Source organism: Falco peregrinus, chromosome 5 (assembly GCF_023634155.1).
Source record: "Falco peregrinus isolate bFalPer1 chromosome 5, bFalPer1.pri, whole genome shotgun sequence".
Classification (NCBI taxonomy): Eukaryota; Metazoa; Chordata; class Aves; order Falconiformes; family Falconidae; genus Falco; species Falco peregrinus.
This window is the reverse complement of record NC_073725.1, coordinates 55,370,178-55,514,356: the sequence shown is the minus strand read 5'-3', so window position 1 is coordinate 55,514,356 and position 144,179 is coordinate 55,370,178. Positions and strand designations below refer to the sequence as shown.

Sequence of the window (144,179 nt, the reverse complement as noted above, 5' to 3'; positions counted from 1 at the left end):
TTGGACCTCCAGTGCAATGCCTGACTGTCTCTAGGTAGAACATATATTGTCTTCTTTTCATTCTCCCCTTTTCTTTCTCTGTCTTAATAATGTGCGCAGCTCTGATTTATTTTTTTATCAAGATTAACAATGGAACAATACTGCTTCAAATATTAAAAAGGCAAAGAAATGTAGGTACTGAAAAGGAAGGAAAATACCTCAATTTCAAGCCTAAAGATTACTTTGGGTCCCAGAGGAAGCAGAAGCAATTTAGTGGCTGATACCCTTAGCAAGAAAAAAGGTTGTAAGATTAAGACCAACTGCTGTTTGGATAAGTGGTTGGTAATTGCACATATCAGCAATTATGTGCTGTCATATCATTTTTCTGTTACCTTACTCCTCTCTCGTGTCCCGTCAGGGTTTACTTGGAATGACCCTACATCTATGGTCCTCTTTGGATTCACCTTCTTAATGTCATACAAGAGTGCCTTGCAAGTTCAAAGAAAAAAGAAGTCATTATTACAGGAGATGCCTGGTGGAGGTGCTCCTCTTCACAGACGTAGCTAGAGGCTACTGCTATAATAACCAGGCTTCCAGGAGGAGAAATAAAGAAAGGCCTCCTGAACCTGCAAAACCCCTTTCTGTCCTCCAGCCTTGCAGGGGGAGAAGTGGGTGTGCGGGGAGGGTTTTAGCAGGGAGAGGTTTGAGTGAGCAGGAGAGGCTGCCTCTGTGCATGGCTCAGGTGCCATCCCACCCGTGATGCTGCAGCACCTGGCTCTGGGTCACGCTGGGGGTCTCAGCAGGACCGGGGGCCCCTGAGGCTTGCTTGGGTGGGGCAGTACAGGTTACTGCATGTAATCCTCTTCAAATGAAAAGGGGGACCTTCAGTTCACTGTATGCAGGCTGCTTATAACTCCTGCCCCAGCTGGTGACATCTCGGGGGGGTAATGGTGGCCCACCCTTGAGCTGAGCAGCGGGGCTCACTTCTGTAGCTTGCCTGAGGATTTGCATCACTCAGAAAGGCAAACACAATCAGAAACACCTTTTCTTTCACAGAAGGAACTGATTCCCCAATAAAATGTCAAAAGATAACAAAGTCTGTTCCAGCTAAACTCATCTGTTCGTTGCCTGAGGGAAGCCTCCAGCTTATATGGCATTGGGTGCTCCCACGGAGCAGAAAATATTTAGCTGGCTAATCAGATTCAGGCAGGAGTTGTAACTGCTGCTGCCTGCAGTGTGCCTACAGTCCATCTAGAGAGAGCGGGTGATAGCCGGCTTCCAGGTATCCCAGTACTGACCTGCAGTGATGCCTCTGAAGTCAATGACTTCACAGGGGCGTAAAGGAGAGCAGGGTTTTACACGGGGATCCCACCACACAAGCAGAGCGAGTCCTGTCTCTGCAAGGGCCGTCCTGGTGAGAAGCTCTGGGAAGGACCAGCGAACCTCTGTGTCACACTGTGGGAGATGCCAAACTGCAGCTGAATGCGGGAGTCTTCGCCGTGATAGTGAGGTGCCACCGAACAGCCCATGGAAGAGCCAATACCCTCTGAAAAACCGATAAAAGATTCATCAGCACAGATGAAGATATGAGGGCTTGGGCTTAGACAGCCTGTAGCTCCTGCCAAGAAATTGCGTGGAAGGTAGAAATGAATTTAAAAGGTTGAGTGGGGGCCAGCAAGTCAATAACTGAATAATCCCACCCAGATAGGAAACCAAAGCATAAACAAGAGTCTCCACATACTGACGAGTTAGCACTGGTTGCACTCTGGAAAGGATCCTAAAATAACAGAGATTCCTGGAGACAGAATAAACACATCTCTCAGTTGTCATCCTGAGCAGAGGGTAATTGCCTAGATGTCTGATTGACTCACTGCTAGGGCTAAATATGTAGTTCTCTGACATGCTGTCACCTCCTTCGCTGTGCGTTTGAGATTTTTCAGTAAAGGCACATCAGGAATCAAAGCAAATGTCCACAAGGAAAGATGCATCTCGACCTTGAACTTTAATCACCAGCAAAGGGCTGAAAATGTATTTCAAAGAAGTGAAGTTACTGCATTCCTGAGAGCAACATTTAATCTCAAAATTCCCTGGGGGCTTGTGCACATACAACCCACCCCCCGCAACAGAGGAACATGGAGCTGCAGCCCTGCCTGCGGGTGAAGCTGGTGCGTGGCTTTCTGAGCGCCCCAGTCAGACCAAGACACGGTCCTCAGCTTCACATCGGATCCCCATTTCCTTTCCCAGGGCTTCCACTGGGGTTTCCTTCAGCACGTCTCTTCCCAGTTTGCACTGCTGGAAGAGACAGAGGAGCAAAGTTCCCAAGTTAGTCTTCCTTCTAGTTTTAGCAGCTTTTTTACCCCAAATCTGAATGCTTGATGCCTTCTGAAAGCCACCACAAGGCTCTTGCTTAGTGATTCCTACCAAGTGCTGAGCAACCCTGTATACCCTGCTCACGATTTGCTTCCTTCCCACCTCAGAGCTAGTCTCAGTTTCAGCTATGTTAAACCTTTATTTATGTAAATGTAAGAGAACCTACCCCGAAACCTTAACACTGAAACATGAATATGAATTTTCAGTAAGTATTGGAACTCGCAGGGGGGTGGACAACTGTCAACTTAATACTGATTTTCAAAAGTAAAAAGACCTGGCCAAACCCTAGGGTGGCCCAGCTCCTGGGAAGGATGATGTGCTGGTTCAGCCTTCAATTCATAATAGAGATAAAAAATAATACACTAAATGCAATGAAGTGTGAATTCATGAAGGTAACTGTTTGTTAACTTGGTATTATACTCTAACGTGTAACAGACTATTTTTATAAAGTAGTTTACTCCATATTCTGTGTCAGCTTAGGTACTGGACAAAATTAACCTGGCACATCACAGGTGAATGGAAAATGTCTAAACAAGGCCTGTAAAGGTAACTATAATATAAAGAAAATGCGATGAAGATAATTCTGAAAGAGTCCCAGCTCTAAGTCCTTGGTCTTTTGTATTATGCGTTTGAGGAAAAAAACCAAAGATCACCATCATCAGAAGGCGCAGACATTGGACATGTGATTAACAGTGAAAGGATAAATCATGGATGTGGGGGTGATCTGCTTCACCTGGTGAGCTGCACGCAGGCAGTCGGTGCAGTCAGACATGAAATAATTCCTCAGCAAATGATAAATGCTGGAGAGCTTCCACATGGGCTGCCCTGGAACCAGCCAGAAGCCAGCGTGCAAAACGACTAATGCAAAACTGGGGGAAAACCTGCAAGACTGGAGGAAGCAGGTCACATCACCTCCCACCATGATCTGTGATGGTCCCTGTCACCTCCCACCATGATCTGTGATGGTCCCTGCTGTGAAACTGCCTCCAGGACATCTGACCAGTGCTACCATCATGCGATAAGCTCCACAGAGACCAGGAATCCTGGCATGGGCCAGAGGGAAGGACAGATTCTTCTTTCTCCCCCCAAAAAAGGGACACTGAAGGCACAGGAGGGCTCAGGCACGTGGCAAGGCAGTGGAAAGCACGCACCTCAAATCTGGGTTGGTGGCCCAAGGACAAGACTATCTTCTCTATCTCTCTGCGTTTGAGAATTCACCCTGGAATGAACTGAATTCCGGGTCAGAGCGAGCTTGTGAGGCTGATTTACAACCTCTCCTCTCCCCTCCCCTCCAGACTGTGCAGGAAAAAAAAGCATTTTCTAGCAGAAACTTCAATGGAGCTATCACTTTGTAAGCACTGCAAATATATATATATATATATATGTATGTATATGAAGCAACTTGTCTAATATATGTTCAAGATAAAAGTTTGAGGTGTCAGAGAATTTTATCTAGAAAAAACAGGCATTCATGCACAAGAGGATAACTCCAAACCTATCTATCTATTCAGCTCTGAGCTTTAGGTAGATAGAGAAATCAATCATTAGCTAAAGCAGGCAGACACATGTAAAATGATTTCTGCAGGCAGAGGAAAACAGGACGTCCCTACAAGTACTGCTAAACTGAGTTTTGGAGAGAAAAATGTCAATTCCGCAGCCTGTGCCTCCTGCCCTCACAGGTGCGACCTTGGGAGCGAAGTGATGCACTCAGCTGAGGCAGTCACATGTGCCCCCGAGGATGGAGATGGCACACGTCTCCACTGCAGCCAGCAATTTCCCTACCCACGATGACCTACTCCTCTTTCTCCTTTCCTTCAGTGAAGGAAGAATGCTACAACCACCCAGGGAAAAATGGGGTAGGAAGGCGTGCAGCACGGACAGGAGGAACCCAGCCCAAGCAGAAGACCAGGTGCTGTGTCAGAGCTCCCCTGGTCTGACCATACCAGCGATGACTGGAAATAAGCCCAGTGATTTAAAACCAGCATAAATGAGTCCTAGCTTGGACTCACTGGGCAGTGAGTTCCCTTCTCCAACAGTGTATTTGTCATCAAGAACCATCACTCCTCGAGACTGCAAAGCCAGAAGGCTCTCTCCATTCATTTACATATTAAAACTCAACAGATGATGAAGAAGCAATTACTGGAAACAGGAATTGTAGTTTTCTTAGTTATGTTTATTAATTTTCTTTTTGCTTAGTAAACTCTATGGTTAACAGACAGCTGACTGTTCAGACACCTTTGGAAGCGGTGTTTTACACCACCGTACACCTATCTACAGCACATTAACTTAAAGTGATTTAAAGCAGTCAAAATGAATGAGATAAAGTAACGCGAAGGAAATGTATGGCAACATCTTTTTCTCTTTTCGTGAGCAATGCCTGCCTACACACCTGCAGGGAGCCCTCCCATTTCAGCTGGGCTGTGTCTGCCTCTCTGTTAGAGGTTTGTCTGCAGAGCCAAGAGCTGAACAGCACCTTGAGGCAGTGCTTAAGCGAAGGGTGCTGCTCCCCTGCCCCAGGCAAACAGAAGTTCACCTTCGTCCCAGCAGCAAACTTGGCCATTGCAACCTAATCTTCATGGTTGCTAACAGGTTGGGTGCTCGCTCTCACCCAAAAACCTCTGCACAGAAGATGGATCCTGGAGGTGATATTTTAAACTTCCATTTTCCCTTTAAGTGCCATTTGGATTTATTTTTTCTCTCTCCCACGTTGTTTCACATTAACTGTATTCAACTACAGGGAGTATCAGAAAATATTACCTTAGCTTGAGAACAGATTTGCTCTCAAGTGACATCTTCCAATACTAGTGATTTATACCCTTTTCCTGCATTGATCTGTTGGGAGCTTTCATCAGCTATATCTGACATAAACACTGTATTATTCTGTATTGCATTATACCCTAGAAATCCACTCAAATCCCTTTGCTCCTCAAATTAAAGCAATATGCATTACAGTGTCCTGATTTCCTTCTATTCTTGCATTTGCATTTTTGTATCATGCTCTAGATTACTCATGTATATTTTGGCATAAGCATCTCCCTGTTCATTTAAGAATATTGCCTTTAATCTTCATTATACCTTGAAGCATACAAAATCCTGGCCCCAAAGGACACGTGGAGACATTTAGCTCCCACAGTGGCTGAATTTCTGTGGAAGTTATTTAAAGCAAATGTCATGTTGTGCAGAAGCCCAAGCCTTGTGCCAGGGCGATCCTGTGGACACCCATGATGTGTCTCTGGTCTCGCTGCTCCGCACAGCGTGTGAGGTTTGTCTGCCGCACTGCAGATCACCATGCTTTTGGGAAGGGATTTCTCCTGCCACAGCGGCACAGACTGCAGCTCTGCAGCCAAAAGGTTTTTAGCCATGTGTCTGTGCTGGGATGCCTGAGCTCCTCAGTAGTTTAACCATGGAGTTTGTTTGCCTGCAAGCAGCTTTTCAATAGCAGAAATAGAGTAGCAGCTGTAGGTTGTACTTTTGCTGCAAGAGATTGGGTCGATGTAGTGCATTGTTCATATTCACTTTGAACATCTTCTGACCACCAGAATGACCCACTACTGTATTTCTTACAAAACATAATGCTACAAGAGTACACCTAATATTATATCTCATAGTTTGGTGGTTTGGGAGGTGTTAGAGATTTTTTGTGGGTCTACATGACTTCCCAGATTTGTTCTGTGGTAGGACTCCATGTAGGTCGATGTTTGCCTTAATCAGGTATTAATGGTTATACTGGAAATATATTCCGTCAGCCAGAGCCCTGAGTTCAGTAAAGCTACATGACATATAAAAGGGCAGGATTTTCCTTGAAACAGGGGCTTCAGACTTTTCTGAGGTAGTATATAGGCGTGTTGGTTCAGAGTTGCTCCGTTTGATAGCCAGTCTAGATAACCTCGCATACTCTTTATTCTAGACTTTTCTGGATTATTACAACCCTCAGAATGAGGTCTGAAGTAATGCTGGTAGGAAACGACATCCAATTTAGGGACAAGTAAGTCTTTCCATAGGTGGGAGGGAAGCAAGAAGACCCAGGCTTTATTCTAGTTAAGGCTGAGACGGGCATGTTTGAAGTGACCCTATTATTGTCTACTCTTATTTTCAAACATCAACTGTTAAGATATCTGAGATCTGGGTTAAAGATTTGAGCACCACAGACTCTGCTGGCAATCAGAGCACAAGGTGCACAGAGACACTAAAAATGCCCATTCGACCAGGCTCAGGACAGGCTCTGAAGAAACACCTTGAATGCTGCAGTCCCTTAAAGAGCAGCAAGCAACCCACGATGCTAAGGAAGATCCAGCGGCACGTGCAAGCCGTGACCCGTTGCAATGAGCACATACAGTGTAGCCTTTGGGTCCAGTGTCAGCAAACCCCCGAAATATCAACCATGGCACCTGGAAGGGAGGAGCCTTTGTATAATGCAGAGCAAGAGTCATAGGGGAAATGTGTCTTGCAACTTCCATGTCTGAACGGGAAATCTTCTCCACCCATATTTATGCCCTCTGCAATGCCCTCATGCAGAGCCACTGGTCCAGCATGGCTTCAGTCACAGCCAGTAACATGGAGCTCTCCTTGGAGGACAGTTCAACACCATTGATGTACCCATAAGGACAGAGTCTCCTGAAATCTCCCACAAAATGCTCCTCCCTGGCCTGTTCACATACAAGAGCAAAAGATAACTATCACTGCTAAAGTTAACAAAATTTTATATCCAACTCAAGCAGAAGAGACCCACCTCTGTTAATATCCACTGGGCAAGGAGTAAAAAGGACAGTTGAAAAGACAGAGGGCTAACAAAAACAGTTATATTGTGCCTATCAGACCAAGCAAAATACCATTGCATATTCATTAAGACTTGTTCAAAAGTTCAGAAAATTCCCTCCAGTAATATAATGGGTGATAATTCAATTTATTTATGTTTTTAAGGCATGAAGACTAGCTTTAATTTCCCTCAACTGTGCCTCTATTATTATTAATCTACTTATCTTTTAAAAAGATCATCTAAACTACACTTCTATAGGGAATGTGATCTTTGGCCATGTAGGGCTTTGCAATTACCCAGTTCTGAATGAACTTGTTGTTAAAACATTTTTTAAGTCTAATGAAAACATTAGATCAATTCCTTGCAGTGATAGTTGTCATTAAATCAATAGCGTGTGTAAGTCCATTATACTGATATTTGACACAAACTGCCGAAGGTCTGCTAACAATGAAACCATACTGAAGCGTGTCCTCTGCTGCGCATATTTCATACGAGATAAAAATCTGTTAAGTCTACAGTAACTGGAACTTTTCTTCTTTAACTAAAATAAACAGATATCTGAAATGTTGCTGCAACTCACACTAGGACCACCATGATCACATAAGGTTTTGGAGCTGGTCCTTTTATCACACCTTTATCACAGCTGTGCTCTCAAATCAGTTAGAAAACTTTTTTTTTTTTTTTTGATTGTTTATCTTCATGGCTGACAAAGCACAGGCAGAGATTTCACGATGAAGTTCCACTAAGCATAGGGGGCCTGATCCTACCCCCTTCAAAAGCAGCAGCACTTTCACTGACTTCCGTGGGAGTCGGGCTGCTCCTCAACTCCCTGGGGAAGGAAAGGTCTTCCCAAGGAGGAACAGCACCTCTGCATAACGGTGGAGCAGCTTGCAGGAGCAAGAAACGCAACCAGAACCCTTTCTCAATGGAGTAGAGCGGTGTCTTTGTATAGGCCATTATACCGCAAATGGGAAAGATTATTGGAAGACCTCCAGCTCTGTGTTCTTTAAACATTTTTCCAGTGGCCTGCAAACTCAGCTTCTACTCCTGCCATGGGTGCTTCAGTAACAACATCGCTATCAGTGCATTCCTGTGAGAGTGTGATGTCTGATGCATGTAATATATTACAGGGTTTTTACCATGAAAGAAATATAAAACTTGAGAAAATGGCTAGCTGATGGAAAGACTGAAGTCCAGAGAAGAGCATTTAGCATGCCATTTCTTATGATCTATAAACCTAGTAATTTTTCAGCAGTAGTATGTAACATTTGCTCACAGGCAAAGAACCTGTGAGCACACAAATGTAAAGGGAAATAATGTTCAGTGGCAGACACACAATTTTCTGGCTGAAAAGACCACTTTAAACTGAAAATTCAAATGAATTTATTTGAAAGATGTTAAAAATTTATTACGGAGTGGGCAGAGGACCAGCGAAACTCTTCATCAAACAATTTTTGGAAATTCTGATCCTCAGAAACAGCATTTTTTCACAAACAAATGAACTAATCCATAAAAAAAATAATCACCTGAGTCATTGGCTGAGACTTTGGCTTCCGTAGTTCTTGCAGCAGAAAAAACCCAACCCGTGCAGCGGTGGAGGGAGAACCCAAGGAGAGCAGGGTCCTGCCCTGCCCTGTGCTATGGCTCCCACTAACGGCAGCCGGGGAAAGCTCGGTCACTCCCAACGGCAGAGCCAGCAGAAAAGGCTCTGCAAAATGTTCTTCAGCCCATTTTTGGTGTTTGGTTTTTAAATGTCTAAAAACGCAGCTTCCACCTACATTTTCCTGAATCGTTTCTGCAGTCGGAATATGAAATTAAGAGAAAATAATCTGAGTATTAGTCTCCTTGGATGGATTTTACCTTCAGATATCTGGAATGCAGACTTCTAGTGCTACATCCTCATTGCACTCAGGGAAGCGAGATCCAGGGTGTGATTCCCACTGACAGTCTGACCTATTTCAGACATGGGATGATTCATGATCTCTGTTTTGCTGCCAACTTCTGCTGTGCCTGTACGTGGAGCTGGTGCCACCGGTTCAGACACGTGGTGGAGGTTGCCCTGGCGTGGCTGCAAGGAGATGCCACGCAGAAAACAAAGCCCGTATGCTCACCTGGTGAGGATGATGGGGGTTGAAATGAGGACACTATGGAGGACTCCCCTTTAGGGAGCCTGAATTGGGGGATCAGTGCCATGGGATGGAGCTTCTTGTTTACGGCTGAGGAGAGCTTCAACCCCCTTCATGTGGGGTCTTTAGATGTTGGTCAAGTCTGTGCACCAGTTCTGTTACAAAGATGGGAAAGTCCAAAAATCTCAGGTGAGAACTGGTAACTGTGGAAGGAGATGGAAAAATATGTTTGTTTTACATTTCGGTTCTGAGCATGGTGGAGATTATCAAAACAGCTGAGTAATTTTCTGTTGGTAACGCCGCAGAGATATCTCCCCACAATCAGACACAGAGACCAGGTGCAGGCTGTCCTTGGGTCCCACTTCTAAATCTCAGATACATTTTTATAAGGCCTTTGACTCAAGGAATAAACATGAGAGGATTACAGCTAATCAGATAAGTATGTCTTTATTTAACTGTAACATCAAAAATTAAGCTTGCAGTATGTTCTTAGGAGATAGAGTCTTCAATCTAATTCAAAGATTTTTTTGAGAGATTTTTTTTCCTTTTAATTAAATCGTGTTGATTTTATTTGACATTTGATTTCAAGAGAACCGCCAGTGTTTCTCCTTCACCGTCGGTCTCAAATCTGTGTAATGTCACAGCCAAAAGGCTACTACCCTGCTTCTCCTGAAGGTTACTGTATTATAGCTTCTCTGTGGGTCACACACATATCAGCCTAGGTACAGATCAGCCACTTACACATTTCCCACCAAAGATCTGGATTTCTATACAGCACAGCAGAATGCTGTGCAGGTAGCACAGTATGCATTCGGCACGTACGAATGCAAAGGGAATGAAAACCTGCTGACACAAGGTCGGCTTTCTCACACCGAGGAACAAGTTAACATGGGGATAAGCAACACAGCAATCACCCTGCCAACACCCGGGAAGAGGTTTTGGCCAGCATGTCCCCCTGCACTGGTCCGTGGTGGGGCCAGACCAGCACCCAACAGGTGCAGCCGACAATGGGAGGTTGAAGAAAAATATTCATCAGCCTGTTCGTATTGCAATGCGGTTTGTATTTCAGCTCCACGGTTGAAGCCTCAGCCTCAGGTCTTAGCCTGGGTCAGTGCTCTGGTCTGGCCGCCCTACTCGCGATGGTGACACCGTGGTGGAGGTGGGAAGGGCAGAGCTCCCCCTCTTGATCGCAGTGCTCCTTGTAGGACCACAGTGGTGGCCTTTGGGGACCTGCTCGTGCTCAAAATCACACATATAACTGCAGAGGCCAAGAAGGAACTTACAGAGATACTCTATGTGTTAAAACAGAGTGTAAGTTCTTTGGAGATTGGATCTGATGTACCAAACCATAAAAGACCTAAAAAAAGGATGCTGTGCTATACAGAAGTAATTACACAAATATATTAAGGTTGCAAATCAGGATCTCAGAAGTCAGAAAATGCCTGCCTTTGCATCGGCTGGGAAAGAGCCCTGTGTCCACTGAATTCCCCTCTCATTTGTTGCTGAAACTGGAAGCTGCCCAGTGAACAAGGCAGGAAATTTGAGGAGGAAGGAGACATGGTGAAGGCAGCTGAATGGTGTCCTGGGGAACTGGCTGCTATCTCTGTCCCTGCTGAAGAGTTTCTCTGAGATACTGCCAAGTCATCCAAACCATACATCGAAAGCCTTGTCTCGGTAATTGTGGGGGGTTTTGTTTTTTGAATGCATAAATTAATGCCCCAAGTTCTGATTTACAAAACTGCTGAGCACTCGTTGCTGTGAAAGAAAACAAGGGCACTGTCCTTCCAGAGTATAAAGTGCTAGAGAACATGAAGTGTTCAGAAAAATCAGGTCATTAGGCATGCAAATTGGGTCATCAAAATTAGTGGATCTTTTTGACATTAATCTCTCTAGACTTCTTCCTGGGAAAACAGGGAGATCCCATACCCTACAGGAGAGTTGTGAACTAAATTAATTTAATGTTTGTTTCCCCACCAGCTCCCACTCCATCTGATGCTGATGCTATTTGCATGTCAGGCGGGCTCTTTCCGCTTCTTCCTCGCTTACTGCAATCACTGAGGACACGGTTGAGGTGTGGATCGCTGCTGCACTGGTACAGAGCATCCCCAGCCCTGGGCAGACATGGAACAGGAGTCCTGCCCTGGCCCCTACAGCCACACCAGCCACCACTGGTGCTGATGGGTCCATGGGGCAGCAGATCACTGTGGTTTCCAGCTCCCAGATTCTCAGATTTGGTCGTACTTGAGCATTCCTTCACATGTCCAGAGTTTCACAAAGGCCAGGATGACCTACCCACTGTCCAGCTTCAGGGCAGTGCTCCACTGCATAGAGCTTCCCAACAGCAAAAGCAACTTCTGAACATGTTTGTTTCTCAAGGTGGTTCTGCTCCCCTTCCTTTTAGACAAGCCCGAATCTATTGTCCCTAAAGTAAAATGCTAAAACTCCTACCTCAGATGTTTAAAGTAAGCATTTCTCAGAACAAAGAGCTTATTCAGCTTGAAAAGACTTACTACCTATGGAGAAGTACTAACGACTTAGCTCCCCGCTTCTCCAGTCACCAGCATCTGGGGGCCGTCTCAGTCACTGCTCAGCCTGCCACCCCAAATCCTGCTGCTGGCAGAGGAGCAGGGTGGGACCCCTCAAAACTGCTGTGCCTCCATCACCCACAGCTTTGTCAAGGGATTCAGGGAGAGAGGTATGGCTGCGTCTGAAGCCACGGCGTTCATCAGGGAGGACTTATTTCAATATGTTGTTGAAACTATCTGATGTCAGGTTATATGTCTCAGGGGGATGCACATTTCGTGTAGTTTGTTATGCCATCTGTTAAGAAATGCAGCCACTCGTCTCTCCGCTACATGACCACAGATGGGGAGTTTTTCCCCCTGTGTGCATTACTGTCAATATATGCCAAAGCCTTCTTAGCTGGAGCCAGGTGGAATCACCACCACGACGAGCGTGCCTGGGAAGCAGGGTGCTGCACAGGTCTTCCCAAGCACCCTGGCTCATGGTGTGCAGATGAGCTTAACGAACAAAGCCATTCTATGCTGGTGAGGTCAGGTCCCCAAAATCCCTCCAGCCTGCAGGGCACTGAATGATGACTCCAGCAGCAGAGCTCGAGGAGGAGGTTACGCAGCTTCATGCAACACAGCATGTGGCCCCGTTGCAAAATTAACCCTCCTGTTGGCTGGCCATGGATGGTGCTTGCCCCAAATCACCGTCTGGCAACGGCATCGTGAATCTCAGACGCAGAAAAAAAATATCCAAAGTCTCAACTGCTGCCTCTGTGGAGATGCCGCAGCTCTCAATGAAGGCTTGGTGTGCGCTTAACTAAACACTGTGTCTCCAGTGCTCCAGACTGTGAAGGAAACTGTGCTCTGCTGACTGACCGACCGAGTCCTGCAGGGGAAAAAGCAAACACGAAGCAAGCAGCAAGTCCCCCAATGGCTATAAGCAGCTATTGACTTAAGCATCAATAACGCTTCTTTTTTTCAGGGGTGATTATTGCACCTTTTAATATTGAGCTGACACTTTTCCAGTGTGACTGGGTCCATTTCTGAGCCTGTGGGTTGGAAGTTTCAAGGGAAGGTTTTACAGAAAGGGGACTGTAACTGGAAGTTTTATTGAAAACTGGAAGATTTACAGAAAGGGGATGTTGGTTAGGAAAGGAAGTTTTACAGAAAAGGGATTTCATTAGGAAGGAAAGTTTTATAGAAAGGGAACTGCAAAGCCAGCCTGTTCTGATCACCCTCCACTTGCCAGTCCCTTTGGGACAGGTATTTCACTCAAGCAGAATAGATACCAGTATCATATTTATTTTCACTAGAAAGCAAATGGTCACCCTGCTCTCACAACACTATCTCACAACCCATCACACGGCTGGCAGCACGTGGCAGCGTTCCTCAGTGCAAGCAGCACTGCTGTCCTCCGGGAAGACCCAAGTCAGCAGCAGAAGCAGCAAAGCAGCATAGTGGGGATGAGGAAGCCCTTCTGAGGCTGATGGGCCTGCCAGAAAGTCTGCCTGAGAACTGAAGCAAAAAAATATAATTCTTTCCACCAGAAAGATCTTTCCCCTCCACCCCCAGCCCTGCTCCCAGGTGTGGGTGGTGCTCAGCCCTTCTGCAAACCTGCTTTCGAAGCTCAGACCTGGGATGCTGCCTTGGGAGGCAGCATTTTGGGGTACCAGCAGGCATTTGCATCTATTGCTTCTTATATGAAAGTCTGGCTGGCCTCAGCAAACGCAGCCCCCAGCTGAGCCCCTCACATCCACAAAGCCCCGTGGGCTCCTCCTCCCCATGCCCACTCCAGCCAGGTTCTGTGCACCAGCAGAGGCAGGTGAGGTGGTTTCTGCTCCAGATGTGCCACACTGGGGACCAGGTGGCAGCCCCAGAAACCATCAGAGATGAGGGAAGACCTGGAGGTGCCATGGAGCAGTCCTGAGGCACCAAATGACCAACACTTGCTCATCCTGGATTTTTACAGCCAAATGCAACTTTTGACCGATGACCACTTCATGCAGTGCGAAGGCAGATGCTCTACACAGATTTCACCAGTACTCTGTGTGGACTTCAGGTTTCTTCCTCTAGTCTCACACTGCAGGACTGGAGCTTAATTTACCAAGTGATGTAATCAAGTAAAAAACTTAATTTTACTTTTAACTGTTAAAGTGAATTACACTTTAACAGAATACTGTGACTAAGGGATAGGATATCTTAATTTGCAGATATTTTCTCTACTTCTGCCATTAATTTACTTCTGCCATAACTGAAGTTTGCACACGCCCATGGAAAAAAAAACCCAACAACTTATAAACCCCTTTTCAAATAAACAGATATATTATGCACATATGTCTTTGTGGCATGTAAAGCCCTGTATCTAAAGCAACTTCCAGCAGAGCTATGCCTGCCATGAACTCTCAGCAGGGACTGCCCGCACACATTTATTTTGAGCGCCCACATATTGCACCTGCGGCTCTGATGGCATGGCAAGGAGACAGCTGGCAGCATCCCCCGGCTTGGGGATGCTTCAGTTATAGACCAAGTTCATCAGCACTTATGGGGAGCCCCACGTAGTCAAAATTTTCCTCCATGTCTCTTACAACTGGGAGGCTGCCAGTACTACATCTGCCCCTACAAGTTACGAGTCCTGTAATAAATATTTGGACTCCAAAAAAACAGGGCCCCAGGAGAGAAAGGATTAGGCACAACCCCTAAAAAAAAATGAAGTCTTTGTGCTTTAATATCCGCATTCATATCTCAGCCTCTGTTGAGCTTTTCACACTGTACTTTGGGTGGGGAGCAGCCAAGAGTCACGGTACCTCAGAGGGAACTGCTGGTTGAGGGAACATGTCCTTAGACACCAGAAAGGGCAGTAACAATGCAGACCTTCCAGAGGAGGAACACTTGCTCCTTTCTGCACCTGTACAATTCCCCAGAGGGACATCCACTAGGGCTGCCAGATTTAAAATCTGAATATACAAGATACAGAAGCCGTAGCAGCTGGAGGAAGCTGTGAGGAACTACTTTTCCATCACAGCGCTGAAAAAATAAAAATTGGAAATGGAAGATGGAATAGAAAGAGAAAAAAAAAATAGAAAAGTGAAATCTGCAAGGAGGATAGGGTGGGAAGGAGAGGAACAGAAGTAACAGAAAACAGGAAAATAACCCACTTTCAGTCCTGAAAATGAGTACATTTGGAGAAAAATAACAATTCTGCTCTTACAAAAATTTGCAGAAAAAAACCCAAACAAAAAACCCCGAATGGGCAAAAATGTTGGCCCTAATAAAAACTCATGATCTTCTCAATTTTTTAGGCAAATGACCATCAACATGGCAACTTTTGTGCATCGATCCTTAGGAAACAGCACTCCCCCCGATTCCTGTCAAGAAGGACAAGGGATTAGCTCAGGCACCGAGGAGCTGACATAGTTAAACACTGCTGCTGGCAGATACAATCCAGTTTATGACTGAGGTTGTGAAAACACGCATGAAAGCAAATTTGTAAGAAAGATACTCTAATGAAGATGTATAGAAGGGATGTAATGCCATGTAGCCTCTTGATAGCTAAGGCCCTGATCCTGCAAATTAAGCTAAGCGGTGAAGTTAATCAGATGCATAAGTGTTTGCAACATCAGTGTTTTTTTTTTTTTTTCTTCCCCAAATGAGCTAAATTCAAAAAGCCTTGGTTTAAATTACACGAGGATATTAGCAACATCGGTTCTTTATTAGAAGCAGTTTATTCATTCAGGGTGTACAGTACGGAGCAACACGCCTGGCATGGTTAGTGATGCGTGAACCTGAAGGGGAAGAAATCCCTCTGCATTCCCTTCACAGCCAAGTTGCACAACAATTCAGGCTGCTGCCTCAGCAGCCAAATGGGCAATTTTCCAAGCCTAAAAGTCAGCAACAAACCCAAGTGTTAAGGCAGCTTTGTTCTCCCTTAAAGCTGACCAGATACTCTTGGAAAGCTCCCTCAGATCATTCTTTTCCTCCCCATCTTCTCCCTGACAGCCTCTTTCACTAGGAAAGTACAACCATGATGTCGCAATTCCCAGCTCTCTGCTCCAAAGCAATGGGTGAAAACCTCACGTGGCTTCACAGGGTCAAAGGCAAAACCTTTGGTTCACGGCAAAGCTATAAATGTCCTGGTGAGGATGATAAAACTAGAGCAATGCACCTGAGGGATGAGGAGAAGCAAAAATCCAGGCTCTCCGACCATTCATCCTCTACCTTGGAGGTAAGTTTCAAGCTGTGGCAAATGTGTGTTAGCAGCCGGCATGGCAGGGTGACACCCAGGAGCCAACCTGGGCTTGTCTTCAAGGCAAGGAATGAAATACTAACTCAAGGCAGCAAATCCTGCTTATAATTTGCACACCTCAAAGACGTCACTAAAATAATCTCTTTTGTGTGATGCAGTATGTATTGTTCAATGAGAGAGAAAAAGTGTCAAAAGTTGAACAGGCAAAGGAGAGCAAGAAGCCCTCTCTATGAGCAGAGCAACTCCATGATTATAATATAACATGACCAAAGCTGGAGGCCAGGAGACCTCGTTGTCCTCTCGGCACACCCATCCACACCCTGATAAGATTTTTTGCATTGATCAGTTGAATGGTAATGGTTTCTCATTTCAGTAAATTTTTAGAGATGATAACAAAGCACCTGAGCAGCGACCTGGAAGGACATTGTAGGTAGGTGGGGGTCAGTCTCTTCTCCCGGATAACTGGTGACAGGACAAGAGGAAACGGCCTCAAGTTGTGCCAGGGGAAGTTTAGATTGGATATTAGGAAAAACTCCTTCACTGCAAGGGTGGTCAAGCATTGGAACAGGCTGTCCAGGGTGGTGGTGGAATCACCATCCCTGGAGGTGTTTAAAAAATGCATAGATGCAGTGCTTAGGGACATGGTTTAGTGATGGACTTGGGTTAACAGTTGGACTTGATGATCTCAAAGGTCTTTTCCAAATGAATCTATGATTCTATGATCCATCAGGTGTGCTCATGAGATACTGGTGTGAGGTGATCAGGAACTACCTCCTCTGCAGTGAAACGCAGGCGATGCTGGGATGGGATGTTTTAAGCTACACCGTAACATACGGTAATGCTGTATCAAGTGGAAAATTGTGTAAAGCCTTTTAGAAAGAAATTACTTTATTCAGGAAGAAACACAACACTGAGGAGAAAGAGGAATACCAAAAGAACAAGCGAACAAAAATCTCTTACTTTTCTCCACCATTTTTAAGAGGCTTAAGTGAAAATTTCCAAACATAATTTTCAGTCATTTTCCACTTTTTCTCCATATATATCCTCTCCATTTTCTACTGGCTCTGACAAGATTAATTTCTCACCCAAGCCTTCCAGCAACCTCCTTGACTAGTATTGCCTATTTAACAAATATTTTCACCCCATACCACAGCCGTACTTAGCTCTTCTGTAGCCAATCTGTGCTGAATGGCCACAATGCATTTAGAAACCAAGAATGCCTATAAATATTTCACTGTGCATAACCGGAAATTTTGGGGAAACCCCCCAGATTCAATGGTCACTTGTGGCTGTTCATGACTTAAATTTTGCAGCAAGAGCAAAGGGTCTAACCTTGTGTTTGAAGCTTGGTTCTGTACTAAGAAGCAAGATGGCAATGACAAGAGTGAAACAGTATTACACATAAAGGTATAATTTCTAGCTCTCCAGCCACAAATGTATGGAAAATATTTGGAGTACATGTAACTGTTCTTGCTCCTTTTTTTTGGTCTTGGCTCTATGTACCTCTTACTGGTAATTCCTGGAGATCAACACTGTGCCAGATGGACTTTTTTCCTGTACTTGCTACACAACTTCCTACATGGTTGTAGGATCAAGACCCAGCTTTTCAGAATTTCCCAGGTTTGGAAGTACTGGGAAAATAGAAAAGAAAAAGAAATGCCATCAATCTAGCAAACTTTTAAAGATGTTTTTTCCCCCCATTCTTTCCTGCACCACTTGTAATAGCCAGGAAAGTATTAAATAGTTACAGAGTGACAAGAGGAAAAGCAGAGGGAAAAAAGGAAAGAAAAATCCATAACAGTTCATCTTAATTTCTACAAGGCAAAAAGAGACGAAGCAAGAACTAAAATTGTCTTAAGAAGTGAAAACAAATGCTAAGATTGATTAGCAAAACAAAATGCTGTTTCATTTCAAATCTGCAAAAGAAAATCTTTTTTTTTTTAATTCATTAAAAATGAATTAAATTAATTCAATTCATTCATGAGGGAACCTCTTCATTTCAGGCTAACCCCTCCACATCAGAGCGCCGGATGAAGGGAACATAGAGGGAAGAGAAGAGGGGGCTTCCTGGAGTGCTTTGTGCTGAGGCTATTTTGGGTCGCATAGCAGCTGGTGGGCAACTGTGGGCAGCATCTATAAGCTATAGCAACGCATGGGGTGACGGCTGGCAGCCGTGCCAGCCCTTGGATCAGTCCTGAGGCCCAGAAACGCAAAGACATCATGAAGCCGTTTCCCCCCTTGTCTTGTTTTGAGCCTCCTGGGACGCGCAAGACAAAACCTGGCACTGATGTTCTTCTTGATCTCTATCAGCCAGAGCTTCCACACCCAAAACACACAGAGACATCCACCCCATACGTATTCACAGAATAAGTTTTAAACGAATGTGTTTCAGACATTGCTCTTTTTTTTACAGTCAGAACAATAACAAACTCTACATGTACGCCAGCTCTTTGGAAGAAGTGCTGGAACAAAATCAAATTGGTAGGCAGGAGTTTAATCCAACAAAGCCTGGCTTTCAAACCAGAAATGTTTGGTAACAGTGCTCCCTTAGCTTGCTGCAGAAGATCCCTTTTGCTAAATTCAGGCACAAACAAGAACTGCTGACATGGTCTGATTACGGGATACCTGGCACAGCACAAAAGCACTTTCTGAAATAGTCTAACACAACTGCACAGCTGCTGTGCAAATGTAAGGATGGAACATGATCTGGTACTTGTGCAACCACTAAGATGTGATCTTGAGCTCATTCATGTTGACAATGCAAATATATAGGTGAGCAGGTTCTGGGAGGTACAGTGCAAAGTCAGCGCCAGTGGTACGAGAGCTGACAGTGTTGATTCATGCCTGCCAGCAAACTTTCATTTCGGCATAGCTGCTGGAAGGAGAGGAATGCAACCATCAGTCCCTGGCTTCTGAATAACTAAACACAAAATGCTTGTCAAGAAAAAAACCAATAAAATTAATCTTTTCTTTAAGTGGCTGCCAAACCTGACGTAGAAAAAACATCGAGCAGGTGAAAGATGCTGCAGTTTTCCCTGCAGATCTCTAACTGCAGAGAGCGCTCCGCCACAGCTCTCCCCCGGCTTAGCGAGAAGGTCAACAGCTTCCATCAAAGAGCATCCTTTGCTCTGCCACTGCAGCCTGACACCTGTCAGCTTCATCAGCTGGAACCGAACCCTTCCCCAAACCTGGCGGCTCTGCTGGGAGCGGGCAGCCCAGCCCGAGCTCAGGCTGGACCCATTCAGAGCCCAGTGCCGATCGGTAAGTGCCCTTCCTCCCACTGGCATCTGCAATCTGGCACCTATGCTGGAGAGAAACAGCACTTGCTGGCAGGTCAGCAGTCTGCTCCAAGGGCTCTCTGCTACTGCCACCGTGCCAGGAGGTGACACCAGGGACCTAAATGAATGGAGAACCTGGGAGCCTCAGCAGCAGAGCCTCCTGCCTTGCCTGCATGAAGCTCCAGCCAGGTAGCAGCAATCCAAGGATGGAATTGGAGCTACCATAGCAAACTACCTGGCATGAAATGACCTCGTGGGAGACTTCCTCCTTACAGGATTTCTGGGGGATGCAGTAAAGCTCATTGTAATGCTTATTTTCTTTCAGAACTGCAGGGCTGTGCTTATGTCAGATGCTAAGCACCGCTGGTTGTAGGACTGGTCCCATCCCACTCAGGGACTGGGAATCCTGCTTGAAGTCATCAGCAAAAATAGTTTCGGTAATCCCCAGCTGGTTGCATCATAGGAGTATCACACACACACACACACAGACCAATGTCTGCTTCAGAGAGATCCAGAGCAAGAACTTTGGGGCTAACAAGGTGGTTTGGGCTGCAGCTTGTACTGGCTTCAGCATTGGTGGCTGAAGTCAACCCTCTGTGTGCTTTAAGCCTTACAAATGCTCTCAGACTAAGCACAGTCCCCTCACCCCACAGCAGAGGTGAATGCTGCTTCCGAAATAACCTTAAATGCAACTCAAATGGTTGGACACAGGTGCTGTGCTTGGACAGCAGTTTTGGAAAGTGTTACATATACATGTGTTTATGTGAAGGGATGTATATGAGACACCCTGACATAAACAAATATTGGAAATCTCTGCCTCCAAGATTCACTGACGCACTTTAAGGTGTAGTTAAGGTTGCGATTTTTGCTGTTGCACTAACAGTTGCACCAAGATGTTTGGTGACAGACTGATTTCCCTTCTGTGACTTTACCCTGCACTGGTCTTGTTCATGCTTTGACTTTCTCTGATCTCATTGTGCTTACCTTGAGTCCAAGGCAGGCACACCTCTTGAAACCTGGTTGTACTGATTCCTGGTCTCAGGTGGTCCTGCAAGCTCTCCTAAAGCACAAAGCCTTGCCATTCAGGGGCACCACACTTGCACAGGTGCAAAAGTTCAAGCTCTATGAAAGCATGCAGTCAGAGGGGAGGCAGCTGCTCCCACATCAGTGGGCAGTCCCAGGGCATTTACATATCCAGGGAAATTGTTCTGGTTCCACCCAAATCAAGTGTAAGTTTTTGCTTAAAGGATCTATATGACACTTAGTAGCATTTATCTGCTTTAAATTTTCTTGTCTCTCTTCTCTTACATTGGTTATTTCTCAGCTTCTCTTTCCATAGGTCTCCAAGATCGGAAGGGATGGTGGCAATTATTTTGTCTCATCTCTTGCACTGAACAGGCAACAGTTTCATCAAACCCTCTGCTGAGTCTATTATTTCTGTCTGAGCTAAGAAATATTGCTACATAAACATTCTGCTCCTGATTTAAAGATTTCTGCTTGTGAAGAAGCCACCACATGTGTAGGTATAAGCACATATGTACATTTATGAGTGCACACATTTCTTTTAGAGATTACACCCTTAATAGATTTTCCAACAGGAATGACCCGAGATGGTCCAATTCAGGAAGGATATCTGTAGATAACTGAAAGAAATAGACGGAGTATGTATTGAAAGATGACTTCTGATCTCACTCATTAAGCAATGGGCTTTCGGCAGGGAAGGAGTGTGGTCCCATTTGTTACTGACTTGCAGATTAATCCAAGGTCTATTTGCACACAGCTGTTAGCAGTGCTCCTAGAACCAGAGGTGGATGCAGAATTGCTTCCTAACATGAAAAAAAAACCAAAACCAATTCAAATGAGCTTGCCCAGGGCAATTTGGAGAGGTACAATGGAGCAAGGAAAAGTTTCCTCTGTCTAATTTACCAGACATACTCTAATCTAGACTATCTAGTAATCTCGTTCCTGGTACCAAGAACAAAAAGATCCATTAGATACACAAAGATGTCAGAGCTCTTTTCACTTGAAAAGTAAATCATGAGCATCTATGGGAAGGTTACGTGAGTGCTCACGTGCAGAAGATGAGCTATGCTCTAGTTTGACAGACATGCCCAGGTTTGGAGAGAAGGCCAAGAAACCAACTGAAGAAACTAAAATTATGATGCAAATGTCACCTAAAAGATTTAAACAGCACAGCTTTGTTTGTTCCAGACCACTGAAAGTTCAAATTAACATCTCTGCAACTCTGGCATGGTGTTTATTGCCAGTCTATGGGGACATCACATTCTTCACCTCTTATTGTAAGTGTAAACTTACAAAAAATAAAATAAAATAAAATAAACTTACAATAAAAAAAAGTAAGTGTAAACAACTTCACTTCTTTGAGCCCTTATTCTTTTTGCTATCTTCTTTGTTTTATCTTTTAGATTGTCATTTTGCTGAGACAGGACTACCTTATCCTGAGCTTGTGCAGCACCTTATGCAACAGGATGATGCTCTCACTGAACCGATTGACACTGGAATGTTGAAACACAAAGAGAAAATGGAAATCTAATGTTAAGCATTTAGGGCTTCATTTTTTCCCCCTACTTTTGAAGTAAAACTGAAAACTTCGTTTCACCCACCTTGGCTTCCCATCAAAGCCAAGTCAAAGGTTGTTCCCACAGCTGCGATTCTGAGATCAGATGACAGGAACAGCCACCAAGCAAGTGGCCATGCATCCAGTTCTGCTTTTGTCTCTGGGATTGTCCAGGGGTGGACCATGGATGCTTGCCCCTCTAGACCCCAGCTGCTGCCATTCTCCCTGGACAGCAGGGCATGAAGTCAGCATGCTGGACAGCAGGTGCCACACTGTATAGTCTCCATATGACCTTCCTATGGACATCTCCAGTCCTCCAGTGTCTCTCAACTTCTTCACTTTTCTTATATAAGCAGATGAGAAAATGGTGGGTTTGATGTTTTTTTCTAACAGGTAAAAATCAAGCTTGTTCCATATTATTAAACAAATTTTTACTGTCTTGCAGCTATTGAGAAGAATTTTCAAGGTATTTTGCCATTTGAGGTTCAAAAGTGTTCTTGTCTTGACATATTTTGTCTAAGCTTAGTTTCTTTGTCTAACTAAATCAGTAAACTGATGTGTGACCCAAACATAATGACTATATTTTTAAATCAGTAAAAACTTCAAAGGAGTATGTTCATTGCAGACTACAAAACCATCCTAGAATATTCACTGAGATGCTCTACATCAGGAAACATATACATATTCATTAGGAGTTTTTATTTATCTTCAAAACACTACCGTTCTGAAAAAGCAAATCAAACAGAAGCCTAAAAAGCCTTTGTATTCAGCCAAGACTTCTCAGGAAATGATTAGTATTACTGCAGTTGTACTGAGTAGACAGGATTATTAATTAAGACATATTGGTTTGCTCTGGTGCACTCTATCCTCAGCAGAAGATCTGTCAAGTTATTGTGGTTTGTACAAAAGTTTTATCCACATACCATTTCTCATGCTTTCTAAAATGAAAACTCACTTGAGGTCTTCTAAGGGTTATATTCACCAAAAAACATGGCAAAATTCCTACCAACAACAATCTTAACAGACTCAATCTAGAAATATATTAATTACAGATTTAAAAGCATCTTGCTGTTCCCCCAGTAGATAACCACATAAGTTATTTTATGGGCCTTCAAGTCTGGGAACAACTGCCAGCAGCCTGTGTTCTGTGGAACAACGGTCTTTGGGAAACTCATGTTTGATTTGCCACAGAAATGAAATCTAATCTCCTAAAGAAAGGAACAATGAGCCAACAGTCCTGTATAAGACTGAGATTTAGGGGAAAGGAATTCAATTTTGCCATAAGGTCAAACTTCTTGCGTGATCTTGAACAACACCCTTGTGAAGGTCTACACTGCGCTGTCTGGGAAGCAGTCTGACTGTGATGAACTGGTGTAGCTGGAGCCTCGTGCTGTTGTGGCTTGCCCACTTCTGAGTCCTGAGCCAGGTCCAAATGAGTTCATGACAGTACCTTTACACTGATCTGCATCATAACCCTGAGGGTATATCTGTAGTCATAGACTTGAGACGACTGGAAAATTAGCCTGCGTTGAGTCCTGTGACACTAGACCTCTAGCAATAGCTAAGGTAGTGCAAATATCTCTGTAGACCATTAGTCCTCCTGTATTATTTTATTCTTAACTTCAAAATGGAGATGATAGTGCTGACTGGGGAGGTGGGTCTGGCCATCCCGTTTTGATTGAGAGAGTTCATTGAGCTGGGCCACACATCCCGAGGGCCAGAGAGTAATCTCTGATGTCTTCTTTTTACTGATGCAGGTGTAGCCACTCTCTTCATTCAAGGACTCACTTGCTTTTTAAATAATAAGCCTATGGTAAACAGTGTGAAGTGAGATTGTGCTGTCTGAATAAACGGCCTGCGAATGTATCACAATATCAGCACTTCCTGACAGTATTGATGCCTAACAGAAGGAAATCGCTATCTTCCCTAAACCAAAACTGCAAAGAAATATAAGCAAATTTGATCCAGTCTTCAATGAAAGGCACTAAACAAGATACTTCTTCTGTTTCTTGAGCTACTTTTCCCAGTAGTTGCTTAGAGCAGAACTCCATACTGATTCTTAATCTTCTTCAAGCTTTGACCAAAGTGATGTTTTTTTGAGGTCTTTGTGTTTCATTACACCTGGAGACTTACTGAGCATGGGATCTGTCTTTTCTTAGCTTTTGTGCCTGTCTCTACCTCAAAGACCTCACAAAGTAAATGTACAAAGCAAAAGAACCAGTATATTTATAAAACAGTCCTGAAGGTCATTAAGGAACATTGGCAATTACAAGAAGTAAAACAGCCACTGTCACAGCATGCCAACTCCACATAAGGCAATTTGCATGTTTCACGTCCTAAAGTAAGCATGGCCACTTCAGCATTGTGCAAAGGTGTTCTTCTGAGATAAGCACAGGTCACAGCAACTCTTCTTCTACCCAACACACATTCAACGCACAGTCCTTGTCATGTTCAAGGCTGCAGACTGCATCAGCACAAACTTCTTCCTGCAACTGCCTATTAAAATTGGTCTTTCTTAAAAAATATTCCATCTGGAAATTTCACAGATAATATTTTGTCTGAAAAATGAGCACCAAATGACTGTTTGAGTTGTTTTATTTTTCATTCTTCCCTCAAAGATAAGAAGAACTTCTTTGTCTCAATGCAAATATTAAAGCATTTAATTGATATTCTTATCTTTTCTCTGCCAAGTAGATGTTACTGGATTCAGCCCAAATCCCTGTGTCCAGCAAAGGCTGAATTATCATCAACAACCTGACATGACTATCTACAGTTTGAGTTCTGTTGTGCTCAGCTGGAGCTCTGTCTTCTTTTTGCTGTTTTTGGAGTTCTTTACCTTCTTTTTTTTTTTTTTCCCCAACTCTCCTTCCTCCACAGGTCTTGTAAGCAGCTTTTCCTTTGTTTAGGTTCTCCATAAGATACTCCTTATACCCTGTAGTGGGAGGACATACACAAAACTGTTACACTTCCAGCTCCTCTGAGTCTGCTTCTCAGCCTGGAAGTTCCCTCTGCAGTACAGGTAATTTCTGAAGAAGTGAAAGCTTGAGCCTAGACGGATGTTGTAAAGTACACTCCATGGAAAATGCTCTGACTGTTCCAATTAAGATGGGTAAGTCTTCATACACCATCCAGTAGATGGAGTAAGACTGTATCTTTGGCTTTACTGAAAGGCTTTGCAAACATCAGGGGCTTGGCTGTGCTGAGGTAATGTGAAACGTTTCTACTTCAGTGGATTTAGCATCAAGATTGCAAGCAAAGAGAAACCCACAGCGATGTGGGGTCTAAGGCTCTACAGAGCCCCCCATACTGAACAGCCCATTGGTTTCTTCGGGACTTTTCTGGGTGATAGGGTGTAGGGTTGGTGCTAAAGATTTGCACACAGAAAAAAATCATTGCTTTGATATAATGAAAGAGTTTAAAATTCCTCTTGATATTAATATAATGAGGCGTTCGCAACACACACGTGGAGAAGGATGGGAAGGAAATGGAAGCAGAGAGAGGTGCTGGTCTTGAGGAAGCTCACAGAAAGGGCCAGCAGCAAGACTCAGAACAGAAACCAGGTGTTCTGGCTGGGGCTTTCGTAACAAGAAAACACCGTCCCTCTTCTCATAGGGATCCCTCACCTTAGCACAGTGCTGGAGTAACTGCTGAGGGGACTGTGCAAACCCAAGCATCAGCCAGCCACCTTTTCCAGTCAGGAAACCGAGAAATTTTGGCAAGTGTCAAACATCTCTTCCCTAGAACACAGCACCAACATATGGTTGTGACAAGTGTGACATCGCAGCATTGTTATCAGCAATACCTGGCAATGTCCTCTGGAAAACTCACTTGCATTAGATGGCACATTCAGATGCACACAACTTCAAAAGCAATAATAACAAAATTAACAGCTGTAGGGCCACCACCTACAGACTGGCCATTTCCTGCAGAACTGGTCTACCTGCAGCCAGGGTTTTTTCTTCAATTCTGTTTAAAGACTAAAGGACTTCTCCTTCATTATTTTCTCATATTATACAAGATATTCTAACAACTGCTGGCAGCTGAATACCATGTTAACAATACATAATTTAGTAAATATATGCCCATACTGACACTGAAACAAAACCTGAGATTGCACCACCATACTGTGCATTTTTATTATACTGTAAGTACAGTTTCAACCATAATAGGATTTATTCATAGTGTACTTACTCCGCTGAAGTGAGCATAAATATGTAAATGTCTAAGGCTTAGACTGGGAATTGCCTACTGCTGCTTTCAAGTCATGCAGCACTCTCTGCACTCTAAATGCAGGCTGACAGCAGAAACGCCAGAACTGTACTTCCAAGGAAAGTATTACAGAAGGATCAAGCTTGCATATCATTACCTTAGCCCTGACTTCTAATACAGAATGACAGTGGACACACAGTTGTAGCTTTCACACTACTTTAATGGAACAACTACAGAGAGCAAGCAAGAGAGCACACATTGCTGAGTGGGGCAGCTCCCATCGGAGTGGGATTTGAAGGAAGAAAAATCCCTTTTTGTAACATACCATTCAGATGTATGAAGCAAAATAATTTCATGTTGAAATACACGTAAGCAAAGGGGGTTGATTTTGTTCCCTAATTGTCAGGGAAGAAGAGGACAGCGGAGTGCCTACTAGCCATAGGTAAAATCTTTCTCTGAGTGAAATAAGCATGAAGCACGTGGTGGGAAAGCTATTCTGCTGAAGCCAGTGGAAACAGCTCTGCTGGCTTCTCTGGAGCGTGAGCCATCAGAGCCCTGTTTCAAAGGCTTACAGGTGTGAGAGGCTACACCAAGGTGAAGGAGCTCTATGTGAGGGACCGTGCTTATAGCTTTCTCTGAGGCAGGAAGCTCAATCAGTTTTCAAAGTTGCCAATAAATAAGTAAAAAGAGACAGCAGAAAAATTGCTCGCAAGGCAATTACCGAAGGGTAGTTGGAGCAAGAGAGAATAATCCCACCTTCGCAGCTGGGATTTCAGATCTAAGCAAATATCTGAGTAATCATCTTTAGCTGTGTACACATTTTAATTCACACCTTCCCACTCACTTATTGCTTCCGTGCCAGACACTTTTTAAAAAAAGTGAATCAATTGCCCATAAAAGGTGTCAGGTTGTCAACAATGGAAATGAAACCCCCTGGTTACTGAACAAACAGGCTCGGAGCAGAAGTACAAACTTCCACTTACTGCAGCGGCAATTTGCCTCTCATGTAACCTGGAGGGTATCTCTCATTATAATTGCTACCCAGTCCTGGCTTGAATTGCTCCAAGCACTTATAATACAATCTGATCCCTTCAGACCCTGCTTTACTGCCCCTGTTCAAGCATGAAGAATTCAAGCTGGAACAGGTGCAGGGCAGGATGATTAATACAATCTGGGGAACAGGGAGTCTTTCACAAGCAGAGCTGCCAATGCTATCAATTTATGTGGGGGACAACTGCTTTGGGCAGTAACCTACTGGATTTTCAGTATCTGGCAGCTTAGGTTCTTGGACTGCTGGAAATTCAGGAGAATTTCACAGAGCACACACAAAGCAACTTGAGGTGGAACAAACAGCGGGTCTGAAAACGTCCCTGGTCCCCAAAGCGGTACAGAGTCAATTTGTGGTCATTACTTCTGGACCTGCAGGGGCAGAACGGTCCAAGGGGGGCTCAGTTTACACAGCATAGTAAAGGCTGACTGCTGTCTGGGCTTACACAGGGATGGGGAAGAAAAACACCAGGAAGGAAGAAACGTCACTAATGCTAAAAGATGGTATCAGCATGTAAGAACAAACAGGTATGGACTGGCCAGGAATACAGTCACACTGTAAACTGGAAGATGTCAGGTAATTATATGGATGTTGCACAATAGCCTTCCTCTAAGGGAGGGGGAGGCAACAGCCTGGCTACTTCTAAAAAAAAAGCTTGAACCCTTATGAAAGGATTCTATTAAAAAAGTGTCTGTAACATTAGGGATTAAATCTGCTGAGTCTAAAGATCCTGTTCTGTTTTCAACCACATAGTAGCCCTTATGTGCTTTTCTCACGAAAAACACAGGATCTCTCCTTTCTCTGGAATTTCCTCTGTGTTCTCCACTGAGCATTAGCAGTAAAATTATTTTGTGTTTTGCAGGGTGTTCATATTATTTTAAGTGGCATTTCTTTGCATTAGGCTTAATTTCTTTACACGTTTTCTGCTTGTATGTCTTTTCATCACACAGGTAAAGGAGTAGAGATTTTGGCATCATTTAAATTAGTTGACAACACAGTCATTAAAAGAACTGTCTTTAAATTATCTTTATCCCTCATTTTCTTCTATTGTGTAAACCCATTTTTTCCTAAACTTTAAACACAATCACAATTGTAGCCCTCTGAAATCAGAAAAGAATGTATCTCTTTTATGGCCATGGCATCATGGACAATCATGGAAAATCTCCTGTAGATCAGAGGCTAAACTTCCACTTGAGCTGAGAGCTGGTGCACTGTGAATAAAAACTATATAAATCCTATTAATTTCACCCAGTGAAGGCTGCTGGTAACATCCTTCCTTGTTACAACCTCTCTTATAAAAGTCGATCTGAATCTTTAATGCTAAGCCATGAAGAAAAGACAACCTAGAACTTAAAAAATAAGGTATTTTCAATTAATGATTTAAAAACAGGGGAAGGCACCTTATGTACCTTTTTCTTATCTTGCAGATAAAGACCTCTTGGGTAAGCTTGGTAAATCCTTATCTGCTAGATAAAGGACCACTATGATGGGCCTTATCGCTTAATTAAATCCTAGTACTATGTACAATGAAGTCAATAATTTGTTATACAAGATAGCACTTCAAACCATGGCTGCATCGGCTAATGTATCTCTATCGGTTCCCTGTACCACAGCACGCTGTAATGGGTCATGTTCCATAACCTGCTCCTGGGCTGCGAGGAACTCACTACAGAAAAGGTGCCCAGCTTAATGTGGACGGGCTGTGGTAAATAAAAATATCAACTGGATAAACTAAGGTCCCCAGATGATTTGATATGTAGGGCCTAATTCTCTTGGTCTTCCTTGTAAGGAACTGAGTCAAACATGAAAGATTTGTGGATTGTGGCCCAAGTAAAATACTGATACTGTCGATTACTGTAATTGAAAAATATTATAACCAAAATTAATGTTAGAAGGTGTAGCAAAACCTTTGGAACAAATGCAGCTACTGAAAAAATACCTGACAAGGTCTAAAACCTGACCATCCCTTTACTCATTAAGGTTCACATCACTCATTGCATTTACATCCACACATATCAGGGTGGAAAAAGAAACCGGTCAATAATAGCTACAGCAACTATCACCAGATATCATATTGGCAAGGTATTCCTGAATACTAAACCCAGTTCAAATGATTCTCTTTTCCACACAAACACATTTGCATAAAGAAGCCTAATACTTGCAATGCTTCATTTCACTAATTGGCTTATTGTTAATGTGCTAGAGTGATCTGTTCCCAAGTTTGGCAACAACACTTTTTTACGTATGGATAATCCATAAAATCAGGTGCATTGTATCTCTGAGTCTCTGAAGGATTCCATTAGAGCCTAAACCGATTACCCATTAGGCCCAGCAAGTATAGAAATGGTTTGATCCTGCAACATGCGCTGAAGCTGTAAAAGCCAGGAGTCTCTTCCTGGTAAATGTGAAAAATTTTAAACTTGAGATCTGTTACTGGCTCTAATCTTGCTCAGCACCACCAAAATAGAGACTCTATGGCTAGAATTTATTTCCTTTTGCTTTTATTAAGACAGATCTCCCACAGCTGAGCTGTCATTCAGCTCATCTAATGCAACTAAACTGAGGATGTTCACACAATGAGCTTAGATTAGGCATCTAGCTTTTAGCTAACTAGAGCTAGACAACATTTATCCTTCCCTTAGAAAGAATCCCTGAGGAGTGTCTGAGATCGCAGCTGTAGCAATGCTATGACACAAATTCTGTCCATGAAGGATGTGGCATCAAAGTTCTTGGGTGTTCAGTAAGACAAAGGTCCAGATGCAGACCTCATTCATACTGAAGATGCTAATTGCTTTGAAGTATGTTATTTTACTTCTTTATGCCAATGATATGCTTAGAACTACACTCTCAGTGTTAAGCAGAGACAACTCCTGGCCACTGGGATAAACACGAGTAACCATAAAACAACTCTAAATTATGCCAACCAAAATCATTGCTGTTAGGGCTAGTCCATAAACTTAGCATCTCCACATATTTACAGGGTTTGTTGTGATCATATTCATGCTTTCATAAAGCTGGGGGAACAAAAACTACTTCCAGGAACCAGTGGTATTGAGGCTAGGCTAAATACACTTCATGTTGCTAGAGCTGTGTGGAGGAGTTCTTGGATTTCACAGCTGGGTACTTCTAGCAAATTGTGCTCCTTTCTGTGCATAGTCCCGAAGGATTTCCCCATAAATGCATAGACCTAGTTCTTGCATGTCTGGCAAACTCTTCCTATATGCTTGCCAAGTTTTAAAGGGCAAGGAATCAACAGCTGATAATTTATGCCAGGAACCTACAATGATCCAAATTCACCCCTCATGTAATTCTGGTAAAGCCAGCAGAGTTCCAGGGGAGAAGTTGTTGGCTTAGCAAAGTAAATTTTCACTGACATTTGAGGAATACACAGTATCAATTAAAGCAGAGCTAATTATTGCTACTATTATTTGCATTGCAGTAGTTCCAAGAGGCTTTTAACAGGATTATAGCCTTCTGGTACAAGGAGTTTTTAGGAACGCAGCCTCTGATCTGGAAGTTCATGTATGATAGCTGACATTTGGTATCTGTACAGAATGTCTCTGTGTTCAGTGGGGCTCCACAGAGCACGGGGCTTTGCTCACTGGTATGGGCCACAAGAATCTGGGCCACAGAAGTTGCTTGAGGTGCTCTGAGGTTTGCCTAGAGCCATCATTTGTCCTTCTGCTCTTTATGGAGTGGAAGGGGCCGACATGGCCTGTGTCCAGAAAAAGCAAGCGCTTCCCAAAACTTGGCATTTGGGCAAGGCCAATGATGCTGTACGTTGGCTCCTCGTCAGGAAACCTTGGGAAACACTTCCAACCTTTACTTATTCTGATGTTTATCATGGGCTACCACTCCCTTCGCCTAAGAATGAGACATCTTAGACATTTTCCACTATATTCTGAGTCATTCTTGAAAGGAAGGACTGCCTGACATTTGTCAGCTTCACCCCAAGTCCCCTGCTGCCCCTGACACCAGATGGCCTTCCTGGTGAAATAAAGCAAAGCTTAGTTAGTGAGACTTAGAGAATCCAGACAAATAATTGTAAATTAAATGATGTAATAGGTTTATCACTTGGATTCCTCTGGTGTGTCTTGATTTCTTTTCTCAAGATCCCTAAAATATATTGCAAACACTGGGGTCCAGGGTAATACCCATGCTTCTGCACACTGCTTTCAGTTCAGAACCCAAAGCTATAGCCCAAATGCCCCTGCAGCCAGTTGGAGCTGGTAATGATTTATTTATTTTACACTACACTGCAATGATATACACGTTTTATTGAGATTTTGATCTTTGTGGGTGACCAGCTTTCTAGGGACTTCACACGTGACACATGAATAACCCAGGTGACAGACTGTTTAGACCATTTCTCAGCACACAAGCTCTCCTGTTCTCCACCCTAATGGCTGTTTCAGGGGTCCTTAGATCACACTGCTCTGAAGAAATGACAGCCGAAATAAGATGCATCAAGTGGATTGCAGACAATAAGGCAGATAAGCTGCAACAAGTGGATAAATAAGTAACAATGGGGGAGGAAACGGAAAGAAAAATTACAGCAATGACAAAGTCTGTCACACATGGACACTGCATGCTGCTCTGAAACCATGGTCAGTCCAGAGGCTGTAACACATTCAGAATGTTTTCTATTAAAAATTCATCACACCAGTGTTTTTCACATATTTTAGTTGTTTTAATCCTCATACCATTCTCTTTCCTGAAGTAAGATATTTATTAATTGTTAAAGTCTTTCCCATTTCCTATTCTGCCTTTGCCCTTCTGGGCAACATGCTCAAATGGAAAGAATCTTTCACCTGTGTACATCTTTTAAGAGATACTGTTGCCTCCTAAGATTGTTGCCACTGCCATTTGGTCATAAATCAGGTCCAGCAGCATCTACAAGAGAGTGAATTTGCTTTTGCACCCCTTATTTGTGCACTTTAAATCCAGATTTTCCTGTCAGGTGTGATAGAGCATTTGCTGCATCACAGGATGTTGCTGCAATAACCCAAGACCTGTTCAGTGTCTGATTTTGAGAAACTTGTCTGAAGACAGGCTTAACTTCAAAGGGAAGATGGTGCCTCGGAGTTAGATGTCACTTTGAGATGTTCATCACAAGAAGGTTATGAGCCAAACCCATGACTAGACCACCCACCTGCCATGCTATGAAAACTTCAGTCTGGTTTCCCCAGACTGCAATGAAAGCTCAGAAAGAGGTAACCGCGGTTAATAAATAAACCAGAAGCACATTTTCTCTAGGGAATTAGGAGCTACTTGCTGTTGATAACACATTTCTTAATACCCTCGTATTAATTTAATGTGTTTAATGGAATTAAATTTGCAAGTCTGCTTTACTGGATTTCTGACTGGTGATTTTTAACTATTTCAGTGTGCGTGCAAAAATAAATAAGAATTTAAATAAAAAACATAAAAAATGAATGTGCCTACTCCAAAAATAAGCTATACAGTATTTTGGAGAAAAAAAAATTAATATCCAAAACCAGCGTAAACAAAACTGATAATGACTACTGCAGTGGAAACAGCTGAATGTAGGGAAGTTAGGACACAAAAATCTTTACCAAAAGATTTAAAATAATCAGAAAAAAAAAGTTTAAATTATCCTCCTCAGCTTGGAGAGGGAAACCTGAGGCAGCAGATGCAAGGCAACCTGCCCCAGTAATGCAGTAAGTGAGTGCAGATCCAGGATTACAGGTTTCTTGAGCTCTGCCTCACTTATTTACTTAATCCTCTTGCAAAACAATCTGTTGCATTCCCAACTGCAGCTGTATTTGCTTTGGAAGACACTCAGGAAAATACATTATTTATGCAGAATTTCCCAAACTATTTAATAAACTGATGATGATTAGTTCACACAAAATCATTTAAATTCATGGATTCCAGAGGCAGCAAGTATGTTAACCCTCATTTACAGAAAAGACAGGAGCATACTTGCATTTTATAGCACAAGTTAGGTAGTATTGAGAAGAAGTTGGGAGTTTTTTATACAGAATCCAGAGCAACTATAGTTCCTGGAATTTGAAAACTCGTGGAAAATCCTGAGTGAAGGTGAGTAGAGTCACCATACCTGTCCCTGTCATCATAGTTTAGGTCCCTATTCCACACCTGCTGAGGTTCAGACATCTGGGAATAGCCGGATTTTTGTACCAGATCTCTGCAAAATGGCTGAAGGGTCTGTGTATTAACAGAGTAATAGTGAAATATCCTGTTACTCCTCTTTAATATTGAATTAGTGTGTTAAGCAAATGGTAACTTGATTTGTGTTTTGACTGTCAGTCAGGGAAATCAAATCAGCTACTAAAATGAGCAAAAATACAGAGCATAAAATACCCATAAAATACACTCTTCTACATATCTGAATGCCACAAAGATGGCCATTGTGAATGCTTTTTATGTTCAACATTTAATTTCCCAGCCTCAAACAGAAGGGATGCAGAGAATTACTAAGAGGAGAGCTGTGAATTTTAAGAGGCTGCTGCTGAGGCTTGCTGAGTTTCATCCCACATACTTCTCCATCCAGCCTTTAAAGGGTTCAAAAACCTTCCTCCCTTGCCAGGAGATTCTTTTTGTGTTGCAAACCAGCTACCCAAAAGAAAGATCAATACCAAGGAGCAATCAATGGCTGAAATCCTGGCCCCACTGAAATCATCCACATCAGGCAATCAGAACTGGACTGATGGGCTATGTATTAAACTATCAGCAAGCATTGCCTACTGATGATCTATTTCCTAAATTAAAGTCTGGGTTTGGTTGTGAGTTTGTAGGAATTTGTAAAGAATAAATCTCTAGCTCTGTACAGTTGTGAAGAAAACCTAAAAAATGAGACCAAATGCAATGCAGAGATAAGTCTGCAGGGAGCCTGGAACAAAGTGACATGAGAACTTCCCTATTCTCATAGCGAGGGTTTTAATCAGATAATGCCGATAATTTAAATACTAACATTGTTAATTATTTCCATGAGGACTTGTCCACTTGGGAAGTTTTGCCGTTTACTTGAACTAGTCTCGTTATAGTACGCTCCATTAAACCGTTTTAGATCAGATTTGGCTTCTTCACAAGTAGCGCAACCTGAAAGTTTGTTTTACATCAAGGCACAGTTTTATATCGCGTTTAACCCAGCCTGTGCAGAATGCCACAAGTCCTGATTCCCTCCCATTAAAACTCAGAAAAGGTGGAAACTCGAAAGGAAAACTCTTCTTGGTGAATTACTTTTCTGTGGTATCAGAGATCCAAACCGATCTACTCTGCAGCCACATGATCACTAGGTCCGCTGAGGAGAGGGTGAGCACATTGCTACAGTCAGGAGGTGCTCAGAGAAAGGACTAGTAGAAAAGGTCTTTTAGCATGCAGTGAAACTAGATTCAAGATGTTATGACACTGAGCCTGTGAAGGATGTACACAGATGTAGTTTGAGTGGAAAAGTGTGAACTACACGGCCTGAACTGCTTTAGTTTATGCAAGCGTTAACTGCCCTGCACACTTAAAAAATGGAGCTCCACATATCTATCTGACATAGCCCAAACTGTCCTGCCAGAGACATCTACAGAACCTCAGCAGGGAGGTGTGGGAGTGCTGAAAGGCAGGGCCTCTTTCTCCCCATCCCACTCCTCACTGCTTGTGCCGCCGCTGAGGTAAAGGTACCGCGGCTGCTGAGGTAACGGTGCCTCGGCGCGCAGCCAGGCCGCGGGCAGCAGCCTCCCTCAGGGCCGGCGGGCCTGCTCCCCTCTGAGGGGGAGGCTCGGCCCAGGCACCACCGCCCGCCCACAGGGCCCCGGGCAGGGAACGGGAGCCCTCCTGCACGCTGCCACGGCCCCTTCCCGCAGGCGCTGCGCAACGCGGGACCCCAAGGGCAGACGGACCCGCCGTCCCCCCCCCGCCCCACGCGCACGCGCGCCCCCGCCCCTCCGCGGCGGCACGTGCTGCGCGGTGGCACATGCGCACTCCTGCCCCGCCCGCCCGGCCGGCGCCGCCGGGAGGAAGCCGCTCCGCGCGTGCGCGGGGGGCCTGACGCCATCCGGCGTGCGGGGCGCCTGGGCCCTGGGTAACCAACCAGCGGCGCCCGCTGCCCGCCCTCCCCGCGAGGGTGGGACCGGTCCTCCGCCATCCCATGATGCAGCGCGGGGGCGGCGGCGACGGCGGCGGTGGTGGCGGCGGCCGCCATGTTGTGGTAGTTTGTTGTTCTCCTGTGGCGGGTGCGTGCGGAGGGGCGGCAGGAGGGGGAGCCGCCGGGCGCTGAATCCGAGCCCTTCCCCGTCCCCCCGCTCCCCGCCGCTCCTGGGAGCGGCACGGCGTCGCTGGCGGGAGCCGCCGCCTGGGCAAGGCGAAGAGCCATGGCTGCCGCCCTGGGAGGAGGCGCAGGTGGGTGCCGCGGCCCCGGAGGGCTTCGCCCGGGGGCGGACGAGGTTTCGGGGCTTCAGGGCCTGGCCTAGGGGAGCGCGGCTGGCTGCAGCCGCGGCGTGAGGCCTGGCTGAGGGCCGCTGTGGGCTGCGGGGCCTTCCTGGGGCGGTGGCGCCGCCGCCCCCCGCCGCCTCTCGGTCTCCCGCCTGGGTGGGGGTGGCGAGGTTTGCGTGCTCGGGAGTGCGGGCCGGCGCGGATCGGGGGGGGGGCCCGCGCCCCCGGCGGGGAGCAGGAGCTCCCCTGGCACCGCAAGGCCCCGATGGCTCCCGTCTTGCTCATAGGAGTCGGCGTCGTGCGGTGACGGGAGCTGTTGTGTTCCCTTGATAGGGCCGGGAAGGGGCAACAGCTTCCTCACTCACCACAGATGCGGGACCTCCGCGTGGGATAGCTGTATTTATTTAGAGACATTAATTACCGTAATTTTTACAGCTACAGTGTGTGACCTGTTTGAAAACTTACCTCTCATCTGGGGAGTAGTTATAATTTATTTTATAGGCTGCCCAGAAGCAGAAGGTCTCTCTTGGAAAGTGTGAAATAAAGCAAGTGCTTGATCCCAGGATTCTCAAGGCACGCTACTGCTGCTCTTTTTGACTAAGGACAGTTCTTCTCACAGCATTTTAAATGACAACTCAAAACCCTGCATGGTTCTGATAGGTGTATTAAGCACATTTTAATATGAGAACATTTGGTTAAGTGATTGTAAGAAAGACTTGCAGGGGTCACATTGCTGTATTACAGAAAGATACACTTAAGAGAACATGACTGTTTCTGTTGCTGTGGGCCTTGCTTTCTCTAGGAATAGTTTTGATAAAGCATGGTTAGAGTTGTCAATAGATCTGCTTTGTCCTTGTCTGTACAAAAGTTTGTGATTATTTTAGTGTGATTTTTCTGTAGGTAGGTGTCATGGAGGTGTGGCTTTGTCCTAGTGATCACTCACCTAAGTGGTCACACTGTTTGCTATTGTTAGCTTAATGAGTAACAAAGTGCATAAACACAAATTTCCTACTAAAGGTAAATGTTACAGAAAATTTGCCAGGTTTAAGAGATGAGTTTGGAAAGAGATCTAGGAAGAGCACCACCGATTGGTAAAACAGTAAATATTTTAATATTTTGGGCATTGTTTTAATATATTGCAATGTTTAAGTTATTTTACAAAAATCTTGGTGCTAGTTTCTGTGGTTCAAGTCAGTTAGAAGTGATGTGGAAGTAAACTTAGCATGCATGTTTTGTCTTTGGAAGTTTTTTGTAGTGTTATGAAGACAGAAAGTATCACTTTTGAAGCATTTTGCTTCTTGTGTTTTAAACTATACTGAGAGTTGAATGAGCACGCTTTCACGTACAAAGGTGTGTGTAGCAGACAACCTTGAATCAAGTGGTGAAACTGCAGCTTCAAGACTATTTTTGTTGTTGTGGAGTACTGCTTCTGACTAACCACGAATTAGGATCCCTATGTACCAAGTCATTGCCAGCCGTTTGTTCGGCGATAACACTGTGCTCATCAATAAATGGTGGCCAATTAAATATGATCCTTGCCCTGTATAAACAGTGTTTCTTTAGTCTAGGCAATCACTGTGCAGCACTTGCCTGAGTGAAAAAAAACCCCAGAAGTGTCACACACTTTTGTCCATATGACTAGTCAAGGAAAATGCCTGGCTGAAGCTGCTAAATACACTTCTAAAAGCTAGTAAAAAAGCGTGGTACTTATAGGAAATGGTGTATGCAACTCTTTTTGGAAAGGGACTGCTATCTAAACTTTAGTTAGTCCCATTAGTACTAACAAATGGGAAAGAAGCCCAAGACTAAGATGCTATTTGGCTTAAATGTTTTTGGTCAGTTAAAGTTTTAACTGGAGGAACTAATACTTTGGATTTAGTTTTTGGATTTTTCTGGGGGAGGGAAATTCTTTAACATACAGAGGAAACGGCGCCCTAGTGTTTTCTTAATACAAAAAAGGCTCTAATGACTGGTAAAGTAGTACAAAATAGGTCTTGGAAAATACATGGAATGTTAATTTGATGACGTTGCAGGGTAACAGTTGACAAAGTGAGATAGTTTTCACTTTGAAGATGCAGATTAAAGTTTAAATCTTCTCTAAGGAAATGTTGCAGGGCTGAAAAATGAAATGTGAAATGACTATGTCAGCTGAATGTTTAAATATATTTAATGGAAGGAAGTTGACTTGTCTGTTGGACAGCATGTGTAGACTCATTGCCCATTTATAATTTTTAGGCTCTTGGGGAAATACTGCCTTGATTCATAAAAATAAAGTATTCACATGTACTTTTGTGACCATATATTTGTGTTGGTGCAGCTAAGCTTTCTAAGGAATAAGGTAAAGGCTCTTGATGATAAGTTTCACAAACTGGAAAGTTTGCAAGTGGTGGTCTGTGAGATCTCTGGGAGTGATTCACAGCTTCATATTCACAAATGCGTTTGCTATGCAGCCTGATTCAACTTGCTTCCAATTCTATCGGAATCAATGGCTGTATTGAAACATGGAAGTTCAAGGTGGGTGTGCTAGTGATAGTGAGGGCCTTCAAGGGTTTATAGTTGCTCATTAGTCCATTGATATGGTTAAGACAATAGTGCCCAAACTTTGCTTCAGGCTTTCCTATAAACACATAACCGGAGCAAACACATTGCATGCTAAGTGACGTGATCTTATTTAATGGGTGGTTACAAAGAGGATGGAGGTTCTGTCTTCACAAGGAAACACACGGTGAAGGCAAGGGGCAATGACCACAAGTTGCACAAGGAGAGGCTTCACTTGATTAAAGAAAGACTTTTTTTTTTTCTTTTTTTTTTTTATTACAGTGAGAGCCTCCTCAGGGACATGATGGTGTCTCCATCACTGGAGGTTTTCAAGATGCAGTTGGACAGGGTGCTGATAATATGTCTTATCTATGCTCCCTTTCCTACAGAGGGTTGGACCAGATGGTCTTTCAAGGTCCCTTTGAACCTGGGCTGTTCTATGATTTGGTGATCATCTGTTTATGCTGTAACATAATGACTGTGTTGTATAGGTGCTGAAATTTTTTCTTGCTATTCACTGTGCTCAATTTACAGCTAGATTTTAGTCTCATTTAGGGAGAGATGGTTAGAGAGTGAACAACCCATAGCTAAAACAAAGCAAGGAGCACTTCTTGATTGTCTGCAATACTGAAGTAAAGGAAAACTACTGTAAAGTTTCTTCCTTTTGGATTAATTAACTTCTGATGAACTTCAGAGGTCTAGAAGACTTTGAGTGTAGACATCCTTGGTGTGTGAATTGTGATAGGGGGTGGGGCAGAAGAGGGCCCCATCTATACATGTCTACTCCATATTTCCACTGTCAGTCCTGTACCAAGAGTAGCTGAATAGGTGTTTCTCTACCTCTGAGTCCGTTACGTCATTCTCCAGTTTGAACTTAAGGGGTCATCGGTTTAACTTTGTTTTGACTAATCTGAGGGCTGCTGTTGTGCTCTTAGCAGTGTAGTAGCTTTAAAGACCTCTTGTGAGGCTGTTGATACAAATTGGGAAAAAGCTTATTACTGCTAGCACAGCAAGCACCCTTCCCTGTGTTGTGGGTCACTATCCAATTCAAAAATGTAGTAAAAATTCTCCAGTGTGGTAATTTCAATTGAATTTTGTGTGCTTCAGGCTATTCATCAGCAGCCTACAGGGACTGGAAATAGATTCTGCATTGGTGCCTAGATGAGAGTGGGTGGAGTACTGGCTGTATTTGGTCTCTGGGGGTATTGCGTGCCACTTTATTAAGGGAACTGATGCAACTGGTCACTATAACTTAGAGTTGTATTGGATATGCACACACTAAAACTACTGTAAATGTCAAAGGCCTGTAGAGTTTACAGTTCATGAACTACAAATATATGATCATGGGCTATTGTGCCAGCTAAGGACTAGTGCCAAAAACATTACTACTTGAATGAGCGTGTGGCAGGCAGATTTGCTTTAAAAGCATAGCAATTTTTAATCTCTTTATGCATCTTTGACAGTCTTTCACTGAAAGTTGTGTTCTTCCAAATGTTTTCTCATTTCAGGTCATCTAAATTAAATGTAGCCTTAGTATCAAGGCTTGGTTTTTTACAAAACGATGCTTTATTGCATCAAATGCTAAACGTCAGATTTTAGGTCACACAGAACTTGTGATCTAATTTATGATTATGTGTTGACTTGAGTAGAAAAACTCTTAAGTACTGCGATTGGTCCTGTGTTTGATTCTGCTGTAATGCAGCTTCAGTTTTAACTATAACTTCTGGTGGTTCTGAAAGATGCTGGAGAGTTTCTGGAGAGTTGCAGTTTCTCATCAGTGTCCAAAGCCATTTGGGAACTGAGTTCATGTGGATTTCATTTAAAATCTTGGCCTTCATTTACTGTTCAGTGTTTGTGAGGCAAGGAGTGTGGATGGCACAAATGTTTTTCCAAAGCAAATATATTTTCAAATCCAAGCAGACTTTGGGAATACTGTTTTGTGGCTTGCTGGTTTGGGGTTTAGATGTAGTGTTTTTTAAAAAAAAAAAAAAAAAAAAAAAAAAAAGTACTGGTTCTTTCAAGCAGTGGTTAGAGAACTTCAGTGCCAGGCAGCATGTCGTAATTAGTTCTGTTCTTATTGCTAGTGACTTGCTTTGCATCATGACAAACTCTATTAATAAAGTTAGTATTGAGAAGATAAAAGAATTCATATGTAGAAATTAGTTTTTCTACATTATTTCTTTGAGGAAGCTAAACTCTATACTGTAGGAGTGATTTGGAAAGAGAACATGAAATACACTAGTTGAGCATGTTATGCAATTGCTACAAATACTTAGTCACCTCATACTTGAGGTTTCTATGACTAATTGTTTACTAATACAAAGACTACATGATGTCTGTTCCTGAACAGATAAACTAAACTGTTGGTGTTTGAGTGTGGTTTATTTGTGCATGTGTGTTCTTGTGTGCAATGTGGTGGTAGGAGTGAATGTGATTTTTACAATGGGATAGAGAGCTTGATTACCTGTAATAAATGGGACTGGATTCATAGTGTGCTTCGTAATGTGTTAGGTTTACGTCACGGTCTCAGGTTCAGGAGTTCCTGTTGGCCTTATGTTTTTACTACTAGATGCTGTTGTGATTTGTTACCAGCAGTTTTCATTGAGCTGGTGTTAATAGTACAGTTACTTTGCCAGCTTGTGTTTTAGACATGGCTGTTGCTCACAAAACCTGTTGTTCTTCTGTATCACATAGCAAGAGGTACTGAAATGCAGTTCACTATTGGGCAGAAGCATAGGTCTGTTTGTAAAGGGTATACTCTGTTCCTGAAGATCGAGGCTTTATAATACTTACATATTGTGAACCCTTTTGCAGTGAAATATGAAGAGAAGTATTCTGTAGAAATAAATTATTACATAAAGATAAGATGGTAAGCTGTTTCTAATCTGGAGACTTGTGCTTGAAATGCTGTCAAGTTGTCATGTTGAGTGTTTTAAATATGATACAGGGGAATGGGATAGATCAAGATGGATTTGTTATATTCAGCTTAAAATCTAAGCATACAGAAAGTAGTGTTTTTTCATGTGGTAAATTACTTTTTTCCCTCTAGTTTTCTTTTTTTTTTTTTTTTTTTTTTTTTTTAACTGGAATAGCTCCCTTACCTTTTCTGCCCAAAAGCAGTGTAGCTTAGTTACTTTATCAAAGGACCTGTTGGGTAAACCATGTGTAATAGCTGTTTGTTTTGGTTTTTTTTTTTTTCTTATCCATTGAACTGTTGGATCTTTGTGACATCCCTATCTTCTTTTGGATAAGAAGTCTTTGATGCTTTTTTCAATGCGTAAAACTAATAGTATATTTTATCTTCATGATAGTGTAATATTGAAGCGAACCAAATTAGTGAAGAAAATACAAAATTTTGAACTGCTAAGGTTTTTGAGACAACATGGGATTAGTGTTCCAGAAAGCATGCAGGTGTAGTCATCAAGTGTTTTTCCTAGTTGAGAAGTCTTGGCCATCTCATTGCAGTAAAATACTCTATCTTAGCAACAGTTGCTATGTAGGACGACCTTTTTAGGCTATGTTGGTACCATTTTAAGATGCTAAGAGCTCTGCAGTGTTCTTGCTGATTCATCTCCTACACTTGTGAGACTTGACTATGTAGCTTAGGACTTCCGTTTTGCATAGAAAAATGATTAGTGAAGGTTTTATTGAAAGGGTGTCCACAGACTTAGAAACTACTGTCCGCATAACCAAAGAGGAAATGAGGCTTATGTCCTGATTTTTGCAGGGATAGAGTTAATTTTCTTCTTAGTAGCTGGTACAGTGCTGTTTTGGATTAATATGAGAATAATGTTGCTAATACACTGAGGTTTTAGTTGTGGCTAAGTAGTGCTTATTCTAAATCAAGGACTTTGCAAATTTCCCGTGCTTTGCCAGTGAGCTGGTGCACAAGAAGCCAGGAGGGAGCAGAGCTGGGACAGCTGGCCCAAACTAGCCAAAGGGATATTCCACACCACAGGGTGTCATGCTTAGTGTATAAACTGGGGGGGAGTTGACTGGGGGCTGCTGATCACTGCTCAGGGACAGGCTGGGCATCAGTGGGTACTGAGCAGCTGTATTGTGCGTAGTTTGTTCTGGGTTTTTTTTCCCTCCCTTGGGCTTTATTCCTTTTTATCTCTCCTTTTCATTAGAATTGTTGTGGTTGATATTATTATTCTATTTTATTTTATTTCAATTATTAAATTGTTCTTATCTAAACCCCATGACTTCTACCTTTTTCTGATTCTTCTCCCCATCCTGCTGTGGGGGCAGGGCAGTGAGTGAGGTACTGCCTGGTACTTAGTTGTTGGGCTGGAGTTAAACCACAATGGCGTGTATTTTGTGGATTTCTAGTGTGTGTGATCTGTTCTTATTAAGCAGGAAAAGAGTGCAGTTCTGGGCATAACATAAAACAAAAAAATCAACTGCATAGAAAAACTTAGAGCACTGCTGGTGTTACACCAGGGTAAGCATAAAGCAAATAGGAACCTTTTAGTGTGGGGAACCAAATGTGTTTGGCTGTCTTTGTGCTTATTCTGGTTCGCAGCTGGCCACAGTCAGCATTAGACAGTCTCCACAACATCCTGCAACTTCTCCGTCATTTTGGTAATGGTGATTTTCTTAGAGCTGCCTCTTAGGAAGAGCCAAGTGATGGATTATTTGTCTTCCTCTGTAACTGGCCTGCCCTGCTTCCTTATTCAGATAATTTTTTTTGGTATTTAATAGTTTTGGATTTTTTTTTCCTCTTCCTTCTAGTGCTGCCTAGAAGTTAGAGAGGGGCTTAGTGTGTTCAGTTATCACCTGTCAGGATCTTCCAGTTGATACCCAGCTAATGGGCATGCATCTTGGTGAGCTTTGCAGTGAGAGCCTTGAATTGAAATGAGGAGCCATAGCCATGCCATTGCATGTCTTAGCAAGAGTTGCTATGTACTGCTGGCTTTCTAGGCTGCACTGATACCACTGGAAAAAATACAAAACCTCTTCCAACTCCGACAGTAGTAATTTTTCTGCTAAAAAAGCTTCTGTTCATGGGTTCCCCCCCTTCTTTATCTCCTCACCTCCCACACAGTAGTACTGAGAATCATAAAAAAAATAAAAAATTTTTGGCTGTTGCTCTCAGTGGTTTTGTGCTCTGCTGGTGCTGTGTTCTTTTTATACAAGTTAATGTTTTACAGGCACTTAACTGTGCTTGACACAAACACTGACTTGGAGCTTCTCAAGGAGAAACATCCAAAAATGTTAAGCTGATTGCTGTTTACTGGTATTTTGCAATGTTATTGCCTAAAAAGAAGAAAAATGAAAATATGTGTGGTTTCAGAAATGGAAGGAAAATGATGCCTCACTGAGGTTTGCTGGGTTTTGCTGGCATTGCACTGCAGGTATAAGGCCTGTGTCCATTGCAGTCAGTGCCTGCTATCTTGCAAATGATCACAAATGATGAAGCTGGCGGTGAATGCTATTTGTAGATTAGTGACTGTGGTGACTTCCTTTTCCAAAGGAAAGCTACAAACTGCTTTGGGCTCTGACAATACTTAATGTCAAAATGGCATAATTTGTGATGCTTATTGTCAGTGTCAGCTGTCACAGAACAATAAGCCTAAAAAAGAGAAGCTGGCTTCCTCTGTCCCGAAGATCTTTATATCATATGTGTGTGATGTGATGGGGAGAGAAGAGATGGCAACAGGAAGGTGGTAGGGGCATAGGTAGAGCAGTTGTTGTAGGCTGCAGTCACCACACACAGACTGACCAGTCATTTTTGAGGCTTTTGTGTTCATTCTGCTGGAGGGGACATGTGAAAAGGGCCTTTGCATGAACGTAATTCAGCTTTGGATTATGGTAGGAGTTGCTTATGAATAAGGAATAGGATGTAAGAAATTTGGAGGTGTTGGAAGAGCTGGAGGGGGGAGGTTTGTGGTGTAGGCTGAGTGGGTCTACACAGAAACTTGGCAGGAACTTGGACCCTCTTTTGGTATTGTTTCTTCACTAGCAGTAATACTGGGTTGAAGTACTGTCGCTGTGAAGCTTCAATATCTGGCCTGGAAAAGTACTATGAGTTGTACTGAAGTGTGTTTCTTTTTGCTGTAGAGAGATCTCACCAGAGAAAAAGGGTTTGGCATTTAAGTTTGTGTTGTCTAGATTTAAACCTGACTGAGACGAAGGCTCTTCGCTATAAGAATTGTGTGCTGAAGAGCTAAAATCTTGTCTTCAAGTGGTATTGGTTTATAATACAGCTCTCTGTAGATCTGAAAGTGGTGTCTGGCATGAAAAAGTGTCATCTCTTGCAAGGGAGCAGATGTAGCTAAAAAGAAGGTACTGTTGTCCTGATAGTATTCATTTTCTTGAGCCATGTTAAGTCAATATGTGGACATGTAATTTGATTGCTGCAAAATCAGTTGCATTACCTTAAAAAAAAGAAAAAAACCTATCTTTGTAGGTGGTTACATCAAGTCAGTGGATTACTGCAATCCAGCTGTAAAAACAATGACAGCCCAGGAGATCTGTGCCCTTAGAATGGCAATGCGCTAATATAATCACTGCAGCATGGTTTTGAAGGACCATAAAGAGAGCAGGGTGGCATGTTTTTTTTCCCCAGACACCACAAAATTGGATAATTTAGTGTTCAGGAGGAAGATAGTAAATGCTTGTATGTGTCTGGCTTTCCCTGTATGTGAAATAGGAATTGGAATAAAGTAAGGTTGCAGTATGTAGATATTTGAGCACAGAAATATAAACCTGTTTCAATTGTATTAGCCCATGTAAATTAGTTTAAATATAGAAGATTAGTTAAAATAGAAAAGTATCTGTAGGCAGTGAAGTAGGGAACGTGATCAAGGGGAATTGTACATACTGTTTCAAAACAAGAGAGTTGCTGCAATTGTGTTGCATTGTAATTCATACTGAGCAGTCTTATTTCTATAGGTATTTATGGCTGAAATTTATGGTTAGAAAGCTTTTAATTTATGACATTGCAAGAACTGAATTTTCTTTTTAAAGGTTTTTACCTCCTTTTAAACTTCTGTCAGTCATAACACTTGTATTTTGATAATATGAAGTAAGAAGTAAGTAGTTTTGTAATTGCATGTGGGGAGTATTCACTAAAGGATACTGGGTTGAGTTTAAAGAGCTGAGGACAGATTTGGTTTTGAAGGTTCATTAAAAAAACCCAAACACATGCAAAAACCCAGTTGATCCTTGGGGTTGGTACTTTGTCAAAGAGTTGAGTACAAATAGTCATATGAGAATGACTGGATAGGATATATGGCATCTTAGTGATCACCAATTCGGACTGTCAGACTGCAAGGACTGGATTGCTCAACTTGTATTTTGCAGACTACTAAATTGCAGCTGGTTATCCCCCTGTGTTAAGCATAACTTTTATTTGCCCATTTTTTTGACTTCTTAAAAAGTCATTAAAATGTGTGAAAAACCCTGAATCCAGGTGTGCATTCTTTGTTGGGCTGTAGCCACAGGATGGGAGAGTGAGGGTTGAGTGTTTCTGAAGGTATGTGCTTCCAGTTTACAGATGATGAGACATCTGGATATCTGAACAGAGCAGATGAGCTTTGCATTTCTTTTGCAGAAAAATGGAAGATTTAGTATTTTTAAGTAGCAAAATTGTCATTTGCAAGCCAAGCTATGCGAGAGTAATTTGCAATTGGACGGACTAAAGTGAAGGTACTTCTTGAAATATATGGAGTACCAGTTTTATCTTGAAGACATGTGCATGCTTAGGTGCACTGCTTCAGTGACTTCTAGTGTTTTTAATGCCCCAGTTGAGATTAATGATGGTGTAGTACACCTGACTTCCCTCTTCTGTTTTGGGTTCCTGGTACTGTCCTGCCTTGTGCTGACCTAAGGTTTGCTCCTGTTTTCAAAGTGCCTTTGCAGCTTAGTGCTGGTAGATGAGCTTGTGGCCCTCAAGGCAGGGATCTGGCAGACCTTGTTCCCTTTATCTCCCTTGTGCCTCAATTTCTGGGGAGCCCCTCCCTCTGGGATGACTTTTATTGCAAAAATTTTCCAGTGATTTGTCTTGTGCTCTGTTTTTCTGGGTTTATATCCACCTCCATAGTGAGAAGAAGGAAAGCTATAAAGTACATTTTTTTATTATTATTTTTGAAGCATGTTGGTATTCTGTTTTCCTTATGTTGGTGTAGAAAGTAGAAAAAGTATTTTTCCACCTTCTGAAAAATACTTTCAGCCCCCTCTGCCCCCCCCCCCCCCCCCAGTCCCACCTATGTGATTGCTTCAGAAACCTTTCATTTCAGCAAGAATTATTTCATGTTGTCACCTTCTTTACAGATGATGACTTTGATCAGTTTGATAAGCCTGGTGCAGAAAGGTCTTGGAGAAGAAGAGCTGGAGACGATGATTGGGACAGGTAAGTAGAATATTTTCATGTTTGGTTTCTATATGCTGAATTACATTGCTCTGTTTTCCCATTCTGGCATTTCATATTCTACCATTAAGAGTTGAGCACATTTAGATACTAATGAAGATGTTGGCTTTATGCATGTGTCAGGCAATGCTAAATTGTGCCAAACATACACTGGCCTAGAGGAATATAGAAAGCACTATGAAGAGATACCATTTAAAATTGAAGAAACACAAATCATTTGTGGTTTGTAATTAATTTTGCACTTAATATCCAGGTTTTCCTTTAAAATATTTAGTAGATCTCAGTGGTTTAAATAGTTAGATTTTTGCTAGTACTTGAATTTGCCTAACAATTTTTTTTTAACCAGATGTTTAAATTCTTATCTTCAAAGTCCTGTTTCAGTTTTACATTGGGGAAGAATAATGGAGTTTAGGTATAGGCTTCTATTGAAAAATACAACTCACTAAGATTTAGAAGTATGTGTTAACTTAGTTATGTTAGGGGAGAATAAGAGCATGTTCTTTTATGTGAAGGCACTTTAGTAGGGAAGTACTAGAATCGAGCTGCTGGCTAGACTTGTCTGTTCTTTCCAGGAGAAAACTTTTGGTGCTTTTGTGGAGTTTTTTTTTAATTACTCCTTTTTAGTAATAGATTTGTGCCAGTGGTTTTCACTGTAAAACGGTGAAAAAAACATTCCAAACAAATTTTACTTTTCTAATAATAATTCAAGTGATTGTAGTAAACAAATCTTAACTTTTAAGTGGTTTTCAACTGAGCTGGGCTCTTGGGTTGAATCAGCTACTCTAATAATTCCGGAGGGATTAGTTTCTTCTTCCGTGCTTTTCTGCTAGGTTAAGTGGGTAATTTTCATTGCTCTAGGAGGTAAGAATGAATAAGGAATTTGGACAACAACTTTGGATATACTGTGTGTTCTGCTGTATGCTGGTGAGGGGTGGCTGCTCTGTCATGCCAGTGCAGCTGTTTGAGGGTTGGATGGTGAACTGCATTACGAAACTGATCTGGGTTAATAGTGTAATTAAAATAACTTCTTCAGGCTGGCTCACTGTACTGTGCTGCCTCCCAGCCCCAGCTCTTTGTATTCAGAAATACTGAAGCCAATACCAAAGGCAAAATGCTTTGTATTGGAGTATTTTCTGAACTTTTTGCCTTTGCTAACTCCATGGTATGAATAGGTAGGCTTTTAGATGCTGGGTAGTCACATTTGTTTTTAGCTGTCCTACTTTTACCACTTATCTGTAAGAGTCAAACAGCCATTGTGTAGGAAGTTGTAAGCTTATTGCCAATGGTAAAAAAACCTCCCTGCGGCAAAGGTATTTTTATAGAACTTGAGAAAGGTTATAGAGTATTTTCACTAAGCAGAGACTTTGAAGCGCACAAGGATTCAGTTCTAGAAAAAAAGGTTTTGTTTGTTTATTATTAGATGCATATAATTTAAGATAGATGATCAAAAATCCTGTTGTTTATTCTTCAGTGAAATTGTAAGGGAAGTGTTTTCAGGTACAGTGCTGGAGTTTCCAGAGTTTCATCTTGCTGATAATTTCAGAAATTTTTTTTTACAACTGTATCTAACAATTTTATTTGCATGTGTTGGATTTTTTTTTATTATTATTATTAATTCCTTTTAGATTGCCAAGCTGTCTTTGGAAGTTAAATTCTATGATTGTCTGGGCATTTATAAATTGACAAATTCCATGGGTATGTTGTGGCCTAATGTAATTGCTTCAATGTTTTAAGTACTGGTCTGGTTCAGTATAGGATGCAGTTTCTTGAAGATGGAAAAAAGGCTGAATGAATGCAGTAGACTTTTTTTAATCCTTCATGCTTTGCAACCTAATCACTTTTTTTGTGAGGGTGAAAAGGGTATGCTGTCAGTTGTACAACTTGATCAACCATCAAATCTTACCGTGTTCCTGCTTAACTGAGTCCCATCCCCCAGTCATCTGAGTAATTTTGAATTTCCATATCTCTTTCCTTTCTCAAATATTGGAGGGTGATAACTGAGAGTTGGAAGGCCCATGTTATTTAGGAGTACAGATGTAACATTGTTCTTGGAGAATTTTTCCCATTACATTTTTTATAAATTCTTTTCCTGAAACACTTGTGTCCTTACTACTGCTCATGTTTAATGAGGCATGCTTATGAAATTGGAGGCCAAAAAGGGCCAGTCTGATGTCTTTATCACAGGCTGTTAATTTATACATTTATCTCTGTAAGTAAGCCAAAGCTTGGTTTTGGGAAAAATACGCAGTTGTGGTGCTGTCCTGTGAGATGGCAGGGCTGATTTATTAGTGACTTCTGTTGAAATTCACTTATCCTGACCTTTCTCTGAGATTATTCATTTCTCATCACTGGCAGAAAACTTCTGTTGTCTCTTTTTTATTATTTTCTCTTCCTTATTTGGTGAGCTGAATTTATTCAGTGAGGGGAATGTTGACCTTTGGGAGCTGACGAAGGGAACAAAATGGGTCCATCTCTTGCGAGAGCAGCGAACTTTTAGATTATTTTAACCCTAATTTCCTAGAATTGTGGTTTTGGGAAGATCTTGGTGTCTTGATGATAGTGAGGGGGAATTGCATTTTGAGCTATCATAGATGTCTGCTTTTATTCAGTTTAATGTATGTGGCTTTGTGTGGCATCAGATTGCAGCCATTCGGTTTTTTGGCTGTTTTTCTCCTCTAGTCTAAAATGTTTGAGTATCTTGGGGTTTGTTTTTCAGATGGCTTTTTTTTCCCCCGCTTTTTATTAATAGTGAGATCTGGTATTTCTGGTCTGTTCTTTCTCATAGATAACTTCTGGTTTGGCTATTTTAAAGAAACTTGACATAGGTGTGCTTTACTATGCAAGCTCATGACTGTTACTTTGTTTATTCAAAAAGTTACCAATGATGATTTTTCTTCTTTTAATTTATCAATGCAAATATTGAATGACATTGAATATTTTAGTAGGTTTTGAGGGGCGTTATGTGAAGACTTCTGTTACTGTTACGAGCTTAATTTATGTACTAGTGCTAATTTTTTTGACTGTCAGGTAATAAGCCAAAGCTTAAAAAAATCTAGAATGCGTATGCAATTACTTCTATTGATCAAATGTTTAATCTTTTTTTAAAAAATCACATCAAGGATGTTTTTTAGTAATGTGTTTAAAGCCTTAACTATGTTTAGATAATTAATTTGATCTTTCACTTTCTTTTCCATCCCTTTTTGGTTTGAATTTCTTACTACCTGAACTTGCTTTTCATCTTTCAGTGCTGCTATAACACATGATCTTGCTGTCTTTTGGAATATCTCTAGTGCAATTTTATTAAAAGCTGTCAGTTGGTGGACCATAGTGCTGGGAAATATTTTCAAACCTTTTGGTACATTTGTCAGATTTCTGGCAGGTGAAAGATGAGTGACTTTTTCGTACTTCAGTTTTGGCTCTAGATTCTGCTGCAACCATTTGTTACATAGAGTTTTCTGTCTGAAATAAAGGGCTTAAATTCTAGTCAGTTTGCTCTTTGGAACGTGTGATATGTCTTATGTCCCAATTTTTGTTTAATACTGCAGTGTGCACAAAACAATTGCTATTTGTTAATGCTCAGTCATTCCTGGAACTGTGTGAGATCAGTAATTATGGACAAATGCTTTCTGCTGATGATAATGTCCTGTTTAGGCCTGGTTTGGAATATCATCTGTTCTCTTTAGTCCACAAGGTTTTTATTTCCCCCTCTCTGCATTATCTGTACAATAACCAGCTCTGAAAGAGATGTATCCACCTGCAAAAACAACTCTCAGCACTGATTTATGTCTTAGGATAGCTTCCCCATTTTCAAATACTTCCTGTGTAGTTCTAAGGAACTTTTACACATATTCTTGTTCTGTTCATTCTCACTTCGGGATATTTAATTTTCATGTAATATCTAAGGCATGGTGTGAGTTTGTGTTTTTTTAAGGTGTGCAGGTAGAAAGTCTCTCATATTCTTGAATTACAGCTCATACTTCAAGTCACTGGCATCTCATTTTACTATTAAGACATGCAAAGAACTAGTTCTTTGTGTTGCACCCTATTTATGGGACAGATGCTCTGTGGAGGTTTGTAAGCCAGGTATTTATGCTTCCTGAATTCTTAACCACACTTAGCAAATGGTGAAACATACATTTGAGTTTGTCATCTTACAAGCATCTGTTTGACTTCCCCCTCGACGTGAAGAGGAGGAAATAAATATTTATGAAAGATCTAGGCCTAAGTGGCTCCCAAGTCAGCTGGCCTCAGTGCCTCCTCTCCTGGGCCACATGGTGGCCTGCAGACTGTCTTGCCCACAGAACAGTACAGTCTTGCTTCTTTACTCTGGAGGTGGGAAATAACGGATTCGACAGTATGCCTAAAGGGCCTTGAAGTGAAGGATCTGGAACGGGGACCTAGCCAGCTGTGTTTAAAATACCTACGCTTTGTCTAGGTTTGTGCAGTGTTATAGTTGGAGGGATATGGAAAGGGGAGCATATGGAAATGAAATGACTGCACAACAGTGATCTTAATATGTATGGTCTGTTGCTTCATTTAAAACATACCTCTTTTTTCAACTTAGTGAATGCTTTGCTAAAAGGAAGGCTTTGTGCAGACTCAGTAACAATTCTTCTTAAGTTAGGTTTTTTAAGGTGTATACCCCATATGGTGCTTGTTTCTGTTTTCTAAGGTTCAGCTTCTTAAATTTGTTAATGTTTTCCAGTGAACTTGATGATGACCTGCTTGGAGAGGATTTGCTAACTGGCAAAAAGGTAAGAGATGTGCATTAAAGTGAATTGTTACAGATATTAAAATGTGAATGTTGTTCAGCCTGCCCCCTTCAGTTGTTTGGTAATGCCTTTTATGTATTTTACAATCGCCTCCCCAAAGCCTGACAGCTACAGGTACTTGAGATCTGCCCTGCTGCCAGTGCTCTGCACCCAGAGCTGCTTCCTTTTGTGAAGTACCTCCAAGTGTGGCTTTTCAAGAAAGAACTTTTTTTTTTTTTCCCTAAGGTCGTATTTCTTCTCATAACACACAGTTCCAAAAGGAGATAGTTCTCAAAATCAGTGTCTTTGTAGCTCATACTGACCTAACAATTAAAAAAGCAAAACAAAAAACCACCCCAGTTATGCTTACTGAGTGCTGATTAGCATTGTGGAGAATTTACTTCAACTGCCAGTTTCCTAGCTATTTAAAAGTTACTCATCAAAATACCAGCAGTATTTACCAGAAAGTAAATAAAAAAGCTATCAGTGGCATATATTAAAGATCCACTCACTGCAGACAATTCACTGCTACTTTGACAAGTAGATAGAGGATTTCCCGTTCTACAGTGAGGGAGGGTTTTGGGAGCAGTTGTCAGTGGAGAACATAAACAAGTCCCCCCCATGTCTGCTGTAGACTCCTTACTCTGACACCTGTTTTGAATTGATATCTATGGAAAGAACTAAATGGGTATTTGGATTTGCGAGGTATCTGCAGGAGAAGACGTGGCTTTTGTTTGGGAAATCAGAACTGGCTAGTAATCTCTTTCTCCTTTTTATCTGCTAAATGAATTCATTTAGAAAACAATTTTTAAAGTTTTAGTTGGAGATTAGTAGGTTTGTTAAGAAACCCAGAAGTAGTAAAAGTTGACTTTTAAGTCATCTAGCTTTTTATAATCACACTCTTAAACGCTCAAAGTTAGGTTCTTGAAATTAGTGTGTAAGTAATCAGTTTTAAAAAAAGGAAGTTCCTTTGTCTCATGTACTGGTCTGCAAAATAAAATTCAAGAAGGATAGGGATTGCCTATGCGTGTTAGGCATTTATCAAATCCATAAGCAGTTTACATTGCATACATCTTTGTAGTTGAAACATGAGTTGATCATTTTTTTTAAGTAGCTTCATGTGAATACTAACCAATACTAGATTTCTGCAATGTATTATGTCTTCTTGTGCTCTTTGTATTCATGTTTTCAGTTTGCCGTGTAACAGGGCTCTGAGCAGTATCTGTGGGTATGGACTCATATGATGGAGTAATAATGGATTTCTCAGGAAGTTTTCCCTGAGCTATTTAAGCCAAACTTACTTCTATTTAATCTCATCCCAGTACTTTTAGATAAATCTACCCATTTATAACCTCTGTTACTTTAGGGGATGGAAATAATGCTGCTTGGCAAAACTGCAGTTATCTCTTCCTAGTGAGTAATTATTTAAAAAAAATAAAAGGATAAATTAAATAACCCAAAGTATAATAGACACATTAGGAGGAGTTCAGAAGAGGCATGGTATTTTCTTCTTCCCCCCCCCCCCCCCCGCCCCCTCCATCACTTACAAACTAATTATGGTTTTTCAGTTTTCTTCATACCATCATATCCTTTCCTCCAGTCTCCTAGGTATCTATGCTTTTTAGAAACTACAGTAACTTAGTTGATTTTCTTCACTTGCCTAATGCATCAAGGTCACAAGACAGTGTACTAAAGCTAACCTTTTTTTCTTCCTGGTATTTAAGTGAGTTATCACCTTTGGCTATATTTGGGAATGCATCGGTGAAAAGTGTTGACAGCTATGCAAATTTGAGTTTTGTAAATTTCTATAAGTTTGTAATTTATTTTCAGATTTGTTTTCTTGTGTAGTGTTAGTAATTTCGTTCAAGATGTGGTCTTAGTCTGGGATGTGTTCTTCATAAAAAGTGTGTAGTGTTCAGAAGGTTCGATAGTTTCAGTACCTAGTTAGTTAAAAGTTTATCTTTTATGTTCATAACTGACTTTTTCTGAAACCTAGAATCAGTCAGACTTGTCAGATGAAGAGCTGAATGATGATCTTCTGCAAAGTGACAATGAAGAGGAACAAGAATTTCGGTATGTCTTTTCTAAATCTTTTGGGTTTTGGAGAACTCTAAGCTATTAATGACTACTACTACTGGTAACTAACAACTACTAAACTTAAGTTATTGGTATATACTTAAAATAGTTTTGCTTTTTACCTAGCCAGGTATTTAATGGTGTATATATACGTGTTCAGTAGCATTGCTAGCATTTCAGTAAGACAATTTTTTTGTTTAATGGAATCTAATAAATTTAACTCAAATCTATAAAAAAACTTTATAAGGAAGAAACAATGCCATGTCCTGTGTATTTAGAATGAATTATGAATACTTACAGAGCTCTTGTTCTGTGCCGCCCTGGTGTTGTAGGTTTCCTTCTCCTATAAACTCCTTTTCTGCTATCTTTCTTTCAAAAATACATCTTAACCTCCTAAGACTCCGAGGAGGGGAGGTTCATAGTTTGTACGGCCTGATTTGTGGCTTAAATATTTGTGTACAATTACAAAGCAGAAAATTTTGTACAGAGTTTATAGGCTTGAGCAGATACTTCCATGGGAGTTTACTGAGGATCCTGCCCTGTGAATACTCTGTGGTGATACAGCTCCACAACTGAATTCTGGGCACTACAAGTCAAAATGAGTGTCTTAGCGTTTTTACTTCTCAGGCTGGACTGAAGGGGGAAAGAAGATGCTTGTAGTGCAGAAGTGATGCAGTACCACTGCTGCTTTTTAACGGCATGTGTGTTCTGCCAGCTTTTCCTTAACTTGTTGCATGCTATGCAGGCATGTCATCTAAAGGGTTAGGAATATATATACATGTGTTACATACTTTATATTTATACATACACACACACACACACACACACACACACACACACACACACATACATATATATATATATATATAAAAAATATATGTATATTTTGCTCCGAGATCTCCTTTTTGTCCTTGGCTGGAATTCAGATAAGGAGTCCTGTCCCTGTGTTGGGGTCATGAGGGTGTGGTGAAGAACCTTGGGCCGTCACTTGTACAACTATTGTCTGCTGTTTTCCTCCCTGCAGGAGTGAGGGTTGGACTGTTCCCCCCAAAATGGGGAATACCAGTTCAGTCCTTGCTGTTTGTTCTCTGCATTTCCTCCTTGTGAGGCCTGGGCAGCAGGGATGACTATGAGGCAGCACGAGTGATGAGAAAATATCTGAAGTGTGATAATACTGTGCTCGGTGGAAGCAGGTTTCTGTAGACAAGTCTTGCAATTTTAGCAGTTCTGTTGCCACAAAATGAGAGCCTTGCTCCACTCCTTTCCCCTTTCCCTTTTACTTCCATTCAAACTCATTTATGCCTCTATAGTTGGGAGGATAATGACAACTCTGCATGTCTTCATTTTCATGTCAAATCTTCTCCTTCCTGTAGATGCAAATAGCTCAAAGCTGCCTGGATCTTGTTCCCTCAATCTTAGGAAAATACTGAATAACAGGAATGTAATTAAAAAACATAAAAAATCTTTGGTTTCCTTGTACCTGGAGCTCTGAAATCAAGAAGAGCTTTCCCCCCCTACTTTTCTAACTCGTACGCAGTTGGTTAGTTGCTCTTTTATGTGTTGATGGCACTAGCTATTGTAAACAGTAAATTGAGTTTTACTTTCGCTCCAGATTATAAACTTGCCAGTTTTTGTATTGATTGGGATTTTTTTCCCAGTGTCTGTGCCAGTGCTGTTACTAAATTAGAGTAAGTCTTAGCCATTTGAATGACAATTCTTGACTATATATTTTATGTTATTTTAAGCAGAACATTAAAGCTGTCATAATATAATAATGTAAGTTTGAATTCAGGATAATCAAGAAAGAACAATATTAATACAGTTAATAAATAATTTACTAGCATATTCTGAAAGATTGCAAAAACAGATGCAGTTGTAATTTTGTGTATTTTTTTGTTAGTCTTGGAATTAAAATTGATTCCAGTCTGCTTTGGTTACCAAGCAGGACTTTTGCCAGTTTGACCTGCTAAACCATCTGGTTGGTTTGATTCCCCTGGTCAAATAGCCTGCAGCCAGTGATAAGCTGCAGTACAATATGCATTATGAAAATATGGCATGGAGTCAAATAGCGTATGAGGTATAATTTTGTCCACAACTTACAGAATTTGTGTTTGGCTTTGTTTTGCTAAATCTTTGTGAGTAGTTGACTGTTATGCTTCAACCTCTGAATTTTTCCTGGCCCTGTACCACAGTTCTCAAGGTGTCACAGTTAGCCTCAATGCTACATCTGGCATGCTTACATCATATGAACTCTCAGAGACCATCAACGATCCATCAATAGAACATGAGTCTGAATATGACCAAGGAGAAGATGAAATTGTTTATGACAAATCTGAAGCACCTGAAATATATGCTTCAGAGTATGCAGAGGAAGGACATTATGAAGGCAATGATCCTGAACTGACAGAAGATCAAATAGAATATGGGGAAGAGCCTGGAGAAGATGATGAAGTGCTAGACCTCGAAATCAATGAACCACTAGATGAATTTCCAGTGAGTTTCTTTCTATTGTATCTTCAAAGATAACATTGCTTCATGTGCATAGGGTTTTTAGACTGGTTTGAAATCTGTTTACCTCCCTAGGGAGGAGGGGAAATTAGACCTATTATCACTGTCTGCCAGTTTCTTTATCTAGGCTGTAACAAAGTTTGTGTTGACAGCTTGTTTGGCGGTAGGTAATGCTCCTTTGTCATGCTGGAAGGCAGTTGGAATCATGACCTTGAGGATTGTATCCTTAAGGAAGAAAACAGCTTTGTGTGGTGGAGATACACTGCCAATTGTTAGAAGTACTTAATGCAAAAGCTTTTATCCAGGCTTTAGACAAGATCTGATAAAGTCCTTCGAAGGTGAAAAGATTATTGACCTGCTAAAGACATCTTTAAGGTGCTAATATCCCACAGTGATTGATGTCCTGCTTGTTCATCCTTTTTGTAACTGAGAACTGTCTAAACCTGAATAAAGAGATTGGAGGTTAATTCAGAAAATGTCACCTGCATAATTCAATGTAATTTAAGCAGTGTATTAGAGAACATGCACTGGCTTTAATTGCTAGTGAAATGATTTAATCATAATTAAAACCGTATGTGTTCAGTGAGGTTTTAAAATACAAGCAAGCTTACTTAAAGATTTTGCTTTATGCTCATAACTGTTCAGAATTGAACCCGTTCATATGTAAGCACTTGCAGAATGTTTTAAGAATGTTTATATTTTTGATGGGGTAAAATCTGTTGTTAATGTATGTGTGCTATAGATGTGTATTTGCTTCATGAATTTGTAATGAAAGGATATAGAAGTACAGAAGTAGATGAGGCAAACAGCGGTGGATGGGATTTTTATGATGATACTGGGATCTGAATAAAAATTGTTTTGGTTATGTATGTGATAATAATGGAATTAATGCATAGTTAAAAGTCCTGCTAATTATACCTTCTGTGATATGTCCCTTGTAGTTGACAATTCCGATAGATTCAATACTTTCTTTCCAGTTCCGGAAACAGTGCATACAGACCCCATCTCTTAAGGGGCTTGTGATTCTGTAAAGTTGGCCTACGTCTTTTCACTGTCCTGTATTACTGCCCTAGGATGAAGATTACATGCAGTCATATAATGAGCAAGCAATGGAAGAACAAGAAGAATATACAGCTGATGAGGAGCTGGAAGAATCCCAACAAATGACAAATGAATCAGAAGAGGTATGTTGTGAATTTAATGGAAACTTAAAATAACTACTTATTTCAGAATTTGAATTTGTAGAATTGTCCATATTGCTGGGTAAGAACTGATGCAACTTTGTCAACGTTGAATTATTGGTGGTATTACCCTTTGTACAAGATGGAATTGTGATGTCATCTATATTGTCAAATATATCAGATCCCCTCCCCCCTTGGGATGAAAATCATAAGGGAGAGCTCAGAATGTCCATATTTAATCTTAGCTTCAGCACTAGAAACTTCAGGGGCCCTTTTGGGTAGGAGAATGATAGTAATACTGCATGCTGTCTGCTAAATCTCTTAACAGCTTGTGGTTCCTCGCTTTCCAGATGGGTAATCTGCTGTTGTTGGGTGTGTAGATACCTTCTTTGAGGAGGAGTGTGAGCGTGGAAGGTTATCTGTGTTAGAAAGGGATTGTCAGATTGTTTGTTGTTTTGAAAGAAGTTGTGTTGGGATTGAAGTTTCTGTGAAGTTTATCTTAGTTCTTTGCTTAAGAAAAAGGATGAGTTCCTTCATTTGCAAGAAGAAAGCTTATGCCAAAAATCTGTCAAGTGTATGTTCAGTGGTTATAGCCTGGAACAGTGGTATCATACCTGTTATTAATTTGCAGCAAGTTTTTGATGTGGGATTTTTTCCTTTCCCCACCAGGAATCTTCTTTAATATTACTTTTATTCCAGTTCTTAATTAAATAGGATTGAATGGATTACCTGCTGAGAAGTGTAGTTGGAATGTGTTCCCTCTTTGGAGCTTTAACTCATCAGGAAATTAATTCCTCAAAGACGTAGCAGTGTTATTCTGTGAAGTTCTAACAAATAGGTGTGCTATGATACTGTAGTTGTATCAAACTTACTATAAAAAAACAACATTCTTTGGTAGGTGGAGAGATACATCGAAAGGGGCCACCTGCTTTATTCAGTCTTGGATATTGCAAGCATGGTATCTTACACCAAATATACCTTAACATAGTTAATTTCCTACTACCCTAGTATCACATCTACCCTTTCAAAGAACTGTGAAACACTTAAACACATTTTATACATCCACTGCATTATACACACTTTCCTTCCAGTGTTTTAAAAGCAGACTGATGCATTTGTGCTATCTGCAGCCACAGTCTGTGTGAGATGATGAAAGCACTGCACATCATGTAAAATTAAGTACATAGCTGGGATTCACTGTCAAACTCAACTGCTTTAAGAAAGCACAGCTTCATTCGTAGAGTATGAACCAGTGAGAATTCTGTAATAATCACATTGTCTAAATTTGTCCAATTCAGGATTAAATTCCTTTCAAAAGATAACATTAATGAAAGTTGTTAATTGATTTTCTTAATGGAGCTTTTAGGTAAGTTCATCATGTAACTTCAATGTTTTGGGCACATCTTTATCTACATTCTGGCTTTATTCTGATGGCTTGCAGATTGCTACAGGTTTCTTGTTTCCAAAACAGTACCATTTTTTATTCCTTTATTATTTCTTCTGTAATTTTTTTACATTTCTCAGCAGGCTCACAATTGCACTCTCCAAATGAGAATACCACCGAGAGAGAACCTTTGTAGAATATGCAGTTTGATTTATTACGTGGTTAGATGCATGCCTCTAGCTCTGAAGAGTTTTGTTCTTTATTAAAGTGTTACATAACAGCACTTCTCCTTAAATCTCATAATATTCACTGCTTGTAAACAAGGGTAGTTGGCATTCTGCTGTAGAAAATGCAGCACAAGAATGGAGCTGTAATAGATGTGGTACAAATAAATGGCATTGTTATTTCTTGATTGAAATTTGGCATCTGAATAACTTAAGAGCAAGCTGATAAAGATGTTCAGTAGTGTTGTATTTTAAGCAGTTTCTACTAAAACCAAATAAAGCATTTCAGATCGCATGAAGAAATTTTGTAAACCAAGAGAAAAGCTTGGTTTTTCTTGTAATTTTGTAAACCAAGAGAAAAGCTGGGGAATTGAAACATGATGGGGGAAACTGGTGAATAAGGGAAGTGAGACACCTGTTAAGAGTAGCACTCAGGTGTGGGGAAGAGGCAGGAAAAGTTTGTGGTTTTTGCTAGATCAAATTCAAGGCATACTTTTTCACTTGGTATTTGATGTGAAACAGTGCTTAGAACTCAGATTTTGATTAAATAACAGTTTGTGGAGCTTCTTTGAGAAATACAGCAATGCTTCAGAAAATATTTTTGCCTTGCTGAGGTACAAAGCAAAACTCAATACCCAGAAGTTTCAGCAGCAAATGGGTGTGGTAGAACCATCAGTTACATGAGTTTTTATGTCCTAAATATTTTTAGAGGAATAATACCAATAATTATTTCTGCTAACTCATAAAACATGTAACCTACTGAAATGAGAATTCATAATTTCTTTGTTTTATATTGGAACTAATCTCCTGTGAAGTCTGGTAGAGGGTTTCTCATTGCATAAATGTAAACCATGTCTTGGGTTATGGTGATAAAAAATGAGGACTTTAATCAAGGAAACATTTAATGAAGTGATGCATACTGCTTTTCTTTTGATGGAATACAGACTTGGAACAAAAAAAAAAGCCCATTGTGTTTGTCTGAATTGTTCTGTGTTTTAGCTAAAACTTAAGCATTTTAGTTCTTTTGTTCAAGTTTGAAAGTGCTGTCTGTCGCCCTGGAGGAAAATGATAAAGAATGCAAATCAAAACAGCCAAGTTTTAAACATATTTAGAATCTCTTAGATTTGTTTCCCACCACCAGCCCCCCTCGGCCCCCCATTTTTCATCTGCGAAGTGGATATGCCCGTGGAATAGGTGTGACAACCTCTTACCTGTGATTTGTTATTTTTTGGTCGCTTAGGGTTGAGTAAATACTGCTGCTTCAGTGTCAGGCTCTGGTCAAAGCCTCCATTGCTTATTTTCTAGCTCGTTAGTAAAAGTTTTTTGTTTCATCTTCATAATGTTTCACATGGAAATAACCTGGTTTAGCCTTTATGATTACCTGTTCTGTACATTTTAGCAATCTCTGACACAAAGTTCTCCAGACCACCTGACAGTCCCATGTTTAGGAGGATCTGTGTGAAGATCAGCATTTGTCATGCTGACTAATGTGTGCAGTTTTCCTTGGGCTATGTCTGTTATCAGTCCTGCAACTGCCTGGTAAGCGATTTGGGGCAGGAGCGCTCACTTTTTCCACAGCAGATCATAAACCAGCATGGGGAGTTCTGGTCAGTGGCAGGGATTTATGGCATAATTATTTAATGAGGATGGCAGAAAAAGCTAACCTTGTGATAGAAGAAAGGTCATTATTTTTCTTTGTAAGGAAGGGTCAGCAAAGCTCTTTGGTGGCTTTGTGCAAGGTGTCATAATAGGAAATGTTAAGCTCCCTTTGAGGAGAGCTGCTAAGAAGCCTTGACTGGCTAGTCCAGTCAGGTGACCTCAGGTGGCTGTTCAGGGGTTGTTTATGTATATGCAGAGATATTCATGATTAGCAAGTATCAAACAGAATCCTCTAAGTACTAGTATGTGTTAATTCGGTGTCTGTACTTGTGGTTTTTTCCTGTGTAAATTTAGTCTTCTGGACCATGGAATCCATTCATATATTGTCATCTTGGCAAAACAACTCATTCTGCGAGGCTGGGAGTTGGAAAAGATGATCTACATAAGTCTTGCGTGCTACAGCTATTGAACAAATTGCGGGGGAAGAGTGTGCGCTCCTACACAGCTCAGATAACCTTTCCTGGAGCTATATGTAGAGAACATATGGTTGGCTGTCAGACATGTTTGTGTCTCCATTGCAACTAATATAAATCCCTCAATAATACGTGTAATCAGACTTGGACATGGGTCAGTTAGCATTCTCGAGCACTGCCTTTCCTTGGTGCCTGCCTTTTTATTAACTCCTTTGATATTTTTTTTTTTTTTTGTCTTTGATATTTAATGCTTGTAAGGCAGTTGTTTAATGGGTGGCATGAGTGTTATGCTGATGAATAAAGCGAGTTAGACCCAGAAGACTACAGAATTGGTGTAAGTGGCTAAGAATAGAATAGTGCTGGTCTTGGAAAAGTTTGAGGTTTTTTTTTTTATTGTGCATTAAGAAGGTAATTGTCTTGGAGTCTGTTACTACTTACATTTTTGGGCTTTTTTTAGAATGGATATATTTTTTCCCCAGAATGAGTAATTATCAAAAGGCAACAGAATTTCCACAGGTATTTTCTGTAGCGTTTCATCAGAGTTGCAAAATTTTTCAGGACAATGCAGATTGTGTTGATCATTTTAATCCTGATTCTCCAGTCTGAGCCACACGTAGAGCCTTGCACGAATAAGTTTTGCACTCACAGGTTACGTGACTGAGACTAATCTTTGATGAATAAAAAATGGAATTCCAGTGTGGCTTTTAAGGGGCATGCGCATAGAGAGTGGATGAGCCTGGTTTATGCTCTAAAGTAAAGGAGGAGGCTCGCTGAGTAAGAGATCATGTCTTGCAAAACAGGTGCTCCAGTTCTGGCTTCCAAATCTTGATCTTGAAGGCAAAGTTTTTAAAGATAGTCATTGAGACAATAAAATTATTTGGTTTGTGATACTTAAAAACATAGATTTGATAGAGATACTGCTACTCCTTTCGCTTTTGGGAGTTGCTCTTTTGAAAATAAAATGCTAAACCTGTCTTTCTTTCTTGTTTTTGTTTATATTAAATCACATTAGCATCTCCTTCCTTGCTAACATCCCTCCTCTCTTCCATGACTCTCATCTGCCTCTCCTCAGAGGTGCTTTGATTATACATGGATATGTTAATCAGACTAGTTGTGCTCAATTTGTATTTGCTTTTGAGGTTTGGATTTCTTTCAGTCTTCAAGGATATTATTTTTTTGCCTGATGTCCTGTCTTGGAGCTGTGTTTAGATGCATTTTTTGGTACAATAAAGTTATGTAAAACTAATGGCTTTTAAAAATATAGGCCTTAAAGCTTTTTGTAAACTTTGGCTGTTCTCCTAGCTGTGTCTTAAAGCATTGTTTTGAGTTAGGAAATGTAGTGCGTGAATGTTTGCCTGGAATGGATAAAACACATTTTGAGGTAAGGAGATGATAAGATGAAAATAACTTGGCATCAGTAGTCCATTAAATTCCAGTAACTAAATATACAGATCACTTACCAGACCAAAGTTGGAGTAGCTTTAAGCTTGGGCTCCTATGGTGTGCTGTCTTTCAAAGTAGAAACTGTCTTGCCAGATCCTGTTTCTGATCTTGTTTCCCATGTTTCTTTTTGGATTTGGGTGGTGATGTGCTCCTGGCTAAGGAGATTTGCCATTAATTCTTTTTCTTGGTTTGTGACTTAGTATGTCTCCACCTGAGTGACACACTTGCTGTACCATTTTCGTATAAATTACTGCACCAATCTGGTTAATTAGACGGTTGTACCATTTTTTACACGTTATTTCATTCATTTTTTAACTGTCCTCAAGCATCATAAAAGTTACCATGTATATTTAGTGGCTTTGCAAAGAATTAAAATGCATGTGCAGGCTTTATGAAGTGAGCAAGTAGGCTTGTACAAGAAATAACCAAGTGCACAGTAATCAAATATTTTATGGAAAATAGTACTAAATTAGAATACTTCCAATTTTCAACTCTAGAAATCAAATATACATTGTGTAACATTCTGAACATGAATTTTATCACGCCAGCACAGGAAAATGGAATTGATTATTTATTTTTTTTTTATCTGAAGGAGAAGGATCCGTTTCATTTGGGACATTGTTTCATCTAAATAAATTTTCTGTATTATAGACAGAACTGCAAAGTAAATGAGGACAAGGGAGTAGCATTCCAATATACAAATTTAGTATATGGAAATTTTATCCAAGCCTATTCTCCATTCTCTTTGCTAATTGCTGAATAAAAACTGCTAAGTATTCAAGGAGTAGAAAAAAAGACAAGTACAGTTAAACATACATAGAGGAATAAAATTGAGATATAAGGATATCTTTTTTTCTAGTGACATGCTACTGGCAGTTGTGAACAAACAAAACAAAAAATAAATGATTTAATGTTTGTATTACTTGAATCTAGTAGTCCCAGATGGTTTGCATCTTAGTCAATTCAGTGATAAAATGTTCTGTGTGCAAAAATAGCTACTAATCAGATGGTGGTTTAACTGGAGTTTCCATATTTCCTTAAATAATGCAGTGAACTAGGTTTTCTCAATAGATTTTGCTATATAATTTATATCTTTAGATTATAAAAAAATTCACCAAGCTCTTAAATGTTGTTAGGTATGAGAATAATAATAAAGCCAGCAAAATCTAAGGGACCTTTAAAGAAAGCTTTATCTTTTTCTGATGCTTGCTGATCACAAGAAAGTAGATTTTTCAGGTTATATGTCCTCTGTATTTTGTGATTCAGGCAGCTATTGAATCTCTGGAACTTCAAGAAGAAACAAAAGAAGAATCTGATGAAGAGGAGGATGATGATGAAGAGTCTGGACGATTACGTTTCAAAACTGAACGGAAAGAAGGAACGATAATTAGGCTCTCAGATGTGACAAGAGAAAGGAGAAACATTCCAGAAACTTTGGGTGAGGTTTTGTGGCAATGGACTGTTTTGAAGAGCTATACTAAAAGTAAAATTCAGGATTCACAAAACTTCTAGAGAAGAGTTTAATGGCAAAAGATAGAACAGTTGCCTTTAACTTAGACTGGCCTATATCCAAGTTATCTGAAGTCATATGTAGTCTGTTGTTGTATATGTAGTGTGTTGTCTTCTTCGCAATAATGTTTAAGCATATCATGTTTTGAAAAACAGCACAATGTTTGTTCATTGAGGCTTTTGTGGTGTCTTTAAAAGCTTTCTGTTTTCAAGCAGCAGCTATCTGATCTGTGCTTCACTAGTATTGTGGTGGCATATGTTTCAAAGAATTCCTTTCTTGCAGCTGCTCTGTTTTAGTCTAAATAAAATCCCATTGATTTATGGTTTTCAGAGTTAACTTCAAGACCCCTCATGTGCTCTGTTTACTCAATTACCTGATATTAGTGTGGTAGCTGCCCCACTGGCGATAACTATATTGGCTATGTGGTAATAATAATAATAATTAATAAAAAATGTAAAAGATGGTGTTAGGGAGATAGGCAGAAATTAAGTTTTGCCTTCAGAAAGCTATACTGTTCTCATAGTTTTGCTACTGTACCAAAATATCAATTCAAACTATGGAGAAAAAGCCCTGTCTTTTGAAGAGAATAAAGATACGCGAGAGGGGCAAACTGGGTAATGAAGGCAAATTGTCAGGTACTGTTGGCTAATTGTCAGATACCACTGAGAGAAGATGTATGTTTTGATGGTACTGCAATTTTTGCCAGGCTGTAGGGACTTGATAGTTTTAGGATGGGTGCCATGCCGCATGAGCTCGGAAGCTGGGTGCTTCTGCTTTGTTTCCAGATGAGTCAATGTCTTTGGGACCAGGGCATTCTGGAATTAAGTTCCTAGAGCACATACCTGGATTGCCGGAATTTGTCCTCATGAAATTCCCTTCTTACCTTAAAAGCCTAGCTTTGCAAAGGATGTTAGTTCTAAGGATTTTTTGCTTGAGTTCCATAGCCTACTAATTGTTTAATTTGCTTGCAAGGAATTTGGGCTTTTACTATGCCTGCAAAAATTGAGAAGCCTTAATTCTATTAGAGGTGTTTTGGCTAAGAGGGCTTGTTCATAGGTAGCAAGGAGACAGCTGCAGAGGCTGAACCAGACTTTCACAGTGGTATTCATACAGGCTATATTGTGCATGATTTTGAATCAAGATCTTTTTTTATCTGTTGTTCCTGTTTAGCAAATAGCTCTTTTTGCAATTTCAGGCAAAGTGTGTATTAAGGGCCTTTATTCAGCATTGTTTGAGTAATTAGGAATTGATTCTAATTAGAATAAGACTGAAGGGAACCCTGAGAGACAGAGTAGTGTATATCTTTTATGTATCTTATTTATATGAAAGGTGCTGGTGCCTTTACAAAACAAAATGATTTAAAAACAAGGGTACACTGGAATAGCTAAATCTCTGTACATAATTGCAAGATAAATGACAGCTGCACACATTTTCGCATATTTCTGGTTTTACTCTACAATTTAATGTAGAGGTGTGACCAGACAATGAGAAAGCCTATAGTGGATCTTGATTGTTAAAGAATTAGAATTATTTTAAAGTGTAATTTTAAGAGATTTGGGGATGTAGCTCTGAGATACAAGGAAAAGGTGATGCAAATATGGATGAATCTATAAAATAAAGATGTTTTTTTGAAACTGTTCTTTAGCAAAAATAGTCTTTCTGTTGTGAAATGTTTTTTATTCATACTAGTTTTTCATGTTAATTTGCTGACAAAGAGACCAGATGATTGACCATGTGATGAAAAGTTAAACAGCAAAAAATAGGTGTTTGCATGTAAGTATCTGCTTGCTTTTGAGATTATAAAGCAGATTTTTGCAGATGCTACTGTTTAAAAATGAAACTTCTTTACAGAGCTACATCTCCTTACTTTAAAATCTGAACATAGTTGAGAAAACACTTAAAGAGGAATTAACATTTCAGTTGAAGTTACAAACGTAATTTCCATCCTGTCACATTTTGGTGACCTTTTGTGACAGCTTGTCTCTATTGGAGGAGTGCATTCTTACTTGCTGATTAAAGATGTCATTTGAAACCATTTTATTACCAGCAATAGTGAAATTAATCTTGACACTTGGAGACACTAGAAAAATAATTGCTGATTCACTGCATTAACTGTGTGTGTGAGAACTGTACAGTCAAGATGAGAATTAAGTGTGTGCTGGTAAAAAAAAAAAGGTAAAAAATACAGAGTGTTCATATGAATGTACCAGAGATCTTTCCTAAAATTTCTTTATCCAAGATAATGTAAGTAGTGGGTTTGAAAAGTTTAAAAGAGAGGTGTTGTAGGACAACTATGCACTTGATTTCTGGAGATGCCGAGTTTGTTATCTTTGATGAGAAAATACAACTTCTTTCGGTGCATGTAGTTGAAGTCTTGCCAGAGTGGGAATTGTCATTATGCTCTGGATTTAGTTACCCATTAAGGAATGTGAAGAAGAAAAATGGCTTTGTTTAGCATCACTGAAGTATTCCCTCTGTACCCAATTTAAAATACAAAACTCTATGCTTATGCAGAGCCGTTTGCAAAGTAGTAATAGAGGTAATTGTATGTAGTAGTACTTTTTGTTATTTCCTGCTTAACTGCCTTATGTTCACTCTGACAACTAGTGGCTGAGATTTCTGGCAAGACTAGGAAATTAAAATGAGTGGTTTCACCATTGTCCTGTTGCACTGTGTGCAGAAGCACATGGAGTGTTACCAGGTTGCAAGTCTGGATGATGGGGAGAAAAAAGTCAAAGATGATATGTATGGAATCTAAATTTAGAGAGCTAGTATATGTAAATGCATATGTATATGTTTTTTTATAGCAGTTCTGCAGTGTGGTTTATGTTGTAAATTTCAGCATTATCCAGGATAATAGGGATTCTGGACTTCTCAGACCTGGGGATTTGAAATGCTGTTAGTCTCAGGGAGCAACCCAAGGCAGATGCAGCTGCAGAGACCTGTGCTTAGGGTTGGTGTAGGGAGGAGCCAGCGGTACATCGCTGTAGCAGCTGACACCCACTGTCTAGGGGACATGGCAACATCCAGCCTGGCTCAGTGTTTTGGTCAGACCAGCGGACATAAGCATTTAGCCAGGGAGAAGCAGTGGGCCTTTTCATGTGAATACCTGCCTGTGCTTTGGAAGAGTCTGGGGAGGGAGAGGATCTCTTATCCATCTGTTTACCACCTTTTCTCTAGTTAGCAGTCTGATCTTGCTTTCAGGGAATACAGGGACTATTTTCCTTGCTCCCCTCCCTGCAAAACCATCTTCCCCATTATTGCCTCTCCTTGATCTCTGTATATGTGGCACAATGCTCTCAAGTTCATTAAACAGCCTACCCTAATAATTGAGCTGACTGTATATTTTGCTGCATGGTGACTGATAGCAGTATGAAACACTTGAGGTATTAATGAGTGTGGTTCACTGCAGGAGTCTTCACTTTTGCAGTCTGTCTTTAAGGCTCTGAACCTACAATTTTGTGTGTAAGCAAAATTCTTCACAGGTGGGACACTTGCTTTCGGTGGCATGTGAGGGAGGTATGCTTGATGTTAATGTGAACTTTAAAAAATTTTTAAAACCAACTGGTTATATTGCATTTCTGTGTTTATAGATATGGTCTGAATGCAATGATGCTTGCTGCAGTGAGTGCACCGGGACTTTTGTTTTGGTCAGGTGTTTTTTTTTTCCCCATTAGACACATTTTCACTTTTCTGGCTGAAAAACTGAATACCTGGACTGTGCCTATAAGGACACAGCCTTTAAAATTTGAGAACCTTTCTGTAAGGTGAGTAGGAAAACAATTCATTAGTTTCATTTTAAAGAGGGTGAAAATTACCTGCACATTGAAGATAATCAGGATTGACTTTGACCTTAATGCTGTCGTCCCTTCCCTGAGCTTAATCAGTGCAGCCCTCTGAAGTAAATTTCTTTGGAGCAGCCAACTCATTCTTCTAAAGCTGTTTCTATTCAGTGTTCTTTGATATGTGCTCAAGAGGCTGAGAGACTCAGACATGATCTTGCCTTTTAGGAAGCCTAACTCTGTTCCCAGGTTCAAGAATTGCTTTCCTCACATGTGACTCCTAATCTGTTTAATAGGAAATTGCTTCTTATCATCTTGAATGAGTATCCATGGTAGGTACTTGTTGCAATGACTGAACTTTGCTTTCCAAACTGCCTTGCTGAGTTCAGGGTTGTAATGTGAAAAGTGACAGAAAAAAATTGCCCTGCCTGCCCTATTATTGGGGAAAAAAACCCTTTCCAACTAGCAGCATGCCCAGGATGCCCTGCAGGATTTGGATCCTCTCTGGTTAAAGGGAGGGGAGCTACTGCTTTGCAATGTAGTGGCACCATTTCTTCCCATAAGTAAACTATATGGGAGCTAGTGGTGTTTTTTCCCTGCAGACCAACTAAAAGCCCATGTTAGCCCTTCCACACTTGCAAGAAACTGAACTTGCTGCAGATGTGGACAGGAAGGAGGCTTGAAATCAGACCTTTCTTTTTCCTGTTACCAGTTTTTTCATCCCTGACAGCTAAGGAAGGATGAGGTGGTGGTTGTAATTGCATCTAATACTTCTGATTGCTTTGGACAGGTGTATACATTTGTCTTAGTTTTCCTCAGAAATCAACAGTATGCACATGTAATGCCATACTACAACTTGAGGGAGTGTGCTTCCTTGCCCTTTTCTAAGCATGCTGTAAGGTTTTCCTGATAAAGCCTGATCATCTTGGGCTCTGCTGATGTCTTAAGGCAGGTGCTAGGGCACATTTCATAAGAATATCTGGTGTGATTATAAATTAAGCTTTATGCCACTTAATTGTGGTGTCTGAGGGAAGCAAAAAGGAAATAGAGAAATTTGTCTCATCGCCAACATGCACAAATGAAATAAATTATATGGTGGATCCTGGGCTTTTAGGAGTCTGTCATGTTTGCTGTGTTCTTAGACAGCAATTTATAAACTTTTCTTTTGAAAATCAAAAAGCTCCTGCTTTGTGGAGGTGCTGGATACCTCTGGAAACTGGGACATGCAAAATTACAGTCTTTGCAGGTGGTTTTTGTAGCCCAGTAGGAGCAACTGCTGTAGTGGGAATGTGTGGCACTCACCCTTTTCTGCCCTTTTGCAAATCCTCACCTTCAAAGAGTTATGAAGATGTTTAAGATGGTGGTTTAGGTAGCTTTGGTTATTCGACTTGCAATAAATTTTAATGGTTTTCTGACTGCTTTAGTTAATGTATTGATGGAGGCTCTAGAGTGATGTAGATACATTGTAGTAGTGTCTCAGCTGCTGGATGCAAACTGTTTTTATTTTGATCTTCAGATATAGCCACTATGTGTAGTATTAGCAAGTAAAACCATGTTGTCCTGAAAAGCAGCCCCTGTACCCGGTCTCCTTCAACAGTAAGAGCAGACTTTAAATGTAGAACTGGAATTCTTGCACTAATTTCCATTTATATGAATTCAAACAATATTTCTGTTTGCTGGGGTGTGTTCTTCTACAGTAGTTTGATTTTACCCTGTTAGTGACAGAAGTCAGTTTTATAGTAAGGAGGGATCTGATTGGTACATGGCAAAATCCTCAGTTGCATGTTTGGGTTCAAGTTTATCCCCTTTAAGTAACTGAAACCTGGTGAGTGGCACTGCTTGTACAGTCACAGTGTGTTTCCTGAAGTTTGTTGTAGACTTTCTTGGCATTTCCAAGTAATTTGATTATCTGGGCCTGTTACTGCATGGTTTTCTCAGTGTTACCAGATTGTCCCAGGCTTCAAGCAAATTTAGCAGTCTTGAGTACTATCTGTTCTGTGGTGTTTACCTGGGACGTGAGTTGCATGGATGTTATCAGTGGCCATGTATTTGGCTTGAGCTGTGCACAGATTTTGAAGTGTGCTCTCTCTTAAGTGGAAAGATCACTTGTAAAGTACAGCTGGTTCTTAAACCACGTACAATAGACTAAATATTAAGTAATTACATGCTGGAAAAAACATTTCAGTAACCAGTCCGTCCTTCTTTGGAATGGCCAGTGTGCAAAAGTCTGGCAGATAAAATCTGTTTATGTGGAAGACCCAACCTATCCTTTACTGTAAAGTTTACTGGGGTTTTCATTGTACTGCCTGACACATCTGCAGGTAAGTGAGATGTTTAAGATAATGCAAATGTGAGGGGAGCCACAGCCACCTCTTGCAGCATAAGGCAAACTTCAATAGCTTTAAAAAAAACAACCACCAAACCTTTTTGTTCATGCTTGTTTCATTTACCTGCTGCTTTTTTACTGTGCAACAGACACAAGTACGTGTGCTTTTTCCTTTTAAAGATGTCTTTAATGAAATGTTAACATGCCACCTAAAGGAGATCAAAGTGCCTGCAAATTTTATGTTAGTTACAGGGGTGCTTGCTGTAGTTCTAGCGATGTTTTTTTCATTGTGTTTTTCACCTTTTCACCCCCTCCCCTTCATCTTTCTATTTTAACAGAACTTTCTGCAGAAGCCAAAGCAGCGTTACTTGAATTTGAAGAGAGGGAAAGGCAGCTTAAACAGGGACGGTATGGCTCAAGGAGAGGAGGACGAAGAGGAGGCTCGATTATGTGCCATGGAATGGGAGAACAAAGGAGAGACAATAATGATAGGGGAAGAATGAAGGATCACAGGCCTGCACTGCTGCCAAACCAGCCATCAACAATGGTACCTTTTAATCCTTAGTATTCTTTGCACATAACTTTCAGGAAATTATGGAGAAATGCATTCTAAATTGGAATATATATTCCAGTGTACACTTTTTGCTCTTTCAGGGCACTGTTGGCAGGATGGGCTTTATGTAATGTGATTGTGAAAGTATGTGCTTAGTCTTGTTACTGGCCTCAGGTTGAGGAATCTCAAGGCCTCCAAATGAAGAGTGAATTCAAAATTATACAACCCAATCAGGCTTACCTACTGGTTTGCATAGGATGAAAAAATTAATTCCTTTCAAAGTCCTCTACATGCAACATGGAAACATATTCAGTCCCACATTATTAACAGTAATTTAGTTTTAAAAAAAAACTGTAAAAATATTTCTAGGGTTTTGTAAACTAATATTTTTGCTGACGATTCTAAAAAAAGAGATAATCTATTTGTATACCTGCCATGCTACTATGGAGGCAAATAAAACCCTAGGGAGCTAATCACCACTAGATAAATTGGTGTCTTGGGGGTTTTAATTGAAATTTAGCTTTGTTAGGCTTCCCCCCACCTCCCTGTGCTTTATATCACAATCTAAAAGGTGTTGCTTTTTCCATCCAAAAAAGAACCCCGGCAAGTATATGATCAAGGTAGCCCACACTTACTTAACTGCCATGAAATATATTGGAAGCTGAGATTGTAGAACAAAGCCTGTCTATGTCTTCACAGGACAAGGTCATCTGTATTAAACAAAGGGGATTTTTTCCAACAGCAGTTAACTCTAGGTGCTGATCACTAGCAAGAATCGGTGGATATCTCAGCGATTGAGAGCTCTGCAGTAGAATGCTTTGTGCTTTTAAAACAGTGAAGGTGGAATACTTTTTTTCTGTATTGCTGCAGTCTTTGCTAGTTGAGTTGATCTTAAATGATGTAAATGTTTTTGTGCTCATCGCAATGTCTTTTTGTGCAAACTTTGTAGCTGCTTTGCTTTATGTATATGGCTGCTGAAAAAAATGTCATGTCTGTGTTACTAAAAGGTTGCCTGTTTGGGACTCTTACTGCACTACTGTTTAGAAGTTACTGGACTAGGACTGATATTTAGTATCAGTGAGTTCAGAAGCAGAAGAATGCCTCTGAAGAGAAACACGATCATAACTTTTTATTATAACTGATTTTGGCCATTTGTGTTTGAGTGATGATCAGCAAGAGGCTTTCTTCTGTATTATGAAAGGTACCTTTGAAGGGTGTCTTTAAAGTAGTTTTTTCTTTAAGCAGTATGGATAAATGGGCTGCACTGAGATCTGAAGAATGTAGCTTAATGTGTATTTTGACTTGTGTTACTACTGTTAAGTCTCTCTTGGTCAGAGAGGCTCTTCTATATATGAGACAAAAGTTGGTGCATTTGAGGACTCAGTTTTCTGGTGATCACATAAACCTTACTGCAGTTGATGACGGTTTCCAGCGACATGTGCAGAACCCTAACATGAAACTAGACAGTTGCACTGTTAAAAATAAGTGAATGAATGTCTGCATTCTTTGTGTTCTTCCTTGCTCTTTGCTTTTCTCTCCTTCACTTGAACGTCTTTGATTGTTTCTTTGCATTCCTGTGCTGATGGTTCTTAACAATTCCAGTTGATGGTATGGGAAAGAAGTTTTTTTCTGTTCATATTTGGCCTTAATTGTTCTCCAAAGGTGTCTTGGTTTTGTGCTGGTTTATGTCAGGATATTTTAACTTTTAAAGCCTATTGACTTTATTCTTTTGTCTGACTTTAGACTCATTCACAGAGGTTAATTCCAACACACCAGCAACCTGTTAGGAGTCTGTTCCAGCAGCAACAGCAGCAGCAGCAGCAACAGCAGCAACAACAGCAGCAGCAACAGCAGCAGCAGCAGCAACAGTTACAATCTCTGCTTCCTTTACAGCATCAGCATCACTCTTCTCCTCCTCCAGGGCTACATATGCCCCCTCAGATAGAAACGCCTAGAATAATGATGACTCCACCTCCAGTGACACCTCAGCAACCGAAGAACATACACATAAATCCACATTTCAAGGGGACAGTAGTGACACCTGTACAAGGTGAGCTTTCTGAAGACCTTCCCAGTCTTGCAAGCGTGACTGATCTTATTCTTGCAAAAGATGCAATGATTTGTTTATTTATCACTTCATGGAAGTGTGCTTCAGGCTGATACTTTTTTCCTTAAGCTTGAAACAAATGTTTTGCTGGAAGTAAGACATAATGATGTTGGACTGTGGCCAGCTGAAATAGTAAAGCCTTTTCAACATCTTTATCATCTTTATCACTCTACTGTGAAGCCTGCAAAGAGCAGTAAAAATGGAAACTGAAAAGAGAATGTGCTTTTTAAAAGTAGCAAATGTCAATTTTCAAAACTAGGTGAGTACTGCAGTTTATAATTTCCCACATCATTCCAGCTTCAGCCAAGCGTTTGCAGAATGACCACCCACCTATTTCAGTGAGAGTACAGAGGCACTCCTTGCGCTGTAATTGCTCTGTGAAAGGTACCAGCTGCTATCCTTACTTGACAGGATACATGTCCTCAGTTCTCCTTTCAGTGCCACGTTTGCAATTGATTTGCAACCTGCAAGTACATTTTTTCTGTAACTTAACACAAGCATTCTTTGGGGTATGCTTTTTAGGGCAGCTCTCAACAGAGTTAACATTACTACTTATTTAGGAAGTGTTTAAGCCTTAAGAGGATTAAAAAAAACCCCGATACCTACATAGCTCTCATTTGTGATTCTGTTGGGACTAGACACAGTAAAGAAATGCATACATGCTTATACATATTTACCATTAAGTTTTCTATATTTTTTCTTCCTTCAAATCAGCAGAACTCCAAGCCAGTGCTATCTCTGCTTCATTTATTTGACCAATGAAAAAATAGGAATTTGGGTGGGTAGGATATTACCAATTTATTATACAGATCTATTGGGATTCTCACAGATGGCTTCATAGTAGCTGTGCTGTAGAGATTATTTTGCTTTTTCCAGTCTAATAAAATCAGTGCTTCCCGCCAAATTATGGATCGGGACAGATTATCTGGAAGCAGTCCAAAAGGTCCTTTAGTCTTGGATTTATGCCTTCTGTGCATTTCCCTAACATTTCCAAAGCAAAATTGTATTGTGGAAAGCAAAAATTGTTTTCAGACTACTCTAGATGCCTGTTTTTTCTCCTTGTGAAAAAATCAACAAGTCTTCTGTATCTAGGTGAACGCATGTCCTCCTAATGCCAGCAGTGACTGTTGAGGGGCTTTCGTTTTGCTTAACATCAAAAGTATACAGCGTATCTTCTTTCTTTCTTTTGTCAGAGTTATTTCTCCACATTATACGATGGCTTCAGTCTTGGTTTGAGCCTTACCACTACATCTGTGGCACCATGGGTATTCCAGGGACCTTGCTTTATCTTGAGCATAGTCTTTTTTTTGTCTTGCAGAGTTTCTTTTTAACAAAGTTGTCTACCTCCTGCATGTTGCATGTTAGGAGATCTTTAATACTGGATTTGTAGTCTTATATTTTTTTTAGATCTTATACCTGCTGACTGTGTGCACATTCATTTCTTGACTGATAAAGTCTAGTCGTCCTCTCAGAATGAGCAGCCCTGAAGAATGAGTCATCGATTGATTTGAATAGTGTAAGACATGTATTTCAGTGAGGAAGATCTTTGCGATGTGTATTGATGGCAACTGATATATGTGAAATACCTTTGTGCTGTTCATTTTACTGAAGGAATCCTTGGCAAGATTATGGAATGTTTCTGCTAATAGGTGTTCAGCATGCTATGAAATGCAATCTTTAAAATTCCTGTAGAATTTTAATCATCTTGATTAGAGAGCATGTATGGGAAGCTGAGTCCTCTGCAGTGGCAGAGTAGTGGCCATCTCAGTCTTCTAGTCTGCAAGCAGTACAATTACGTCACACAAAGGAAAAATGTATAGGAGATCAGTAGACATCTTCAGGGAAGATGAGCATAATTATAAAATCTTCAATTGCATTTACATATTAAGATGAGTTTTTAAGCAGTCACTGCAGGCAAATGGTAGACAGACATTCCAGTGCAGGGAGAGCTGTTCTAAACTTCCTCTGATAAAATCCCCCTCAGTTTAATCAATCTGCTTGAGGCCCCAGTAGGCAGACACTGGTAGTTGACACCACTGGGACGTGTTTCATATGCATCATTTGTTTCAGGGTAACAGGAAGTATGAAAGATCAGACTGAGTTCATGTTCTTGGCGGTGTCCTGCCCCTTCTTGGCTGAACGTTATGTCCAGATACATGAGGGTCTTTATACATTGGAAAATACGGTCAGATAGGTGCAAAGTTTATTGGGATTCTGTTGTTGAAAATGTGATGCCTGGAAGCTAAAAATGCCATGTCTGGAAGTGCATGATATGCACATTTAGGTTCTGGTAATTTTAATGGTGTGCTGTCATGTTTTAGTGTAGACTGGCATTTCTTACTCTAATTTTATGGCAGGGTTAAGCTCACATACTTCTAATTGTCAGCACCACAGACATTTTTTCATTATGGCAAATCATAGAAATATACTTTCTCAACATCTTTTTGATTTAACTTAATCTTGAAATGTGTTGAGTGTATCAGTATTTTCTAAAATACTCAAGCCTCCTGTAAGTTGTATGAAATTTTCATGTGAATAGAAAGAGCATGTATCAGAGCTGTAGTAGTCAGCTACTTCAGCCTGAAAGTGAGTTGAAGCACTCTTGAACACTCCTATCATTGGCTTTTGTCTCAAAGGCAGATCTCTTACAGTGGCCATCATCTCCCTGGCCAGCCTCGACTCTTTTCAAAAAAATAGTTACTTTCAAGTCCGTTTGGTTTCAGACAAATGTCTAGAAGCTTCATAAATGATTAAGAAGGACTCAGTCTGTCAAAACTGCTAAAATGGTTATGTGAGCCTCTGTATACCTGTGCAGATGCTGTTCCATTGGTGTTCATTTGTGCCTTTTGTGGCACAAAAAGAATCCCATGTCTTTTAGTTGCTTGCATATTTAAAAATGCTGGAGGACTGTATACTGTACTATGAAATACTCAATCTGTGATGAGAACACTGAGTTTTTCCCCCTCAATGTTTATACCACAAATAACTGTTTCAAGGATAGTGTGGTGCTGCCAAAGCTGACGTGAGCTAATGAGCAGTTTATGGCATCTTGGTAGATTAGTATGCCATTACCTTTTAAAAACTGTTGGGTGTCTTGGGAAAAATTACATTATAATTCTTCTAAATAATCAATATGGAAATTGCTGCTTCATCTTTTCAGGTATGGTGTTGGAATTCACAGCCAAAAGCAATTTAATCTTCTCAAAGTAGTGTTTAACAACATGCTGTGTATTTTTCAAAAATACTTTTCAAACCTGTTGACGATTTGATGTCAGGAAAATGAGTGCTTATTTGAGACTTCTTTGCTGCTTCAGCAAGTGTCCAAGGATTGAAAGGGCACAGAGTTTGAACTACTATCTTTCATGAGTATTAAATTAATTTGCTTAAAATACATAAATATATGTAACTCTGTATGCTACTGCCAGAGGCAGGATACTGAAATAGACACACGAGTACTCTGTTCATTTGACATTTCACTGCATATCCCATCTTATGCAGTTTTTCTCAGTGCCTCTCTGACCTGTAATCCCTGAGCTATTTTTAGTCCTAGATCTGTCAAGAGCACCCTGTCAGTTTTTTCCAGGTGGCCATGGCTGTTTGATATCAACAGATGTTCGTTAGAAACCAAGATGAGACTCTTCAACTCATTTTCTCATGTAACCTGATCCAGAGTTTGCATGCAGTCCTTCGGTGCAGAAAGACTGGTGCAGTTAGTTTACACTGTTAGTTCCTAAACTAGCAAATCACAAGTACTTGACAGAAGTGAGTAGAAACCAGTCATAGACATGAATTAAAAATGACCACTAATGCATTAGTCCTTGTGCCTCAGTCACCAAGGAAAAAGGGATTTTTGGGGCATCTTGGCAAACTCCTCTGGGAAATGCACTCACCTTCTCCCTTAACATAGCTGCATTTCTAAACATCTTCCCTGCTCTGAAATGTAATACAGTAGTTGTCTACAAGGTCGATGTTTAACCCTGTGTAGGAAACATTTTCCTATCAGTTTCAGAAGTGTTAAAAACAAACTGAAGAAAAATAACCTTATTACAGGTTTTCAGTAAATGAACAAACACATTCAGTGCTGTTTGAAATGCTTTAACTTCTCTAGGCCTTTTTGTTTAACATTGAAACATTTGTAATTTTAACCACTTGGACAACGCAGGAAATAGAAAGTGCACTGGAAGACAGGAAATCTGTATTACACTTTGTACTGGGGATTCAGATACAGATTCAGTCGCCAAGGTGATCCAGCTGTAGATGCTTTGTGCATTATGCCATAATACTAATGTTTTGGGAAGTATTTTTTTTTTTTGTGACTAGTCTTTTGAAATGCAGTTGTATGGACAAGTCATCCATGTTAATCCCTCTGAAGTACTGATTTTGGAGGTTACTTTTCAGGAAGAGGGACTCCTAATTCTTCTTGGTGTCTCTTTGTGAAATAGCAGACTTTCATCTGGGATCAGTTTTGGGATTACACAAACTGTGATCACAGTTGCATATACCGTTATGGTGGCAAGGACGGATTAAGTTGCGTTTTGCTTGCTATCAGTTGCCACTGCCTGACTCATTTTACCCTCCTGTGAACAGTGATTTATACCAGATAGTCTCTCATGCCCATGATTACTGTGGGAGGTTGGTGGTGAGACTGGGAGATACCTAGGAAATCTTGAGGGGTGCTAAGTTGAGAAGGGAAATTAATCATGTAGCCTTCTATTTGAAACATGAAATTATCATTAGAGTCTCTGTCAGCTTTGTCTTAAGAGATGTCTTTGGCTGAATAAGTATTCTAGTTTTCCTTCCTGCAACAAGGAGCAATTTAATTCTGGAAAATGCAGAATTAAATTATGTAAATTAACAAGGAGAATCCTAATTGCCCTGTTGCATGTTGCAAGGGAGGGAATGGTTGCTTAAAGTTAATTGTAGGAACCGTGACATGTGAGGGTAAGCATAGCAGATTTTAATCATGGCTTCTTACTGCAACTGCTTTTGGAAATAACGGCAACAACTGTTAGATAAAACAAATGGTGTTAAAAGGTGCCTCTTGTTTCAGTGCCCTTGCTGCCAGTTCCAGCCCAGCCAAGACCTGCTGTAGGACCCCAGAGATTTCCTGTGAGTAGCAGCTGTTTCTTCTTCTCTGATATGGATAAGCATACATTTGCAAGGAAATATTAATATAGCAAATAAAAGCTCTTCTAGTGAAATATAATTTTAAGGATTTGTAAATATTGACAATACACTCTGCAGTTGAAAATGTTTGTTAAAAGCTTAAGGTCAATGGATTTTTGAGAGTAGAATTAATTCTGTTTAACTGTAAAATTGTTGAACCAGTCTCTCCAGTGGGAGAGGCATGAATGCATCTTGTCTTAAGGAATATGGGCTTCATTTTATTACTTGACTCTGTATAAATAGAATCCTTATTTTATTTGATGTAATAAAAGGCTATTTGAAATAATCCCTAAGCTTAAAAAGCAGTAATATATATTTATTGTAAAAATCAGCAGTCATTTAAATGCCCTCATGTTTTTTATATAAAAAAATGGGAATGGCATTGCATGACCTTGCTTTCTCTTATGTTCCTAACTTCTAAAACAAACAAGGCACTTAGCTGCTTTACTGCTTTGCTTTTTTAAAAAAATTCTGTGAATGGAGAGAGTGCATGCTTGTATACCTTTTTTTCATAATTTCAGTTCTGTTGGCCTAAATTTTTAGTTCAGGTGGCTTGCAGAGTATCAAAACCAGCAAAACAAAAAAATAGTTTTTACGGTATTGCCTTGAATATTTTCAAATAAAGACCCATATATTATGTTTCCCAGAGATATAAACCACACAAAAATTATCCTCTGTTAATGTGTGCAGTGTTGAAGGCGGAAAGTAATGTTTGTGAACATCTGTGTAGTTTCACACAATAAATTACTTGCATAGAGATCAGATGTATTTAAAAGAAGCAGATTTCAGAAACCTGCTGTGACTTTTGATTGCCATGTGCATACCTGGTTGATTTTGACACAGAATACTTTTTGTACAGGACATCTAGCTGAGGAATTGTGTTGTCTGTATTTTTTACAATAACAGAGGTTTTACATTGCCGCGTTACTTCTGTGAAGTGTAAAAAGGTTAAGCACTATGACCACAGTTTCATTAAGTAAATTAATGTAATATAATTTTATCATTAATGCTTTAACCGAAGATACTATTCTATTAAAAAAAATACTGTGGTTTTCAGAGGAAATAGTTTTCTTCAGCAGCCTTTAGTATTATGTGGAGACGTTATTAACATTTTAAAAGTAATTCTAATTGCTTTTTATGAAAACAAATATCTTGCATTTGTTTTCCTTTGACACTAAGTTGTTTTGCCAATAAACACAATTTGGGATGTAAAAGAAATTGGAAGACAAGGAATATCTGTAAAGGCATTGTAATTGACATCTTTGAAGTGTGTTTACATCACTGTAGAAAAATTGGAAATTATTTTTTTTTAAATTGACTGTGAAATTAGATTTTAATTCTGTTCACTTTTGGTTTTGCAAGTTGAGAGTATACAACAGTTTTTAAAAGGGAATAAAATAAATTGAACATTCTTGGTAGGACTCTTGTTCCTTTTGCCTGAAGGAAGATACTTGACTGCTTGCTGCCTTTTTATGTAAGCAATACACTAGCAAAAAGTCAGTGTAATTCTGTTTTCATGAGGAGGAGGAGGAGGGCTAGCTTAACTAAGAGCATCCAGTACTGTGGTTTGTTTGCCCTGAGTGTTTCTTTGGGGTTTTGTGCTGTTGTTTTTTTGGGTTTGTTTTTTTTTCTATTTCAGCTAGTAACCTGCTATATGACACTGAGAAAGTTACTTAATCTTTCCATGACTCACTGAGTTATAAAATGGCTATAATATGGACTTCTCGTATGAAGTACTTTATAAATTTTGCATAGGTTATCAGTCATATTAGGATTAGGAAGTAAGTGTCACTGTGTACATATCTCGTGTTTGTTTTATTAAATGTAGTATGTTAGCTCTTGAGCTAAAGACAAATTTACTTTCTGACTAACGTTTTATCTTGCCGAGCTACCCTTTTTTTGCTCTGTTACATGTCAAATGCCTTTGTGCCATTGTAATTCACTTGTTTATGTATAAATGTTGACTTATAGCAATGGTTTGACAAGCCATTTGAAAAAGATCACAGTAGTATGCCAGGCTATAGTTCATTCATCCTTTTCCTCATTGTAGAAAGAATCTCTGGATATGTAATAACTTGATTTGCTCTTGTTTTTAGGTTTGCCTAATCAAATAGTCAACTGATTTTTCCAATTGCTTTTTCTAAAAAATTGTGGGGTTAGAATTGAATATTTGTAGCCTGCTTTGCCCTTTGACTTTGAACTGGATGGTTTATTTTGCTTGAGTGTGGCAGAGGTGGAAACACTAAATGTAATGAAATTCTTGCAAGGGAGAGACCTAAAAGCTAGTGCCCTAACTGAAGGAAAAATTGCCTCTTGAGTTCCTACCTTATCTAGGAGAGAAACCTCTCAGCATACAGCCTGTGTGTACTCTGAACATAGGAAGAGCTTCAATCAGAGCTAATCAATTGCAAGTCATAAATCCATTGGAAACCAGGTGTTATTAATTTAGTGCTAATGAAGTGACTTGTAACCATGTAATGGTTAATTCTTACAACCTCCTGCAGAAGGATTTAATTGAAGAGTTGAACAAAGTTGTAATGAGCATATTAGCATATTGGTGTGAGTTCTAAATTATAAGAAATAATGTAGTACTAAATCAGGGTAATGTTGATCAGGATTTAACCTGCTTGGAGTTGGGAGTGATTAAATTCACTTAACCTTGCATCAAAGTATTTCAGGGTAGGGCTCATTGTTCAATTATTTCTTACTTAAAGCTTAACTTGTGAAATGATTAGAGAGAAAGTATTAGAAATGACATAATGGAATGGATCTGTGTTCCTTACTAAGAGTTGTTTTAACATTTACAGTAATCTTGAATAAAGGAAGGAAGCTGTCTATCTCTTTAATCTGTGATCATTCAAGGTGACTTGGTGTGAATGGTGTTTGAGAGCTGTATTCAACTGATTAGGACTGAATGAATAAATAGTGGATCTGAGGCATGTTATGGCTGAGAAACATGGTGAACTTATAGTAACCAGGAGTTAAAGACCTGACTTCTGTGAAGGCTTCTCTGCTTGTCTCAATTTCACAGTGCTCTTCAGGTGGCTGTAATGGATAGTAGCCCAGTCTTCAAGCATAGTTGATGCTAATATTTTTCCATGTATTTGTATTAACCTGGAACTGTGCAAGTGCCAATGGTGTGTTTTCTTTATAAACTGTTTAAAGAAGAGATTAAGCTAACCTCTTTGGCAGAGTCCTTCTGAAGATCTTGTTTTACCATGTCTTTGCTTTAAAGTGGTTAAGATGCCTTTTTCTGTTCCTGTCTCAGTGTCATGGTTGGTTTTTCACAAATAAGAGTCTACTTTGGGGACTGATCCGTTTAAAGGAAGGTGACAGAAAAATGGTTGTATGTGTTTTCTGAACTTTTCACACGTTTTCTTACAAAATTATTAATTCTTGTGGATGCCCCAGTGCAGGTACGGAGCCTGTGGATTTTTGTATTACACAAGAGGGACCGTTGTTCCTGTCCTCTGGTGTTTATCTGGGCTAATTTCTCTTTCAACTCCTGCGTTCTGTGAAGAAGGATGGGGTAAAACAAGGGAAGAAGAAATTAAATAGAAGATGGAAGGGGTGTTTCTGAACACTTTGTATGTAGGCTACTGCTAACTGACTTATAGAGGCCAGATCATGGCTTAATATGAAATTAGGAGCTAAGCTGATGGTCCAGGTCTTTTCATCCTTTATGCGAGTCCACCAGCATATTCTGTGTCTGGAGTGTTTCAATGTTTCCTGAAGAAAAATTTATAAAATTTTGTCTTTAAACATAATTTATTTCACTTAATGAACACTGAAGTAATAACCATGTGTGATGTGTGCGCATTCTTGTTAAACACATAGAAAAGTGGAATGAGTGTTGTCATGCCCGCTTTGGGATGGAGCGTGGCAGAGGGGAAGATGTTTTCGCTGTCAGTGTTCTTCATCCAGAAATTGTGATGTATCACCAGCATCCCAATTTGGGGCTGGAGCCGGGGGTGTTCAGAGTGAACAGGAAGCTGGGGAGAACCTGCCTCGCACTGCTCAAAGCAGAAGAGAGCAATAAATCCTCAGTTTCCTTGCTGCCTGTGCCCTGGATCCTTCTCTGAAACTGCTGCAGAGAGAGCAGAGCCTGATAATGCAGCTGTATGCTTTTTGCCAGGAGGATTGTCAGGAAATTGGGATAAATTCTGATTTAGCTGCTGTCCTTAACCCAACGCTCTGGGTGTGGTGTGAGCTGGGCAGGTGTCCATCCCATAGGCACAATTTAACTTTGGTCAACTGAGTTTCAGAGCTGGAGTTAGGAATAGTCTTAAGTGGCACGAAGCACAAGATAAAGTACCACTAGTGTCTGCCTGACTAATTTATGCCAGGAATGCTTTGATATTTTTTAATGCACAAAGCTTTCCTCTTTTGATAGGACACCTTAATGCACTGGAGGCTGTTCAGTATCGGTTGAATTCAGCTCTGAAAAAGTTGAATTGTGTAACATTATTTTATTCGCTATTAAAAAGAAGACTTTAATAGAGTGACTTGTTGTCAGGCCTTTGTGAATATTCTACTTTGCCTGTCTTTTTAGCTCTCAGAGGGCTTTGACGTGATTTGTTTTTGGAACTTATCTTACAATTTCTTTTCAAAATCATCTTTATCCCAAAGAATACTTTGATTTTTATTCTTTTCCTTAAAGTGCAAAAACCTTAGTAAACTTCTTTATATTCTTATTCAACATACTTCTACTTGATCTCCAGGACATCAGGTGATGTCTTAAATGGATGCTGTGAAAGGCAGTTGATTAGTTTTGATTCACTTCTTCACCATTTCCAAAAACTCTGGTTTGAATTCTGAGATTTCAAGTGTTTGTGATTCAGACACTGTTTTTAAACACTTTATGCTTTAATCTATGAGAGGCTTTTAAACAGGTGCCCTGTCATTGCTCAGAGCAGAAGTGGCTGTCCTTCATTGTCACTTGCTTGAAACGCTTCTTTTAGACAAGTAATATATTAGTGCTATACAAATTAATTATAAAAGATAAATTAGAATACAGTTAACTACTTTTCCCCAGAGTTGTCCTTGGACAGAACTGGATCAACCTACACCATTTCAGTAAACTTGGTTCAGTTTAATGGATATTACAGTGTATCTGGATCTGTGGGTGTGCCTTTATGTAAACACCTCTTGTAGTATGTAGAAGCAGAAATCTGGGGTGCTTTTGAGAACAAAACTTGCAATAGTGTTTGCTGTCTGTTGTGGGAAAAGCAGATAGGGAGAAAATTTTTTTCCCACTGCTTCAAATTTGATGGTGAGTTGCCACATGTGAATAACGGTTTTAGCAACTGTTACTAAGGTTGTGGCTCATTCTTCAGTACTCACGGTATAGACAATTTAAACAGTTCTACATCTGAGTACGATCAATCTATTTTAAACTGATATTTAGTAAGTAATGGTATTTAGTAAGTTGTATGTGTTTGCAACAGTATGTATGTAGGAGACAAACTGTTAATGGAAATAAAAGCCACTTGTGAAAAGGATTCTCCTACTTCCTCACAATTACTCTGCTTTAGCTATGGGGTTACTATAATGAGTAACAGTAAATGAAATTTTTGCTCTATTAGGGTGTAGCAGTGGCAGATCACAGGTAGCGTAGAAAGCATTTTGTTTTCATTTAACAGGATACATGGTATCAGGTGGTGTTGATTGACATTTCTTGGATACTGCTTTATACAGCATTTCATGCAAATCATGTTTGAATGAGACTGCCGCATCAAATTACATTTCTTTCAGATTATAGCCCTTGCAGATGTGAGACAGAGCTTGTTCAGCAGCTACCAAAAAGCTTTCATTTTTAACACTTACTGTTTTCACAACTTGACTGCAAATCCCTATAATTACAGCATTTAAGATAGTGAAGGAATGATGGGCACTTTCTCTTATCAGATCTATAAGTAGTAGCAAGCAGATGCAGCATGAGATCCCTCCAGCTGTCAAGTATTGTCAGGCTAGCATAGAGGGAATGCAATTTAAAATGCAGGTGACATAATACCCAACATCCTCCATTTGCTAGTGGGCTTCTGATTAATCACGATTACCATACATTATCATACCATCAAATTTAATCATATCAATGAATTCCCATCTGCAGGAGGAGCAGCAGCAGCAAAACATGATGGTAACAGCTATTAAATAAGAGAGAAATAGATGGTTTCTAAATGCAGTAACTCTTCAACTTGTCATGCTAGCACCAGTGTGCACATGCTCTATAGATACTAAAATCAAACAGAACTTGTGCATTTATATTTCGTAGTTAGTGTCGTCTACCTTTCCATTAAGAGATTGATATTTAGCACTGCCAAGGAAACCAGAGTTGTAGAATTCATTTTTTTCCCCTGTGCTAATGATGCTAGATTTTCTTCAGTCTCAGCTTTAGTACTTCTTAAACACAGAACAGCAGAATGGTTGCAGTGGCAGGGACCTCTGGAGGTCATCTTGTCCACCCCCCTGCTCAAGCACGACCGCCTAGAGCCAGTTGCCCAGGACTATGTCCAGATGGCTTTTGAATATCTCCTAAGGTTGAGACTCCACAAACTCTCAGGGCAACCTGTGCCAGTGCTCAGTCACTCTCACAGTAAAAAAGTTTTTATGTAGATATATTTTTATATATAGGTATGTACGTTGTTTTTGGTATATTTTTATGAATGAAATTTGAAGCAAAGCACAATTTTTTACCGAGGTAAAGAGGAAAAAATATTAAGCATATAGCTATGTAGCCATTAATTAGGCACTGTTAAAGAGATACTTTGCAGAAGTCAAGGCTTGTAAAGAAATCCAATTAAAATGTACAATTGACTTCCTACTACAATGCAGTAAGAGCTTAAACACTGAATGGAAAAATAAAATACATTTAATATAATACTATAGAGTCCTAGATGATAGCATAGTACTCTTAAGCTATTTTCACTGAGCTGAGAAAATGTCCTTTTAAAAGATAATTCAGTACATTTGTGTCATCACAATAAAAAAAACCCCCAAAATCCATAAATGGTATTTATTCACCTTCTGCACCTTCAGTTCTTGCTAATTCTTTACAATGTTAAAGGGAAAAAAAACTTAATTCACTATAAAATAGGAAGTCATACTACTGTTTAAAATAAAATGTGGTAATTTTAAAGGATATTATGGGTTGACTGTAGGATACCCAAAAAGGAATGAAGTGTTCAGGCTTTCATATATAACACGCAAGTAATACATGCAGGCACACTGGAAGCTCTGGGTATGTAAAGTTCTTGTAATCAATATGTTTGCAAGGTCAGAGATGTATAATACATCTCAAAAATGAGATTTCCGTACAGAATTAAAAGTCAGGAGTCAGATAACGTAATCACTAAATAGCCAGGTCTAAAATGTCATTATCTATTACAGATGCAAGTCCAGGTTAGCAGCAATTCTAGTATTTGTCTTCTATAGAGCTGTCTGCTTCTTAACTTTTTTTTTTGTAGCATTTTTTGATGAAGGGAGAGGCATCCTTTCCCATGTCACTTGTACTTATTTTTGAGGTTCTTGGATTGTTTTAAAATGAATTATAACTGCACCTTCAAGCTTGGGCTGTAATGTAGAAATCCTGAATTTGTTATTCATGATCCAGTTCTGACCTCATACTTGTTTCTAATTGTCAATGATATGCAGGTAACCAAGGTACATTAGGTCAACAAATGCTATAATATTTCCAGTAGTCTCCAGTAAGCCCAAGAAGAAGGTATGAATTTTGTTAGATGTGTTATCTCATTAGTTGTGAAAGTAGAGGAGGTCCAGAACTTGCAGATCCCTAATTTTTTACACATCCTTAAAACTTAGCTTTCAGCACAAAAAATATGCAGAAGGATTTAGTTGTCTTTAAATAAAATGATCATGAAATTCTCATCTTTCAAGGGAGAGTTCATCATTCTAAATGTTTTTCTGATTTGTATTTGTATCGTACTTTAATCTTAAAAAGTTTGAGGGCACCAAGCAAAAATGGTCACAGGGTCTTCTGTACCACACCCCTGAAGAGGATTACAAACTAAAGTGGAACTGAATCTTCCAGATTAATTAGTTTAAAACACCTGTTTAATAAATTATTTAAGTTTGCTCTAATCTGAGTGATTTGGGTTTACTCTTCCTTCAGGCATGCAGGCTACTACAGCTTGTCTGTCACACTGTTTCTTATTATGGCCTTTCTCTGTTTGCTGGAAACATTCTTCCTTCATCCACATAAAACAGATGGATGGGAGCATGGTTTTTCTGCACGTCAGCACTGTTAAAGCTAGAGTTGGGATTGAATTAATACCTTTCCTATGCCTGCATTTCATTTAGGAGCATTTTCTGAGCATTGTTCATGAGTGGGACCACTTCTGTGGATTTTCTTTTCTAACATACATGCTTCAGAGGTAGAGCAAACGGGGGTTCAAGGAACCCATCTGCAGTGCAGTCCTTCTGTGGTAGAACTGGTTGCTTGTGGGCCATTCTACTTTGCTGCTGCTTAGAAACATAGTGAAGTGGGAGCATTTTTGGTCTCCATTTGCAACATGAATATACCCCTGCTTGATGTATTTGGGGGGATGCTCTGAAGCTCGCTGAAAAGGGATATTTTTAATACACAATCTAATTTTTAGCTTTAGTTTCCTGAACTGTCTGGAATTGTTTTAGTATGCTGAGAGTATCCTTCTGTATTGCTTGTGTCCTTAGTTTAACTACGTGATCATAAGTTGGCTTAAATAACAAGGGATTCCATGCCTTTCTCTCCTTGCTTGTACTGTTTTTGGGTAATGGCTGATTTCTGTTTTGGGACCTTAAACAGTGAAATCGGGCACTGGTGATTTCTGACAGATGATGTGGACTTGTGCCTAAACCTCCCAACACACTTCCTTATCTTTGTGTCGTATCAAAGAGACGCTTGTCCAAGTTATGTAGTGCATTTTAGTATTAAAAATTACTTTCAGCTCAGTTGAGGAAAATAATCAACCCATTCTTTCTCAGACGCAATCTGCCTGTAATACCAGGATCTGTGCAGTCCACATACTTGAACCAGTGCTTGCCATCTCCTTTGTATTTTCCCCTCAGAAAATACATTCCAGAAGCTTTGAGGAGATTCATGTATGGGTAGCCTGTGATTGTTATCTTGAGTTTTATAATCACTCTGAACTCTTAATTTTTGTCCTTGATTGAAATGTATCTCAGGCATGATTTTTTATATAAGGTTGTCTTATAAATAATTCCCAATAAATCCATTGGGAAAATCGTGGTGCTTGCTAGTTTTTAGTTCACCTTTGTGGCATTATATGTTTGTCATAAACCTCACAGAGACACTACCAAATCATGTATACTGTATTTAAGGAAATACCAAAATAAGTTTTATAATAAAATGTCAAGTGAATCATTTCCTTTCTGTATGCTGTGCACAATAAATGAGAATAGTATATGCAACCTGAATATGAAGAACCATGGTTTATGGGATATATACATTTCTACTTGAAAATTTTTGAACCCTATCAGAGATAAATGAAGCAGGGCTTCCTACACAAGAGGTTGAAAAGCCGGTTTCTTGCACTGGAAGGTAGTCATTTTAGGAAAGCTTTTCAGAAAGTCTAGTAGCCATTGAAGTAAGAGGATTAACATCTTGTGACAGATGGCTATAGTTTTAATTGTCATAGGTTATAGTGGTCATTATTCTTTGCATTTAAACCTTATAAGAAGAATTAACTGAGTGGCCCCGCTTAACTGTCAATGGGGTTCTCCTAGCTCTTTGCATTTTAAGTGAGATTAATAAATGAAAACATGTTGTAGAGGCAGGGTGTATTTTATTGAAAGATTCATGAAGTTTCAATGACATTGTTAAGGTATTTAATTAGTCTCATGAAAAAAAGTAGAGTGACCCTTTTAGAGAAGCTGATAAGTCCTATAATAGCTGTTAGATCCTCTTTATTCCTTGCTTTATAAGATTAACTTTGTGCTAAGCAATTTATGCTAAGTTTTCCCTTTTATTGGTAACCAAAGTTATCTGTGCTTCATGAATAGATTATTGCAGATAACATCATGTAATTAACAAGAGATGCAGAAAAGTAAAAGTACAATTTGTGTAAGAATTGTATGAGAGAGAATGTTAATTTCTTAACTGGGAAGGATATTTAAAGGGATAAAAGGAAGGCAAAATAGTGCAGTTCTTTGAAAGGATTAAAGAAACCTTATCTTGTGTTCTCTCAGAAGGTGGGATTGCCTGAGTGTGTGAAAGTCATGTTCAATGAGCTATTCACAACTCCTAATGAATTGTAGACACAAGTTTGCATCACTTTTTTTTCTTCTCCCCCCCCCCCCCCCCCCCCCCCCCCCCCCCAAGTGATTGATAAGGTGTAAGTTATGCCTTAGGTATACTGAATAATGGAAGTTAGTAAAAGGGAAAATTGTACAACCTGCAGGCATGCAGAATTGTATGAAAATGTCAATCTGAGGTGCTCTAAGTTAGTGTGTGTGGGAGGAAGACTGGGTGCATCTTTTTTTCTTTGTCAGAGTAAACTTCACAAAATTAAAGATTTAAGAAAATAAAATACCTGTTCAGTAGCACTTCACTGTGCCATTATCTTGTCCTTTGAAGTATTTCTAAAATGTCTGTGATTATGGTCTCTGGCAATTCACACAGAACCCTATTTCCAATGTGATTTCCTTCTAGACCTCCCTTCCCGTATTCAAAAAGAAACGGTATGTAAGAATTTTCAAAGTAAAATTACAGGAGGATAAATTAAATGAAAGAGTGCAACATACTTCTTAAAAACAGGAAAAAGCACAGTGCAAAAGTTACTTTCGTTGGTAATTTAAGAAAAATCTTGATGTTCAGTACTGTGCTTTCAGTGTTTATGCATTGACGTGTTCTGGTTTCCACAGGTGAGAAGCTGAATAGCTACAGCTGTGTCCCCTTGCAGCCCATAAAGCGTTGCTGGGAGGCTGTTCAAGAGCCTTCCAGCTTTCCAAACCAGTTTCTCTCTCAGGTCTTTGAAATACTTGTTAACGCGAGGGCTGCGGGTGGTGGGTTCGAAGGAACCACAGTGCCGAAGTGGTCGCAGTTTTGTGAAGGGGTACGTGTCTGTAGGTTAAGAACTTCAAGGCCAGACTGTGCCATGAGGGTTATGTCTGGTTTAGGTCTGCTGCTTTTCCTGATTTCATGCTCTTTGTGGAACTAGTTTTAAATCTAGCTAAAACTTCAATTTTTAGGAGTATTTTCTTGCAATTTAGTCCACTTCTAAGTAATCAATCTGATAATGATACTAAATAATCACTATTGCTGATACTAAATCAACAATAGTGATACTATATAATTCAATAACGATGAGAAGGGGACTCCTCCAAAAAGTGCCGTACATGTGCTCTGCTGGGTCTTTCACACATGGACATCTGATAACTCAGTCTTTGTAACTATTCCTGTATGAATGTAAACCAGGCTTGTGGGATCTCGCTGGAAAGGGACATAAATATTCTGTCCTTTCCCTCGCAGCATCGGTTGGCCCCATGTTGAACTGAAATGTAGAACCTTGCAACCTTGGCAGATCATAAGAATTTTTAATTCTTTCTTTTGTTAGGTTGAAACCTGTTAACTTCAAAATGGGTATTTCGAAGATTGTGAGATTTATTAAGTAGGGAAGATTCTTAAAAGGTTTAATAATGGTGAAGTAATAGTTAAAATTATTTTTTTGTAGGGAGTTTTATTTGATGTGTGTAGTGAATAGTTGGTTGTAATTTGAAACTGTCCAGATAGCAAAACCATGAAAAATGGGAGTAACTACTGTGCATATAAAGATTTATTATGCATCTATGTTACAGTATGCTTATTTTATCAAAAATTGACCATTATAAAAACTGGCTTTTGCACCTGCTCTTCATTAATTTTTGAAGCTAAATAGCTCTGCGTGATCTTTTCTACAAAATACCACAGGGCACTTGGGGGTTATTAGCAGCAAATACTTGGTGAACATAGTTTTTAACGCTAATAGTAAAATAATCCTCTCCTAGGATTACAGTTGAACTACTGTTAAGCAAAAAAATCCCAAACAAACCAAAACCCACCCTCAAAACCTGTTAAGTAATGGAGAAAGTTGTAGTATTAGTGTATTCCTGTTAAATTGGAAAAAAAAAAAGGTATTTCAAAAGAACAAACAGGCACCTCATAACTTAGAAACATACCCACTATAGTTCACATATATTCTTTAAAAAAAACCTCATTTGTGTCTGGAAGTAGTAGCTCTGGTTGAACCTTAGAGTTTTTCACATGTAGTGTGTGAAATTAATCACACAATCAAATTCCTGTTCGAAATGTCCCGAAAGCTTTTTCAGAAAAAAACCTTTTCAGCTTTTCAGAAGAGATGCTTTTTCAGCATCTCAGCAATGTAAAAACTGGAAATACAAGCTTCTCCCTATGCATGTTTCTGTAATTTAGGGCAGAATTTTATTTCACACTTTGGGGATAGTAGAAGCAAAACTGGTTTAGGAAAGAAGTAGAGGTCAGTCTTTTTCACAGATGTTAGAAGGAAGAGAATCAAATTAATTTCTTCTTTTTTAGAAGCAAATATTGGTAATTCATTTTTCAGCAAATAACAAAAGTCTTTGCAATTAATTTTGCATGATTGGCCTTTGGTTATCAGCCAAGAAATGTGATCAGTCATATTTTAGTAGTTCTTCAAAATGTCATGTACATAAAGTTAAAATCTGTTCAATGATCAAATAAGTAGGCATTTCTTAGTGATACGCAGTTGTCTGTATAGCATGCAGCTTTACTGTGGTGTGATTTACATCAGCCGTACTTCTGTAGTTTTGCCATTTTCGGAAGTTTTAGGCTTCAAAAAACCCAGCCCTGTGTGTGGAGTGAGTGCTCTGGCAGAAAGGTTGTTGTTTTCAGCACTAATGAATCCTGACAGTGAGGGACAACTCATGTTTGTTGCAGGGTACGAAAAGTATCTTCATGTTACTTTTAAATGCGAAATGGAGGAGAAGGGTTGGCTTCAGGATTGGGAAATATTTTTATCTTTAAAAACTTATCAGCCTTAAAGTTTAACTGGAATCTTACTTTAAAAGTAAGTGGGAAAACCCCAGAATTTCTTAACTGTGAGGGATGGAAAAAAGAGAGGCCGATAGGAAGAATTCCGAACTTCAAATACTTCTTTCTTGCTCTCATTTTGTTGGACTGTTTTGGAGTTATTTTGACCCAAACTAGCGTTGTGGAATATAATTGCGTGAAATGTAGTACTAATAAAACTAGAGCAAAAAAATATTTTCTCAATGTATCTTGGTGGGCATTTTGGATTTTTGGATACCAGCTTATGGATAACAGTTGGGTAACTGTTAGTTTATTCTTAAAATTAGTGAAAGTATTTAGAGGACAGTAAATATTTGCTTCTTAAATTAAGCTGGATGGACACCTTTGCTACTGAAGGGAGCTTGAAATCAGTATTGCTTATATTTTTAACAGTAAAATATTTTGCTGGTTATTGGTTTGTGTAATTTTTTTGTAAATAAACTAACCTTATTTTTTAAAAGTGTGACCTTTCTTAAGTCTAAAATAACTATGTATTACTCAGTTCTAAAATCTAACTAAAGCTTATTTTGTAAGGGGTTAAAGCTTCCTTATGATGGGAAACATAAAGCTGTTTTCAGTGTGTATAATACTACCAGATACCCGTGGCTTGAACCAAGATGTGCTGGTTGACTACCTCATTTTGAATAATTTTTGTTGAAATTTTCCAAATGCTTTCATTCCAGGATTGAAACGGTGGAAAAATATTATTATGCCCGAGGGAATTATTTAGAAATGTTTTAGCATTGCTCAGTTTTTCAAGGAGTAAAATTGCATTTGGCTGTACTGAGGATGTTTCTGTTCATAAGAGCTGTGTGAAATTCAGCAGGACTTTCCATGCATTTGCGATTCAGGGCTGCTTTGAGATGAGGTAGATCTGGGTATAATAACGAGGGTATGGATTGGCAGGAGAGGGAAAACCGATATGAAGTAGTATTTATTTTAAATAAGAGCAGATGATCTCTTTCAGCCTGTACTCTCATTTACTTCTCCTTCCCTGGCAGGAAAAAGAGGGGAAATTGTGAGGACTGAGTGTACAGGCAAGAAATGCAGGGTCTGCTTGGGTGGACCACCAGCTTGGAGTTAGGGAGCTGGGAAGCTGGATCCACACTGGGATTAGGAGCCAGCGGGCAGAGTGAAAGACATGATGGGAATGAGAGAATCAATGGATCTGAAAAGCAAGCAGGACCAGGAGAACAGTAAGTCTAAATGGACAAAGAATTAATATTGGGGAAGGTGCTTGAGACTAGGTTACAAATTTGGTCATAGAAGTGGAGATGCCTGTATTTTGTAGCCCAGCAACTAAAACTGAAGCTTGGCAATGAGGGGAGAGACTGGTGAGGATCTGTTACCTCAGCCAGGGCAGAATATATTGACTTTGAAAGAAGCAAATAGATGAGACTATGGTCACTGCAGTGCCATTTGGTGCTTGGAAACAAGCCCAGCTAGATCATTACTGCTGCCAGTTCTTCAGCCTGGGTGGCAAATCTGTGATACTTATGCTTTATTAGGCCAGGTTTCAGTAAGTTTCCACATAATTTGGTTTTTGCTGGCTATTTGAGAAATAACTAAGGTATATATGTAGGCATGTATTGTGTCTAGAGAAAAATACAGGGAGAATTCCAGAGCTTCCCAGTCAAGCTCTTTGAAAATAGGAAGAAGGTTGTCTGTCAAGACTGCTTTCTCTCCCCAGTGCGCTCATGTGACTACGTGCTGTAAATAAGATACAAGATAAAAACCACCTTCTGTGAAACTGCCCTGATGAACTGGTTTCTCCCCTGCCTCTGTTGCAATGACCATATGCATTACCTGGTGATCAACTAATAACTAAATAGCTAAATATCAGTTGGTTTGCTGGGCGCCGCCCCCGAGGTGGTGTTCCCTAGGATGGCTGTAGGAGCACTGCTTGGAGAAATAGGCTTTTCTCACCGAGGCTTCCAAACGGAGGGAATGCATTTAACCTTAGTTTGAAAGTACCTCTGGCAGCTCCCACATGCGGTGATGGTAGAGGTGTGTTTTGGGAGCGAAGGGTCAGGATGCTCAAGGTTTATGTTCAGTTGCTCTTCTGGCAGGCAGCCAGCGCTGTCCAGCTCAACAAAAGGGAAGGGCAATGCAGTTGAATAGCCTTGTTCAGCCAAAACTGAATGGATTTTGATGGGATAAATAAATGTCACTTTCTCCATCCCAAATAGCTCCCTCTTCCTCCAGCTGTGGCTGTTTGCAGACAGCCTGTGAAATTCATAGAATCACTCACTTAGGTTGGAAAGAACCTTTAAGATCACTGAGTCCAACTATTTAATTTAGCACGGCCAAGTCCACCACTAAACCATGTCCTTAACTGCCACGTTGTCCTGGTTTTGGCTGGGATAGAATTAATTTTCTTCCTTGTAGCTGGTACGTGCCGTGTTTCAGATTTGGTGTGAGAATAATGTTGATAACACACTGATGGTTTAATTGTTGCTCAGTAGTGCTTATTATAAATCAAGGACTTTTAAAGTTTCCCATACCCAGTGAGCAGGGGCACAAGAAGCCAGGAGGGAGCAGAGCCAGGACACCTGACCTGAACTAGCCGAAGGGATATTCCACACCACAGTGTGTCATGCTCAGTGTATAAACTGGGGGGGAGATGGCTGGGGGCTGCTGATCACTGCTCAGGGGCAGGCTGGGCATCGGTCAGCGAGTGGTGAGCAATTGTATTGTACGTCACTTGGTTTGGTTTTTGTTCCCTTGGGTTTTATTCCTCCCTCTGCACTTCATTACAGTTATTGTTGTTGTTGTTATTAATTATTAAATGTTTCTTATCTCAGCCAGTGGATTTTACCTTTTCATGGTTTTCCTCCCCTTCTCATGGTGGGGGGCTGGAGTGAGCAGGTGGCTGCATGGTACTTAGTTGCTGGCTGGGGTTAAAATGACACACATCTACAGGTCTTTTTAAATACCTCCTGGGATGGCAACTCCAACACTTCCCTGGGCAGCCTGTTTCAATGCTTGACAATCCGTTCAGTGAAGTTTTTCCTTATATCCAAACTACACCTCCCCTGGTGCAGCTTGAGACCATTTCCTTTTGGCCTGTCACCTGTTACTTGGTGTTAGTTTCTTTGGAGGTGGCAAGAATATTTTGTGTTGGTAACTGTTCACTTGCAGAAGCATAGTAGTTCCTCCTACAAACAGTATGCCTGTTATGAGGACTATCATGCTTGAGTGTAGTAGTGTATTTCCACTAAATGAATTACCCACAGACTGACTGACTAGAAGCACTGGCAATGGGATATAGACCCTTTAGTCTCTAGGAATGGTAAAGTATTTAGCAGTTGATGGCTGTAAAATGACTTAAAATAAGTAATCAGAGCCTGGCTTTAAAATAAGAGGTTTTAGTATCTTGCATGTCCTTGTTTTGGTTTGCAAGAAGGCCACAGATTCGATGATGCCTGTGATCCTCAGTGCTTCTCATCTCCTTGTTTGGGCCTTGACAATCCCAGTTGTATCGTGCTGGTAGAAGGGTGTGAAGGAGCTTTGTCTTGTGCTGCTTCAGTAGTGAGTAGACTTCTGTTTCCAAGGCAAATACCCATTTTTGCTGTGTGAGAAATTCTTTTCCTAAAATGCTAGAATTTTTGCAGTACTAATAGGATAGAGTGAGACTGTCTGTACTGTTCTTGGAGAGAGCAGCTCAAAAGAGAAATGACAAGCCACTGCAACTTAGTGGTTTGGTCCTTTGCTGATGACCATACTTCAGTCTAGCAGAGCATGTTTGGCCTGAAATCTGTTTTGGAAAGCTTGTCTTCAGCAATGGCAAGTTTTAAGCTTTAAGGTGAGCATCAAATGTAGATGATACACAGAACAGATGTCATCACTGATTTCAGAATCCATATAAAGAGGAAAACTTCAGGATGCTCACAGATCACTTTCGTTACTTGATTTTATTTTTTTTTTGATCACATAAGGAAACATAAAGAAACGCTTGTGAATATAATGAATTTATGTGAAACAGAGCTTCTGTTTATCAGAGGTTGCCAACATATTCTGTTAACTTTTGATATAAAAGAAAAATTGATAGTGTGAATTACTCAAGTCTGTCTTCTGCAAAGTTCTGCTTTTGGATTAACATCCCGCTTTCTCTGATACATGCTCTCTCTGTAGGCTTGCTACATTAAAAAAAAAAACCCAACAACTAACTGCAGGAAAGATAATTTTGCATTCTTTCTTACAATGCTTTGGATGCTAAGCTGTGAATAGATAGAAGTGTTACTCTCCTGCCACTGCTTTTTGAAAGATGTTTTCTTTAATTTTCTGAATGCCATAAATTGTTCTCCCCACCCCAACGCTACCCCCCCCCCTTTTTTTTTTTTTAAAGTAGAGCTGCTTCACTTCTGTAGCTTACATTGTACTAAATTCATGATGAATAATAGCATGGTTTAAGAAGATAAATGTCAGAAGTGTCTTCTGAAGTAGACATTCAGATTTTTTGGATTAATGGGAAGGAAGGTCAATAATTGCATGGATTTCAATAAGCTTGAGAAGAAATGGCATTCCTGTGGTGCTAGTGATTATTAAAACATTGTGAATTCATTTCAAGATACTGTACTCGGGTTTAATATATCTTCCATTGTGAAAGAATGACTCAGTAAGGGTTGCCAATTTGTGCAGATCCTAGGAGGTAATTTATAAAGCAACTGTACTTTTAAGAGGGAAAAAATTTACAGCAGACAGTAAATAAATTCCTGAATGGTAGTCTTAATCTTATTTCTGCCTTACTAAATAGGGCCCTCCAGACTTTCAGCAGCATACACCTGGACCCGTTCCTACCAACTTCTCCCAAGCCCCAAGGCTGCCAATCCAGGACCAGTGGAGAGGGCCACCACCCCCGCCACCACCACTCCCTCCTCCACCTCCTCAGGAAAGGGATCCTTTCTTCATAGCAGGTAAGAATTTTCATTGCTATTAACTTAAAAAAAAAAACCACTTCTTGTAAAGTGGCTATGCAGTGTAAGTGTGTATCATATAACGTGGAGTGTTTGGAAGAACCTGAAGGCTGGAAGACCCTGTTTGATGTAGCCAGACTGTACATGGCAAAATTTCTGGTGGTCTGGTATATTTGTACTTTTTTGATGTAATTGGATGTCTCCATCTGTAACTACCATCAATCTGGATATTTATACAGATACACAATAAAACAATACTGAAGTGATTGTTGCAATAAAGTTATAGTTTGTTACATTTTAGATAACTAGTAGTCTCCATATGCTTTGATTTCCACTAGTAGCTCTTTAAACCACCTAGATTTTGTGTGTACTGTAGGAAATCAGTTAAGGTTAGCTAAAATGATACAGCATAGCAAACAGAATAGATACTAAATGCATATATATAGATGTGTGTATATACCCTATATATGTAATATGCACATAGATAATGTATGTGTTGTAAACATGCTACACAAAATACGTAAAAAAATTTTTTTAAAGTCTGGTTTTAAATATCTGGTCAGCAAGTGGTATCAATGTTTTATGAGTTCTTGTGTTTAAACTATAATCCCTGGAATCCTTCACTGACTTCACTAAAGTAGAACTTCTAAAAGGCATTGCTAATTCCAGGAAAGTACCAGTTGTGCTGGTCTTTCAGGCATCAATTCCTTTTATACACAAGTGGCGGAAGCCAGAGAAACATAGCCTTGAGGGTTAGCTCTTAAAATTAAAGCATCCCATGCAATTTTGCTTTCTACAAATTTCAGGTTACTTTTCCAAATCAAAGTAGAGCTTTGTGTTTTGAAAATGTGTTTGTGTCCCAGGGAGGTTGTCATGTAATCACTTACCTGATTCCCACAGATCCAAGGTTTCCAAGTCATCACTTGTTTGAGCAGCGAAGCCCCCCGCCACCACCACCTCCCCCGCTTCTTAATAGCGCACATCCTGTCCCTACCCAAAATCCGATGCCCTTCAGCCAGCCCGGGCCAGCGTTTAACCAGCAGGGACAGCAGCCCGTGTTTCCCAGAGAGCGGCCGGTGCGGCCAAACATGCAGCCTCAAGGTCCTGTGGGGATTCTCCACTTCAACCAGCCAGGTTCAGCAAACCCTCGGCCCTTCATCCCTCCACGGCAGCAGTTCCTGCAGGCTCCAGGACAGCCCTTCCTCGCCGCGCACACGCAGCCCAGCATGCAGGTACGGGACTGCAGCAGCCAGGGTCCAGCAAAGAATGTGTGAAGTGGCCCAGGGCTGCCTCGTAGGTTTATAGGAGTGAGTTACTTGAGATTACAGCTAGGAGGCAGGCGGACCCGTAACGCTTTGTATTGCCGTGCCCGGAAAGGGATTCATTTTGTCGCCAGTTGCCAGCGCTAAGGCAGCTGTGATAGCCAGCCTGCAGCCCGGCCCGGCTGCTCCAGGTGCTTTAGCCCCGCAGCGCAGGGAGGGCGGCCCCGGCGGCGCGGCAGCGCCCTCTGCCGCTCGGCCGCGCAGCCCGCCGGCAGGGAGGAGGCTGAGTCGCTGCTTGAAGTGGGTAAATCTTCTGGAGGTGTGTGGAGTGAGGTGGAGGACCCTGCATGTTCGCTGGGCTTTGTGCAGGATCTGTTTGTGGTGTCTGTGCTTTGAACGTGGGAAAACCCTGAAGTCTGGTGATGCTGGGGAAGTAAAACAACCCAAACAGGCAAAAAACCATTGTAAAAGTCATTAGAAAAGGGTGCAGAGTGCAGGAACACTTGGATTTGTCTTTTTCCACTTCAGCTGTTCACTTAAGCGGGTTTAAGTGTAGAATTGCCTTGCACAGCTTCTGTTATACGGATTGCTTTAGCCCAATCCATACCTGCTTATGAATGTTTTGAGGACTTGGGAGGCTGGAGCTACTTTTCGGGAGTTTATTACCTTGAAACTAAAAGCAAATAACCTTTTTCTTCATGCAAAGGGTCCCTTGCATCCTCCATTACAGCCTCAGCCACAACCTCAGCCTCAGCAGCACCATCACCAGCAGCAGCAGCAACACCATCACCAGCAGCAACAGCAGCAACACCATCATCATCTCCAAGGGCCACCGCAGCCCTTGATGCCCATGAACCAGCCACAGTTCAGGCCTCATATGCAGGCCACGCAGCAGCAGCCAAATAACAACAGGATGCAGTGTCAGCCGCGACAGGGTCCAATGAAGCCAAGGCATGTAAGTACTACATACATCAGTGCTGCCTTGCTTAGTTCTGCATCGGTAACAGGCATGTAAGCACAGGTTTCAAAACTCACTAGTGCAGTTTTTCAGTCCCATTTATTCCCTTCCTGCTCTGTCCCTTTCTTTCACCATTTCTTGCTCCTTTTCTTCCTTGATCATTTTATAACCTACATCCACAAATAGCATGTGTATCTTTCCCTTTTGGATTTTTTCCTCCAGTCTTCAGTGTTTTTCGTGATCTGGATCCAATAAGAGATGATGCAGTTGCTCAAGAACTAGCGATAAAGGGTTTATTAGAGGATAGGTTGGCTTAATAAGACTTTAAAACTGCTGGTAGCCCGTGATTGTGTGGGAGCCCAGTTTTCTGATGCGGCCTTTCAATTTGAAGGCCTTTCTTGTACCACTGCTAATAATAAGCATAATGCTAATAAGAATTCTGATTCAGATAGTACCACTCATGTCTTGTGTGCTTGCTGACGTGCAGCATGTTCTGTTGCTCATTGGGGTAGCACAACAGTCTGTAGCAGTGCTCAAAACAATATAACTGTAGTTCTGAATAATTGCTTTGATTAGGAAAGTAAATCACACAGTGAAGCCAATTTCTAAGAAATATCTTAAGCAAGTGAGACTCAGTTTTGCTTTTAATTTAAAAAATATGAAACCATTGTTAAAACGTTCTTATTTCTTCTCACACTGAAAATACTGTGCCTCTTTGAAAAGCTGTTTTTTTCCCAAACGTAACTAAGTAATGAAAATGTGAAACAGGAAACACTTTGGTTTGTAGTGGAAGTCTGCAGGTTTTTTTTGCTTTCTGCTTTTCAGAGTACGCCATCACAAAATATTGTCAAGCGTCCAAATCAGCAGCTACAGTCAACTGCTCCAAGAAATAGCAACTTGCGTGAGTTGCCGATAGCACCATCACATGCTCTGGAAATGAGCAACAACAGGCGAACCTCAACCCCAGCTGCTCAGGTCAAACCCATTGCCAGCACGATGTCAGCCAACAAGTCTGTAGCTGGTGTTGGAAACTCGCAGGGAAGGCCTGAGATGAAAGCTAAAGCAATCACACCAGTGGGCCAAGCAAAATCAGAAGTAAAATCTGAACCAGAGGTAAGGCTTTTATTTTGAATGATGGAACAAAACCACAACAAACTCCCACCTGTTTAAAAAACTTCTAGTCTGACTTGTGAACTGTAAGCACACTTAATGTATTATTCACCCAATATTTTTAGTGCGTCTAGAGGCTTCCTTCTGAGTTGCACTTTCTCTTTAATGTGATAGCAAAACCAGTTTCCATTGTCAAAATAAAAAGACGTCTGGAAGGGTGACAAGGCTGTGGTGACTCTGTTTTGCAGGAGGAGGAGTCATTTGTACTATGAAAAAGCAGAGGTTGAGTAAAGGTCATCAATGGTACAAACCTCTGGAATACTGGTTGTGTCCATTTTTATCTTACAGTATAATGATCCCTTTTGTTTTTTTCAGGTAATCACATCCTTTTAAGTCAGAAAGCCTCTTCTCTTCCATTTCAATTTCCTATGGCTCAAAAATTACCCCACAAAACCCCAAACAATAAGTCTATTTGGAGCGCTGTCTTCCTCATGCTGTTTTCCTTTAGGCTGTTCAGTTTCCTCTATGGTCTTGAGCGCTCATGCAGGAGGTTGCAGATCGTAGTTCATAGAGCTTCTTGCTCTTGAAGAAGAAAATCTCTTACGAACCCTTTTGGCATGAGGGAAAATAGGAGATGCTCTTTAAGTTTTTTCCATTTTGGAGAAAATGATGCTGTTTGCTCTGCTAGTACCCTTCACAATCAAAAAATGAGATGCCAGTTTGGGTCTCCATTGGATTGGGCAATGTGAACGGATGACTGTTACCCTCCATAGATTCTCCTGGAAGCTGGAGAAGACTGTCCCATGAGCACTGTTCATTTGAGAGGGTGGGTAGGATTGCACTGATGCTGCTTGCTGTTAATCCTGAACATCAGGAGGTACTAGAGGAACATGACGGCTAAATGCAGCCTGTATAATTTCTGAGTTATTCTGTCAGGTTATTCCGAGCAGAGCTGTAAATCTTTGTATTTAACCGTGAATCTTGTCTCATGGACCAGGTTTTCTTCAACAACTGTTGGAAGCTTTAATTATGATAATACTGTCTTCCCTTTAAGCTGCTCATGAGGAGCTTTTCATCTTATTCTTGAATTAGGGGTGGTCATAACTAATTTTCACAAATGAGGCACAAAAGAAACCCATAGCTGGCAGTGGTTTGACCTCCTGTGCACTTGCTTTTCAATTTAAATACTAAAAAAAAAAAATATAAAAATTCCCTTATTTCAGCTTTTAATTTTGATCTTCTTTGAAAAAATGACTTAAGTAATCCCCTTCCCTTCAATTCAGTCTCTTGGAATAATCTAAGTCACAGAAAATGCAATGCCTTTTAGAGAATCCTGTCTTTCAGGTCGTTAGTAAGGTAAGTTTTGAAGCAACTCAGCTACAGGCCTCTTCATCCAAAACATCTTAAAATTCTTCCATAGTGTAGTCATATGAAAATTAAGGCATTAGTTCCAAAATATCTCTGGAAGTGTTAAGAAAGAAGAATAAGTATTTTTTTTTCCACTCCTCTTAATCAAATGATTTTTTTTTAAAAAACCAAACAAACACCCCCCAGCGCCCCACCCCCCCACCCAGAAAAGAAACCAACTCAACCTCCCTCCCAACCCCCCACAATCATCTTATTCTCTCAAGAATAACATTTCAAGTTACTAGACTTACCCTAACAAGCCTGTAATTAGAAGACTTAACTAATCTTACGTATGTGAATTCTTGGTGTTTTACAAATACAGCTTTCTCTATTTCTTTGTCAAAGCTATCTTTGAAAACAGTTTGATAACTGTTTTATGTAAGTTTTTGCAAAACAGGATAAACAAAAAATGGTGTCTCATAGTGTTTCCTGTTATTAACTAATAGTAAGCCTTTGTAGAGACACTTGGCAATTACTACAAAAGTGTATGAAGGTGTGTGTGACAGAACCTTTCTCCTTCCAAAGCAGACTTGAAGTAGAGCCTTGTGCTGCAAACAGTATTGTAGCAGTTGTCCCTTTTCTGCTGTGCCACTGCAGTATTGTTCACTGGCACCATTTATTGTCACCTCTACAAAGAGTATTGCTGCACTAGCAATATTCATGCCCAAGCATTTAATCATTGTTGTGATGCAGATTACATTTCTCACCTTAGCCAGATTGTAGTGCTTTGTAATGTTATTTTTGTGTGTTTTTCTTGTAATCGGCTAACTTCATCCTGTTCTTTTGCTTTCTGTGAAGATGAGAAAGAGTTAAGTTCTGTCATCTTTTCTAGCTGTATTGCTCATAACTGAATTGGGCAGGTTATTTTGCAAGTGTCTTCAACTGGAAAATTACGGAGACTTTCCTTTGCATCCTTCTTACTGAAGAGTCAGCAGCCATATTTATAAATGCCCTATCATTCAGGAAGCCCCTCAAAAAATGGCAATATTGGCTATTAAAGGCTTTGCTCACCTTCAAAATAGATATTTGATAGGTTTGCAACCTGAGTGACTAGAAGATTAAAAACTAGTTCTGCTTTACTAATGGTATGCTTGTGTTCCTATTCCTGTGAGGCTGCAAAATACTGACTTTAAATGTTGTTGTTTGTTTGGGATAGCTGTTACTCTCCAAGTTTTGAACTTGGGTATCCTCAATCTGAAAAATCATTTTGTCAATACGATTGGAACGTTTGGGTGATGAATGTGGGTGTAATTCTGCTTGTTAGGTCAGTTTAGGATAAGAGGAATTAAGGTAATATTAAGCATTTTTGAGTTTAAAGAAGGGTGAGAATGTAGAAAGGTGATGTAAATCTCTTCAGAAGAAGTATGTGTTGGAGGTCAGAGCAGGAGAAAAAATAGTAGAGCACTGCATAGTCATAGGTGTACTGACATTACTACCTATATTGCAGTTAATGTCCCTGATACACTGAAAGAAAACCTTCACATTCCGTTCTCCCAAATCCAGTAAATACTGAAGTTGGGTTGTTGGATTTTGTTGCAGTCCTTTTTTAACAAGGGTCTCAATATGGAAAATAGGTGCTGTATAAAATTATTAGACCAAATTACCTGAAAAATTATATGTATCTAAATCTGAGCTTTCTCCAGATTAAATAGGCTTGATTTCCAGATTTTTATAATGATTCCTCCTGCCTTGTGCTTAGAAGATTGTTTTTATTACGGTCTTTTTCCGGTTGGAAGATCACAAGAGGGCAGTGTGCTTCTCAGAGTAACTTGTAACCTTGTTTGTAATTCCCTTCCTATTCAAGATGCACAGCACCCATATATTGTACGGTAACTCACACTTTCCCAGGGTTCAGGAACTGATGTTCCCAGCAGTGTGAAATGTGTGATGTGTATGTAACTGCCTTCATTTAAGATATTTTGTGGTTTTCAACGCAAGCAGCCAAATGATGCAGTTTGGATCTGGCCTTACCTTTTGTGAAGACTCATCATGAATTTTTGGACAAATTATTCTAGCCTGTCTTTTTCTAATGTTACAACTGAAAAAAAAAATAATCTGTACAGCAGATTTATCTTTGTGTTTATGTCACAGATCAAACCATTTTTATTGGTCTGTCCTTGTACCCGTTCTAGTGAGGGACACGAGTGAGCCTGGCTGCATGATTCTTTTTTTGTTCTTTGTTAGCAAACCAGAACACTTACAGTATCTGGTTCTTAGGACTCTGCCTTTAGTTCTGTTAACTAGTAATAAAGCCTGCACATGTGAAAATGTGTGGGTTGTTTGTGGTGGTTTGTTTTTTTTAATTCACTGTACGAAAAGCAAGCTACTGATACTAGGACTTAAATTTCAGTAGAAAGTTTAATCCCATTTTAGAGCATGTCTTTGCAGTCTTAGCAGTGCCGTTCTAAGTTCTGGGGAGTGATGTCGAACTGCTGCTTCTCTGACTGTTGCTCTTCAGCTAGACTCAGAAAAGCAGCCTGTAACATTTTCTTTTGGCACTTTACAGCAAAGCTGCTTTGGACCTTAAGGCTAAAGAGGAACCTGTAGCTAAGGCTTAGTCTTCCTTTCAAAACATAGTGAAATACCTTGTGTTCAAGAACTGTTCAAAGATGGATGAGAATCTTCACTTAAAAAAAAAAAGAAAAAAACCCAAACCAGAACAAACCCAAAACTCAACAAAAAAGACCCCACCTCTACAAAACCATAGGAACTGGTTTACGTCTCTGGCCTGTTGTACTCTAGCATCCTGTGAAAGGAAGAGCCTTATACAATATACCATGTCTTCATGTTATGGAATTTTCTACAGAAAAAAGTGTGAAGCAATAGTTTATCTAAGAAAAAGGCTGCTCTTTAGTTTTTCTGCTTTTTCACCTACAGATAATACTGCTTTTGGCAGCAAACTTCCAAACACAAGCTGTAAACTTTATGACAACTTCGAAGGATGTCTGCTTTCTCCCAGTTGCTTTTTTGGGCAAAATGCGTGCTGCTTTTTTTTTTTTTTTTTTTTTAAGCAGTTGGAGAAACCTGTACTGGGCTGATTAAACTAATGGGATGGAAATCATTAGCAGTAGGCATTGTGTGCTGTCTCCATCTTGACCTGATGTATGGTCTTGTCTGTTGTGCATGATGAAGCTCCTTATTACATAGTATGGATCATTTTTATATACTGTAGGTCATGTATATATATATATATATATATATGTTATAGACACCCCCTCACACACACTCTACAGTATGGTGTACATATCAAGTGCTCTTAAAGCTGAGCAGCAGAGAATGTAACTGCCCCTGTTTTCATCCTAGTAAGGAGTTTGCTGCCATTCTGTATCTGTACTGTTGGGTCATTGCACAACTAATTTCAGTTAAACCTGACTCCTAATGCAAATATTTTGTTAATCATCACAGAGCCTTTATATTATTTGGTCTTCCTGTAGCTGCAGAGGTGTTTTATGGAGAACTTAGTAGTAGTAGCAACTTGTTTATGAAGATGAAGGATTTAGGTCTACCTATAGCCTATTAACAGACTGAGCTGCAGTTGTCATAATCTCAGAGCTGTTGGCCTTTTATTTCGAAGCTTACCCTTTAAGAAAAGGGATTGACTTTATAGGATCACTACTGATTTCTGAAGTATTGACTTGATCATTGCATCAGGATCTGCATAACAGCACATCCTTCTCCTGTCTGGATTTATCTTTGTTTTCTCATCCTATGAAAATTATATTGAAGGGTCGTATCCTTTTACTGTGTTTCATAAGGGTTACATTCTTCTTTTTTTGTTTGTTTTTACTACAATCCAGCATCTCCAGTTTTCAATATAATGTGAAATATTTGAATTTCCTCCTGTGGAAGTACGTTGATGTTACCATCTATTGAGAAAGACCTGTAATCTTAATTGTTGCAGTGATTAGTCGTCAATTACCACCATTTTAGTCTGAAAAGTATAGAGGAAGATCAGAACCTTTTAGTATATGAAGCTTTTTCATAAAAAGGACAGTGTTGGACCTTATCCCTGAACTGGAGCCCATCAAAATAAATTAATACAATTTTTAAAAATCCAGTTTTGTTGAAGTCTTATTTTAGCCATCGTTTAGGCTGGGCTTCTACTGTGAGAGCCGCAAGTTTTTTTTACTAACTGTGGGAATAGCCCTATCAGTACATGCTCACAGAAGAAACAGTTGAATCAGAAGGAAACAAGCTTTCAGAATTTGTGCATCTGACTTCTGTGAGTACAGATATGAATCTACTGGGCTTTTATCTGTGAACCAACTTTATGGTTGAATCTGTTCTATGCTTTTTTTTTTTTTTTTTGCCTTGGGTTGGGGAGGATTCTGAGGTGTAGCAGGAATAGAAACACTTGAATTAAAAAAAAAAAAGCAACCATAAAACCAACAACAAAAATGTTGCACATTTGGTTTGTGTATGTGCAAAAAATGGCATTTGTGTTTGCAAGAGTTTGCTCCCAGCTGCTGCAAGGTAAGTAACTGTGCATCATGTATTCCCAGTTTTTGAGAACTATTTTACCATTCTTTATGATGTAATTTACCAACATGCAAAGTATTGTTACTTTGACAGCCTGCTTTTGTTAGGGGTGATTAATATATTTTGAGTAGAATGTTGTGCTCGTTACCATTTGTAAACAGTCTCTACAGGTTGCTAACTTAATATTTGAAATGGTTGAAAAGAGAAAAATAATATAGTGAAAAGTTATGCTTTGTAATTTCAGAAAACACATCTGAATGTATTGCAAGAACAATTTGATTTCTTCTCCAGGATGATGAGAATCTGCATTTCCATGACTCTTGTCTATTTTTATACAGCTTTTCATAAGAACCCATTCTGCCAAAGTTGAAGAATCTTTAGAAAGGTTATTTGATGGTGTGTAATACTTTCAGAAGGGCCCAGGGCTGGAATATTAAAGGCATTCTCTATATACCATTAATATTCCAACACTGCATTTGACAACATTTTGATTCTGAAGAGAGTGCATGAGTTCAAGGTCAGAGAGATTGACTTGTGCTGTTCATTATAACCAATTATTGTGTGACAAATGAGTTTGAGATCAGGCTGAAAATTCTGTGAGAAAAATCAATAGTTCTAATCAGGGCCTTTCAGGTCATTTACCACCCTACCTTTTGTTACTTTGTCAGAAAAAAAGCAAGATAAAACCTGTGTGACAGTGGGTTGCCTCCATATTGTTACCTTCCATTTGAAACATATTTTGATATCTTGAATTATATTAATAGTTTAATTGGTTTTAGAAACTTCTAAATGAGTTCCAATTTGTAAAATTGCTTTTTTTAATTTTTAGTATTCTGATCAGATTTCACAACTGGTATTAAAGCTTTTCTGTCTAGGAAGTAGTATATCTTAAGTCCTAAACCAGATAGGAGCTGTTTGTCTGTAATGAATAGCAAATAAACCTTACCAGCAGATCTGCTCCACTAATAGCCTTAGTTTGGTATCAGGGATAATTTAAAAAGCTTTTCAGAGAGTTATAGCTTCACAACATCTGAAACAACAATTTAGTGTTGTTTTGACCAAGCTGGGTAGTTGTTGAGAATTCTATAAATTCATTTGTGTTTTCCTTTGTAGTATCCAGATGAAGATGAAGAAACTAGATTGTATCGTTTGAAGATAGAAGAGCAGAAGCGCCTAAGAGAAGAAATTCTGAAACAAAAGGAGCTGAGACGGCAGCAGCAGGCTGGTGCTAGAAAGAGAGAACTGCTCGAAAGACTTGCGCAGCAGCAGCAGCAGCAACCTTCTACGCAACAGTCCTACATGCAGCAGGAGGATGACTCCTCTGACTTTCCTGCCAACGGCAGCCCTTACATACCCCACTCCGGCTTACAAACCAGGCAAAATGTGAAAAACAGACTCCTTGTTAAAAAGCAAGATACAGTAGTTCCAAATTTCCAACCCAAACCCACAGATTTCCCACAGGTTGGGGCAAACCTGCAGTATCAAGGACAGCAGATGAAGCCAGTGAAGCAGCTGAGGCAGACTAGAACAGTCCCTCCGAGTCAGCCTCAGGCTCCGCAGAAAGTATTGCAGACAAAACCTGCTGCAGCGTCGCTGCCCATGACACAGACTGCTCGAGTGGCTTCAGTACAAGCAAGGCCCCAGGAACTGAAACCTGGCGTGAAAAGGACTGTCATGCAGCGGACAAACAGTGGTAGTGGAGATGGGCCCCATGTCGGCAGCAAAGTCAGGGTGATTAAGTTGTCAGGAGGGGTAAGTTTCCAAGGCTCATCTCATGTGTGTGTGTTGTCATGGTTTGGTTTTGTGTGTTTCATTCTGTGTAATCCCAAAATAAAAAATGGGCTGGAGCTGATGAGGGAAGCAGCAGGTTTAGCAGACCTAATAGTCCATATTTTATATTTTCAGACCTGTAAGTTATTAGCGGTTATTCAGGAGTTAATATTTCCTGTAATGCTTTACTGCCAGGCAGCTATCACTGAAACCACTTTGAAATAATACTCCTTTCTTTGAAGTCATAACTCGGGTCTGAAAGACTCCTCAACTGAGCTCCCTTTGCTTAAGGTTGGTAGGTCTGATAACTGGTCAGAGAAGAGGATTTGGCTGGCTGTTTTCAAGGTTCGGTTAAGAGCTATGTTTTGCTTATTTGGTAGTTGAAGCCACCTGATCCAGTTTTTCCAGTGCTGGTGTTGGTGTGGTTTCCTTACTCAAGGGAAGTTTGCTTTTATTTTCTTGGGAAGTGTGTTGTGAAACTGATTTAAGCAGTATATTGGAGAGGGATGTTTTCTGTTAGAGGCTGGGTTTAAAATGTTACCATGTCACTTCTGCATCTAAATGAGATTTCCTTATCTTTTGATAAGGGGTCTATTATTTGCAGCGTGTCCCCTGAGCACTGATGTTGTAGAGGACTCACAATGCTGGTCTTGATGGCAGTGTGCATATTTAAGATCTGGGGCTTTGGTTAGAAAGTATCTCAAGCAAATTTCTTGTGTCTTAATGAAAAGACAAGTTAATTTGTTAGGGCTCTAAAGAAACCAAGATGAGGGGGCATAGTAAGGTTGTGTTATCAGTGTAAAGTCTGTCCTCAGGTTTGTGCAGAGGAGGAAAGAAGGATGTGATGTGGTTTAAAGATGTGCTACATTGGAGGTATGTTTTTTTGGAAGAATGCTTCTCAAATTGGAGCATTAATTAGGGAAACTTGCAGAACTTCTGTAATCTGTAACGAAGTGAACAGGGACTGAACAAGGCCTTGGAGGCTAGGTTTTACTCCATAGAAATGGGGGGGGGGGGGGGAAGTTGAAATGCTAAAATCTTAACTACTTTTTATAAATGTTTTTCTGCAGCTCATAAAACTTAAATACACCGAAAATTGTGAACTGCATAATGACTGTGTGGTCTTTCAAAATATTAACGTAAAGGGCTGCTTTGACTACATAGGGCTGACAACAACCTGACCTGGAGGATTGCTAATTCCTCAGACATGGTAACTTAAATACAGAAGAAAATACAGGAAGCTGAAAGAAATGGGTTCTGTTGGGATGAAAATATTTGTATATAAGTATGTCTGCAGGAATCCCAGTGGCCTGCAAGAGGTATGACAGGTTTGTTATTCATGAATAATTGAATAAAGCAGTCATGCACAACTTCTTTTATTATGTGGTGAAACAAAACAATGCAAGTCACCACTGTGTACAGCTCTTCATAACAAACAGCTATCAGTGCCCACAGTAGCATTCACAATGGAATAGTTTTTATTGTAATGCTCTATTTCAGAAAACCATAAATGATTTGTTTCAGATAAGTCTCATGGTAAGCAAGAGCAATTAGCTTCATTAAATGCATGTGTAACCCCTCTTCCATTGTATGCAGAAGCAGATTTGCTGTGTCCTTAACTTTCAGATACTGAGGTTTTAGCAAGGTAAAGCAGGTTCTTTACATGTAGCCTTTGTTATTTTTTTTTTCATATTGCCATAGACGTTGTAAGTTTTCCTTCCAGCTATAGAAGAAAAAAGTGAGCATTGCAATTAGCTGTTTAACACTAGTCAAGAAATTTTTGATCAGCCAGTGACAAAGCTGGATCTATGACTGTTTCTTTGACCACACGAAAAAAAAAATTGAGTGAAAGGGGGGCCAATCTTGTCTGTTTTGACAGGATTTTAAAGAATTAAAAGCTGTTTGGACTCTGAATACTCTAAAGATCACAGATCGCATCTAGTTTCCACTTCTAGTATTTAGTCCTGCCACATGCTTCAGCTATTTTTGCAACTTTTGCCTCAATACTAAATATAAGGCAACCAAGTCTCATTTTTCCTAGCCATTTTCCTTAATAGTGCTTCCTCTAATTCCCTGCCTTTTTCCAAAGGGATGGCTGGTATCTCTTATCTGTATGCACTGACTTGATCCTGCAGTTAAGCAGCCCTGCCATTTCTCTCAGTCTAATCACTTGCACCCTTTTTCCTTCCTAGAGCTTTTTTTGTGCAGAGATGTTTTGAATACCCATGTATGAGTGAGGTGGCTTGTGATTAGGCAGAATGCAGGTTCCTTTGCTGAAGCCGTCTTGCTTCATGTTGGTAAAGGCTTGGGAAGTCCCTTGTCTCTCAGCCTGCCAGCTGTGGTACAGCGTGATAGTAGAGCTGTTGGTTGAGGCAGTTGATGAAGCTAGAACCTGTCCTAACTCTGTCTAGACCACATTGACCAAAACCAGGAGTTGGTAGCAAGGACTGTTAGATATTTAGTAGGACCATCCGTAGAACCAGGATTAGATGGTGATGTGTTGCTAGTGATGTTTTTTGTTTTAACACTTAAGATGTGCTTTGTGTATTGGTGAGATTGAAGAAATACTGTTAGAAGAGAATGGCTTCTTCTCCTGAGAGCAGTAGCTTTCCCAGGCTAAGCTGCTGACTATTTATTTGTGTTGCTGTGCACTGCCGTACTACTGAGAATCTCTGACCTCTGGGTAGAAGTAGTATCCGTTGTTACTTAAGGAGATAAAATGGCCTTTCATCAGTTTCCACAAAACTCTCTTTTGCGAGGATTTTGTTTTTGAAGTATTTTTATGGAATTGTAAGAATTACGAATTAAATTCCGGTACATATTTTGTTTAGTTTGCCTAATGCATAAGATGCCTTAATTTATGGCTTCTGATACTTAAAGAGGAGGGAAGTAGAAAGTGATTCAGCAATTCCTGTGTGTCGGACTAAGTCTGCCTATGACACATTCGGTACTATCATTAATTATTTTATCTGTTGAGGCTTTTTTTAAACAAACCCCACCCCATGTCTGGGGCGCCACACACCCCCCCCCCCCCCCCCCCCCCATCCCTTTCTAATACTCCTGTAATTTATGCAGGAATGGCAGTAACAATGAATAGTTTTCCATTTTAATTACTCCTTTAAATATTATGTTCCTGCAAAACGGGGCAGTGTTTAACAAATGAACTTCAATTTTTGTTTTTATGTTGGTTTTAGTTGTTGGTTGTTTTTTTCATGGAGACCCAAATATCTTTTGATGGATCCAATGTGTTTTATGGTTTGTGACATGTCTTCAGAGTTGTCCTTTCCAGATAATTTGCCAAGTATTCATATTAGTGTATTTTACTAAGAAAACATCAGAGATTTGCCTGACTTGGTGAGGAGCCTGAAGTCAATCCTGAAGATACTCGTAAGAATAAACCCGATGAGATTGTAAAATATAGGGAAGAAGCACCCTAATATATCCCTTAAAAATATGATCATAAAATTATAGAAAATAGGAGTGAAAGGACTGTAGAAATAATTTATTCTGTCCTGAAGGGTGGATGAACTCATAGAATTCCTGACAGATTTGTCTAGCCTTCTTCTGAGATCCTATTATTGGAGATTTCTTTGGCCATCTGTTTTAGTGTCTAACATGTACGTTTAGGAGAATTTTCCTAGTGACTAAACCACATTTCCTTGCTGCAATTTTTAATCTATGACTATTTGTATTATACTTTGAGAGGTGGAAAAATTTATATCCTACTTTGTGGCTGTCTTGCTTTTTTAAAGGTCTCTTAACTGTTTGAGTGCTAATGTCCTTCACTCCCTCCTAATGGGGCATGTTTTGTAACACCTTCTAACACCTGTTTGTGGTGGTCATCTTTGGACTCTCTGTGATCAGTCTGTCCATAAATAGTTCTAGTAGCAAGTGCAATTGAATTTCTTAAGTCAACATACTAGAAGTGGTTTTAGTCCTGGAAGAACAGGTTTGTACCAGCTACAACCTTACATATCTTTTAAGATCATATGAAATATGTGCTGAACGTGTTTTACATTTAGTTGGGGGTTCTGTGGGAATTGGTAGTATCTTAAAATTTCTGTATCATTCAGTCATCTTATATTGTTGGGTGATTTCTCTCTAGCCAGAAAACAGCCTGCCATGCTCAAAGAGATGTGTGTCTGTCCCAACAGCCTGAAAATGCTCGTTCTTACGCTGCACCAAGAACACACCAATCTTTGTCTCTGTGGAAAGCTGCACAAGGAGCTCTTTTCATAAATACATTATATATATGTATACAAATACATAAAAATCTCAGTGTTCCCTGTTGCATTAGAAGCAGTATCTTATTAGCAATCATGATTCCTGAAACTGAAATGTTTCATCTGAAAAGCTTGAAGAAAGACCTGGCAAGTTCCTCTGTTTGAAAAACCTGTCACAGAGAATGTCCTTGCATTGTAAAAAGAGAATTGGAATGGAAGATAGGCGATTTTATTCGTATTTAGAGTAACCGAGAAGTGTAAGAGATTAATATGGAGTTCTAAATATGGAAAGATACTGATTGAGATGATTCTTGTTTGATAATGTAAGGTTGATGACCTTATCAACCAACTTCGCTTAATGTTTGTACTTGTTTCTACTTGCATGTGTATGTTCAAGTTTAATTAAAAATATTTGACTTGAAAGATCTATAGCGCCTTTCATCTAACTATGTCAGCAGTTACAAACACTAAGATTTTTGGCATTTGCCTGACAAGTTCTTGAGGGAGCCCTTTACCCAGCTCTGCAATGCTACCAGCTGTGAGAAACAACGCAGGAGCTCTTGCCATGTACAGTTCTATTACTTTTTAAGAAGCAGGAGAATGGCATTGTGGCTTGTTTGTATCCCACTATTTGAAGGAGGCATGGTTAATGTCCATATTCCATCAGCAGTGGACTGAAGATGCTGCAGAAACCATGGTATCCGAACACCCAGGTAGCATGTTTGTCATTTAGTATCAAAATGGGTAAGACCTTCGAATGTAAAAGCAGTACTAATGTAAATGCTGTTGAAAAAGGACTCTGCCTGCCACAACCTGCAAGATTTCACTCTGGAAATATTTCACAAATGGATATTAATTTCTTAGTTCCACCTAAAAAAACCCCCAACAACCAAAAAAACAAGTCGGGGAGCCCTGTGGTATTCTGGGTATGAAAAAGGCATGGTATTTTCCTGAAACATTTGAGAATGAGCAATAAACCCCGTCCTTCCAGACCTTCGGTGAGGATGGTCCCTATAGAGATGAATATTTCATGGCTTGGGGGTGCTGAGGCAGGCTGTGCTGTACTGTTTGGGGCATATATGGTTACTGGGAAAATCAAATACAAGGGCATGTGTGGAACCACTTAGCAATTACAGGGACTTGAGGTGATGACCAGACCAGGTGCAGATAGTACTTTTTGTGGGTTTGTAATAAAATCCTTGAAAGGGGGAAGAGATATCTACGTAAATTGAATTAAACTTTGCCGTGGATAACTTGGAACTAAATTGCAATAAAGTATTTCCCATTGTAAACTGCAGAACAGGTTTCTCCTTTTCCTCAGGAGGCTTTTAAATTGTGCGTTGAAGAGTGCTGCTTCCTCCTGAACACCCTGAAAGCAAGGCTTTTGATATTGCTTGTCGCTCTTGTTAAGTCTCAAAGGAGAGTTTTTCTGCCATTGTGTTACAGTGCAAAATTCATATTGCTATGATGTTGGTGTTATGGAGTATCTAGTAGCCCAGTTTCCTGATAGGAAATAACTAAAGGCAACCACTGAAGTGCATTACAGAGAGGAGGTTTACAAATTAGTGAAAACTAATTGAATAAAATCTCTCTTAACTTGGGGGGGGGGGGGAGCATGCCTATTTGTCCAATTTGAATTTACTATTTCGAGAAGTCATCGATGTCTTTGTTAAATGGTATTTCAGGCTTGACCATTTGGAGTAGACCTGTAGTACAGAGGTGTGGCTGGGAGCATCCTGACAATCTAAGTGGTTGGGAAGAGGGGTAATGTGGGTTGTCAGTGTCAAGGCTGTACAAAGAGTTTAGGACAATGTACCAGAGGGATCTGACATGCCATTAGTTTTAAGCTTCAAGGAACATGAAAAACTAGACATGATGCAAGAAGGGAAGCTCCAGTTACACCGGTTTCTGATACCCAGTACTGGCTTTCTGTGCCATAGGTGGTGTCCAGCTGGGAAGTGCTCCTTCAGGAGCTGTGGGCTGTCAGAAATTGTGAATTGCTGATATTTTCCAACAGGAGCTTTTTCCTCTTGGCGATTTTTCTGCATGTCTAGTCTTCACTAAAATTCCCTGTACAAAAATTATCTCAGACTGGCAACTGAAAAGGGAACCGGGAACCTTTGCTCACAAACATGTTTATTGACATGTACATGATGTATTTTGCAGACAGCAATGTAAGAATGAAGGCACTTCTGAGGGTATTATGCATATCCAGTCCAGAACCTTGATTTTGCTGTAGCTTTGACACATAATTTATACTTTTTTCTTAATGAACTGGTGGGGTGGTTGTACTGGAAAAACCCAGTTATCATTCGACATCTGATCAGCTGTGTTTCTGTCACTTCTGATGAAACTTCAGTGTAGCGTGGGTATGGCTGGGATCCTCTAATGTCTCTTTGGCCAGTCCTTCTCCATGCCTTAGCTCTCCTCTCAGGCAGAGGAGGAGATACTTCAGGTAAGACTTCTGTTAGTACATGAGATTAAATGGAATTAGCTGCTTTTTCTCAAGGCATTTTCTTCTTGCTGTTCTGACTTTTCATGCATCATTAGGCAGAGAAGATAGTCATCACAACAACGCTTGGTTGAAGCTGTTTAGCAGTGTCTTTATCACAGGAAGGGAACTGTTTCTGCGTTGTACTTACTTATTGCTTAGTTTGGGTGCCCTTGGTTGGCCCATGCAAAAGTTTTAGGCTGGGAAAAACAACCCATAATTCGTTGGCCAGCACCAGAAGTGTCTTTTTTCTGGATGAATGGGGAATGCTTTGGTGGTTCTACCACTTCTGTAGTCTGATGCAGCTTATTTCTGTGTGTACCTGCAGTCAAAACTAGACCATTAGTATGTCTTAAACCAGTTGTTAATCATGAGTTGTCTGTTACTAGAGTTGTGTATTCTAGCTTGGCTGGAGAGCAGAGGCTTTTAAGTACTGCTATTCTTGAACTTTAAAAAAAGACTTTTAAAGGTTTTGGAAGGCCTTTAAAGAAAGGTCTCCGGGTGTTTGTGTTTCTCATTGGCATTTGACAGATTGAAAACAGATCTTTAACTGTTCAGAAACAGTGTTTGGTCGTGTCACTTGGTTGTGGGATATTTGGCAAGTGATGAGGCTTCCTATTCCCAGGTCCCCCGTCTGTCAACTGACCATATCAAAGTGGTAAAGCATTTGGAGCACCAGTCAAAGGGAAACAGCTAATTTTTAGGGGTTTGCCTTTAATACACGTTGCTGAGAATTGTAGCGAGAAAATACTTGTGTGTATTATATGATAATCTTTTTCGCTCTGTGGTTTTTGCTTTACTGTTTTGGTTTTTTTCTTTGTTATGTGGGGATCACAGCTGTCTGTAGATGTCTGTCTTCAGGCACAGTATCGGTTAAAATACAAGTGTACATATAAAAACCTGTGCAACTGATGAGTAGTAATTTCTGTTGTCCTTGAAGTGAAGATGAATTTAATAACCTAAAGGATGGTTTGGGTTTGTTTTTTTTTCCCCTCTTAACTACTGTAATACTGTAGGAGTACTCATTTCTAGAAGTATTGACGAGGAGTTTCTCCTTTCTTAAGGGAAATCAATTACAAGACATTTTTGGATTGGGATTTCCCAGCAAGATTTAAGCTTTCATCCTGCTGTAGAGAGTTTGAGTTAGAGTGCATCTAGGAAAAGACGAAAACATTTTGCTTCTCTGTTATTTTTTACACAAATGAACCAGAGGTTTATTTCCTTTAAGTGCTTTATCCAGCATGCACATCCCTTACTATTGGGTGATTTTGAATTAGCTTTATAAAGATTACATGGATAGACACAGCATTGTCGTAGTTAATAGAAACCTGTGCAGTGAGGTCTATGGGCTGCAAGATCACTAACAGTGCCAATGACAGTGAAGTATGGCCTTATCGAAAGGAGAATTCATAAGAGGCTGCCCTGGGACACTGCACCACTGTCCTTCTGTGTATCCTGACAATGTTATCTGTCCTCTCAGTACGGAGTATCAAATGTCTGTCACGAGTACAGAAATTAATTTAATGTCACCTGAAGACATGCAATTAATCTTTTAGAGGTTTTCATAATACCTTTACAGAAAGAGTTGCCAGTTTGGCGGATTTGGATTTTGGGGTTTAGCAGAAGATAAGGAAAATTAATTTTTCATCAGGGTTAATACAAGCTAGCAGGGCCACAAAGGCTGAGAAAAATGGTTTGGGAATTTGTCAAGTGTTGTCACTCTAGAATAATGCTGCTTAACGTCTGATAGGTGTAATCAAGAGTTGAGATTTCTATAGAGGGGGATTAATCAATTTGCTCACTACAGAATGCAAGTTGGTGATACCATTCCTTCATGGGGTTTAAGAATGAAAATAAGATTTGATCTGTCAAATTGCAAGCAGCGCTGACAGTATCAATAGGCATTTTTATCAGTACATTTTAAGGCATTTGTTATAAATAAATTTGTCCTGCTAATGTTGGTGGCAAATAAACTTCATCTTCATTGTAAAACTGTCATAATGATTATGATAGAGTAGAGAGCTTCAGCTTGCTAAATTCAAGCAGTCCCTCATAAAATTCTGCTTTTAGAATTTGTGATCTCGTGTTTGACAGAATAGTCTGTTTCTCAAAACACAACAATGACACACATGTGTATGTGTAGTGAGAAAGTCTTACTGTTGAAAACCAACTTTGATAAGTATCAGGGAATTGGTTCTAAAATTCATGGCCATTGAATGGTGTAATTTCTTTTTCTTGTTAGTCCAGGTTCAGATCAAACTGTGCAGACTCTTCCACGGTAGACGTTTGAAAACCATTCACCATGAAAACCAATCCTCTTGCCTTGGTCTTTTGAATTTTGTTTAATTACACAGAGTATATGAAATTAACTTAAATGTTGTGTCACCACTAACAATCTTGCAGTACTTGAAATATGAAAGGTAGTTTTATACTTTCCCCTGAACATATCTCCTGTCACTTAAAAAAGGTATTTTCATTACTCCAGAATTAACTGAATAATTGTGAAGTTGCATTGAAGAGAACTCTTTGCTGACTATATGTTAGCTATATGCTTATTGGATTGCAGACAGAGAATGGAAGTTCACATCTTTGCAGAGGACTTTAGAGGAAATACGCGGTATAAAATAGAGCTGATATTGATCAATCTCACATCTCTGTGGTGGACTGAGGAGTATTGTACACGGTTTCAGCACTTTGTGCGCCAACTTGTGTGAGGCAGGCCATGCTGACAAATAGATGCATCTCTGAAAAATTCACTGTTGCCCTGTACATCTCCAAATGCCGTAGAAAAGAAAAGATAAAAATGTGTTTTGACAGGAGAAGACTGACAATTTTAGTAACGCCTTCTGTTGCTACATGTTTAAATTGGGGGAGGGCAGTGATGTAAGCTAATGAAAAATTAGCAATACAGAAGTTGTCTTTAGGAAAAGCAAAAGCTGATTTCAAATGAGCTAGACCTGAGATGTTTTAAGTAGAACAGATGCTAACAATTTAGCTTCTGTGATTTAGCTGTCATTTTGTGTAGCTTGCGATACAGCTTCCATTCACTCACCTGCATGCCTGTAGCTTTGCTGTCCGGTTTGGTTCTACCCTCTGGGTGCCAGCTTACTGTATATCTCATGAGTGAAAATCAGGAGGCAGTGTATGTACAGCCATCTTTTACGGTCATACCTCTTTTCTTCCAAAATTTTTATGTTCTCGTATAAGTGTGTGTCCTGTAACGTTCTGAGATTTTGTAGCTTTAAGTCCTGATGTTAAAAGCTTCTGTGTGGGTGTTTTGCTTGATTTAGGCACTAATATGCCTGAAGAGGCCACTAATTGTCTTGCATAGAAGTTTGAAGGATGATGATGGTGGTGCATCCAGTTTGCCACTAGATACTATTACATGGGTTTGTTCGTTTTGGCTCAGACAGTGCTTGTCGTTGCGCTGTCGTGTCTTTAACCGATGGAAAAGGAATCGGTGCTATCTGAGGCTGTGTTACTTTGTTTGTTAGGCACCTAGTGGCCTAGGAGTCACATTTAGTTTTCATTTTCTTAAGAAAACTACCAGATTTTGTCATCATTTGAATCCAGGGCTGTCTGTAATGGGAAACAACGTATTGCTGACTTGCAGGGAGCACTGTTAGTCCTTGATCACAAGTTGCTCACTCACAGATCTCTGACGAAATGGTGTTGCAGGTTCATCTCTGCTTCCCCTCTTCAGGTCATCTCCAGAAGCAGTAGATGTTCGGAGGAGCAGTGGTATAAAGAAAGGGTTTGATCCAGTTGCCCTTTCTTCCTTGTTGCAGGAACAAGCAGACCTTACTCCATCCCCTTTTCTTACCCTATGGACTGACTTGTTTTGTATAATTTTCTTATTTCTGAAATTCATTAATTCATTAACAGGTCCAGAGATGTTTCTAGAGGAGCATCATGCTAGCAGCGAAGCTCCAAGGTGGCTTTTGAGGCCCTAGGAGGGAACAAACCCTATCAAATTTTTCATCAGTGTGAAACAATCTTGTGTGCTTATGTCTTTGACTCTGTAATAGTTGTGTGGTTAGTTTCTACAGTAGTCTGTACAGTTTTATTTGGTGATAATTGGGTTTGGTAGTTAAATATTGGATGGTTGATGGCCATCCTAACCTTTTATAGGAAACAATTGTTTGCTTTTAAAGTTTCAGTAATGAGCGTGTTTGATGTGTTTTGTACCCGAGGGCTTCAGTCTCAGATGCTCTTCCTATGTGCTGGGATCACTTTTTGGTTTGGAAACAAATGGTTGCAAACATTTCTGGTTGTTTTTCACAGCAGGCAGTTAGCAGAGATTAGATTTTAACTCCCAATTATTGCGTTTAAATTCCTCCTAGAATTTTTTTGTTCCTTTTTAGTTTCATCATCTATCAGCTGCTGTAGGATTGAATGAAAGAAATTATCTCATCAGGGCATAGGGCTTATGGTGATGCTGATATTGGAGCTAATACTGAAATGAGGAGGATTCAGTGCTCTTTTTCTGGTATGGTTTTGTTTGTGTGCAACATTTGGGTTTTTCAGGAGAGGAGCAGAGCTGTTGCTTTTTTATTTTTGAGCAGTAATTGAAGAGAGAGAGACTCTGAAGGGAAAGCTGTGTAGTTTCTCACTAGTTGTTGCTCTCAAAGGTTTAGATACAAATTTTTCTGCGAAGCCACGAAACCATTCAGTTTAACAGAGGAAAAAACTTACGTGATTAGATGCGGAAAAACTAGATGCAGTTTTCTGTCGCTTTATTGCTATGGACACTGTGGACAAAAGAGTGTCTATTTTTCCCTGTGCTAGATTGTGCTGTTGAAGTGTAGATGGTGTGATGAAGCTGATTTGTCTGGGATTTAAGTGGTTGAGTTCTTGAGAAGTTGTTGCCTGAATATACTTGATAATACAGAGGACTTTAGAGGTGTGAATTGTGAACTAGTGAGCTTGCAGATACGAGGCTATGCTATGTATCACCTGTACTGGACTATTTATCTTCAAATGATGGCAGAGAGACGTAGTAACCAGCCCTCAGTAGGTGGTTCTTTTGCTTTTGTTTAATCGTGTTCGAGAGGTAATGATTTATGTTCTCAGTCAAGATATTCTTACTCTTACACCACAAGCCTGTTTCTTCTGCAGCCTTGTATTTTGTCTCCGTGTCTGCAGGAAGCGTGCCGGTATATGTGAAAACCTCTGGTTCATGACACACGTTACAGATGCAAAAGGGGTTTTGACTTGTGTATATTTAAGGGCAGGGAAAATATGTAAATAAAAGCACTTTCGTAATTTTTTTTTTTTTTTACCCCTTCAGACATGCCTTTTGCAGGGTTACCTGAGGTTGGTTAGGGACTTAGACGAAGCCTTCTCCCTGCAGATATGTTTGCTAGTATTTGAGTACTAAAGTTGGAGCCCAGTCAGGGTATAGATACTGCTGTTGAAACCATGCAATAATATGATGCACTTTATAGATGCAAAAGTACCAGATCTTTTGCCAGTCTCTTGCTCCATGAGATGTTTTTCAGTGATTGATCTGATCTGGACAGTGGGATGCAAATTCAAGGATCACCTGTGTGTCTGTGGAAAAAACCCGAACTGTTTGGCTAGAGGCAGTGGAAGGGAATCACTTGCCTCTTAGTGCTCTCAGCTTACGCTTTTACTGTGCTTGGCTGCACTGAGATACAGTAGAAAGAGCAACACTGGATAAGAGTGGCACTGAGGTAGTGTTTTGTTGTGCTTGTCATTATAAAGATGTGTAACAAGAGCTTTATAAAAAAAAAAAACCACAAAAAACAACCTTGGGGAAGAACCTTTCCAAGTACAGACGGTGTTTGAGGAAGGAGACTGTTCAAAAGGCTGCTGGTACAGAACGTGGTAGAACAAGTATATGCTTCGAAATAAATACCAGATTTTAACTAAAGAGAGGTTGGAGTTCTAAAGATGAGCAGAGTATTTGCCTGGTTCTTCGAGCCTTCAAGGTTCTTTGCTGCTTTTTGTGCAATGTGTATGTCTTTCTTTAAACATAATTAAAAAAGAAGTGGTAAAACAATACAGAAAATATGCACACCATAGTTCACTTGTAACCCTGGGAGGAAGAACGATTTGGAAAGAGAAGTGAAAACACCTTGTTGCTTTATATATGAAAAGACATTATTGAGCATTGTGAGTATAATAAAGTCTGAACAAAGCAAACTGTTCTTCAGATACCATGGATTTATTTTAGGCTGAAGCACAATTTCCAGTCTGAGTCTTTGCCCACACCTGCCACGGCTGTGGATCTGCTTTAGCAGGAAAACTGCTGGGTGTTCCCTGTGCGCTGAGCGAGCTGGATGTGGCAGGAGGCTGTTCGGGGCGAGGGTTTGCAGTGCCTGGACATTGAGCCGCCTGTTGTGTTGTTGATTTCAGCAGGGGGGAGAGGATGCTGGCTTTTTTCACCCAGAGGGCCAACCCCAGCGGCCTCAACAACCCCCGGAGCCGAAACAGCAGCCAGTGCGGAAGGTCACATTGACAAAGGGAATGCAACAGCAGCAGCACCAACAGCAGCATCAGGCACAGATCCATTCACCAGCTCCTCAAGGAGTCAAAAACATCCAGGGAATCCATCAACCTAAAAAGGTGATTTTTAGATGTGTATTGCTGCTAGAAGTTTTATTGTCTAGCTGTGTTGCTCTATTAATTCTGTTTGTCAGTTGCTAGCGCAGGGCTGCATGACCCAGGAGATGGATAATTGCATATAAAGCTTTTAATCTAGAGGGACATGTTTGTACCTCTGCTGGTGATGCCTGCAGGTTGTTTCATCTGCTTTCTGGCCAGCACAGTACTCCCTGGAGGAAGTACCCATGTCCCAAGATATCTACTGTAGGAGACAGTATCCAGTGTGTTTTCTGGCTTTAAAATCAAGTTTTTCTGAAGTTGTGCTTAAGCTTTTATTTCAGCTGTTTCCTGCATACATAGGAGCACACAACGACTATTTTGGGATGCTCTTCGGTTGATCCTCAAAGTTTTTGTCACTCCAGCTGGAGATCTCGTAACTTGATTCTTGCACTGATGCACTGGGAAGAAGCAGGGAGTGGGTTCAGGTGGCAGTGGCGTGTGCCTTCTCTGCATTTGCAAACTGGCACACTCCCTGAAAATAGCTAGTATTTTGGCTTTAAAGTTATTTCTTGGTCTTGAATCAAAGCCATAATCTTCCTGCTTCATGTAAGGATAAAGTTTCCGTGCTGATGCAGAGGTGTGAAAAGTCATTACCCTCCATAGGCTTTCCAAGAATGAAGAAACTGTGTTAAGTGTTAACTCCATGTTAAGTGTTAACTCTGTTTAATGTTTGTTACTGTTTCATTGTTGGTTTTTCTCCCTCCAACTGTTCTACCTTTAATTCATAAGAATTAAACCCACCCATTTCCAGAGGATACTGTGGTGCCAGATCCTGTAGGACTTGAGGGGAAAAGGAGCTTTGAAAAAAGTTGTTTTAAAAGTTATTTAGCATATATGAGTACTCAGTCCTGATAACAGACGAGGCGTTGGTTGTAATAGAGGCTGGAGGTGCTTGAAGCAGTTTGCTGATCTGGTGGATACGTAAATTTACTTGTGGGTTGAGAGGAGAAAAAGGAGAGGAATCACTGGTTGGTATTTCTGGCCAGACTTGAAGTATGGGAGCTGAACACATGCTGCTGATGTGATCAGTGTTGAAATCTAGGTTATACGTTTTGGTCTGAGACCCTCCACGACTTGGTTGATCTGTGCTGAAGCCCAGGCTTTCAGCCTCAACACAATATATATAATTCAATATATGAATATATATAATTCAATATATGTTAACTTGCTGGCCTTCTAAGGGGTTCATGTAGGCAGTGGATGAATATGTTAATAAGTGGCCTTTCAAATCAGCAAACAGCAACAAGCTGTTTTAAATCAACATGTATTTTAATCCGGTCTTTAAGTAAATGGCCAACTTTTATATTGTCTGTCAAATGCGGTGAGCAGAAGCACTAGGTAGGTAAATCAAAATACTGTTACTTCTTTTGTTGGCAGGTCATTATGCACGGCAGAGGCAGAGGAGTAGCAGGCCAGATGGGCCGAGGACGCTTGATGCCAAATAAACAGAACCTGCGAGTGGTGGAGTGCAAACCTCAGCCCTGTATTGTGTCAGTTGAAGGGCTTTCTTCATCAACTACTGATGTCCAACTGAAAAACCTGCTGATGTCAGTGGGACCCATTCAGGTAGGTCAACCTCGGTTTATCATTTTTGTGCCAAAAGGCTTTCATTCTGGAAAGCTCAATTAATTCTCTGACACTAAATACAATGTGTGTTTATTGGTAATTTATGTTTGAAGGCACCCCCACCCACACATGCTACACCTGGTAGCAAAGACAAGCAAGTGATGATGCTGCGGCATGGGAGGTACGGTAGGATTTTGCTAACCATCACATTCCTGCTGCAAAAGTCTCCTTCATTTTGGAGTTCCTGTGCTGTCTCCTTTATTTTTTTTAGACAGTACAAGCCTGCCCGTTTGGTGAGGTTGTTAAAGCCAAATGATCATATCAAAGAAAATGTATTTTTGATTGCTGTCATTGTTTTTATTGTTGGCTTTTTACCCACCCCCTTTTTTGACATTTACCTTTTCCTGTCATTGCAGTCCTGGGGTAAGAGCACTTAATAACCACTACCCAGTGGAGATTTTATACCATGTAGCACCGCCTACTTTTTCACATGAAAACACAGTCTCAAGGATATTATTTGCACTTTATTTTTTTAAAGTTTCTCTTTAAGAGAGGCCTGTGAGCAAGGTTGAGACACACACATGTGCACACTGATGTATCTGCTGTAATGCTTCTGTTCGTAAGCTGCCTCCTGGCAGTGATGCATCAGTTAAACCGATTTTAGGAAAACAGGAGGTCTTCAAAGCACTGAAGGGCTTAGGAGGCCCTGTCTGATTTATTGTTAATACATTTGAAAATATCAGTCAATGAATAATGATAGGTACAGATGAGGAGCACTTTTTTGCTTGATTTTTTTTTTTGCAGTTTTCAGTGCTCCTTTTGACAGGATCAGCATTTTCAGACAAATGCAGTGCATGAATTGGAGCTGTTCTGTGGGACTCCTGTTAGTGGGATCATCTCTCTTTGCAAAACAGGCCACTGTACACTCTGCCTCACTTCTTCCCAATTTAGGCGATGGAATAATGCTGAATTATTTATGTCATCAATTCAGAGAGGTTTAATTTGTTTGTGAAAGCAAAAAATACTTCACAAAATACTTTGTCCCTTCGTGTTCTGTAGTACTCTAGGAAATTATTCATACGGTCCCAAAGCACGTTTATTCAGTGTTTACTTGCTAAATCTTGCATGAGAATATTAGAAGGAGATTAATAGAGGCCCTGCTAGGAAATACTCACAATTGACAGAAGTTATTGAGAATGTGCTAAAAAATTTATTCAGTACTTGCTGTTTCATAGCAGACTCTAAATTCTGTTCTCTCAATTCAATGTCACAGACCAGTTTAGAAGGATGTACTTACAGGAGAAAAAAATAACTAATTTTCTAGTGGGATTTGATGTATCCCTGTGCCCTATAGAACTTGTGTTCTTGCAGCAGCATCAGCTGTACCTTTGGAAATTATGGTTTCAAAATCATCTGTTTTCACCTTCTCAAAGAACTAGAAGTAGTACTTGAAAGAGATGCTTGAATTTAGCTAATCGTGCAGAAGGCTTTTGTGTTGATTCTGTATTTGAATTTCAAGTCTGACTTACCGAAGGCTAGAGATATCCTGGCTTGTTTGTGGCTGAATGATGTTTCACAAGTGTGGATGGTGAGATACGCAGGGGTGAAGCGATCCTTTTGTAGGAAGAATATGAGACCGGTACCACCATATGCGGTATTTAGCCCTTGGGGGTGGGGTTTTTTTGGTACCATGAGAAGTGTTACCACAGAAGTATTAACGCACCAAATGAGGAAGAGGCAGCAGCAATTGTAAGTGCCTTGTAAGACAAGAACTGAAAATCAAATGTCTGAAAATTTGTGTTGTCCCTGTTCACAGCAATCACTTTTATATAGATAGTGCTAGATTTTCAGAGATCAGTAGCCTGAAGTGAATGAATGGATTTTGTTGTGGCTGTAAATTAATGCTTCTACTAGTGATTGTGCTCAGTGCTGATCCAAGCCAACTTGAAATGGTCAGGAGGCTTTGATAGTGAAGGGATGCTCTACTTGGTTATATCCTCATTCTTCCTTTAAAATGCATTTCATGTCAGTGACTTGCAATGAGGAGTATAGAAATGAGCCACTGAAGAGAGCCAGGTAGTGAATGCCAACGCAGGCTTTTTGAGGGTTTCATGCATGAGGACAGAATGTGTGAGAAGCAAGGGCAGGTCATGGCCATGGCCATGGCCATGCCCAGAGCAAAGAGATCTTGAGCAGTGCCGAGCTCTGATCTAAGATTAAGTGGTGCAGCTTGATGAACCGAAATAGGAGTTTGGGGAGATGACTGTAGTGAGGAAACAGCAAGGTGAGAAATTCAGCCACTTTTTTTGAAATTAAGCGAGGTGCCCAGGTTTTCAGCTGGTTGAGATAAAGTTCAGGAGGTAGTATGAGGAGGGAAAGGGGAGCCAGTTGTAGCTGACTCCATCTTTAAGAGGTAGAATATCCTGTCTCTAGCTATTGACTATATTCAGCAAAATTTTCCTTGACGAACTGAACTCTTGAGATACCAGTTTCTTGATTTTTATTTATCTTGGGGTGTGTGTGTTTATTTTCATGCTTCTTTTTTGCAAATGTAAAAGAAATTTCAAATCCGAGTCAGATTATCTGTTATCTGCATACCTGGGCAGTGTCTTAAAATGACATGTACTGATTATCCAAGACCAAATACCTGGTTAAAGGTCCAAACTGTTGGACATACGCCTGTAATGGTAAGCGAAGCATCTTGCTTCAAGGCAATGTGCAAACAGAGCTCATAAATCTGAATGTTGCCTGGTGTATCAATTCCTGCTGCAGTCAAGACGTGAATGTGGGAATGGCTTTGCTGAGGCATAGCTCCCAGAGAAGGGGAATGACCTCTGCTCCTTGACAAGAACAGATCACGAGCACTTGTCCCACCTGGTACAGGAGTTCTGCTTAATCCATACCTTCCCTACTGGTGCATCTGTAGAGCAGTTGATCCCACACCAGCTCCTGTTTTCAGATGCATAGCAGTATCCCAATTTTGTTGCAGTGTGCTTGTCCTGCATGTGTTTTCTCAGGAAGAGGATCTTCACTGCCATAACAGAAAGTTTTATTGTATTTATGGAAAAAGTGTATAATTTATCAATGGAGTGAATGGGGAGGAAGAGATTGCTCTGTTTTTCTGGGTACAAATGGGTTGGATTTTTATTTTTAGCTTTTTGATGTCAGTATCATTATTGAGGTACAAATACTTTGCAGAGACTTTCCTCAATGTGTAGTGTTCAGTGCCGTCAGCTTGCATTGAGGGGGTGGTCAGGGGTTGGGAATAGCTAAGGACATATAAGAGAAGCTGAAGGAGACTTTCTCAGTTTAAGCTGGAAATTCAGCATTTTTTCCCTTATTATACCTTAGAAATGGAGAAAATTATCTTTTCCCATATATGAGCTTTGAAATACCCTGGATTGCTTAGTCACTGAAGGCTCTCTAATTCTCATCGTTGCTTCATTAAAACTTCTCTGTTACTAACATAGGAGAAAAAAAGACCATTAAGATTCTGAAGATACTGAATAGGAGAAAATCTTTGGGGCTCCAGGAACAGCCCCTGAGTCATAGCTGCATTTTACAACTCGAACATGATTAATTTAGCTGGAGAAGTGTTTCCTTTCAACATAGGGCTTGCTGTCAGACTCTTTCTGGACAGGATAAGCTTTCAGATACAAATAATACACCTGCAGTAAGATCTGAGTGCTGAATCTAAAATAATTACATGCTATAAATAAAATTATGTATTCTGACGTGTTGGAATGTACAGAAGATTTCTGAGCACACCTCCAAAATAGAGCCTCATGGGGGCTGCTGGAGCAGTGACATTGAGTACACATCCATCCAGAACCACTTGCTAAAGTAGATTACTAATAAATTGCAAAGGTCATGAAATACGCTGTGCATTTTTGTGGTGCTCTTGAATCCAGGTTTAACGTTTACACTGTCCAGAGAGGCTTGTGTTCAGCTAGTTGTGCCACCTTCAGATATTATTTTTTTTTTTAGGATGGTGGCAGGTAGAGGGAATCATTTGCTAGATCTCCAGGTAATTTGATATTCTGTGGAGGTAGTCTGTCATCATCTTTAATTATTTTTTCTTACATCAAATGATTGCAAACATAAAACATCCGTGCCAAAATCTCAGTATTGCTTTCTGAAGATTTAAGATCATAAATTCTGATGTTAAAAGGAAAAATAAATACTTGGAAAAATTCCCAGTGTTGTATATCAGAGATGATGAGAATGTATTGATTGTAGGTATATTTTGAGTAGTTTTACAAATATGGGTTTTACTCTGATAATGTAGTAATTTGTTTTTTGGTCTCAGAAGGGAAAAACAATTGCCATGTTGATGTGCTGCTCTTCACTTTCTTAGAGTGACAGTGCTACCTAGTGCTCAGTTAGGGTAAAAGCAACCATCTGCATTGACACTTAAAAATTGCTGAATTTAGTTTAAAGACATACTGGTGGAAATGAGAAGCACACATGGAGGAGCACGCCCAGAACATGAGTCCTCTTGCAGATCAGCGGGGTGGTTCTCCACATGACAAGGCACACAAGGCGTGCAGGGCTGGCAGGGTGACCTGTGTGGTCTTCCTACCTGCAAAAACATTTTCAGCTGTTGTAGAAGCTGTGGGAGGAGACATGACATGGGCAGTCCTGCTCCATCCCTGGGGCTAGGGGAAGAGAAGAGCAGCTCCATCATGTGCCTGTCCAGTTCAGCCCTGCTGTGGAGCAGTATGTGAGCTGCAGATGCCCAGCTCAGTGATGGGAGAAGATCCTTTCTTCTCATCTCATCTTGCACACGGAGATGGAAAGCTGAGCACTTTTACAGGCAGATACTAGAAAGTCAAAAGGTAGCAGAAAAAAGGGACAGAAGGTGGAAGAGATTAGTTGCAACAGCTGAGGATAAAATAAATACATTCTATCCCAGCCTCTATGCCTGTTGATAATGGCTAGGAAGGGTTGCTCCCAGGAAAAGGTGCTTCAGGTGTCAGGAGACTGCAAGGATAATAAAAATATGTCTGCATTTATTGATGGGAGGGAAGAATAAATGGAAAGTGATCTTTCTGTTTAGGAAGTGCCTGCCATGCTGCTATTTGACTTGTTGCAGAGCAGGTTGGATCACGCGCTGGAGACTGTTAGTTAGGAAAGTTTATACTTTCTTTGTGTATAGACATGTTTTTCACAGCTTCGTGTGGACTGCCACTCCTAATCCTAACCCCAGTGATGAATTGAATGTGTGGTCTATCAGGTAGTCCATTTACTTCGGTGGAAGAAATTAAGTAAAGGAGAAAACTTATATTTCCTATATGTCTCTCTAATTGAAATGAGTGCTTGCTCCAGTCTCACTCCTACCTGCTTGCTTTCCATCTCTCAGTGCTCTGTTATCTCCCTTTTAACATCTTCTCTGTGTAACCTCTAAGAGTTTTTGTGTCAAAGATGTTTGCTTTCTGCAAGCGATCCTCGTTTTCTGCTTGTGGATGTCCTGCTGCTTGTCTCAAGGCTCTTTATTTTGCAGTAAAGCAAAACTAGAGGTTATTATGCTGCTATTATCATACAGGCTATTTTAATGTGATTTCGGCTGATATTGTTAAAGTGTAGATTTAATTGCAGAGCGTGTGTAAAGGAGAAATTTGAGGGCAGCGTAGGTCTGCAGGCCTAAAGAGGTCTGCAGAGGGAATGGTCCATTTGTGATATTCATGCTTTAGTTGCTGTCAGTGCTTCAGTTGCAGAAAAAGCCAGAGCTGCTGATTTCTTAAGTTGTTGAATTAAATGGTATGTTTAAAAACAGTTTGTAGGCAACCTCTCAATCAAAAGCATGAGTGATCATGAAATAGTCGTTTTTTTGTATTTTTCCATTCAACACAAGATCTGCATCTTCCCATGGCAGTGCCTAAGGAAGCAGAAAGAGGAGATAATCAAGATCAGTTTGAGCTCTATGCTGTCTAAATTCTTTCCATATGAAATACTCCTGCTCAGCCTAAACCAGTTTTTTATTTTTAATGCTGAGGATATGTCAGAATGTAATCTCTGTTCTCCAGAGTCAAATGGGAACATGCCCAGAATACCACTGATCTCAGGTTGGTCTCGGGAAGCGCTGTATGGTAGATCTGTATGCCTGAATCCATAAAGTAAACTAGTCATTTGAAATCCCTTGGAAGTTGTTGTATGTATTGTCAATCCTTTACACCTGAGTGGATCTGGGAAGGGGTTTTCATCCTCTGGTGAACATCTGACTAGGTCAACTTAAAGAGAAGATGTGAATGAAGTTGTTCACTCAGAGCGGTGACGTTTGGGGAAGATTGTGATATTTCAGTTCAGGAATTAATGATAGAAGGAGAGTCTAGTGGAGCGCAGTGTGGCAGCAGGGAGATCTCTTGTGGAGGAAACGTGAGTGTCCTCCCATTAAATGGGAAGTCAAATGATGCTTGGTAGAACCAGCCCGTCTCCAGAGGCAGTGCTGCATGGCCGTTTGTTCCCTGCTTCACCCAACTGCCCTTTTAAAATCAGTAGGTTACAGAATAATACTAAATTCAGATCAAATTCCTAATGAGGTGCAATACTTTGGGAAAGATAAACTCCTATTTTTATCATTATAACAGAGACCATAAAACTAAGGATTACTTTAGTGTTACGTGCTCTTTGAAAATGAGAGAACGGTTGTCTCTGGTACTGTATGAAGACCTGTCTGATGCTGTTAGCTTCTTCATGATACTGCCTTGGGTCTAAAACCAACACGCTGAATTACTTTTTCAGAAATGTGTATTGGGTTTGCATGGCAAGGTTTTGGCAGTGGGGGGGCTACAGGGGTGGCTTCTGTGCGAGGCCACTAGAAGCTTCCCCTGTGTCTGACAGAGCTGATGCCAGCTGGCTCCAACCCAGACCCGCTGCTGGCCAAGCCCATCAGCGATGCTGGCAGCTCCTCTGGGATAATGTATTTAGGAAGGGAAAAAAACCCAGTGCAACAGCAGCTGGAGAGAGGAGCTGAGTCTTATGTGAGAGCAGCAGCCCTGCAGCCCCCCAGGTCAGCGCAGGAGGAGGTGGGGGGGCTCCAGGCGCCGGAGCAGAGGTTCCCTGGCAGCCTGTGAGGAAGACCGTGGTGAAGCTGGCTGTCCCTCTCAGCCCATGGAGGTTAGTGATGGTGCAGACTCCCACCTGCAGCCCCTGGAGGACCCCATGCTGGAGCAGGGGGATGCCCGAGGGAGAATGTGACCCTGTGGGAGTCTCATGCTGGGGCAGGCTCCTGGCAGGACCTGTGGCCCCGTGGGGAGAGGAGCCCACATTGGAGCAGGGCTGCTGGCAGGGCTTGTGACCCCGTGGGAGACCCACACTGGAGCAGTGTGTGAAGAACTGCAGCCCGTGGGAAGGGCTCACGTTGGAGAGGTTCGTGGAAGACTGTCTCCTGTGGGAGGGTCCCCACGCTGGGGCGGGTGGGTGGTGTGGGGGGGAAGGAGGCAGAGACAATGTGTGATGAACTGACCCCAGCCCCATTCCCTGCCCCTTGTGGTGCTTGCAGGAGGAGGTAGAATGCAGCAGTAAAGTGGAGCCTGGGGAGAAGGTGTTCTTAAGACTCAGGTTTATTCCTCATCCTACTCTGATTTGATTGGCAATAAATTAATTTTCACAAGTCGAGTCTGTTTTGCCCATGACAGTAATTGGTGAGTGATCTATCCTGATGTACAATATTGTGCTGGAAATACAAGTTAGATATATTGTGGGGAAGCAAAAATAATACTGAAAACGTGATGGGTAAGCTTCTATTCTTGGGCAAACTCTACGATCGCTAATGCAGTAATTCAGGTTTTACTTTAAAAATGAAAGGTGAATGCTTGTACCTGTATGGATTTTTACATTAATGAAACACATTAGACAGTGGTACCAATAATTTTGAAAATTTAGTAGAGCGTTCTTTACAAGTAAGCTGGCTGATACAGTGGATAGTCTGATTGGTGAAAGATTATGATTAAAAGTAACAGCTTTCTGGGAGGTTATTTCAGGATCACCTTGTAGCGAATGTACAAGCACTAAAACTATTTGAGAATGTTAGGGATGCTAGAAGCACTGAATGTTACCAGTGGGGGAAAAAAAAAAGACTGCCAAAGTATTTTAAAAAATTTTAAAAAATGAAGTGTAATGAATGTACCATCAAATGAAGGTAACATGATGAAGATACACAAAATTAATTTTGTGTTTGGAACCAACAAAAGTAGAAGCTGGTGAAGTAAATCTTTTAAGATAATGCCTTGAGCAGCACTTTGAGCTAATAAAATTCCACAGGTTACACAAAAAAAATGTGTTTTCTTTAGACTATTGCTGTTAACATGATTCAAATGCAGGATCAGCTCTAAACTGCATATCATCCTGCATTCAAGGAGACAGAAATAATCCAATAGGATGAGTATGCAGTTATTTTACTTCAGGTTTCCACGGAAGTGGAACGCTAGTTTGTATGCTCAGCCGATAACCTATCTGCTCGGGGTGGAATAGCAGCAGCTCAGACCTACACTCTCTGGCAGAATCGTACCTGCTTGTCCTGTGCCTGACTGTCAGTGTTGTTAAACATAAAACTCAGGATCTGAATAGTAATGCAAGTAAGGAGATACTGTCCCAAAATCAGAACATAAATTTTCAAGAGATCTTTGTTAGCTGGATGAGTAATGTTCATACTTGCAAGTCACAGTAAATGAAGATTTGTTTGAAAACTCAATGTAGGTCACGATTTCTGTTGAGATATTAAAAATCTTTGTCAGCAAAGATACATTTGTGGTATTTCAGGCCATGGTGGTCATATCGTCAAAGTAACTTGGCAATTGTTGTCTTTTCTTGTTAAAACAAAACCTGAACTTTTTTTTTATACCTAAATAAGGTGTATATACCTAAAAAAGAGTGAAGTGATTTCTGCATCATTTTCAACACATAGTTTGAACACAGTGGAGGCTGAGAATTTGTATTAAAACTATTTTAATTAAATTTTTTCGGACAGTTTCCAACTGGAGAGGTATTATTTGTGTTGCATTAGTTCCCTCTTTTGTTAAACCTAGGTACCTGTAACTGCAGTAGTTGAGAAGACCCTGGGCTGTGTGGTGGGGGGTGGTTAGGCAGTTCAGCGAAGGATCAGATGGGTTGCCTTTTTGTTTTCAGTTGTCTGTATTGACAAGTGAAATGAAATCTGATAAAGATGCTTTTCAGTAGATCTATCCAAGAATTGATGCCTTGTTGCCAAAGCAATTGAGTATTAAAATGTATTTAGTGGTTTGATTGCAGTGTTGGATGGTTTGGGGTTTTTTTCCTTTGGAAAATAAGGCAGTAATGCAACCTAAGAACAGACTGTGACATAATACCCAAACTAGTCCGTCAATAAACTTTATTAATTCATATGAAATTTTAAATAAGTTGTCTATAATAGTATTTAGATACTTCACCTAATTTGTTAGTAAGTCTGCACTACAGCAGAATGTCTTTCTTTAGTCAGTTTTTTGTATACTAATTACTCAGCAGCTTCTTAATAATTGATCATTACGGGTGTATAAACTGCAAAATCGAATCTTGCTGCTGTGCATCTCAAGAATATTAATGCAATAATAGATCCATTCTTGTGGAAAAGGTCACTGAGTGCAGCTTGTCGTCTTCATTTGATCACAAACGGGTCTGGAGTGTAAGGCATTGGGAGAAGTAACCTGTGGTGGTTGTGTGAGACCTGACTTGGCGAGGGTCTGTTGTCAGCAGGACAGCTCGGGGGGGAAGACAAGCAGATCGATGGTAGAACATGCAGGGTACAGCTGAAGGGATGCATCTCTCAGTTCTTTTCCAGCCTCTCTTGTCTGACTGTTCTCTGAAATACTCATCCTTTCAGTGATTTAAACAGCTTTTTCTCATATTAAAAGTATCAAGTTCTTTTGAAAGGAACAGATTTACTTCTCTTTTTTTTTCTTTTTTTCCCTTCTTATTTGTAATTCTGAGAATTTTTTTCAACTCTTACAAGTCTCTTGTTTATAAATCTTTTTTAATGGCTGTGATTAATTCTTAGTCTTCAAAACTTAATCCTTAGTGATAGGACTTACTTAATCCTTAGTTCTCTTCTAGCCAGAAAAGTGATGTCAAAAGGATGTGTATTACATACAGTTCTATAAATAATAATAAAGTGGCATCAGTAAAGGAGGAGAACACAAACTTCAACACCTCCTTCACCTACTCCAGTAGATAACTTCCAGGAGAACGGAGCTTTGTCCAGGGTCTTTCACTGACGCTTTCTGCAGCATGACTGTATTCTCGTTGGTAAAATGGGCCTAACCTTGTCCAGAGCTTTCTGATTAAAAAACCAAAAATCATCTGCCAAGTGTTTTCATTTTTTAAAGCTAAAACCCATCCCTGCCAGCTCAGAAACTGAGAAGTTACAGTGACTTAGCTAAACCTTTCCATTGTAGCAGCTTTCAAAAAACTATACAGTGCAAATTAACCTGCTGATGCTTATCGGTTTTGCTGAATCCTTTAACTTTTCCTCAGCTTTCACTTTGAAACCACAGGAGTGACGGAAGTATTAAACTTCTGTGATTTTCCTGCTGAGAGGGAAGTTTCCTGTCAATTACGAGAAGGTACAAGGTAGCTACTGCCAAAATTAATTACTTTAAAATCACAGATAAGTTACAGAAAGAGCCTAGAGCTGAATTGTCAGGCTTAGATACAGAGAAATATGTCTATCAGGTGCCTTGGCTCTTGTTAAATAGGCATCTTATCAACGTGAGGCTTACCTGTTCAAAAAAGATGTAAGTAGGCAATGTTAATAGCAAATTTCATCTAGGCATTTGACATCTTGCTTAAAAATGCTGCATTCGATTGAATGAACAGGGAACACATTAGTTGGGTTAAAAATTCTTTCACTGAGAGATCTCAAAAGTATGTCACCCTTAAAATGTATCAACGAGTGTTCCCTAGGAACAGTTTAGTCTAAAGACATGTGGTACTTTTTTAATAGTCTAGGTGATGATACAGAATTTTTGCAGGTGAAGTTTAAAATCCTGGAGTGTGACCATCAGAGTGCTGGAATCATCCAGATGCAGGGGGATGCTGCTGAGCTCCAGGCTACACGTAGGATCAGATAATCAGGCTAATACCTACCCATCGGTAGGTTATAATAAAGTCCAGAAAAGTCTTAACGTGCCTATATACATACATATACATGTGTGTGTGTATATATATATATAAAACTCAGTACAAACCAGGATTGGCTTTATTAGAAACTTGCATGCCGAAAAGAAGGTTAGTAATTCTCTAATTCTGTATCCAAAGCTATAAGAACAATTGGAAACTGGGAGGTGAATCAGGACAATTCTGTCTTGGATGTGCTGAGCGGAGCCCATCCAAAACTCCCTGTGAGGTACTGGAATCACCGTGGCCTTGGGGGTGTACCTACTGAAACGTGTAAAACCTCATCTTCTCAAATTGCTCTTTTTGAAAAGTACACTGTTATAATGAAAGTGCTAACTTGAAGTATCAACTTGAATAATAAGTTAATACATTAATAAATAAATAAGTCTGATAATTTCTCATTACCAAGGCCACAGGGTTGCTCTCTCGAACCATCTTGGCATTGTCTGAATGTCCTGCTGAGGCAGGGAGCAAGGACACGTGTTCTCCAAAGCCCTGGCTGAGGCATGCTATGGTTTTGGAGACCTCGATACTACATAGGGGTTTTTTTTTGATAGCTACAGTGTTGTGAAATGCTGCTCTCATGGTACGGGGCAGCACATATCAGATGGACTTGTTTGGGTAGATGTGTGTTGCATGGTTTCCCATTACTAGGAGGGCTTGGAAGTGGTGACCTAAGCCATCTCATCGGGGTTGTGTGGTGGTTGGTGTCAAGAGCTAGCCACTTGTTTTTGTTAAAACAGTGTGAGGATATACAGTGTGTAGAGATCAAAACCTACTGCTGCTTTTCCCTGTTTCTATCCTGTTTAACCTATGGACAGCCCTGATCCTAAAACGTACATCAGGTGAATGACTCCAGTTGTTTCTGTGTGAAGTTGAGCTCTGCCCAGTGGAATGTTTCTTATTCGGTTCATGGGAGTTTGGCTGCAGGGTTTGGTTCATCTGTATGGACTGAATTGAAGAGCTGTTGCCTTTGCTTAACGAGCAATGGTCTGGCTTTTCCATTGGTACAGTTGCTTAATGCCACCAGCTCAGACAGCTTCAGCTGGGTCCCTGACTGCAGTCTCAGAGGGCTTTTTCCATTCCCTTGACACCAATAAAAGAAAAGAGATATGGCAGAATTTCAATCCGTTTGGTGCAAAATGAGGTTTTGTAAGTGGACCTCTTAAGTGAATTTTAAAAATATGTTTTGGCTTTTTGTCTCTACAGAGTTTACAGATGCTTCCTCAACAACGGAAAGCCATAGCAAAATTTAAGGAGCCAGCACATGCTTTAGCATTTCAACAGAAATTCCACAGGTAAATAAGTAAGCACTGCTGCTGCTGCCTCGGTTCCTTCCCTCCCTTCACAAGATTAAATCAGTCTCCTCTGCTCACTGTCTCTCTTAATCCAATCAAGCACCTGTTTATTAGTGACCTTCATAGAACCTCCTTGTCTGTTCTCCACCCCTAGAATCAGTTTGAGTACCAGGTTTAAATCTCTTTTAACTTTCAACAGGCACATGATAGATCTGTCCCACATAAACGTGGCACTGATAGTTGAGTGATGTCTGCTGAGAGAAACCCTGACACTAACAGAAGCATACTGTGGAGCTACATGAGGCACAGTGGCAAAACCATCGGGTTGTGAAACCTTTCAGCTTAGTCTTTAATTGCTATGTTGAACTACAGAAAGCAGCAAGATGTTCTCCAGAAGAGCTGAACTTGAGAGGATCTGCAAAAGTGGAATTTCTGTTTGGTTTGTTCACATTCTGTTGTAACCACGTGGAACTACAGATGTTTTCTTCAAAATGCTTTCAATGCATGTAGACACTGTTCTTCAAGATCCTACTGTGTGACTACAGTGACTTGAGCGAGAACGTTTACATCGAAAGATTGAAAAACTTTCTTCATAGCAAAGAATATTTGATAATGGTTGCTCTTATCTTCAGTGCGAGGTATTTGAATGAAAACTCACTTTTCTAAACAAAACACATTAGTTACGTTGCGTATCTGAGAGCACAGAAGGTATTCTTGCATAGATTTAAACGTGGTCTACTTCACTGAATAGCAGTATGCTGAGAAGCTGTGGAGGTGACACTGGAAAATTGTAGTTTTGATCGTTGTAAATAAGTTCAGTCTGTCTTTGCATTTTTCTATTCCAACCCAGATTTCCATCTTCTCCTTCCAAGTCCACTTATTCCATAAAACCCTGTGTAGGAATAACACGGCTGTATTTTCCCGTGGTTGTTAGAAACAAGGATCTTTGCCCTTCAGTAGCATCGTGGGGTAGTGAACTGCAAGTTGTACCTAGGTTATTTTAAATGACCCTTTTTCCAGACACAAGGAAAAAGAAACTTTTGGTGGCTCACTTGAGAAATGTTACATGGAAGAGCGATGCATTCCTAATAGCTCTTTTGGGCTAGCGTTTCATGATTGCCTTATGCTTTATTTTGATTAGGTTTTTTCCTTTGAGATTTATTTTGTGACTTAACGCTGAACCATAAGAAACGAGTAACTGAAAGGACTTGGGTTGATGTGGTGTTCCCCATAAATACAGGACTATAAGGACATTGTGAATCTGCTGGTGGATGTGGCAGTTTCCAAAAATTACATGCAAACGTTAAGGAGCTTATATTTTATTCAAAGTAAAATGTGTGATATTTCCTTTTGGTTAGAACCATCTAGATGGTGTTGCCAAAGGAACAATTTTTTCAGTTACTTCTGAATAAACTTAACTAAAATGTCATCTTTATATTGGATTCCACTTTTTATGAACGTTTCCATAGTTTTTAGACTGTGAGCTTTTGCTTGGTCCTTTATTTTAGGAATACTTTTAAGAACTCCACCTACTAATCGAGCAGTTGGGGTGGGCTGACAGAAACCTTACAGGTTTCTTACCTGAGTGACCGCGGAAGAATATTATTGCTCTGTAATGAAACAGCTGCGAATGGGGTCCAAAATAGGCATGCCAAGCATGGAAAGCAAGTTTATATTACCATAGATCTTTTAAATTATTATTAAGATTTGATGGTAGCCAAATCATAAAGACCTAATTGGCTTTCTTACAATTTTGGTCCAGATTTTCAATTAAGTAGAAGCTACTAAAAATAATGATTGAATAATAGATCCTGTCAAAAGTCATCTAGGTAAAACTGTTCTTTGTTCATTGAAATTATACAGAATACTGTGGTACTTTGGTAATACTGCACCGGGAGAAATACTGAAAGAATACTCTTAAGCCTGTGTACAACATAGTGACGAGACACAGGAACATCATGAGAATTTTGCATGGAAGTTAGTTTTACAGCCATCTGTATAGTTCCTCATTTATGCATATTAAATAATATTCAGTACAATTACTATACAGAAAGTGCTGTTAGTGCTTCAGGGTAGAGCCAAGCCCAGGACAGAGAATGAGCTGTAGGTAGGAGGTGCCCAGCGGGAGCCGACCCTGAAGATGTGCGAGGTGATGTGCCCCCTCCCACCGCGAGCGCTAGGACCCCTGCGCTGCCGCCTCAGGTTACGTAGTTTTTATTTTAAAGAAGTAAATTCTCATCTTGGAAACAAGTCATTAAACAGTTATTCATGCCACTGTTAGGGAGCAGCTTCTCTGTGATGAGAAGGATGGGAAGACGTGTTGGAGTGGAGCGGTAATGGTGCGTGTCGGGAAATCTGGGTTAGATGCGAATGCCAGACGGGCCAGCAGCTGAGTTCAGCAGTAGGAACATCTGCAGTTGATCAGCTGTCCTGTCAGAAGCAAACGTTATTGGGGTTAGAGGGTTTCTTGGAGCCTAAGAATATGGGTTTGATTCAAAAGTCAAAGTAGTTTGTAGAAATGCTCCAGCTTTGGGTTTTGAATCCATCCCAAAGAGGCTGAGGTTCAGCCAATTTTAAGTTTTAAGAATTTTTATTCAGTTGGGTTTGTTGTTTTTGTTTTTTGTTGGTTTGTTGGTTTTTTGTTTTTTGTTTTTTGTTTTTTTTTTTTTTTAAATTGAGACAAATGTGTGGCTTTAGAATAAAGATGTGAAATTGCCTCAGATCTATTTTAAATGCAGGAGGCAACATAAGCAATGCCTGTTTAATGACTACATGCACCCTCTTTAAAGGCAGTTGCAGTTGGTTATTGCTTGTGCATAGACAGGGTACGGGCGGATCGCTGGTTATGATTTTAGCTGCTTATCGCAGTCAATACTTGGGTACCTGCTGTACCTTATTATATGTAAATATACTATATGTATGTATGTCTGTATGCATTTTATTATATACATACATACATACATACTCACACCCTGTGTTGTCACCATAACTCTCTAATATCTTAAACTCAGTAGCAAAAGTAGCAATTAGGTGAGTCATTTGTTAAAATGTTCCTGTTTTGTTAGTTCTCAAATCCTGACTTAAAAGTGGATCTCTTGGCAATGATCAGTTTGGATGATAACAGCTCTTTTAGATCCATTTGTTGTCTCCTCCCAAAAAAACCCCAAAGAAAGCAGAAGTAAAACTAGATGGACGTGTTCTTGCCATGTTCTCTTTCAGCACATAGTTAAATCTGAGCATCTTCAGTTCACTTTCTTGGAAGATCTGTTGCAACCATTATCTTGTTCTTTCTTTATCATGCATTCAAAATATGATGCAAAATGGAAAAAAAAAAGGCATTTAATGTAGTATGTAAATATTGACCTTTTAAAATTAAAATGTTACTTAAAGTGCTTACAGTCAACCACATCTTAGCTATTTGTTAGTTTTTTGTGTTGTCTTATCTAAGTTTAATGGATACAGTTCCATAAATGTTGATGTGTTTTTGTGTATATCTTCAAATTTTTATAAAGATGCTAGTAAGTCAATACATATATCCTGATCTGTGTATTATTTGTTCACAGTTTCTATTAGCATAATTTTATAATGATTTTAATGGGCAACTCTAGTAGGTGATTATATGGAGCCAACTTTTTTTTTCAAATTATTTTGTTTTCCTCTTGTAGCAACTAATCATATTTTGCCTTGACTAAAAGATTGGATTGGCCATATGATCTGTGGTATTTTAGTGGAATGTTCTACTTTTTTTTAATTTAAAAAAAAAAAAATAAATCTCGGTCCTTTAACTTTTGAGGGGAAATACAGTGCGCTGTCAGACCAGGGCATGGGGTTTCTAGGTTTGTTCTGTTGTGCTGTACCAAGTACAAATCAGGTCTGTCGTGTAATATTGTTCTCAAAAGTTTGGGATATTTTGGTTTTACACGTAATTCAAGTTGGTCATGTAACACGTTGGTTCATCACAATGTTAGCAACTGATGTGGCACGTATACTGTGTGATGGTTAGATGGGGCTTGGAGCAACCTGGTCTAGCGGCAGGTGTCCCTGCCTGTGGCTGGGGGGTTGAAACTAGATGATCTTTAAGGTCCCTTCCCGCCCAAACCATTCTGTGATTCTATGGAACTATGTGCAGTGTTGAAAAAACTTGGTATATGTGATGCTAGGCAGGAGGAGGACAGGTCCATAGCACCTTCATAGCTGGAGGAACTTGCATGCAAGTGTTTATCTCTTAAGTAGTGCTAGAGGATAAATTTAGACAGGGATGTTGTTCTTGGCCCGCACACATCTCCAGTATGACTTTGGGAAAGAAGAGTAAATACTGGCACACCCTCTGTAAAGTATTTGCAGATACCTAGTTTATTCCCCAATTTAAATCTGAAGATTCACTTCAGGTTTCCGAATTTCTGAGGAAGAAAAAAAAAAAAAAAAAAGGCCTTGTAGCCAGTAAAATGCATAGCAGACTGAGCATTTTAGTTCTTTGATGTCAGCTTTCCACTGCAAGGGTGTAGATGAGAGATTTTTTTTCATAGAACTGTAGGTTATTCCAGAACAGCCTTCAGGGTCTTTGTTGTTTTTTTCTTAACGTGATCTAGGTACTTGAAATAAGAAAACAACTTGATGTTGAATTTTTTAATATTTTTTTTAAACATAGTAATTTTTTATCTGTTTAGTTTAAAATTGTGCGGTTTTCCTGGAAGCTGTAGGTGCTTCCTATCGTTACACACAGTAACTGCGTGTCTGTATGTGTGTGTGGGTGCGTTGCCCTTACGGCTGGGGTGCGAGGGCGGGCGGGAGGGTGCAGGGTTTCGTTTCTTGGGGTTGTTTTGGCCTGTTTTTTTGTCTAACTCGGGCTATATCTTGGATTTGTTCTCTGGTGTAGTATTGTGTTGTTCTTGTCCTCCGCGTAGTACTGTGTTTGTTACGTGAGTGGTAATACTCGCAGGTAGAAATCTGGCTTCACCTGTTCACTGTCAAAAAGGCATTTTTGTTCAGAGAAACAACAAATCTTTTTTTGAAATTATTTTTTGTGCTTTTGTTTTTTTCTTTTTAGCAGCATGTTGGGTGAGAAACTAAATGTGAAGGAGACAAATCCTGAACAGACTGCAGAAAGTTAGCTTATATTTTAGAAGTTATTTAGGGTAACATGGGGCTTTTGTTTCAATGTTACCTTAAATCATGCCTTAACCTCTGATTGATTCAGAAGCATAATACTTGAAAGTATTTTGTCTTCAATCAGTATCAAATCCTAAGGATTTTACGTAAGGTTTTTTTGTAACCTGATTTTTAATGATGGAGATTACCTATTACCCACATGAGCACAGGGTCTTGTGTACAAAAACACTGATTCATATTGGATCCTTACGTATACCAACTTCTGGTATAATATGGTTGGGAAGGATCATTTTGTTCTTCATAACGCTGCTTTTTGCAGGGTTGGGTTTTTTTTTATTTAAAAAAACACCTCTGTTTTCTACTTCTGTGCTTACTTTGGTGGAAAGTGTGGTCCTTATTGCACTAAAGAAAAAACCTCAAGGGGGAATTAATCTCACTGGGTCTTTTAGTGTTGCTTTCTCATTTCTTGGTGGAATGCACTGATTTTTCTAACTAACTGGAAATGGGCATTATATACACACGCTGTTTTTCAACAGGTTACACTGCTTTTATTTAATGTAACAGCACTTGGGTTAAGCGATTTTTGCCATCTAAATAACTTTAAACGGTATTCTAGATTAAGAATATTTTTGTAAAAGAGCCTGTGTACAGTTCAGTGTAGCTGTATTGCGATGTCATGTGTAGTCACTTGAAAGTTCACTACTTAAGACTGGTGTGTTAACGTTATGTTCGTTCAGTGGTTCAGGATTTTCTTTGTGTATATCTAATGGTTTTTAATACGCACTGGATTTTTTTCCTTGTGTCTGTCAGGCTGACTCTGGGACCTTACACTTTTATTTCTATTTATATAATAACAAAGCCATTTTTTCGCAGGTTTTCTTTTTTAGATGGTGAAACATCTTTCAGCAGTTTACCTTCTAATTAATACACATTTTCACTTACAGATACAGCAAAGACAAGATGCTAACACTCATTTGTTCACAGCTGATCTTCCATACCATTGCATACAATTTTTATTGATACAAAGCGCCCTTACGATAAGTCAACTTTCTTTTTTTCCAGTGGTCCCCTTTGTCTCTACCCTGTGCTGTACCTCATTTCCATCTCATTTGCCTCCGTTTTTCCATTCCCACAAGGATATTTGTATCCTTGTTACGTTCCTGCTGTTTTCCCTCTCTTCACCTCTCTGGACTTTTCCTGCCTGAGTGCCTTGCATTCAGTCTTTCGCTCTACTTTCTGTTCTTACAGCTCTGCTGAGGATCCCTGAAACATAGCCCCCCCACCCCGAGAGCATCGTCCTGTACTTTTCTTTGCCGACTTTGGTACATGAGGTTGCTTTTGCAGGTGTCACACCTTAGGAGATGCTGCCCATCCCAAAGCACTGGAGAAGCAGTACTTAACAGTTTTGCTTTGCAGTTTTACCTGTGTTGGAGGATTAAACCATTTTTGTTTACATGCTCCAGCATTTGTGGCAAGCCAGGCGAAACAGGATTAACAACTCTTCTGTCCTTTTCACTTTTTCAGGAGTTCTGTTCTTGAATTCAGTGATAGTAATAGCACTTTTTTTTTATTGCTACGTAGAAATATGAACAGTCGACATGATTCTACCTCCTATTACTATTACTGAATGTGATCCTTCCTAACCTGTAAAGTCTTAAACACTGTATATATTTGGGTGTTTTGAGAATCACTTCAAATGTATTGCTCTAATCTGGATTACAGAGTTTGTTTATTAGCAGTTCAGGATATAAATTCAACAGCCGACTGTATCATACTGACTCCACTGGGAGTTCGTCTGCCTCATGTTTTCTACAGCATCATCTGCACAAGGTGTTTACTACTAGTTTCTGGAATGTAATACTGAACTATTACCAAGTCCTCCACTTCCATAAGAGATCTTTGTCGTACCAATTTAAGTGAATGTAAAAATGGAAACACAAAGATGATCTCATGTACAATTTTTTTTACATGTAACTCCATGCTTAAAATGTCAACATGTAAATATATTTATTGTACCTAAAATATGTCAATAAAACTTGATCTTTATCATATTTCCTCTGTTGTCTCTTGATGTACAACTTGAACTGCAAATCCATCAGAAGAAGCTTCATGTGCTGTTTTATTTTACCGTTTTTATTACGGTAGCATCTCTGGGCCCCTACTTTTACACCGGCATGGTAGCATGGGGTTCTTTCAGAGGTGTGCAAAGGTGCCCCAGGTGGAAGAACGAGTGACTGAGCATAGGTGATGGTAAAAGAGGCTTGTGCTTTTGTTGCTAACTCAAAGGGTCTGGAGGCTGACAAGGGTCTCATAACATAGGTATAGGAGGAAAGCGTGTGAGTGTAAAAGCTTTTCTGCTTCTTTTATTGGCCATGTCAGTACTGCTGAGATCTCTATTTTCAGAAACTGCCTGTCTTAATTTAGGACGTAAAGAGGAGCTCTCAGCAAGCTCGGTATGGTTACCATCAATTATGTTCTGAACACAATTATATCAACATAAATGGAGGCTAATTCCACTGGTGTATTGTGTATCAAGAAAAGAGGTCAGAATCGGCCACCTTGCACTTTGTAGGGTTTTTTTAATAGGTTGTTAAAATTACTCACAAAGTTAAATGTAAAAAATGCCATTATCATCCTGGTATCACTAGAAGTGGCTACCTGTGATCCAGCATACACATTTTCAGTGAAGCGTTACTAGCGTGCCACATCATTACTGGGGGCAGATCTCAAGAGAACAGTGTTACCTGGGGACAGACTAATGATACGCCACACTGTGTGTTTCTGCTTGCACCCCAGTAGAGGACATATTAGTGACCAGCAACACAGTGACCTTAGAAAGCTCCATGAGGTAAAAAAAAAAAAAAAAAAAAGACTCTGCAGTGATTTTTATAGTGAGCAATGTAACAATAATAGTCTTTGCTTACAATGTTCCAACTTCGTTTTCAACTTGTGATTTTGTTTTGGATTAACAATAGGAGCACACTGTAAATATCCATCCAACTGCAGCATCACCTCTTCCACATCTCCTGCTCTACAGAAAGCTCCAAGCAAAAGTAAACCTCACCAAAAACCTCTGAAACTCAAATGTGATGAGTTCTAACTCCTTGCTGCTTTGTGCCGCCTTTCCCTGCCTCTGTTGATCTGCAATCTGTTGCAATCTGGGGCACAAATCTGTGTTTTAGTGAAGCTGGTGTACCTTTGAGCATCAACTCATCGGTTTATGCTTGCAGGACATGGAATGGGTTAACAATTGCACAGGGTTAAAACAAGCTCTCTTTTCGAGGGTGCAGGGTGGGATCATGCATACGAGTGGTAGTGGTTTTGAGAAGTTAAAAATGTCCTGCTGATGAACTGGTGATTTTGTAAGATCTCGGGATTCACGCAGGGGTGTGCTTTGAGAATTTGAAGGCTGACAGCTGCGAAGTGATGGAGGAAATCAGTGGGGCTACAAACTAGTTATTGAAGGGATGGAGAGGGAGTGACCAAGGGAGGTACAAATAAACCTTTAAAATCAAATACTGAGATGCCTAGTGGAGTGCTTCAAAAATTGGTCTTGATTGACCTTAATTTGTAAAGGTCTGGGCAGGAGGAGTTGGAATGTGCTCACCAAGCATGTTGGGAGGCCCATGGGGGAGGGCTCAGATAAGGAAGAGGTTCGTAGTATCTTAGAGGAACTGGATGAGCTAGAGAATTAAAATAATAGAGGTGAGATTAAATTCAATCCTGCAAAGTCCAAGAGCACAGACTCTGGTATTAATAAATAAGGATTTTTGCTATAAGGGCTACTGGGAAAAGAAAGAACAGCAAGTTAATTGCAGATAACTGATCTATGGATGTGGTGAACTATGAGAAAGAAGATGATAGCTTTTCTAGGATGGATGGGTCAGGCACTTCCCACATTGGAACTATTGGCTTGTATATGTGTAGTATGAAGATTTAATGCTGGATTTCAAAATGCAACCCAATCAATGACCTCCCTACTCCCCTAAGTAGAAACCCCCTTCTGAATATTTCAGGGAGCTTTTTTGAATGGTTCAGCTATTGAAGATATTCCCTGTTTTCACTCTACACATCCAGCCCCTCAAAGACCAGGGCTTAAGCTACAGAAAACATCCTTAGTTGGGTTCGATGCGAATTGACTGGTCACACGGTGCCACTGCTCCTTGATTTCAAATGTCAGTTCTGGTAACTGCTGAATATACATTAAATATTTTCACCCATCCGTGCTGTTCTGAAAAGATCCCAGGGGAAGGTACCCTTTCTACTGGTGAAAAATTAAACATGCTGACCTGGGAAAATCATTCTGTGGAGATGTGGTCAGTGTTGGGGATGGTTTGGAGTGGACTTGGGAGCTGGACATTTCCATTTCTTCTGATTCTAGTCCTGTAGTCCACGGATTGTTAGCTAATTAACAATCACTTTTCATTAAATTACTGATGAGAGCCTTCTACTTCCATAAGAAGGATTTTAAGACAACAATGAGAGGATGGACTAAATAGCCCAGTAGCCTTTTTCCAATCCTGTTTTCTTGGATCACAAACAAATGAGGCTGTGTCTTCCAAAATTTAGATATTCCTGTACAGCATCACGCAACCTTTCCTTGCAGCAAAGCTAGTAAGAACAGACGGAGAGGGGGTTTGGAGGCATTTTCCTTCATGCATCTATGCATGAGTCAGGTGCACAACACAAGCTCTGTGCCTTCCATGGCCTTTTCCAAGATAACATCACAGGTACTTGGGACACTTTCTCAGGTACGAAATGCCTATGTAGTGCTGCACAGAGCAAAATGGTCCTGGGGCAGGTACTCATGAGCGTAGGATGCTCTCTGGGTAATATTTAGGTTAGTGGTGGTGGCTAGCATAGAGTATTTTGCATGCAGGCAAAATCTAGTTCACTAGCATGGTCTAATCATAAAAAAAATGTTACATTTCAGAAAATTACACTTTAAGAAAAGCTGATAGCAGATACAATTGGCAATAATACTGAAGACCTGTCATCTGAATCCTTACTACTTTGTGCTTAGATAGATCTTTAATAGAACAGAGGGGCTGCTGTGAGTTTGCTCTGGAATAGATGTAAGATATTCAGTGCCCCTGGTACATGTCAGTTTGTCACTTCATATAATTTGGCTTTTTTTATTGTTACTAACCTCATTACTGAAACGGGCACTTCTGCAAACAATAGCTGGATGCAAAAATCTGCGTCCCAGGGAATAACTGGGATTTGGTCACTGGAGCCCAGGGTACTGTTTGTGAATTCCTGCATTGTA

At 40.2% G+C, this 144,179-nt stretch overlaps 1 protein-coding gene across 7 annotated transcripts; it reads left to right on the top strand.

Annotated features, from left to right (window-relative positions):
• The first annotated feature begins 35,214 nt into the window (after positions 1–35,214).
• RBM33 (RNA binding motif protein 33) lies at positions 35,215–140,961 on the top strand. Of its 7 annotated transcripts, none has more exons than XM_055806914.1 (19): positions 35,215–35,470; positions 46,319–46,397; positions 51,121–51,169; positions 53,163–53,239; positions 55,435–55,735; positions 56,824–56,934; positions 63,321–63,492; positions 70,011–70,219; positions 72,119–72,275; positions 77,383–77,441; positions 95,318–95,477; positions 96,378–96,709; positions 97,446–97,694; positions 98,523–98,810; positions 105,807–106,445; positions 119,562–119,768; positions 121,185–121,373; positions 133,713–133,801; positions 134,001–140,961. In XM_055806914.1, the coding sequence occupies exons 1-19, from the start codon at positions 35,443–35,445 to the stop codon at positions 134,047–134,049; spliced, it is 3,444 nt and encodes a 1,147-aa protein (XP_055662889.1). In that variant the 5' UTR covers positions 35,215–35,442; the 3' UTR covers positions 134,050–140,961. The 7 variants fall into 7 exon arrangements, with proteins under 7 accessions (XP_055662889.1, XP_055662886.1, XP_055662890.1 ...); XM_055806911.1 differs by having other exon boundaries at positions 71,969–72,275; XM_055806910.1 differs by having other exon boundaries at positions 35,227–35,470; positions 71,969–72,275; positions 119,559–119,768.
• Positions 140,962–144,179: the final 3,218 nt, after the last annotated feature.

Bases quoted from the DNA above. Each gene is read 5' to 3' on its own strand.
- RBM33 (XM_055806910.1), top strand. From the start codon at position 35,443: ATGGCTGCCGCCCTGGGAGGAGGCGCAG. The intron at 63,493-70,010 runs GTGAGGTTTTGT...CTATTTTAACAG, and splicing joins AAACATTCCAGAAACTTTGG to AACTTTCTGCAGAAGCCAAA. The intron at 98,811-105,806 runs GTAAGGCTTTTA...TTTCCTTTGTAG, and splicing joins AAGTAAAATCTGAACCAGAG to TATCCAGATGAAGATGAAGA.